Source organism: Acomys russatus, chromosome X (assembly GCF_903995435.1).
Source record: "Acomys russatus chromosome X, mAcoRus1.1, whole genome shotgun sequence".
NCBI classification, from domain to species: domain Eukaryota; kingdom Metazoa; phylum Chordata; class Mammalia; order Rodentia; family Muridae; genus Acomys; species Acomys russatus.
The window spans coordinates 123,388,499-123,523,533 of record NC_067169.1 but is presented as its reverse complement, the minus strand read 5'-3'; the positions used below and the strand labels follow the sequence as shown (position 1 = coordinate 123,523,533).

The following is a 135,035-nucleotide window of genomic DNA, read 5'->3' as shown; positions in this document are numbered from 1 at the left end:
TACACTGTATACATTATAAATAAATAAATCTTAAAAAACAAACAAACTCAGGTCCTCTGGAAGAATAGCAAGTGTCGGTACCTGCTGAGTCCTCTCTCCAGCCCCTCTACCTTATTGTTTGATATGTTCTCCCCTTATTTTATGATAGGTTCTCTCACTGAGCATACAACTCACTGATTAGCTAGACTGGCTGGCCAAAGAGCAGTGGGGATCTGCCTGTCTCCTCATTCCCAGACCTCCATGCTGGGATTATAGACACATGGGAGCTTGGATTCCAAACTCACTCAGGCCCCCATGCTTTCACAACAGGTACTCTCCATCACCTGAGCCATTTCCCCATCCCCCTCAGGGCTGTAAAGTCAATCTTTTTTTTAATTTTTTCTTTTCTTTTTTTTTTTGTGTGTTTTGCTTTTGTTTGTGTGTTTTTGGAGACAGGGTCTCTCTGTGTAGCCTCAGCTGTCCTGGACTCACTTTGTAGACCAGGCTGGCCTTGAACACACAACGATCTGCCTGCCTCTGCCTCCCTGGGATTAATCCTTCTGCTGGGATTAAAGGCGTGCACCACCACATCTGGCCCGGCCAGTTTTTAATATTCTTGATCTTCATTCCCTAGGCCTCCCAAGGCTGTTCCACCTATAGTCTTTCTGATCTGTGATTATTGCAGTAGACATCCTGACAGCTTCTTAAGCTGAAGAAGCCCTGCCGTTGTCATTCTTGATTCCTGCTTGTGGCTGACATCCAGTTACTCAGAAGAAGATGAATCCGGACCTCCTTATGTGTTCCTCTGTCTGCTAGTATCTCCGACCACAAAAGCCATAGGCCCTGCTAACAGCTGGATGCACCCACCTCTGGCCCCACCCCTTCTGATTTCCCAGTCTTGTAACTTTTATCTAGTGAGAACTCTATACTCTTAGCTAGTGGTTTCTGTTCTGTATTTCTTAAACCCCAGCATTTATGGAAATGATTGCTCATGCCTAGGCAAGGAATGGTCTATAGACAAGATATAAGATAGGTTGTGTGTCCCATCTTGTTCAAACGCTACGGCACTCCTCAGTGCATCGACCTCCCTACCTTTGCCTTTAACTGCATCATCAGAGCTATGCAACTGGGGGTCTGTGAGGTGAATCAACATACCTCCTGACGATACTTGGTGACATAGAAATAGAGCTCGCTGAGTGCACTTAGGACATTGAAGTCATTGGCATGGAGACGGGACTGCTCCACTAGGTAGGCATCCATGTCCTGGTCACTGATAGATGCCATCTTTGCGATATCTCGGTAGTACCTATGGAGACCCTGGGTGAGTCAATCATGCACATGTCATAAAAGCCAAAACTCATGTCATCAGTATTTTGCCAGCCTCTGGGACCTTTTCTTGTATCTGGCCAGCCTCAGACAGACTGTTTAAGCAGGTAGCAGTCTCCTAGGGCCCACCTCTCCACCCAGCTCTTGTAATTAGGGATGTCCTTGGCATAGAGCAGCTTGTTGGAAGGCGAGTCCTTGCCCAGGCGGTGCTCTGAGGTGGAGCAGGAGTCCATGAAGGTCTGGGCCACCACTGACAAACAAGCATCTGTGATGCTGTTCTTGTGGATGTCAAACACGAACTGCGGGTTCTTGATGACGTTCACCCAGAAGCGCAGAGGGAGGCTGAACAGAGGGAACAGGAAAGACATATTTAGGGAAAATGGCTTTTTCTTTAATTTTAAGAATAGATGGTTAAACTGGATGTGGTGGCTCACGCCTTTAATCCCAGCACTCGGGAGGCAGAGGCAGGCGGATCGCTGTGAGTTCGAGGCCAGCCTAGTCTACAGAGTGAGTCCAGGACAGACAGGGCTACACAGAGAGACCCTGTCTCAAAGAACAAACAAACAAACAAACAAAAAGCTGGCTTTCTGTCTTCATCCCCTACCCTTGAAACATGCACTGTCTTCACCTGTGCCAAGCCATCAGTATCGCTCCCCTGGAAAAAACTGGCCATTCCCAGGGCTAGACCAGCACGCCTCATCTGTACAACCCACCTTCTACATCCTCATATTCATTTCCAAGCCAATCCATTGTCCCATCCATCCCTCCTGCATGGAAGGCTGGTCGGCTGCCAGTCAACCTGCCTCTATGGGCCTTAGGGTTTGGCTCAGTCGCTAGCTTTTTCCTCCCACTGAACTTCAGAAGAGCCAGCAGCAGCCAGGAACCAATAAGTACCAGTTGCTTTTCCAGGTGTGGCGCACATCAGGGTCACTGATCTGGCGCTGGTCAGCCTGTTCATCCAGGAAGTCAAACATGTACTTGATGGCCAAGGGTAAAGCTGAGCCCCGGTGGGCTGTACTGAACACTGTTTCAAACAGGTCATCCACAAACTTCTGCAACGTGCCCTATGGGTGACAGTAAGGAAATGATATCAGGAACTACCGCCAAAGTAGAACAGCTCAATAAAGAACTCCCCTGGCCAGGCAGAGTGGCTCACGCCTGTAACCCCAGCACTCGGGAGGCAGAGGCAGGCGGATCACTGAGTTGGAGGTCAACCTGGTCTACAAAGTGAGTCCAGGACAGCCAGGGCTACACAGAGAAACCCTGTCTCTAAAAACAAAAACAAACAAACAAACAAAACTCCTCTGAAGGGCTAACATTCCTAAAATGGACCCTCAACCTCAGGCCTAGAGGTCGCACTGCAAAGGCCCTGGGAAAGTGGCCCCTGCCTGGTAAGACTAGCTCATCTCGTGGCTAAGACTGGACTAGAAGGTGTCTATACAGATACCGAGGCGGCCTGGGGCAGGCACACACCTTAGTGGCCAGCAGCCTTGTCAGATATATTTCTGAGACCATCTTGCTGCCACGGTCTCCCTCTCGGTGATCAGCGTGGTCGTGGTTCTTCACCAGATGCCACAGCTTGGTGCCCGCCTCCTGGTCAGGTGTGAGCATAGGAGCTCGGGAACGGAGGCTGTCCGGGCTGCTGGCAGCACGGAGCAAGCTCTCTAGGGCAGAGGACAGATTTGAGCCTTAGGCCCTACAGGCCCTGGCCATTACCCACCTTCTTGCTCCACACTCTTCCAGGAGCCCTGGTGCCTTTGTGGGACCTATCTATCCTTGCCACCCCTCCCTACTAGGCTCTATAGACCTGGAGACCACCCAGGGGCCCAAAATAATGAAAGTCTTTCCAGATGGGTCAAAACAGCTACCTCAAGCCTCCCAAGGTGGTTTATACAGCCTTAATTAAAGGACATGGGCCAGGAATGGCCATCATGATGAGTATACCTACCATAGCGACTGAGGGACCGGGTGAAGGTGAAGGAGTTGGCCATGTTATAGGCAGACATTTGTTTGGGCACCAGAGCTACTAAGGAACCATCTGTCACCTGGAGGTCCAAAGATAAAGAAGGGAGCCAAGGAGCCATGACTCATTCAGACTCTTCAGTGTACACATGTATAGTGGCAGCCAAGGCCCTATGAAGAGGGCTCTCAAGTATAGGGATAAGGGCTAGGAAGAGACCTGGCCACTGCTCCTAGGTGGCCGTGGGGGTGAAGAGGTTCCACGTTCCTCACCTGGTAGTGGGCCAGTGAGTTGACCCTCTTCCAGTCACACTCAATCTTTGTAGTGACATCCTCATCTTGGAGGATAATTCGGGCCATGCGGCCCTGGCGCCACTCTGCAGGCCACAGTCATCAATTAGGAACATTCATCCCCACACGTCCCTTTTTTTTGTTTTGTTTTGGTTTTGGTTTTCAAGACAGAGTGTCTCTGTGTAACAACCCTGGCTGTCCTGGACTTGTTTTGTAGACCAGGCTGGCCTCACTCGCATTGATCCACCTGCCAATGCCTCCCTGAGTGTGCCACCATGCCTGGCAAGGCCTACTCATCTTAAGGAACGAGCTCAGGTACAGAGTATAAGAGATCCTTGGGCTGGCCGCGGTGGTGCACACCTTTAATACCAACATTCAGGAGGCAGAGGCAGGGATCACTGTGAGTTCAAGGCCAGCCTGGTCTACAAAGTGAGTTCCAGGACAGCCAAGCCTACACAGAGAAACCCTGTCTTGAACAACCAAAAAAATAATAATAAAGATCCCTGGGAGGGGTTGGATAGGTAGGAGCTAGGAGAAAAGAGAGGGACCTTACCTAAGTCCATGTCCTCAGCTTTGGGACGCTGAGAGTATGGGATACCCTTGTACACAGTATCCAACAGCTTGTCTTTGGCCTGGGTGATGCTGTCACAATTGAGAACTTTCACAGGGACCTGAGCACTGCCCTCGCTCTCTGGGCACACACAGTGCAAAGTCTAAGAAGGAAGGGAGCCCAGCATGATTCCTGAGCAAGGGAGGCTCCTCTGGCTCATTTCCTGCCCATATACAGCCCCATGCTCACCAGAGTCTTATAGTCGATCTGCTGCCGGATGAGCTTGTCCTCACTTAAGGAGTAGCGGGCCTCTCCTGTTATGGCGTCGATGGGACCTTTCTCCATCTGCTGCTTGATGGCGCAGTACAGCAGGAAGAGTGGCTCCCCAGCGCACTCCTACACCCAGAGTCAGGGGCATAGCTGGCTGCCTGTCTGGCCTACCAATCAATTGCACCCACCCCTGGACACTCCTCCCCTGCAGCCCAGCCCACCCAGGCACACCTTCAGGAACTTATGTAGCAGGAATGTGAACCAATTGGTGAGCATCTTCTCAGCCACTGACTCTGTCCTGTGGTAAGGGATAGGTCCTCAGGCCCTGGCTGAGAGAGGGAGGGGCCCGAAGCAGAAAATGGAACAGTGGGCTGGGGGAGAGGCCAGGCAAGACAGTTACATACCTTCGCAATAGCAGCTTTGGGTGGTTCTTGCTCTCCAGGTTTTTCTCTATGAGGTCAGCCAGCAGTTGCTTGAGCAGCCCAGTGGCATAGTCAAGCCGGCTCTGCAGGGCCACCATGGTCAGTGAGGCCACAGTGCCGCGGTCACGCATGGAGAAGCTGCTCTGGGCCTCCAAAGTGTGGATGAAGGTGAGCAGGAAGGCACGGCTGTGCAGTAGTTGCCCAAACAGGCGCAGGGCCTTCTCCACATTGGGGGGAGTCTGTGGGGACCAAGGAGTCTCAGAGAGGAGGTAGTGGTGGCTCTAGGGAAAACAGAACATGGACAGGCTGTGGGGGAGGGGGCTCACATCCAGCTCCTTGAGCACCGGGTGGGCCTCGATGCCAGGGAAAAGCACGCGCACAGCATAGGTCCGGTAGTCCAAGAAGGGGATTTGCACACCATCCATGTGGTTTGTGAGTTCATTGATATCTGTCTGCAGCTCAGCAAAAGCTGGGAGAAAGTAGGGTAAGACTGAGTTGAGCAAGAAAGGGACTGGGACATCCCTCAGCTCTCACACACTGTGGTATACCCCCTGCTTTAGGCACCTTCCTTGCACTCCAAGGCCACACGAGACTCCAGGTTGTCCATCTGTAGCTGGAGCCGCTTGAGTGTGCGGTCTGCATCCTGAGTCTTGCGCTTGTAGGCAACCAGCACAGCAGTGATGGCCAGCAGCAAGAGACCTCCCCCTGCTGCCAGCCCCACCATAGCCGGTAAGGTCAGTGCCCGATCAGCAGTGATGTGCAGGGTACCCAACCAGAACTCCAGGCCACCCACCAGCACCTGTAAGGGCAAGTTCGAGGTGAAGCAACTCTCATGCCGTCCGAGGTTGCCCCGGTGGCCTCCTGAGCCCATACCCACCATGACAGGCTGCCGGCCTGTCTGGCTGGGGGAATCACACAGAAGCTGAGTATCTGAGACAGTTAGTGCACATGGCTGTCCTCCAATCAATACTGTGTAGTTGAGGCGGGAGCTGCCAGCCGCAGCAGGAATCAAGTTCTTGCCCTAGCAGTGGATAACCCACACATAAACAGTCAAGCCCTCCAGCTCTCTGCTCCTCCCCGCTTTCTACTCCCTACCACCTTCTACTCCCCAGCACCTTCAATACAACATGTGAACCAGGCTTGACATCTAGCACACCAGACGGCCCCAGTGGTTCAAAACTGGGATCAGGATAGTAGGTGAAGGAAGAACGGTTGAGGGAACGGGCTGTCTGCACATGGTCCAGCAAGAAGCCAAACTCATCAGGGTGCTCGCCTTGGGCCCGAGGCTGAGGACGCCCAAGGAAGATGCCAGGGGCCTTACACAGCATTGCAGTGTCATTGATCACCTGGCATGTCTGTGAAGACAACAGCCATCACCTCAGTGCATGAAGCCTTGAGTAGCAACGGTGGGACAGGGGTGGAAACCCATTACTCACATTAGTAGTCTCAATACCACGGTACTTGGCCCGTACACGGGGTTCCTGCACTGTCAGCAGATGAGTTCCACTCACAGTGATGGCGGTGCTTCCACTGCAGAGATGGGTAAGTCTCAGGCTCCCTCCCCAACCCTTCCCTGAAGTTACTGAGGCCCTTCTGACCTTGGATCACTCAGCAGGTGCCAGACTCTATATGGGTAGGACAACTCTGGGCCCCCTACTGACGAGGGTTCAGGAAGGAGGAATCACTTGATCCCCCAGGGACCAAGAAACAGGTAAGGCCCCAAGAGACAGGGCCCCAACTCAGTCCTCAACCCCATTCCCCTCAGGATCTCACTTGATGATGCTCCAAGTGGGCTCCAGGTGCGTGACAGTGGGGTCCTGGGTGTAAGTATAGATGACTCCAGAGCTGGAGATGTTGGCGTGGTCGATGGCAAGGAGGATAGGGGCCTGACTGGGACCCAGGGTAGAGAGAGGTGAGATACACACGATTGCCTCGGCATCTCTCCTACAGAGGTAAACAAGGAGGCTTGAAGCAGATGACTTGGCACCTTCAGCTACCCTGCCCCCATAGCCCTCCATACAATGCTCAACTCCAAACCGCTTGTGCTCAGGCCCACCTCACAAACTGGCACTCGCCATCTCTTATAATCACTGTGACCCTGCTGCCAGCATCCAGAGAAGTCCCAGAGATGGTGAGCCGAGTGCCCCCAGAAGCTGGGCCCCGAGTAGGACTCACACGGTCAAATGTCGGGGTCTGGAGAAAAGGCAACTCTTGAGAGGAGGTAGGAGCCAGCCTCATCCAAGGGCTGCTCCACATTCCCCCCACGGGTAAGGGGAAAGGGCTGGTAGACCACGCACCACAAAGCTGTAGAGTTGCTGGGACTGGGTGCGGAAGTCAGCAGAACAGTCCCCTACACAGAGCTCAGCAGGCCCAGGTGGTGGGCTGGGCACCAGCGATTCCTCCATCTCACATACAATCCTAAGAGTCACAGAAAGTCAGGGCTAGCTGTGATAACAAGGACGGGGTGCTCACATGGCTACACTCACCTTTCAGCACTGACATATTCGGTGGGGATGGAGTTGCAACGTACACCAGCTACTCGGAGGCCAACCTCACGGGAAGTGAGGCCCAAGTTCTCACCCACAATGGTGACCCGGGTGCCACCCTCCTTGGGTCCTGTGAGTGGGTGGATCTGCAGAGCAGGATAAGAGGCAAGAAGATCAGGCCAGACTCACACATGCTCAGCAGACAAGGGAGGACTAGTAGGTAAAGCTAACCTGGGTGATTCGGGGATGGCTGCATCGGGCACCTTTCTGGCTTGGGTGCATCCAGTTACTTTTGGGAGCTGGGCAGTGAGCCCGCAGCTGGCACCTGTGCTCCGAGATGCACCAGCCACAGTTGAATCGGGGATCAGCCTTGAGGCAGAGGCCACAGCTAGGCCTCTGAGCCCAGCACTTGTAAAGAAGGGCTGCAGGCACAGGGGACTACTGATGGAGCAGGCAATGGCAGAGAAGCAGGGGGCTCTAGGGCCTCCAGATTTGCCCCCAACAGTGCCAATCCTGCCCCAGGAGTCATGCTCCTTTGCCCCATGTCATTCCTCACCTCGAAAGCTGGGAGGCTTATCAATGGGGAAATCTCCATCCCAGACCACAGAGAAGTCCAGCTCAGTATCACCAAACTCATCACCTTCATAGAAGTACTAAGAAAAATGAAACCACATGAGCACAAATAAGATGATCAAAATCCTTGCCCACCTTAAGGAATCCTCGTAATAAGATTAAGAATGGCCGGCCTGTCAGGGCCAACTAGAGGCTTCCAGATAAGTAAGCTAGGCACAGACAAAACACAAAACAAAACAAAAATTAAATTAAAAAAAAAAATACATATATAGCCAAGCATGGCGGCACACGCCTTTAATCTCAGCACTTGGGGAGGCAGAGGCAGGCAGATCTCTGTGAGTTCGAGGCCAGCCTGGTCTACAAAGTGAGTCCAGGACAGCCGAGACTACACAGAGAAACCCTGTCTCAAAAAAAAACCCATATACATATGCATGCATACAAACATACATACATACATACATACACAAAACAAACAAAAAACAAGAGCCAACTATCCCTGGCTGGCCCACCCTCGGCCTCACCGAGGCATTCTGGCACTGCACACTGCTGCTGTTAAAGCGCACTGCAGGCACGCGATGCTGCCGCCCCTGGACACGAACCACGCACTCATAAGTCTTCTGCCCTGACTGAGGCTGTGGCAGGTTCTTAGCCCGCAGGGTTAGCGGCTGCATGACGCCCACAGGAATCAAGAGGTCTCCTCGAGGCAGGATCTCCGGGCAGCCCTGGGAGGAGACCACGTGTCAGAGGCAGACTGGTCTACTGACCTTTCTTCAGATGCAAGAAAACAGGAGATCAAACAAAAAAAGTAAGAGGCCAGCCCCCAAGGAGCCCAGCCTCTTTCAGAGTGCACTGCACCACCTCACCTCAGGGCTGTGGACCCTGCCCTCCTGGAAGGAACACTCATGTGGGTGGCTGGTACACACGTGGCGGTACTTACACCAGTGGCAGGGGTAAGGGCTGCCAACACAGGACATGCACCTGGAGGGGAAAGTGGCTTCAGAAATAACAGAGAGGACTACACTGCCCTGCATCACCCTCCCACAAGACACCCTGGAGAACAAATGAAGAGGGCGGGCAGAAAGCCACATAGTGCACATCAGGATGGGACAGAAGTGGGGACAGAGCAGGAAGACCCAATAGCTCACCCCTGAAGCCCTAGATTTATAGATTCCAGAGCACCTATGTACCCCCAGAGCTAGGGACCGATTCTGGAGCAGGTACTCACGACTGGAGAGCACTGCAGTTGTAAAAGACAAAGTCAACCCCAGCAAACCTCACGCCAGTCTCCATGGAGAGCAGCTGCAGCCGCACAGTATGAGTGGCCCCTGCAGCAAGCCAGATGGCCATCACCACCTAGCCTGGGAGCCCACCTGCCCCACAATATCCCACATAACCCCAGCCCACTGACCATGCCCTCTGGTAAGTGTCTGGAGCTCCTGAACGGATGGTGAAGGGCAGCGTAGTTCTCCAGAGGGCAGCAGGACAGCCTCACTTTCAGTCACTTCCTCAAAGGAACAGCTGACACCCACACTGAGGTCTGGCACGTTGCGCATGGTTACGGTCAGCTGGGGGAGGCAGAGGGCTCAGAGTAGGGTGCACCCTCCCTCATGAAGCATATATGGGGCCAAGTACCCTCTATGTCACTTACCTGCACCCCAGAGGAAGTCACTGACACATTATTGGGCCGGACCCGCACCTGTACACATTTGTTCAGCTCTTCTGCAAAGCCATGTGGGGCAGAAGCACCTGGACAGGCCCCTTCACGGCAGCACCTACATGGGGACAGGTCAGAGCAGTCCAGATGGGGGTGCAGTGAGAGGCTGAGGGGGAGACAGAGGACAGCATACCCAGCTCATACTGCCAGGCAACAGTGTGCCTGGGCCTCATCCCCTGAGATCCAAGGGACGTCACTCAGGGTAGAAGTTCCGCTCATTAGCTGGAGAAAGCGGAGGAGGGAAGGGAGGGCAAGGCTCAAGGCTGGGGAATACTGGGCAGGTAGGTGAAGGAAAGCATAGCAAGTGTGGCTGGCTCCTGTCCAGCTGGCAAGGCCCTCCTAAATCCTTCTGTCTCCCAAGACAACAGCCCCAGGGAGCCCACCACAGCCCCACATCCCACATCCCACATCCTCTGCCCTCACCTGTGCTGTAGCACACACCAACCACAGTGTGGGTCCCCTGAGGCCAGGCACGCAGCACAGCTCAGATACTGCTCACATGTCTCCACTGGGAGCTGGCTCACCTGGGGACAGCCACATCAGCACACAGCCCACCCCTGCCCCACCACCCACCACCACCCACCACGGGCCCACCTGCTTCTCACTCAGGAGGTAGATGTGCCGGTGGTCAGGGCTGAAAAGCAGGTCTCGGAGTATGGGGCTGCCCTCCACCACAGAGACTGTCTCATACAGTTGGGCATCTTGAGAGCCATCGACCCGCACCTGAGTCACAAGACCAGGACAAAGAAAATGTCAAGGCAGCTTCATGCTACCATAGCTCCCTACACCCAGAGCACTGTCTTCAGCCAGGGACTTTCTAGATCGCAACTGAACTAAAAAGTCAGGAGGGCCTCCTTGAGTTTGCACTCAGTTTGGAGGTCTATAGCCCCAACAGCCACAGCCTAGGCTAAGGCAAAGGCTACCTTGCATTCAGCCAAAAAACTGTTAGTGAAGGTAGATAGATGGCAGGGAGGCCACACAAGAGGCAGGACTCAGTTCTTGGGGCCTAACCTGGGAAGCCATTATCCCCTACTTAGGGTTAGTCAGGCTCACGCGCGCAGTCTGTCCCCCAGCCTTTTTTCACATAGTGTGAAAGACATTCCCAATCCCATAAGACAAGGGCTCTAGGACCACCAACCTTCTTCAGATTACCACTGCGTGTACCGATGAAAACCACAGAGTGCTGGTGGTAGGTATAGGCAGCCACACTGGCCATGCCATCAGTGCTGTCGGCCAACAGTGGTAGCCCCTCAATCACGTGGAGGCCACCCAGTGGTTGATTCAACACTAACCCACAGAAGTTTCCATTGATCTGCATGGGCTGGTGACACAGGAGGGGTGAGTAAGAGTTCAAGCTAGACAGATGCTATCAGATTCCACGTCCTGTGACGGACAGAACCTGGAAGCCACTGCCCTCCACACATGCCTAACAGTTTGCCCTGGGACCCCATGGGGATGGAAGGCAGGGAAAGGGGGGAGAAGCCAAGGCAAGTAGAAAGCTAGGAAGTACTATAGAGGCAGGAAAAGGAAAGACACAGGCCAAGATGTGACAAGAGAAACGAGAGTAAGGCTCTTAAGACAGGTAGAGCAAGGGTCAAGACTAAGGTGCTACTCTCAGGACCATGGATAGACAGTCACTCAGCAGAGGGGCAGAAAGCCACAGAGCCGTCATATCCAGCACAGGGACAGTGGGGCAAGCAAAGGGCTCACAGTGTTGATGCACGGCAGCTCCTTGTTCAGCAGCCAAGGCAGGGCCAGCGTGCCCTCCCCACGGTAGCATGACTGGATTCGGCGCCGGATGTGGGCATTAATGTTGCTGAGTGTGAAGAGGCAAAGGATCGTCTGCCGAGGAGGGCTGGCTCGGTTCTTCTGACCCTGAGAGAAGATGGTGAAGAGGACATCCTCGTCGGCTGGCACACCCAGAGCCTGGGCCAGCAGCAGGCCAGGCTTGGCCAGGTGGGCACTTTGCACCAAGCGGTACTCCACACCACGCCAGGAGCAGCCAATGGGGAACTCTACGTAAGAGTAGAACTCCGAGTCCCCTGCGCACATGCGCACGATCTTGGATGTGAAGAACTTCTCGCCTGCTGTATCCAGCAGTGTCTGCTGGGTATCCAGCTGCAGTGTTAAGAAGTACACGAAGGAGGCACTGACAAAACCATATATGTAGTAGATGTCAAAGGCAGGGTACAAAGACAGTGTGTCTGAAGGGATCTTGATCTGAGACGAGACAAACTCATCCTGGTACACCTGGAGACGGGAACAAAGATGAGTGTGGGGTGAAGGCCTGCTCCCCACTCCACCTCACTTCCCAAGCCCGCTCCAACCATGCCGTCTTCCAAAGGCTTCCCCTGTGATCTTCCGCCTAACGTCCCTCGACAATTCCTGGAATCCATGCCACAGAGTGCAAGGTGACCTCAGTCTGTCTCCACACAGGCTTTCCGCAAGTGAACTCTGCCCACATTCCTGTCCTCAGCAGCTGGTCTACATCTATGTGACCATGAAGATCACAAACCCCCCTCTCAAAGCAAAGCTTTCCCAATAAGCAGGACCAGGACGGAGAGAAAGGAATGACTAACACTCACAGGAGGAAAAGAGGACAAAACAAACAGGCACAGCTCACCCACCAGACTGAACATATCTGCACTGTCCTCATCGTTGATGAGCTTACGGGCACTCAGGGTGGGAAAGTACTCCGACTTGCCATCAACAGCGGTGCCCACAAACAGCTTGCTAGGCCCATGGCCCTGTTCAACAATGACGCCAGCCATGGAGTCAGGCTCCTGCGCTCCTGACAGGTAATGTTCCTTGCGATGGTGGGGCTCACCCAACTTGAAGAGGTCATCCAGACGCAGGAACTGGCAGATGCCCTGCCAGATGCTGCCACAAGCTACCAAGCGACGGGCTGCATAGTCTATGAGGAGCAGCTTGTTCACATTGTCCACAGGCACCAGGCGATGGGAGCACACACGCATGCTAGGGGGTGGGTAGCAGCGAGCATTGTCCTCAACGGGTCCTGTGACATGGGCCCGTAGCTCAGTTAGGTTTGGAGCCAGCTTGAAAACTCGGTTCACGGCACCCACAAACACCTCCCCAGTCACTCGGTGCACAGCCAGGTGGGTCAGTGTGGTATCTGTCACCACAAAGGTACGAAAAGGCCTGCTGCTACCCAGGCACCCTCCTATGGTGACGAAAAGCAATGGAAGGAGGCAGACAGTGGGCATGACCGGCAGCTGTACCAGGGACAAGCCTGAGGAGAGACAGCAAGTGGGAGTCAGAGGCCCTTAGGCCCAAGCTATGCTCCCTCCTCCTGCCCTGCCTGGCCCAGGAACTCTAGCAGGCCAGGCTCTGTGCCACAGAGGGGAAGGGCAACTCATCCAACATGACAGAGCCCCAGATGGTGACTGAGGCCGGGAGAGGGGACGGGCCTCTAATAAGGCAAATGAATGAGTGACAAGCACAGGCAAGCTTGGAGGCCATCAATCATCCCCCACTCCTGTACTGGAAAGAAGCCAAGAGGCCTTGCCTCATCTGGGCCACACCCAAAAGGGCATCAGAGCAAAATGCTAGATGGGGTGGGCAGCCCTCCCAGGACTAGGACCCTAACATTACATCCCAGGAAAGGCAGCGAGAGAACAATCACAAGTTGGGGGTGGGGGTGCTTCTCTGTGAGTGGCACTGCTAACAGGAGTCCTAGAGCAAAGCTTTGGAAAAATAAAGCCTGAGGCTGGTTTCAGTGCCACCACATCTCCAACTCATGGCCTTAGGTGCTTTCTACCCCTGAGGGCCTTGCCTGCCTATCCAGGAGTCTGCTGTCTGGCCTCTCCACTGCAGCACAAAGCCAAGACTCTTGCTGAGACAGACATAAGTCAATCTTTGCTCAGACACAGGCAGACAGATGCTCTGCCCGGCTTGTGTGGCTCTCCATGAAGACCCAAAGGTTAGTCAGTGAGGGATGGGGCAGAGGGGTCTAACCCACTTTTGAGAGTCTCAGAAGTCTTATATATAGGCACTAGCATGCCCAAATACAATTGAAGCCTTAGGGACATGGAGCAGCCTCCCCCCCCCCCCATATGAATGGGGCCAGTTCTGGCACTTCACCCCCAGGCCACACCCAGCCAGCCCCAGGCTGCAAAGACAGTAGAGCGATGCTCCTGCAACCAATGGGGCAGAGCTTAATGCCACCCTCTCGGTGCCCAATTTCCAAGGGACACAGGAGGGACTCAGCATGGGGGGGGGGATGGCAAACCAAGGAGGCACATCAAAAAGAAAGAAAAAGCAGCATTTGCTAGAGCAGGGAGCAATTCCAGCTTGAAACTGCCAAGTCCCAGCTCACAGTGACCAGCTCTCTGGGGCTCTTTTGTCAGGTCTGCATCCTGGACCCTTCGTGCAACAACCAAAGAAAGGAAAGAGAAAGAGAAAAGCGGCTGCTTCCTGCCATCACCTCTTCCTTATTCTGCAGAAAGCCAATTTTAGGGATCAGCCAGGACACGTTGAGACCCGATTTGCAACCCAAGACTCCACCCCAGCCCCCACCTCTAAGTGGCAACCTCAGGCATCACAGACGCACCCAGCCCCTCTGCTACAGCCCTGCCAGCAAAGAACACGATGATGAGGAAAGCTCTATACAGATATGCAGGTCCACTGCCCGCTCTTCCACAATGCTCCCTTCTGTGCTACGAACCCAGACAGCCCTGCCCCCATCGGGGCACCCCTAGGCAGACCCGCAGAGACCTTAGTCAATGGCAGAGGCTACAGCAACGCTCAGAGATGCTGCCCCTCCTCTACAAAAGGGTCCTATCAAGCAATGGGGCTACGATCGAGTTGGCCGTCTTTTCCCGCTCAGGGCACGCAGTGCATGGCGAGCGTGGTCTCCAGAGGTAGGGACAAGGGCCTGACCCCTGAACCCATTTGGATCTCCAAGATTATCTGAATCCTGGCCATCCAGCAGACTATAGGCACACGGGCTGTGAGGATGGCGGCCACCTACCTGTCCCTCTGCTGCGGCTGAATCGGGGTGGTCACCCCTGGCCACGTGGATGTGCCCCAGTGCCCTACAGCTGCCCCACTCTTGTGGCCCCGCAGCCTCGCCCGGCACGCCGCAAAAACTGCAACCGCCGCCGCCCACACACTGGGCTTGCCCGCGGCCGCCTGGGCCTTTTAAACCTGGACCGTACCACCGCACCAGGAGGGGGCTCCCGGGGAGAGCCGGCCGGAGGCCTGAGAGGCAGAGCGCGTAGGAAAGAGGCCGCTGGTCCCTGGGGCCCAGTACTGTAGTGCACAGCGCAAGCCGCCCATGGGTCGCTGGGGATCCCTTCCTGAGAAACAACCCCCTTCGCTCAATGGCTGAGTCCTAGGCGCGCTCCTCTCTACACCCCCAGCTCCTGGCCTGCTGCCTCCAGCAACCCTGGAATCTGTGCGCGACCGCGCCACACCCCCTTGGGCCTGAAGCGCGCGCCCGCTCCTCCCGGAGTCCGGGGCCACCTGCTGCAGTTGTAAGATTTTGCTTTGGCCATCCTTTCAAAAGCATGCCAGCAAAGACTGCGCCCAAACTCAGGCCTCTTTCCCCAATGGTCCATATACTGGAGTGCAAATACCCAGTTCGAACCTTGGAGTACTGCAACTTATAGTCATTTCTCCTAATTCCTTCTTCAGCAAGCCACCATGAATCTGAATCAGCTAAATGAATCTGAAATTCTAATTCCATTGCTTTCGTTTCTTTCTCTCTCTTCTTTTATTTCTTTTCCCTATAGTACAGAGTGGCCTCGAACTGACCACCTTTTGCTTCGCCCTCTCAATACTGGGATTAGTATGGGCTTGCACCACCACTTCTGCACTTTTTTTTTCATGGTGCTTTGAGATGGTGCCTCATACTGTAGCCCAAGCTGGCCTTGAATGGCCAAGCTTCACCTTTCATGTCCTGGAACTACAGGTATGTTCCACCAGGTCCAGCTGTTCGTGTGTGTGTGTGTGTGTGTGTGTGTGTGTGTGTGTGTGCGCGCGCGCGCGCGCGCGCGCGAGCCACCGGATGTGAGTGCTGGGAACTCAAGTCTATGCAACAGTAGCAAGTGCACTTACGCATTGAGCCATTTTCCTAGCTTCTTTTTCTTTGTAAATAGCTTTATTGAGATATAATTCACCTTTCATATAAGCCATGTATTTAGTGTATAAGACAGTTTATTGGTATTTTAATATAATCCTAAAGATGTGCAACCATCACTGCTGTCTAATTCCTGAACATTTTCATCACTTCTAAAAGAAACTCTGTAGCCATTAGCTCTCAGTCTCCATTGCCCTCATATCCATACCCAAGCTCTGGGAAGCACTCATGTACTTACTGACTGTGGAGTTGCCTTTTCAGAATATCTCAAATAAATGGAATCATTACAATGTAAATATATGTATTTTATGTCCATTATTTCACTTAATATTTTCAAGTTTTGGCAGAATTGTACCATGAATCAAGACTGTTGCATGGGGGGGGGGGGCTGAAGAGATGGCCCAGTGGTTAAGAGTGCCGCCTGTTCTTCCAAAGGTCATGAGTTCAATTCCCAGCAACCACATGGTGGCTCACAACCATCTGTAATGTGATATGGCGCCCTCTTCTGGCCTGCAGGAGTACATGCAAGCAGAGCACTGTATACATAATAATAAATAAATAAACCTTAAAAAAAAAAGATAGCCGGGCGTGGTGGCGCATGCCTTTAATCCCAGCACTCGGGAGGCAGAGGCAGGCGGATCGCTGTGAGTTCGAGGCCAGCCTGGTCTACAAAGTGAGTCCAGGACAGCCAAGGCTACATAGAGAAACCCTGTCTCAAAAAACCAAAAAAAAAAAAAAAAAAAAAAAAAAAAGCTGTTGCATGGATAAGCCACATTTTATTTAATTTTCATCAACTGACAAAAAAGTATTTTTGAGACATTCTACGTAGCTCTGTAACTCACTCATATGTAGATCAGTGAATTACGTTGTCTTTAAACTCTCGGTAATCTTCCTGCCCTGCCTTCCAAATTCTGGAATTAGAGGCATTTAATATCGCACCTGGCTCCTCTTTTCACTTTTCACTTTAAGCTAGCGTCTAGATAAATTGCCCTGGTTGGCCTTAACTCACTCTGTAGCCCAGAGTGGCCTTGGAATTACAGGCTGGAACTAATCCTCACGCTTACACAGAAAGTGCTTTCTGCACTGAGCAAGCTCTCCAACCCATCTAGCCCTGTTCATTTGTTTGGTTTGGTTTTTTTTTTTCAAGACAGGGTCTCACTATATAACCTTAGTTGTCCTGGAACTCACTCTGTAGACCAGACTGGCCTTGAACTCACAGAGATCCACTTGCTTCTGCCTCCAGAATGCTGGGATTAAAGGTGTGAATCATTACACATTTTAATATATTTTTAAAGGTTTTTTGAGACAAGAGTTTCTCTGTGTAACCACCTTGGCTGTCCTAGACTCTCTTTGTAGACCAGGCTGGCCTTGAACTCACAGTGATCCACCTGCCTCTGCCTCCCCATTGTTGGAATTAAAGGCATGGGTCACCACACTCAGCTACATTTTAATTTTTCGTTTTGTTTCGTTTTGTTTGTTTTTCGAGACAAGGTTTCTCTGTGTACCCTTGCCTGTCCTGGACTCACTCTGTAGACCAGGCTGGCCTCAAACTTACAGAGATCTGCCTGCCTCTGCCTCCCAGAGTGCTGGGATTAAAGGCGTGTGCCACCACACCCAGCTAATTCTGCATTTTTTTTTTTGCATTTTTATTTTTAAAGATGGAGGGGTAGAGAGATAGCTCAGTGGTTTAGAACACTTGTCCTTGCAAAGAACCTGCATTTGGTTCTGACTCAAAACCATTTGTAATTCCAGTTCCAATGGATCAAACACCCTCTTCTGGCCTCCATGGGTACCTGCCTACAATGCAAGCAAAACTCTCAAATATATAAAACAAATAAATCTAAAAAAAAAAAAAAAATGTATAGAGAGGCTGGCAAGATAGTTCAATGAATCAAAGGGTAAAGACACTTGCTGCCAAGTCTGCAGACTTGAGTTTGAGTCTTAGAATCCCTGCATAGAAAGAACTGACTCCTGCAATATTCACACCCACACAAACACAGATACATAAACATAACAAACAAAAAGATCACCAAAAAGGTGCATATCTATAGTCCTCACACTAGGGGGCAGAGGCAGGAGTATGAGGAGTTGCAGATGATCTTTAACTACCTAAATGACTTCAGAACCAGCCTGGGGTACATAAGACCTTATTTTAAAGCAAATAGGAAGCTCAGTGTGGTGGTGCACACCTTTAATCCCAGCACTCGGGAGGCAGAGACAGGTGGATTGCTGTGAGTTCCAGGGAAGCCTAGTCTATATAGTGAGTTCCATGACACCAAGGCTACACAGAGAAACCCTGTCTCGAAAATAACAAACAAACAAAAAACAAATAGGAGCCAGGCTGCGGTGGCACATGCTTTTATTCCCAGCTCTTGGGAGGCAGAGGCAGGCAGATGTTTGGGAGTTTGAGGCCAGCCTGGTCTACAGAGTGAGTTCCCAGACAGCCAAGGCTACACAGAAAAATCCTGTCTTGAAAAATCAAACAAAACCAAAACCAAACAGGATCTGGAGAGATGGCTCAGAAACTAAGGACACTTGCTGCTCTTGCAGAGGACCTGAGTTCAGTTCCCAGTAATCACACTGGGTTCATGACTGTTTACAAATCCAGTTCCAGGGGATCTGTTGCCCTCTTCCTGCCTCTGCAAGCACTGCATATGCTGCACAAATAAACATGCACGCAAAACACCCATACATATAAAATAAAAATAAATAAATCTTTGCTGAGAGGTGGGTATGCTTGCCTTTAATCCCAGCACTGGGGAAGCAGAGACAGGCAGATCTCTTGTGAGTTTAAGGCCAGCTTGGTCTACAGAGAGTGTTCCAGGACATCCAAAGCTATCTAGAGAAACCCTGTTTCAGAAAAAAAAAAAATCTTCAAAACAAATATATATATATGAATCAATGAGTAAAGACACTTGCTGCCAAGTCTGTGGACTTGGGTTTGAGTGAGAGATATATATTACACTTCTGCACCCTCGAACCTCACCACCTGAGACAACCAGAAGAGCTGGCCTCCAGGGTCATAAGAGTGAGTGAGCTGGCCCTGCCCTCACCTGGGCAGCACAGTAGAGCCCTAGTGTGTGTGTGTGGTGGTGGTGGGGGAGTGAGTCAGTCTCCAGAAGGTAAAAGTGAGGGAAAGCTGCCCCCACCTTTTGTCTGTCATGAGGTGCCATGGGCATGGGGAGCGGGGTGACACCCTTCTCCCTTTGCCCCTTGCCACCTGTGGCAGTTGGGAGAGCTGGCCCTAGGGTCATGAGAGCATGTAAGCTGTCCCTGCTCCTCACCAGCTGCAGCACTAGGGAGAGGAGGCCCTGTTCTTGCCAGGGCAACACAGTGGAGCTGGCCCTGATGATGAACGCACAGTGAGCCAGCCCCATCGGTGTGAGAGTGGGAGAACTGGCCCAGCCCCTTACCTGCTGCAGCACTTGGGAGAGTTGGCCCCAAGCCTTGATTAGGCAGCACAGTGGAGCTGGCTCTGGAGGCCTGGGTTAGGGTGAGTCCCCCAAGGGTATGAGTGCAGAAGAGCTGACCCTGCCTCCAGGCATTGGGTGGCCTAGCTGGAGCAGGGCTGGAGAGCTTACTCTGGTGGGAGACCCAGCAGGCTGACCAACTCAACTACCACCAAAGCCCAGATCCAGGGCTTTGAGTTGGCCCACCTCCCAAAATCTACATCATCTGTGAACTGCTGGAGCATGTGAAATGGCCAGTCCTGCAGAACCAAAGCTGCAGGATCTCCATGACACAGGGCAACAACAGAATAAGTGAGAGGAGTTCCAGTGAGGAGCCAGTATTGATGGTGTGGCAGAAACCAAAGACCTTGAACCAGACCAGTGGTTTACTGCAATGAACATTTGCAAGTGAAGATGTTTAAACAGAGAGGTATTATTGAAGGGCTTTCTTGGACCCACTCGCAGATTAAATAGTGCACAAAGATTTCTATATAGTTTAAAATTGTTGGTCTTATGCTGGGGCAGGCTCTCAGCTAGCTCATTTAAATTTATTGTAGCTTCTCTGCCATTTTGTCTCTCCACTTGGTTCTCACCACCTACTTACAGCTCTGTTCTTCTGCTTCCTTCATGTCTCCCTTCATCTGCAGTCTCTTTGAGTCTACTGGTCCTCTCTCTCTGCCCAGAAGTCTCACCCCTGTAATTACTGCTCCAGGTCCAGCAGTCAGCTCTTTATTATACAAAAAAAGAAAACAAAACAAAACAACATATTCTAGTCTGAACCAGTCAGCAGCAAGACAACATCAGATCCATCTCTTGGGGTTGCCTTTTGGCAATGAGGGCTGCCTGACCATCTTTGGGGCAGGTGAGGAAAGACAAGCATTTATGTACAGAAAACTTGGTGATAGGCCATATAAATCATAATACCAAAATCCTGCCAGCAATTAGTTCTGTATGGCTACAGAATTAACAATTGAAAATATAGAGACATACCTTCTCAATATGTGGGAAGGTCATCCCAGCAAGGTATAATGTGGGGTACACTGTGACATACTATAGCTTCTAGGATGAGATTTTGTTGTTGTTATTTTTTTGTTTTTTGTTTCCAGTGACAGGGTTTCTCTGTGTAGCCTTGGCTGTCCTGGACTCACTCTGTAGACCAGGCTGGCCTTGAACTCACAGCGATCCGCCTGCCTCTGCCTCCCGAGTGATGGGATTAAAGGCGTGCACCACCACCGCCTGACTCGATGAGATGTTTTCTATGCTTTGTTTTTTAAACTTTCTTTTGGAATGGTTGCAAGGGCAGAGGGCGGATACAAGGGGAATGGGATAAGTGGGACTGGGGTGCATGATGTGAAACTCAGAATCAGTAAGTTAAAAAAAAACCCTCGGGGGCTGGAGAGATGGCTCAGAGGTTAAGAGCACTGCTGCTCTTCCAGAGGTCCTGAGTTCAATTTTAAGCAACCACACGGTGGCTCACAGCCATCTATAATGAGATCTGGTACCCTCTGCTGGCCTGCAGGCGTACATGCAGACAGAACTTTGTATACATAATAAATAAATCTTTTTTAAAATATTCAATATGGAACCTCAGCCCAAGGGATGATGATGTCCATATCCAGGGCAAGTCTTATCTTCTCAGTTAAACCTCTCTGAAAACAGCCTCATAGACACACATATGAAGAATTTTAATCCAGCAACATGGCTGCTCTGGCAAGGCCCAGGTCTGTGTGATCTGGCTGGAATACAAACATGCCCTTAGTACACACCTTTAATCCCAAAACAATGATGTCTATTGAGGGATGGACAAAGTGATGAATCAGAGAAAGACTTGACAGAATAAGTCAGAGATAGGATACTCCCAACTCTTGTGAGAACAGACAGGAAAGAAAAGCTACTTAAGAGCAATGAAGAGAGCCGGGCGTGGTGGCGCACGCCTTTAATCCCAGCACTCGGGAGGCAGAGGCAGGCGGATCGCTGTGAGTTCGAAGCCAGCCTGGTCTACAAAGTGAGTCCAGGACAGCCAAGGGTACACAGAGAAACCCTGTCTCGAAAAACCAAAAAAAAAAAAAAAAAAAAGAGCAATGAAGAGACAGAGAGAAAGAGAGAGAGAGACAGAAACAGACAGACAGACACACACACACACATAAAGAGTGTGGGAAAGACTGTAAGCTTTGTCACAGGTGAAAGCAGTCTTGGCGGGCTTTACCCTTGGACACACCATGGATACCTTGAGATAGACTGGGTGGAGCCATTCTGGGCCTGGAATTCAGGAAGCAGACCTGGGGACTCCACCTGGACTATTGTTTTTCTAATCCACCCTCAATGGGAGAAGGAGACCACCCTTCGCACATGACACAGGCAGGCGGAGCGGAGAGAGCAGCAGCAGGTTCAGACTGGGCTTGAGCGCACATGTATCAGCGAACAGGCTAGACCAGCACACAGGCCAGAGACACCTAGGGACCTGTCCCATGGAACGGATACCAGAAGGTTCAGCCTTTTTTCCCTTTAACCTTTTTTTCCCTCTTGTGTAAGCTAGTTGGGTTGTATAATAAAGTTTAATTGTTAAGAAACAGAGCCTACGAGGGAGAGGGAAAGGGAGAGAGAGAGAGAGAGAGAGAGAGAGAGTGCACAACAGGTTCATGGAGACAATAGAGTTTGGGAGTATAGTGCAGTTCAGTTCATGGAGTTCAGAGGCAGTTTTTCCAAGCAGAGCAATTCAGTCAGAAGCTAAGAGAAGTCAATTTGAGTCAGTCAGCTTGGAGAGGAGTCTTGAGACAGAACAGCTGAGTTGAACCGGCCAGCCAGAGTTCAGAAAGAGCTAGAAAGGGTGAGCTTACTCAGCAGTAAGTAAACATTCTAGGCCTAGGTTAGCAGATGGAGGCTGGAAGCTGAAACCTTCAAGGTCTGGGCTTGCAGAAGATTAGGTTGTGTGGAGGCTACAAGCTTCTGGGCCTAGGGATAGGGAGATAGAAACGCTCTGGGATCAGCGCAACTGATGTATTAGTAAAGCTTGGGTACAGCTCTCATCTCATCCCTCCATCTAAGGAAATAATATTTACATACATAGAAGTGTCTCCTACATGATTCTCAGTTGTATTTTCTTTTGAGACAGGGTTTCTTGTAGCTCAGGTTAGCCTCAAGCACACCTTGTAACTAAAGATGACCTTAAACTTCTGATCCTCCCACCTCTATCTCCCTACTTCTGGAATTCTTTGTGCACCACTAAGTCTGCCTTGTGGCTTCTTGTCGCTTGAATATCATCCCACTTTCCAGATCTTTCTTCTTTTCTCCCTTCCTTCCTTGTAAGACAAGGTCATGTAGCCCATGTTAGTCTCAAATTCATCATTCTCCATACCTTCCTATGATCTGATATCATGTTAGATATTTTCTTTATTTGTTGCACACACACACGGCACAGATGACAGAATGAGGGATGTGGAAGTAGCTTAGTGGAAAAGTACCTCCAGTACTGCAAAAGAAAATAGAAAAGGAAAAAAGAAACACAGGGATGAAGCCTAGACAAGCAGGAGAGCAATACCCTCCTTCTCAATGTACCACCTCTATACACAGGCACACCTGTTCTGTGAACTCATGGGTTTCCAGAATACTGAATGGCATCTGCTGGCAGATCCTCTCTTCTCTCTATAATCCTATATTCTCTTTTGAACTCTACCTTCATCTCAGAGAACTTCCCAAGGGCCTCTGAGCCTGGGTCACACCTAGTTAACTCTCCTCAGGCTAGCACCAGCCTCCAAGAATTAGATCTAAAGCCAGGAATGGTGGCCCATGCCTGTAATCCCAGGACTCAGGATGTAGAAAGGCCCTCTCTGTAGGTATAGGTAGCACCATTGTATGGGCCAGAGTCCTAGAATGAATAAAAGAAGGAACTGAGTTGAATACCAGCTTCACCTCTCCCTGCTTCCTAACTGTAGATGGATGCAATGTGACCAGTTGCCTCAAGCTCCTGCTGTGGCCCTCCCTTTCCCCATGGGTCACTGGTCCCAGACCATGAGGACAAAGGGAACAGAATGATAAATGGGGTTCAGAAGACTCATTAGTACAACACTTTTGGGATCAGCTTCAGAAAGACAGCTTATTTTGTTGTTTCAGGGGTGAGGTATATAAAGCAAGAAGGACTAATTGGTCATAGCACAATAACTAATTAGCATATGGGCAAAAGGGCTGATTGCTCAGAACATGGTACTTACTTATCATATGAACAGGCAAAGGAGCAAGACTCCTACATTGAGTTACGTAGCTCTTGTGCAGGGCCATCCTCCAAGCAAGGTCTGCCACGCATCTGTGCCTAGAGACTCTCCAGATAAGGCCAGACAGAGAAGAGGACACCTCGCTAAAAAGGGGAGGCCTCCATTTTGTGCCAAGCTCGGAGAGCTATCTAGACATGGTGGACTGCAACCATAACAGCCTGCCATCCTGCCATCATGCTTTCTCTGCCATGGCAGACTCTACCGTCAAGCTGTGAGCCAAAAGAAACCCTTGTTTCCTTTAAAGAAAAATTACGGCCCTTGCCCACTTCCTTTTGGCCATGGCAGCCATCTTTCGGTAACTCCCCAAAATGACAAACACAAAGAGAAAGAGGATGGGCACTCACTATATGTTCTCTAGGCTTTTTGGGAAACATGAAGTTGTTCCTTTGGCCACATACATGCAAATCACAAAAAGGGTAATAGTAGCAGGGTGTGGTGGTGCACACCGTTAACCCCAGGTGAATCATTGAGTTCAAGGCCAGCCTGGTCTGCAAAACAGTCTAGGGCAGCCAAGGCTACACAGAGAAACCCTGTCTTGAAAAAACAAAAGGGGGGATGATATTGTACACATCAAGGAAATGGGTACTGTGCAAAAAGAAATGCAAAAAGTGGTTTTTGTTTTGTTTTGTTTTGTTTTTTTCGAGACAGGGTCTCTCTATGTTAGCCTTGGCTGTCCTGGACTCACTCTGTAGTCCAGGCTGGCCTCGAACTCAGAGGCCTGCCTCTGCCTCCCGAGTGCTGAGATTAAAGGCGTGCGCCACCACGCCCAGCTGCAAAAAGTGTTATCACGGCAAAACCAGAAGAATCTACAATGTCATCCAGCATGCCCTGTGAACAAGCAGGGTAAGGACAAGATTCTCACCAAGAGACTCAATGTGTGCATTGAGGACATCAAGCACTCTAAGGCCGAGACAGCTTCCTGAAGTGTGAAGCAAAATGGCCAGAAGGAAGTCAAAGAAAAGGGCACCTGGGTCAAGCTGAAGCACCAGCCTGCACCACCCGGAGAAGCACACTGTGTGAGGACTAACTGCAAGGAGCCGGAGCTGCTGGAGCCTGTTCTGTACGAATTCATGGCCTGATGTACTAAAAAAGTAAAGGACCTGGACTGTAAACAAAACAAAAACTATGTCCATTGGTGTTTGCCTGCATGTATGTCTGTGTGAGAGGATTGGATCCCCTGGAACTAGAGCTACAGATGGCTGCGAGCCACCATGTGGTTGTTGGGAATTGAACGCAGGACCTTTGGAAGAGCAGCCAATGCTCTTAACCTCTGAGCCATCTCTTCAGCTCCCACTTTCTTCCTTAATGGCTTGTCAGGTATTTTATTGCAGCAAGGAACATAACTAATATAGGCCAACACTTCAGACAAAGGGATCCTGTTCTACCACGGCATAGCCTTCGCTTGAGGTGTCTTTAATCCCAGCACTCAGGAAGCGGAGACAGGTGGCTCTGTGTGAGCCTGAGGCCAGCCTGGTATACATGGCAAGTCCCAGGATAGGCAGGGACTTTGTTTCAAAACATCCAAACCAAACTAAAAAACAAAAGTGGCCTCTCTTTCCCTGACAGGCCCTTGTCCTCTTAGTCTTGACCCTAAGGCCTTCCCAGGCACTTGGGGCTGTGTCCAGCAAAATAGATCCTGCACCACCAAGACTCAGAATTGAACTTCAAAGAGTTTCCTTTTCTTGAAAAAAAAGTTTCCTTTTCAAGCCAGGCTTGGTGGCACACGCCTCTAATCCCAGCACTCAGGACGCAGAGGCAGGTGGATCTCTGTGAGTTCGAGGCCAGCCTGGTCTACAAAGTGAGTCCAGGACAGCCAAGGCTACACAGAGAGACCCTGTCTTGAAAAACAAACAAAATAGTTCCTTTTTCAGAAGATGCAGAACTGGAGGCAGCTCTGATTTCGGTACGACCTAGCCAGGCTGAGTGCCTTGGGCCTCAGATCCCTATGATTGTAGAGTTCAGGGAGCTCAGGGGCTGAAGAGCAGATCCGAGGCACTAATACATGAATGAGATAGCAGAGACGGGACTCTTTCTCCAGTGTCTTTTCAGATGGCTTCGCAAAAAGCAGATTAGGGTTGGTACAGAGGACTAAACAATTCCCATCCAGAACTCCCAGCAGCATACATATGGAGTATAAGAAAAAGTCTAACTACCTACCTTCTTCAGTGTGCCCCCAAGATCCCCTGCCCTACTCCAGCCTCCTGCAAGTGTTCTCAGATGTCTCTACCACAGGCACAGGGTCAAGGACATAAAAAGATTCTAGCTAGCAGCCAGGCCTCCTCCAACCACAGCAGAGCTCTCTACATACCACCAACAGATATTCATGCCTGCAGGAAAGCAAGGACTCTCCATGGTACAAACAAGCACCTGGTCTCAAACAAGGGAAGCTCAGCCTCTCGGCTTACCCAAGAGGAACTCAAGAGACAGCAGAACTGTGCTACTGAAGGCTGAAACACTGCCCCCCCCCAATCTGGATACTAACCCTGAGGCTGGAACAGTGCCCATGCCCATGCAGAACAAGCAGGGCTGTATGCTCAATTTTCTTAACCAATATATTTTATTAACAAGTTAGTGACCGAGCACACATCACTTATAACCCGACTAACCAAAACAATAGGAAATGAGGATTAATGGACACAATAACAAAACCGTAAGGATATCAGTTCTGAGGAACGATTATCTTGGCACAATCAGCAGGATTTCTTCTGCTGGAACCTGGAGTAACCAGAACCCAGAGCCTCAGCAGGAGCCGGAGCCCCGAAACCTTCCCTCGAACGGTTCTCTCCAGGAGCGTCTCGAAGTGGAGCAATGAACAGCCAAAACTATCCCAAGTCGAGCCGGGCGTGGTGGCACACGCCTTTAATTCCATCACTCGGGAGGCAGAGGCAGGCGGATCGATGTGAGTTCGAGGCCAGTCTGGTCTACAAAGTGAGTCCAGGACAGCCAAGGCTACACAGAGAGACCCTGTCTTGAAAAACCAAACCAAACCAAAACAAACCAAAACAAAAAAAAAAAAAACCAAAAAAAAAAAAAAAAAAAAACAAAACCAACTATCTCAAGTCTCCAAAAAGCCCCGCCTCCAGTTCTGGGCTCATTTACATATCTCCTCCCAGAGTCTGTTCACAGGATCTATTCAGCTGGCAACAATCAAGCTCCCGCATGAGGTGGTCGGTCTTCTAGAGGATTAACCTCACCTGTTCTCTCACAAGACTGTTCCAATCCCGCACTTGGGATCCTAAAAAACAGGGTTATCTCCCCTTCACAGGGTAGGCATAGATGTGGCAAGTCAACAATGATTTCTAGGCACCCATAAGTGCTGGGATTGGGGAGAGGAGCTGGGAGGGTTACTTGCCAGGACCCTATGGCAGACGCAGCTAGGAGACAGAAGGACCGGGGAAGGAGGCTTAAGGAAGTACCCCTACCCACTCTAGAGCCCTAACCAAGCCTGAGATCTGTCCCCACGGTCAAGAACAACAGCCCAGATAGGTGGTGATAGCACTCACCTGTAATCTCAGCACTTAGGAGTCAGAGGCAGGTGGATCTCTGTGAGTTTGAAGCCAGTCTGCTCTACAGAGTGAGTTCCAGCACAGCCTGGGCTATGTAGAAAGAACCTGCCTAATAAATAAATAAAATAAAATGGGCAAAATGAATCTTCTGGTGTGGTCTGTGGAAGAGGTTGACAAAGATCTTAGTCTGGGTTCAGGCTGGCCTGGAACTTGTTGTGCAACCCAGGCTAATCTCAAACACATGATCTCTCTGCTTCTACTTCCCAAGTGCTAGGATTATAGGTGTACAGCATTCACTTGGTAAAATGACCAAAATATTATATAAATTTTACTTCAACAATAATGGTTTACAGCTGTGGAGATAGCTCAGTTGGCAAAGTTGTTTGCCTTGCAAACATGAGATTATGTTTAAACTCCAGAATCTCTATTTTTGTTTGTTTTTTTAAGTCATTTAAATTTCTTTTTTTGGGGGGAGGGATTTCCAGACAGGGTTTCTCTGTGTAGCCTTGGCTGTCCTGGACTCACTTTGTAGACCAGGCTGGCCTTGAACTCACAGCGATCCACCTGCCTCTGTCTCCTTGGGATTAATCCTTCTGCTGGGATTAAAGGTGTGCACCACCATGCCCAGCTTAAATTTTTTTTATTATTTTATTTTTAAAAATTTGTTCACTTTACATCCCGATTATAGCCCCTTCCCTTATTGTCTCCCAGCCCCACCTTCCTTCCCTCCCCCACTCCTCAGAATGGGGAGCCCTCCTCCCCTAACACCTGACCTCAGCCTATCAATTCTCATCTGGACTACCTGTATCCTTTTACTCTGTGGTCTGGCAAGGCTGCCCTGCCAGGGGGAAGTGACAGGATCCATTTTTTTTCAAGACAGAGTAGCCCTGGCTGCCCTGAACTCACTTTGTAGAGCAGGCTGGCCTCAAACTCACAGTGATTCAACTGCCTCTGCCTCCTGGGTACTGGGATTAAAGGTGTGAGCTACCAAGCCTAGCTAGAATCCATACTTTTAAGAACCCAACAGTGAAGCCAGGCATGGTAGCCCACACCTTTAATCCTAGCACTAAGAAGGCAGAAGCAGGTGGATCTCTATGAGTTCAAATCAAGGCCAACCTGGTCTACAAAGAGAGTTCTAGGACAGCCAGGGCTATTACACAGAGAACCCCCGTCTTGAAAAACCAAAAAATAAAATAAAATAAAACAAACTTAAATAAAAAACCAACAATGATAGTATGTAGTCGCAATTTCCACCCTGGAGAGGTAGACAAGTTAGCTCCCTAGGGCTCACCAACCTGCCAGCCTAATGTACTTGGCAAGCTCCAGGCCAGTGAGGGATCCTGTCTCAAAAAAAAAAAAAAAAAGAAAGAAAGAAAGAAAAAAGAAAGAAGGAAAAGAAAGCTGGACAAGAGAATGACATCCAGGGTTACCTTCTGGTCTTCATACAAACACACACACACACACACACACACACACACACACACACACACACACACACACAACACACACACACACACTATAAAATAAAGCGCAAATTCTTATAATGCAGGCGCTCCAGCTCCAACATGTGGACTTTTTTTTATTGTAAAACAAAACAAGGAACCGAGGCACCTGGAGCCCTGGAGACATGGGGGCACGCTGGGGAGACAAGGTCATGCCCACTTCTGGATGCTCACCGAATCTGGTGCAAGAAAAGGGGACACACACAACAGAGGATGAAAAACAGAAAATTAGCAGGAGCAAGCTGGCATGTACCCCACACGCCCCTCCCCCAGGTGTGTGTGTGTGTGTGTGTGTGTGTGTGTGTGTGTGTTGGCGTGATAGTGGTCTTCTTGCCTTAGACTTCCTAGTGGTGGGATTATAGGCATGTGCCACTGCGTTGGATTAGTTATATCTGTTTTGCTAACAGGATGGTTCCAGGGCCACTGAGAACAGGGATGACTCCCACTCTCTGACTTTGAGCTGCCCAGTTCAGCAGTGGGACCACCAACAAGTATGTTCCCAGGACCTAAGCTTCCTGCCTCCTTACCGTGTACTTGTCCCATTTCTTCTCCGGGTCATAGGGCTCCCAGCGACTGGCAGGGAAGATGTGCTTGTTCTTCTCGTACCAGCTCCTCAGGACCACTTTCCCTGCATGTGACTGCGGAATGAAGGCTGTGATTCAGGACCATCCTGCCTGACCCTGCCTTCCTGTGACGTTTCCCCAAAGATAACCCCCGTAACAGGCTCAGAGCACCTTTGCCTGCACAGTGCCCTGGCACTATCATACCTCATCCTTCTCCACAGTGGCATCACTGAGCAGTCGCACATCATCGTGAACATCGAAGTTGAAGAGTGGCCCTGGAGAAGAGAAGCAATAATCACAAGACCATGCTCCTGCCCTTCGGAATATATTGGAGCAAGCTATAGAGTCAACTAGGCTGGAATCACTCACCACTTTTTCCTCGTGCCTTGGTGACAATGAAGTCATAGAAGCTGTGATGCTAGGAGCAGAGGGTGGGAAAGGCCAGTCTGATAATCTATCTAGGGCTCTATCACCCGCTACTCCCCACATCCCTGCACCCACCAGCCCTGGGAGAGTACAAAGCAGGATGACGATGTTGCTATGAAATCACAGCATGCATGACCCAGAGGTCAAGGGACTCACGTGAGGGATGATTAAATCCTCCTTGATGTACATGAGCTGCTCTACCCCTGCTGACCTGCGGGAGAGATGGGGGGATGAGCAACTGCAAGTCAGAAGAGTTGGCACAGGGGCCAGAAAGTGGCAGTCCCTGCACTTTAAGGCTTAATGTTTAAGGGAAGCTGTGTCCTTTAGTGAGCCTGGGATGGGAATTCCAGTGACTTCCACTTCTAGACCATATCACCAAGGCAGGGCTCTCTCACCTAAGCTCTCCACAGCAGGAAGGTAAGAAAAAAAGAGCACAGCTCTCCTCTTCTGAGGAGCACAGTACCCAGCATAACATCTTCCCAGCTGTTGAGCAGTCAGCAGAGTTTTCAGGTGCACCAGCTAGGAAGGCAGATGCCCAACACAGGCACACACAGTACATACATAACGTGCTCACCTGAGCTCACTGAAGTCCTTGCGCAAGATCTCAAGTGCTTTCTGCAGAAACTGCTGCATGGTGTTGCCCTTTTTCATCTGCAGAAGCAGGTATACATTGAGTTAGGAAGGAAAACAACAGCCCCAATAAATGTTCCCAAGAAGACAAAGACCCACTCTGCTACCACCAGAGCTTTGGCAAGCCATCACTGTCAGCCACTTTCCATTGAACTCAAACCAAAGGAACACTTGCATTGCCTACCTTAACTGTGCGCCGGTGCCCAGAGCCATCCCAGTAACTAAAGGTGATTTCAATCTCTTCACCTACAAAGAGCAGCCTTAGCCAGGTGGTGGTCTCACACACCTTTTAATCCCAGCACTCAGAAGGCAGAGGCAGGAGGATCTCTATGAGCTCAAGGCCAGCCTGGACCACACATTTGGGTCATGTAGCCAAGGCTAGCTCAAACTAGCCAAAGATGGCCTTGAACTTCAAATCCTCTTGCCTCAGTCTCCCAAGTGCTGAGTGAAAAGCCTCAGCCACTATATCTAGCTATAGCACTCACTCTTGATTTTCTCCTGTTTGGCTTCCCACTCCTGGCGCAGTTCTTCCCGAAGCCGGTTCTCCTCCTCCTGAGAGAAAATGGAGGAAGGATGGAGTTCAGGGCTCTTTTAAGGGCAGGATCAACCCTTCCTGCGCCAAAGTTTCCACCAAGGCCAAGGTCATGATCAACAAACACTAAACTCAGTACCAGTGCCAGGAAGTTGTTACCTCCCGGTCCCGGTCAGGTAAGAAGCTTGTGTCCACATCAGGATTCTTCCCCAATTTCTTTTTCTTTGTGGTGATCTCTAAGGCAAACAAGACAAAGGACATTTTACCATTTTTCATGAAATGATTTTGTGGGTTTGTTTTTAGACAGAGTCCCATTTATGTGGCCTGAAACTCTCTATGTACAACAGGCTGGGCTCAAACTGACAAGTATTGCCTGCCTTTTCCTCCCAGGTGCTATGATCAAAGGTGTGTAACACCATGCCTGGCCTGAAACTGATTTCTTTTTTCTTTTTTGGTTTTTCAAGACAGGGTTTCTCTGTGTAGCCTAGGTGTCCTGGACTCACTTTGTAGACCAAGCTGGCCTCAAATTCATAGCGATCCACCTGCCTCTGCCTCCCGAGTGCTGGGATTAAAGGCGTGCGCCACCGTGGCCAGCCTCTGAAACTGATTTTGATTCCGTGGACCTCTAAGGTCTCTCAGATCCTTGAAGCATGCTTTAGGAATTACTGACTTGGGCCTGGAGTCATAGCACACACCTTTAATCCCAGCACTCAGGAGGCAGAGGCAGGTGGATCACTCTGAGTTCGAGGCCAGCCTGGTCTACAAAGTGAGTCCAGGACAGCCAAGGCTACACAGAGAAACCTTGCCTCAAAAAACCAAAATAAATAAATAAAAATTAAATTAAAAAACCAAGACAAACAAATAAAAAAGAATTACTGACTTGGGCTGGGCATGGTAGCCCACTCCTTTAATCCCAGCAGAGACAGGCAGATCACTGTGAGTTCCAGGCCAGCCTGGTCTACAAAGCATGTCCAAGACTATACAGAAAGAAACCCTGTCATGGGGGGTAAAAAAGAAGAACTGGGCTAGAGAGACGGCTCAGAGGTTAAGAGCACTGACTACTCTTCCAGAGGTCCTGAGTTCAATTCCTAGCAACCACATGGTGGCTCACAGCCATCTATAATGAGATCTGGTGCTCTCTTCTGGCCTGCAGGTGTACATGCAGGCAGAACATTATATATATAAAATAAATAAATACATCTTTAAAAAGAAGAAAAAGAACTACTGACTTAGTGGTACAGCCACAGTGGCACATACCATTAATCCCAGCACTTTGAAGAAGAGAGGCAAGTGGATCTGAGTTTAAGCCTAGCTTGATGCACACAGTGAGTGACAGACATGCCACAACCAAAGTGAGACCCTATCTTCAAAAAAAAAAAAAAAAAAAAAAAAAAACTGCTTGGGAGGAAGAGGCAGGTGGATCTCTGTGAGTCCAAGACAGCCAAGGCTACATAGAGAAACCATGTCTCAGCCGGGTGTGGTGGCGCAAACCTCCAATCCCAGCACTCAGGAGGCAGAGGCAGGCTGATCACTGTGAGTTCAAGGCCAGCTTGGTCTACAAAGTGAGTCCAGGACAGCCAAGGCTTTCACAGAGAAACCGTGTCTCAAAAAAAAAACAAAAAAGAAACCCTGTCTCTAAAGGCAAAAACAAAAAGAAACCATGTCTCAAAAAAAAAAAAAAAAAAAAAAAAGAAAGAAAGAAAGAAAGAAAGAACGTGATGGCGCACGCCTGTAATCCCAGCACTCAGGAGGCAGAGACAGGTGGATCTCTGTGAGTTCAAGGCCAGCCTGGTCTACAGAGTGAATCCAGGACATCCAAGGCTATACAGAGAGACCCCGTCTTAAAAAAATAAAACAAGGAAAAAACCAACAACAACAAAAAATTCCTGCTAACCTAGATAAATAGTAAGTATAAACTAAAAGAAAGAAAACTAGATCCCAGGGCACTGGCTACTCAGGTTCTTTCTCTAACATCCCAAATTTAAATCTCCAGAGGAAAGGGGAAACCCACCAAGCCATGGCTTTCAAAAGCCCTAGTAAAGCAGGTATGGTGGCATACACCTATAATCCTAGCATTCAGAAGGCTGAGAAAAACACAGTGAAATCTGCAGGTTAACCTAGACTATATAATGAGACATTCTGAAAAAAGTATCCCAGTGATACACAGTGAGGTTAACAACCTTTCCACTAGCCTGTCCAATCCAGAACAGCTTCTAAGGTAGAGACAAGATGACTATCAAGGCCAGCCTGAGCTACATGAGCCTCTGTCTCAAAAGAAATCAAGTTAAAAAAAAAAAACACTAATTGCCACATATACCCCTGAGCACTCCTTACCGTGTATCTAGCTATACAAGATAAGAGTTGGGCTAAATGTACGACTAAAGTTTCAGTGGAAGGGCCCAGTGTGCTAGTATACACACTGGAAAAATCGAGGAGGATCAATTTAAGGCCAGCCTTGGCTACATCAGACCCTTTCTCAATAAGAGAAAAGTTTTAAAAATTACAGTGGCAGGCCAGGTGGTGGTGGCGCACGCCTTTAATCCCAGCACTCAGAAGGCAGAGGCAGGCGGATCTCTGTGTTTGAGGCCAGCTTCGTCTACAAAGTGAGCCCAGGACAGCCAAGGCTACAGAGAAACCCTGTCTTGAAAAAAAAAAACAAAACAAAAAAAACAAACAAACAAAAAAAAAACCCAAAATCACAGTGGCCGAAAGCCTACATGGCTAAAATGACAGCTATGACCTAACTTATTCTAAGTCTTCAGAGCCACCCTTTGTCCTGTTATTTCAGTCCAACTTTCACCTCATGATCTGCTCTTCTTACCTACTCCTATCTCTGCAGCTAACTCTCAGACTTTACGCCGCACCCAACTATCCCCATGTGACTCTTTCCCCACATTATCTATCAACTCCCCTTGGGCTCTAGGGAGAGCAGCCATCCTGACTGTCCTGAGCCCACACTGACCCTGTGGCCTGGCCAAGGCCAGAGCAGATGCGTATATATAGGGATGTACTTTGGAGGCAAAAGGTTTCAGCAGGCAGAGATCAAATTCACCAATCACAATTAAACGGTGCCCAGTGGTCACTGTGGTCACCAGTAGTGGGCAGTTTCCACACCTGGCAGTGCATTCACCACCATTCCTATTATTCAGAGAGTTTAGCAGGCAAGCCTAGTCCAGAGTCTACTCTGCCTCCTCAGTTTGTCCTGTGTGCCTCAAAGGCTAGCTTTTGGATCCTTAGATTTAGCACTGTACTGTAATTTCTCACACTAGCAGCTCCTGTACAGGGACTATTGGCCTAGCTCTGACTCAGTTTACCATTTCAGTTTAGCTTTAAAAAATGTTGCTGCCTCAGTTTTGACTATCTTTCCCTGAGTCAAACTGGGAACCACAAGCCCAGTAGGTGACTGAGGCTATAAAAAAAAAGCGAGTATGCTTCTTCCTTTGCCAGCCCAAACATGAGCGCGAACGCCAGGACAGCTCTGGCGGGCAGTGCCCTCACCTTCCCTCTCCAGCTCCTCCTCATACATGGCCACCTCTTCCTCCTCTTCACCTCCCTCCTCTTCTTCCTCCAAGGTGAAGGACAGGCTAGAGATCTTCCGCTTGGCCTCCTTCTTGCGCTCCTTTTCTCGCAGCTTCTCTAGCTTCCTACCAAGGCATGGATGGTCATCATGCCCCATGTTCCTGCCCTGAGGCCCCTTCCCTGACCCAGAGACACTGTGTGCCTAGCATGGGGTCCACTCAGCACAGGCTGGATCTCCCCAGCACCCCACAGGGATTCTATTTGCCCTAGTTTACTTCAAGGTCAAGGGCAGGGCTCTGATTATGACACACCAAGCATAAAGGACACAGGGGTCATAGGACAGAGAGGAATCGGGACAATGCAGGCTGTTCAGGCACCCAAGAAAAAGAAAGGGCTCAGAAAGGACTCACCACCTTTACAGAGGAACAGAAAGAAAGACAAACCTGGAAAGTGAGAACCAGTGTGGAGCTCAACAGATACCACAACTGCTCCCAAAGCAGGAAATGGGTTCTCCCTGTGGAACGCGGACAGCCTGACCCATCCCCAGGAGTTCCCAAGCACTAAGCTGCACTGTAAGGGGGGGGCTGCTGAGAGAGGGTGGGGGACCCACAGCTGCAGCTCCTTTGACTGCTCCTTCTTTGCCAGCTGCTTCTCCCGCTCCTTCACCAATGCCTCCTGCTTGGCCTTCATGTCATTCAGGGTCACAAGACCTGTGAGGCAAGGAGACATGACAGGAAACACTGGTCACCAGGGGCCAGCCAAGGAGCAGCTCCTGGGTCTGGAAGAAGGTGGTACACGTGCCCTGCTCACCCACAGTACTGGACTTGAGCTCTGCTTCCACAGCATCATAGTGTGCAGAAAACTTCTTGTCAATGTTGGATTTCATTATGTTCTCCTGCAGGGGAAGGACATATCAGTGCGGAAGTGACAGAGTGACAGGTCCTAGACCTGTGCCTGGACATGCTCTGGGGCGATCTTAGAAAAGACACGCCCTTCCTTTTCTGGGTAGAAGGGTCCAGGAGGCTGGGAGAGCCAAAGGCGCCGACCTTTCCTTGGCATTCCTGAACTGCTGGAGACCACGCCCCTTCAGGAGCCTGCAGCCATCCATCATCCTACCTCACCCTGGGCCTCTTTCCTACCCAGCCTTTAAGCTCCTGAGACCCAAGCCATGAGATTTCAGGAAAGGATAAATGAGGAAAAGCGGGATCAAAAGGTCCCCCACCCCACCCCGCGCCGCACCTGCTAAATTTTTCTCCTTTTTGGTCCAGGATGCTGCTGTCAGCAGCTTTTCAGAGGGCCAGTGTTCCTCAGCCCAGCCCCACCTTAGTAAGTACCATGTAGGTCCCTCTCTGACAGGGGTCTCCACATGGGCAGCCAGCAGAGCTAGGCTTCCAGCTATCACCAAGGCACTGGGGTAAAGCTGGAGGACCAGGTGGCAGTACAGGAGTGACTGAGGGTTGATAATCCCTCCATCTGAAGACTGGCTTTTGGGGTTGCCTTCTCACTTCCCTCGACAGGAAGTGCTCACCTGAAGAGCTAAGGCCCTACTCTTCTCATGAGTCTTGCACAAAGGATCAAGTTGGATCTCCTCAGCACCACGCCCTCGAATCCAGTGACCACTCACTGAAGAAGCCCTGAAGGAAGAACTAGAACTCTGGGGTGCTAAAGGCTCTGGAACAAGCCCCAGTAGATAGCCCTGACCATATCGCCACAGGAGGCGAGCTCTTCCCAGTATGCATTGGAAGGCTGGGAACATGAACTATGATATTCTGGACTTAGGAGTGCCAGGGAGTCTTGCCCAACATCAGCGTCACTAAGACTCACTGTGGCTACCTTCTCTAGAAGTTTTCACACGCTAGGGTACCAACCTCTGACATGGCTCAACACTGAGCCCATTTTACAGATTAGACTGTGTCGACTGACTTCCTTTACCAGCCAGAGAGGCCCAAGCGAGTCCCGCCCCGGACGCCGGGCCCGCCCTCAAGGCACTCCTAGCCCACAGTTGGGGTCTCCCAGAGAGAAGTAACAAGAGACCGCCAGGGGGCCCGAGCGGAGCGCATGCTCTGAGGCGCCCCGGCCTGGCCCACACCTCTGCAATTCTCTGCTTCATCTGCTCCATTTGCTCACGCTGTTTCTCCCTCTTCTTCATCAGGTGCATGGCGCGGCCCGCCTCGCTTGCGGCCCCCTTGTACTGAGCCATGATGGCGGCGGCGGCGGCGGCGAAACTGACTTCGGCTTGGCGGAGTCCTGACAGCGGCGGCAACAACAGCGGCGGCAGCGGCAATTTAGTCAGCTAACGTGTGACGTCAGCCACCAGGGAACGTGCGGACGCCTGCCCTACGGCCGCGGCTCTGGCACGTGACGCACCTCGCCCCGCCCCACAGGAGGTGGGGTCCATCCCACACGGAGTCCTGAGAAGTCGTAAGTCCTTTCTACTGGCTCTTGTAACACAGAGCTGAGTCCTCTAGCTTCCTGCATGCGGTCAAATTTAACTGCTCTCTTAAACTAGGCCTCCAGTCTTCCTGACTTCCTCCTGTTGCTCCCAAGGCTGAGCTCGTCGCTCCTCTGATTTGGCTGATGGAGCTCTTTCAGCCACAACTCAGTCCTCCTTCCCTCTGAGATTAAGTCAACACTGTGGTCACATACTGACATTATTTGGCTGCTTAGGTTTTTTTTTTTTAATTTAACTATCATCCAAGTCTATCTAGGTCTGAGTCCTTTTGCTTCCCCAGGACTGAGGCTGGCTCCTGGTGCCCTGTCCTCTTAAAAAATTGTACCAGTGATGGATGGTACTAGATATTCTTACAAAGGACCTAGGTTTGATTACCAGCAGATCACAAGTGACTTTTACTCCAGTTCCTGGAGATCCAACACCCTCTACTGGCCTCTGGAGGCAGCAGATGTGCAAGTGGTATACATTCACCTAGGAAAACACCCATACACATAAAATTTTAAATGTGTACAGCTGGGTGTGGTGGTGCACGCCTTTAATCCCAGCACTCGGGAGGCAGAGGCAGGCGGATCACTGTGAGTTTGAGGCCAGCCTGGTCTACAAAGTTCAGGACATCCAGGGCTACACAGAGAAACCCTGTCTCGAAAAACGAAAAAAAAAAAAAAAAGAAAGAAAGAAAGAAAGAAAGAAAAAAAACTAAAAGTGGGGGCTGGAGAGATGGCTCAGCGATTAAGAGCACTGACGACTCTTTCACAGGTCACTTCCCAGCAACCACATGGTGGCTCACGACCACCTATAATAGGGTCTGATCATACTGTATACATAATAAATCTTTTTTTTAAAAGTGTGTGTGTGTGTGCACAAGCCATGGAACATGTACAGAGGTCATATTGTGGAGTCAGTTTTCTCCTTCCACCTTTACATGGCCTCCAAAGCCCAAACTCAACGTAACCTGGAAAATGCCCTTACCAACTGAAGCGCTCCACCTGTGCTATCCTGCTTCTGAGAGCGCAAAATGACCTTGAACCCAAGCCTCCACATCTAGTAAACGATGAAACTACCCAACACCAACTCACCTACCTCACCTGCCTTGACCCTTGAGGGTACAGTTCTAATTCTAGAACCTACGTTTTCCCATTCCTGCAAAACAACCCAACTTTTGAGCAAAGAATCTAAAGATCCAGAGTCAGGTTTCAACAGTTTTATTGGGAGGTGTTTTTCTTCTGTGAAATACACTAGAGGTTGGGGAAGGGGACACATTCACTTTGCAAGATAAGGGTTTCCCACCACTAAAGGAAAAAGCATGGGGCAGGGCACACTGGGATTTGGATCCACTTTCCCACCTTCTTCTGCTTTGCTCACATTACATTTCCTCAGATAACACAACACAAAGAAATTCAAAATAGATCAACCTCCGAGGGGGGATGGGGGGACGACAGGGAAAGGGCATCACAGCTAAACCTTCCTCCGACCCCAGAGTTTGCTGGGGCTAGGAGAGGGCAGGGCAGCTCACTGTACAGCCATAGGCTGCACAGAAAGGCTGAGGGCTCAGACAGGTAGGACAAAGTTAATAAATTAGAATAAATTATAAGGGGGGAAAGGAATGCAATTTTGTGCTGGGAGGCTCCCTTCTCTCCAACACATAAAGAGTTGTGGGAGGAGATGGGGTATTTCCAAAGGCCACTACATTGGGAATAAGAGCAGTTGGGAGTAGTCAGCTTTTCTCCACTCCTTCCCAAACAGCAGATTTGGGGGATGGGGGTATGTACACACACATAAACATACACATACACACAGAGGGAGAGAGGGAGGGAGGAAGGGAGGGAGGGAGGGAAGGAGGGAGGGAGGGGAGGGAGGGAGACAGACAGACAGACTGAATGAATGCCAGAGACAGAGATCCTCTTTTCCTAGCACAAGGGCAGGCCAAGAAAGAGGATACTATCCAACTCCCATCTCCCAAACCATCACTAAGGTTAAGGATTTGGTCAGTGAATCAAATCAATGAGGTGGGTGACTGGAATGTGGCGGGGGAAGCAGGAGATGCTAGAAACAGGGATACCCAGCCATACCATCTCCCCTGCCCTAGAGAAGGACACACAGTTGGGAAGAGGGGAGCAGAGCTGGAGGAGGGGAGTCAGCAATCACTGATCAGCCTCTCCAAAGACATCATTCTGTTTGCGCTTCATGTTCTCAAAATCGAAGGCTGAACCAGCCATGCGTTTGTAGATATCTTTGATGTCATTGCAGGTGGTCTCAAAGTGTGTGGTGGCATCATAGGAGCAGGAACAGAACACCTGTAAATAGGCAGAACCCCAGGGCTCAGGGAAGCCCAGGCAGAGGATGTTGGGGCTTGGTCTGGTTGCTGCCCAAAAGAGCTTCTTACCTGACTCTCAGAACCATCATCAATGGGCTCATATAAATCACTGATTGCCACAAACCTGAGGGGCAAATGGAAGAAAGGAGAGAGGAAGAGAAATTTCTCATAATGTGCCTTGCCCATTCCTGGTCTTCAATCCAGTCCCCCATCAAGTTTGACTCAGCTCCTCACTTCTGGTCAATGGGTTCCAACAGCTCCAAAGCAGGCTCAACCTCCTTTTCCGGTTCTGCAGTCTCCACGGTGGTGCTGGCAATGGCGATGTATTTCCCCTGTGCGGCCACGTTGTGTGCGTAGGATATCATGCACACATAGATGTCTGACCACAAGAAGCACTTGGTTAACATGTGCCAGAGGAAACAGCCACACAAAAAGGTAGTTCCTAAGAGCTGGACAGGAATCTGACCCATCTGCCCCCAGCCCATCATGCAGGAAGCATCCAAACTGTCATTATGAAGAAGTTCAGGCCATCCAATCCCCAGGTATATTCTGTGACAAAATGTCACAGCGTTTTGGACTTGTGAAAGAGAGGCAAAGCAACAGAAGGGAGTCGTTCATGGTCTGGCCTACCTGATTTTCTGTTGACCTGGTTTTGAGGGATGATAATTTGGCAAGAATTGGCATCATTGGTGTTCTTGATGGGGTGGCTGAGGATACAGATGATGCGAATAACTTGGCCAGCCTTTCGTACACGGTCTGGGATGTAGCTGGGGTCACAGATTAGCTGCTTGCAGCGGGCCACCTGTGAAAGTACCAGAAAATTTTGCACCTGCCAGATCACCCCTTGCCCTAGATAGTGTTAAACTGAGCCAAAAGTAAAGCTGGGCAGCTCTGAGCTGTCATCACTATCCTTCCTGTAGCACATAACCCCTTCCTTGAAGGTCAGAGAGGTGACCCTACTGCTGAAATACAACAATCACAAATACGTTTTTTTGCTGTTGCTGGAGTTTTTGTTTGAGACTGTTTGGCCCAAATTAATCTCAAACTCAGTATCTGGACTTCTTCCATCAGCCACCTCAGTGTTCATACCACATCAAGCTGAAGGATGGTTCAGGGTGGGACAGGGTGGGGTGGGGGCTAGGTATGTACCTCAGTTGGTAGAGTACTTGCCGAGCATGCATAAAGCCCTAGGTTAGATTTCCAGCAATGCATATAGCAGGAATCTTGACACCCACCTGTAGCCCAGCATCAAGAAGGTGGAAGCACAAGAATTAAGAGCTGAGCCTCAGCTACACAATTTGAGATCAGCCTGGGATATGTGACACTCTTTCCGAAAGAACACTTTCCAGACTCCAGGCACAGCATGTGACTTCTTAAGGATACTTGATTTAGATCAAACCTTACCCAAAGCATGGTAACAGAAATGCACAGGGCAGGCTTACCTCTCCCTCAGATTTCACACCCACCACCTTGCCATTCTCCATGATGATGTCATCTACAGGTTTGTTCAGCATGTATGTTCCCCCATAGATCGCACTTAATCTACAGTAAAGAAAATGATAGAGAACTCTCCTCAGGAGAACGAGAATCAATTCTACTATAGTCTCGCCTGCGAGGTAGAGAAAACTACCCAGGCAGACAGAGCTCAACTCCAACTCTTTCAGGTGCCCCTTCCATGAATTTAGGGCCCATCTTGACATATTCTTTCCTCTCTGGTGTTTCCACCCAAAATAGTCTATTCTCCAAAGGGTCAATGAGGGTGGCATGCAGGAATAGCTCCACACAGAGACAGTCCAGGACTATATAATAAAACTCTCTGAAAAAGAACCAGCCCCCAAGGAAACTCAGACTCAATGTTCTGGGGTACTAGACTCAGTTCAGACACTACGAGGACCTGGGGAAACTATATTCATGGTGACTTGGTCCCTTATTTCACATTTCCACCATGTGGGTGTTAGAATTGAACCTGGTTCCTCTGTAAAAACAAGTCCACTTATCAGCTGAACCATCTCTCTAGCCTCTACTCTGTATTTTAATGCACTAGGGCTATGTCCCATTATCCAGGGATGGAGCATATACATGAAAATTAGATGGGAAATTAGGAGACACTACAAAAATGTTCAAGGCATAATTTCTATTCTTTGTTTTTGTTTTTTTTGAGACAGGTTTCCTCTGTGTAACTGCCTTGGCTGTCCTGGACTTGCTTTGACCAGGCTGGCCTCGAACTCACAGAGATACACTTGCCTCTGCCTCCTGAATGCTGGGATTACAGGCCTATACCACCATGCCAGGCTGTTATTTCCATTCTTGACCCTAGTCTTATTCAGTAATGCCAACTGACAGATCCTCACCTTGCAAAGCCCTGGGGCAGCTCACCCAGGCCATAGAGTGGGTACAAATATGGGCTCTTGCCATACCGGGCCAGGGACTCACTGTACAACTTGATGCGGTTAATAGTCTCAAGACAAGGCTGATCCAGGTAGCTAGGGAACGAAAGCCAGGGAAGATACTTTGGGAGCAGCACTTTTGTTCACTTGCAAAGACACCAACCAGCCTTCCCACCACCCTCTGTGACTGGGCAAAGATGTGGGTCAAATGGAGAGGGATGGAAATGTGACAGGTGAGCCTGTAGCTGAGTTTAAGGGACATGCAGGGTGGGCAGTGGGTACAATAGGTAGGTGTGGTGAGGGCAAGGTGTGAGCCAGACAAGGGGCTCCCGCCACCAGCCAGCTTTCCCCTCACTCATCAGTGCGGTAGAGCGCCAAGGCGTGGCCAGTGAAATCAATGACATCTTGGCCCAGGTCAAACTTCCGGTAGACATCACGCATGCTGGTGGTCTGGGGGTCCACACCCTCAAAGGTTTTGGGGTCATTCTCATCAAAGTTTGCCACAAACACCAAGAATTTTCGGAAGCGTCGTTTTTCAAACATGCCCATCAGATCTGAAGAAAAGGTATTAAGAAGACCCTCTGCAATACTGAGACATAAAACTCCTCTTCCCATCAGAGCAGCCCAAGAAAACCAGCGCCCTGGCTCTCACCAGAACTCTGTCATGTAGCACCGCCCCACCCTTCTTGGCTTCAGCTTTTCTATTCATAGGAAGATGCTCTCCCAGCTCCACGCAGGGATGTTACAGGGGGTCAAGTAGGCCCACTGCCATAAAGGAATCTTCTGTGAGATTCCTTTCTGGCAACTTGCCAGGAAGGTTAGCACAGTCATTAAAGATACTATAGAGCAAGGGGACTCTAAGACTCCATGGAGTTAAGATCAGGCTCCCCCTCTGCCTCAGACTTTTTCCTAACTTCCTGAGAATACTCTGTCTCCTTCTGCCCCGTTATTTTCTGGTTAAGGGAACTCATACTCACTAGAAGCCAAGGCCTCAGTCTCAGTGGATGGCACTTTGTAGATCTTGCCCCCCTTGTACACAAAGCTGCCTTCTACCACCTTGAAGTCCAGGTAACGAGTTACTTCCGTATACAGTAGCATCTTTACCAGCTGACCTGTGTCCAGAGGGGGTAAGGGACATCAGTGTGGCTCCCTTTAAAAGCTCTCAGTAGTCTCACTGACCTTATTATGGAGCTTGACCCTGCCCTCTGCTCGTCCCAACTCCAACCCCACCCAATCCCCACATACAGTGTCTTCTTAATCTCCCTCACCATTGGCCATGAGGAATTTGGGGATCAAGTCAACATTCCAGTCTCGGCCCCGGCCCATTGATTCAGGGGGCCCTTCCAGCAACTGAAAGCGCTTATATAGCTGTAAGCAGGACCGGAAGAAAGAAAATGTCAAGAACCACCCCCTCCCCCACCCCGCCATCTCCCAATCTCCTGCCCAGGACTCGGGAATTACTTTGCCCCCATACCCCTACATGAGAGACTAACAAGAGACAAGGGGTCTGGGTCTAAGCTCCGATCCAAGCAGCCTTACCTCCTCCAGGGGTGTGATGGAAGAGCTCTCACCCCCATAGTAAGGGTTTCGGTCCATGTGCAGCACCTTCTTTCCATTCACAGACATAATGCCAGACAGGATGCATTCCTAGGGGAGGGTGACATTTGCAGCTCTATTCCTATCTGCCCTCCAACCTGCATCCCTCATTTGTCCCTGCCTCATACCCACCAAGAATTTCATAATGCAAAGCCCTGGCTCTTTACAGTACCTAAAACTAGGGAGGGGGAAGAAGCCTTGATGTGATGTTTCCTGGGCAAACAGTGAACTAGTTAGAGCATTAAAGGAGGCTTAGGGAAGTAGGGCTTCCAGAAGACTGGAGGACAGTCTTCTGGTCCCAACAAGCTAAGAAAGTATCTACCTGCTGAGCCCACAAAAAGATAAGAGAAGAACCAATTCACATGGCCTTGAAAGAGAAGGCCCCACCCTGCTCCTCCTTCAAAGGGCAGGAGTCCCTGACTCTTCTGGCTCTATCCACCGTCTAGAATCAGGGTTCAAAGCAAAAAGATTTAGAGGAAGGGGGGAAGACAAACACCCTCACCAGTCACCGCCACTAGCTCAAGGACAAAGGCTGAGGATATGAGAAACCGAGTTGGAGTAGAGGGATTGTGGTCACTACCCCCCACTGCTGCTGCTTCTGGAACATTCCCTGGGTTCCCAGTCCCCTCCCAAAAGGCAGAAAGACAGAATGAGGGCCCACCCTTGGAAAGTCCCCATACCCATATTCCATGACCTAGTATGATCACCACAAGATGGTAAGGGATGCTAATCAAGGTATCAAGCAGATAATGAGTACAGGCAAAGGGTGGGGGTAGGATGCAACGGGTCCAGTGGGGGGGGGGGTTGTTTTTCACCTCAGTGACAGGGAAGATGAGAGGAGTGGGGGGGGGGCGCTAAGATCTAAGGTGCAGGGATGCAGGCTGAAAGGGGACCCTCTACGGAGTTGGGAATACGGCAGGGCAGTTGACATCCTGGGGTGAAGTAGTGGGGTGGGCATAGGGTTGGCTTTTCCAGGACCGGAGCCAAGAACGCAATGATGGGAGGATGGGGGAGGTAGCCCGGACTCAGCATCACCGCGGGGGATGGGGAAGGTATGATGCACGGCTATGGGCGCCTGAGGTGGCACTTACGGTGAGACCTGTCCCCAGCACAATCACATCGTATTCCTCGTCCATGGTCAGGCCTTGGTACCAGCGCCCGCTCGGCTCCTCCTCCTCCTTCACCACACCAGCCTCTGCCGCTGCTGCTGGCGCCGCACTGAACCAAAGATGGCGGCTATCACTAGCCTCCCGATTCCTCCGCCGCGTCAAAGAGTCCCTCACCCTCCTGGGGCCCGCCACACCCAACCAAAGCCACCGTTTCTCCTGATTGTTTTCTTGGAGGGATTCCGGTGTCTGGGTCCCAGCACTAGAACCACTGCGTGGGTAACCGGCTCTTCGCGAGTCTAGAGAAATACGGGGCGGGGCGGCCTGGCGGCAGGTGCTGCGTCTCGGAAAGATCCTTGCGCGGGAGCCGCGCGCGCCCCGCCCCGCCCCGCGCGCTCCCGCACCGCCCCCTGGGAGAAGTCGCAAGGCTTTGCCGCTTGTTGGTGTGTCATAGCAGCTGGCAGTAGCGCTGAGAGAGCTGCCATTGTCAGGATTCCTCCCAAAGCCCGGAGAAATAACAGGCCTAACTCGTTATAGTATCAGCTTGCTGAAGACCCTCCTTCGGCTCTCATCTTCTGCCTGACAGGACTCCATCCGGGCACTTCTTCCCCTCAGTCAAGAACAAATATACTGTCCAGTGCAGAAATGAGTGACACGAAGCCCAACAAACGGTCACAAGTCTTTATTTCATTAGGAAGAAAACAGTGCACCCCCCATCGCTTGACAGGCAAGCCTGGTGGGACCGAGCCAGAACCCCAGTGTATGCTCATTGTTAACACATCCCCCAAAACACAACAGCCAAGCTGGACACACAGTTAAGTAGCCTTTCCACAACTCTCAAACTCAGTGACCCTCAAGTTCACGGGTGTTGCTAGAAGCTCCATAAAGCTAGGAAAGCGAGCACTTACTACACAAGAGCACTATAAACAGCAAGGGATAATTGCAGAGGGGTAAGAATAAATAATGATGATTTGTCTAACATCTATGAAGAATGCACTTTGTTGGTAGAGCTGGGGGATGGTTCCAGGGAAGTCCCTCAGCAGGTTAAAGAGGAAGCAAGACAGGCTGAGGGCAGTGTAGGGTTCATGCTACAGTAGGAAGCGTACAGACCCTTCCATCCACTGTGCCACAAGACGGAAACTTGACAAGCTGCACAGCAACCCTCCCTAATTCCCTCTCTAGCACAGGTCACACTATCTGGGTCAGAGTGATGGTGGGGCCCTTGTGGTCATCAAAGCGGTCCATGGTCTTTAGGCTGAGGATCATGTGGAGGCCGTAGGTGAATACGAAAAGCATGAAGAGGGTGGTGAGCAGCCCCATCCAGATGCCCGGAGAGAAGAAGCCAGCGCAGTCGCTCGCGTAGGAGAACTGGTCGCCGGTCACATTGAAGGCCTGGATCTAGGAGACACGTAAACATCGATCAAATGGGATCACAAGGTTCTACAGAGAGCAAGGAATCAGTGCAGAGTCTATGCCTTCAGAGACAGGACAAGGACGGAACTCTCAGCTACATGCTCCAGCCATACGGAGCTGCTGCTTCTTTTTTTTTTTTTTTTAAAAGATTTATTTATTATGTATACAGTACTCTGCCTGCATGTACACCTGCCGTTCAGAAGAGGGCACCAGATCTCATTACAAATGGTAGTGAGTCACCATGTGGTTGCTGGGAATTGAATTCAGGACCTTTGGAAGAGCAGCCAGTGCTCTTAACTGCTGAGCCATCTCTCCAGCCCTACTTCCCTCCCCCCACTGCCACCAGCTTGGGGCCCATCCCCCTTTCAATACCTGGAAGTCATGAAGAGTCATCTGCCAGAGTGAGGGCACGTTGGTCACAAGGAGATTGCCTCTCTTGCTCAGACTGCTGACGTACTCACAATGGAAAGAATAGATGCTGGGTCCTGTGACTTGGGAAACATTGAAGTGAGCAACAGAACCATTGCTGTGGATTTCAAGTCGTTCCATGGTAAACCAGTCTCGGGCAGACACTGGGTAGAAGCGACTAAGCAGAATGAACCTGGGAGGCAAGGGTAGTAGAGATGCCAGATGAACAGAAGAGTGGAGACACGCCAGCCCGGCCACACTCAGCCTCCAGAACTTACTTGAATGTCACTGTTGCACCAAAGAGTGCGTCATAGGTCAGTGAAAGCCTGTGGGACAAGGCAGAGGGGAGCTGTTAGGCTCTAGAAGCACCTTAGCAAGGTCCTCCAACCTAAGCTGCCCTAGGCCCATCTCTTTACAGCCACCTCTCAACACAGCATCCCCATTTATGAGAAGCTAGGGGGCAGCACTTAGGTCTCACATCTTCAGCTTAGAATTCCTTCCACTGGTTCTACTGAGTCCCCTGAGGCGCCTTCTTTCAGGCCCTTCTTGAGGTCATTCAGGTGCCTGCTGAGGGTTAGGGGAGGAGGCCTAGAACTGGTTTTAGTAGTCACTCTGGAATTTGCCCACATGCAGTCCCAGGGGTTGGGCTCAAAGAAGGGCCAAGGTCCCAAGGGATTGTGTAATGGAAGTTTAGGTTTCTTTGTAAACTCAGTTATGTTATGTAAACATGCTTTTGTTTTAATCCCAAGTGTGCGATTTTACTTTGGGCTCTAGTTTGTCCACAGCTGATAATTGCCTCATGCTGGGCATGGTCTTCGCCAGCTGGTAACAGCCTGCCTGCACAGAGAGGGGCGTGGTCTAGGACCCTGAGGAAGATAACTAGGAGAGCATGGAGAGGCAAGGTGTGGTGTGCAGTGGTGCCATGAGGCTTATAGCAGTTTGGAGAGACCAGAGACCAGTGTGGCAGGCAAAGAGAAATGTTTCAGTGCAGCGGCTTGGAGGAGACCGCTTGCTGCGTTTGCTGTTGACGGACATTGGTATTGTCCCCAAAGAACCCATTTGACCCTAAACAGCCGGGAGAAGTAAAGGGGTCTGCACCCCGTCTCCCCACTAACATTCTCTCTCACACCCAGGGTTAAGGGGCTGGTGGAAGGGAGGAAGAGATGGCAATACCCCAGATAAAATAGAGTTTACAAGCAAGGATCAACAGGACTGTGTGGCAGTGATAGCCCAGGACACAGGCAAGGCCTAAAAAGCATGGGAAGGCAAAGCTCCTGAGAGGCTCCCTCTCCAGTAAGCTCCAGCACTATCATCCTGTAACGCTGTTGCCACCTCCTCGATGAGCGCACCTTCTTCACCCCCATCTATGTACACCTGATCCCACGTCCTTGCCCTGTATTGGGCTCACAGTAGCAGGAAGGCAATGTGTGACAGCATAGTCCTTCCTTCCTTGCCTACTACCCTTACACGGCAAAGGAGTCGTTCCAGAAGGAGCCGGTCAAGTTAAGATTCTCCACACCAAAGGTAAGGGAAGTCAAGTCTTTCCATTCGTCTTTGTATGCTACAGAGAAGTTTTGTGCCCAGAACAGGATCCTTGGGGCAGTGTCATTGTAACTCACAGGAGGATGGATCGTAGGTGACGCCACCTGAGTCTGAAGCAGCTGGCGACCTAGACCCCCAGACATCATGGCTACATCACGGGCCACCTGCGGAAACATTCAATAAGCATTCTCTCAACAGCCCTAAAAACAAGCCTAATGCACTGCAATGGTCTCCCTCCCCCCACTAGATACCCTGTGTTCCATCTCCCTAAAGTTACGATCACTTGCAGCAAGGTGGAAAAAAAGACACCATGGATGGAGGAAACAATTCTCTGTCCATTAATTCTCCCAAGCTAGAGCCTCCTGGGGGGCCTTGCATGTTCCATACGCCTCCACCTCCAGGCACACTCAGCACATTGCCTCACAGCCCCAAGCCCCAGGGCCCCTGCTAGAAGGGTACATACTCTAGAAGGGCGGACTGCAGTAAGAGCTGCTGTGTAAGGGACGTCTTCAGACTTGAGTGTGCTCAGTACCTGTCCAATGACCTCATCTGAAGAGTGATGACAGAAAAGCAGAGAACCAAGTCATGAGGTAGCCTGTTTAAAGACACACTACCCACTGTTTGCTTTAGAGACCTTCTAGACAATGGGAGTTCCGTGCTATTAGTTTCCACTGAAGACGCCCTAAAAACCAGCTATTTCTCCTCCTAGCCCCTCTACCAGTCTCTCTAGGGACAGTCATGGCCTCAGTCATTGACTTCCTAATAGCAAGGTAAACCTAAGTAAAAGAAACGTACAGTGATAGAGAGCAAGCCGCATCTGCCCAGCTCCCTTCGCATGCAGATGTACTAGCCTTCACCACAAAGGCAAGGACTTCTAATTGCTTCACATAACGTTACTGGTCTATTAAATCCAGAGATCTGTCAGAATTGTACAGAAACTATATTTTGGGGTTCTTGCACAGGGGGTCATAAGGCACTTGGACACCTCTGACAGGTGGGGCTGGCTCCAGAAGAACATGGCCAGGCAGCCAGCCACTATGTCCCTGCTTAGTTGTCAGCCACTCTGAGAAACAGGGGGCCACCCCTGTAGTAGGGAGAAACCAGTTCTATTTTTCTGGCCCAAAGGCAAGACGAGGACATAAACCGTCCGGAACACACTCACCGTTGCCTGTGAGGACCTCCCTGGGTGCCATCAGACCAGAGCTGTGGATAAGAAAGCGAGAGGCTGGCAGCTTAATCTGCTCTCAAGTCCAAACACAATGCCTGGAGCAGTTCTCGGAAACTCACTACCTTTCTCTCAGCTCTTGCAGCGTCTCCTGTCCCACTAGGCCTACACTCCAAGCGCTGCGCCCTTCGGCTGCTGCTCTAACAGTCATGTAGATGCTCAGCTCAGCAACAGCTATCCTCTGCACTTCTATTGCCTCAGTACCCCAGCCTGGAATTCCACCCCCCTTTTCCCAATTCGCAGGTATGTCCACAGTTCTATAAAAAGGGCCTGAGGAGCGAATGGGTTTTCTACAAGTACAGGCAATGTCAGCTCATTTCTGGATACTCAGTGGTGGATACTTGTAAGTCGCAGCCTGACAGGAAGCCCTCTCTGTCTCTTCTAGGCATAGAAGGAACTTTCTGAAAAGAGTCTCAAGGTGGTGGGTGAACAGGGGAACTGTTTGTCACCTTTGACTGAATTCTGCCGCCAACAGAGCCCAGTGCCTTAGCCCTCTCTGAGGTGCAAGGCCAGAGGCTGTACCTGGCTGTGTAGGGCAGGCGGATGAGCAGCAGGGCAGGGAGGCTGGCATTGAGCTTCAACTCCTTTAGGGTGGCTAGGTCCACGTGCAGGGGACTAGCCCCAAGCTTCTCCTGCAGGTAGGTGGTCAGGGTGCTGATTGCATACCAGTCCACAGCAGGAAGCACCAGCGAGGAGGGGGCCAAGTCCAGGGCATTCTGGTGGTAGGGAAGACGTAGAAGGCAAAGTGAGCCAGGAAACAGTGGGCGCTAATAAAGACCCCCTAGAACAAGACCCTCACCTGCGTAGCCACACCCCACAGGGATCTCACGATGGGTCCCACATCGCCAGACCCTTGACGCACCCAGGACCCAGGCCCTCTGCCCTCAAACCCTGCTCCCCTCTCGGGGAGAGAGCGTACAGGATGCATTATCTACCCTCTTGGCTGCAGCTGTGAGCAGACCCTTACCTCCAAGTTAGAAAAGGCACTGTCCTGCTTATTTCCAAAGACACCACCGTATGCTGTGAAATCCTCAATGCTTAGCTAAAAGGGAAGCAGAAGAGATGTCCCAGGAGTCTGGGCAAGGAACAAAGACCAGGACATTGGGGGGGGGATAAGTGGGGGGCGGTGAGGGGGGAGGTTGGCAGCTCTCATGTCTCACAAGGCATCATTACAAGCCAGCTTGGCACTGGAGAGAAGAGTGAACCGCCAGCACATGCGGTGGGGGTGAGCGGAGGACTCACTCTTTCCTCCCCAGCACTCTGAGGGCAGGGTGACAAGATACAGAAGGTGGTCACAGGGTTGGGAGACGGCTGGACGGCCGGTTTGTCCTAACCTACAAGAGTCAGCCGGCAAGATGAACTGGGGAGTGAAGGGGGAAGCTGGAGAAGAGGAAGAGAGACAGCAAAGCGCGTTTATTGCATGCCTCCCAAAAGGGAAGCAGGAGTCAGAGCAAAGGAGAAGCTCTAGGTCTAGTCTGGACAGGAGGATCCTTTTCAACAGAACAAGTCCTTGCCTAACCATTTTTGGTGGGAGTTATGAGAGAGGAAGATACCGCAACACAATGGAGGGAACTGGGACTTGAGAGCTCTCAGGACTCCAATAAATCCAACCTCACCTCACGGCCTTCCCTCTACAGCCTACAAATGTTTGACCCTCCTCCCCTCAAGCCCCAGCCAGCTTCCTTTGCCTTCTCTCAGTTAGGTCCAGAGGCCTTTTGTTTTTGTTTTTCAGCACAGGGTTCCTCTGTGTAGCCTTGGCTGTCCTAGACTCACTTTGTAGACCAGGCTGGGATCAAAGGTGTGTGCCACTGTGCCCTGCTTCCAGAGGCAATCTTAGCCTGCTTTCTTCCAAAGCTCACCGTGTTTAGTATACATAAGGCCAGCGTCCTTTCCTGGCCTCCTCTCCTTCTATACCCTTACACTTTGTGCAACATACGCCAGGCTTTGTCATGCTCAGAACTGCTACCAACTTTTCCCCTTGTGGTATCTCCATCTCTAGGTGACCTAGCACACCATCCTCTACCCTTTCAATCACTTTTTTTTGTTTGGTTTTTGGAGACAGGGTTTCTCTGTGTAGCCTTTGCTGTCCTGGACTAGCATTGTAGACCAGGCTGGGCTTGAATTCAGAGATTGCCTTCTCTGCCTCCCGAGTGCTGGGATTAAAGGTGTGTGCCACCATGGCCCAATTTAGCTCTTAACCTGTTGCCTTCACAAGATTGTCTACTTCTTAGCACACACTAAGCACTCCATCATTGGCTAAATGATTTATGTAGATTATGTCTCTTAATCTTCTGCTATAGGTGGATATCTTAATTTTCCACTTGTAGAAACTATGGTTTATAAAGATAGAAAAATGGTAGGAGTATGTTCTAGTCTGACCTGTTATCTACACCTTCTGAAAGGACTATCGGGCAGGCAGTGGTGGCGTACGCCTTTAATCCCAACACTTGGGAGGCAGATGCAGGCGGATCTCTGTGAGTTCAAGGCTAGCCTGGTCTACAAAGTGAGTTCCAGGACAGACAGAGAAACCTGTCTCCAAAAAAACAAACAAAAAAGAAAGAAAGAAAGAAAGAAAGAAAGGAAAGGAAAGGAAAGGAAAGGACTATCAACTAGCAAAATTACTACCAGAAAGAGACACAGCAGCAGAGGGAGGCCACAAATCGAATGAGCCTCCTAAGGAGGAGGGGACAAGCAGGGACTCAGCACCCTCCTGAACAATAACTTAACGCCACGCTAAAACCCTTTCATAGTCCATACTCTTGCTCTGTCTGCACACACCTGAAATGAAAGGAGAATAGAATGCTGGCTTAGCACAGAACTAGCAGACAGATGTGATCCGCCACGCTGGAAGCAGCACGCTGTCCAGTCTTCCAATCTGGACCTTCAGTAACTCATCTTACCTCTTACATTAGACTCCTTAGCAGTTAAACCAAGACAATGGTATCAGTTGAGTACAGTGCATAGACCGTGCTAAATTTTCCAGTTACTCCTATTACGACTTTGACAGTTAAAAATTACAACTCTGAGCCATGCACGGTGGCGCAGGCCTTTAATCCCAGCACTCGGGAGGCAGAGGCAGGGGGATCTCTGAGTTTGAGGCCAGCCTGGTCTACAAAGTGAGTCCAGGGCAGCCAAGGCTACACAGAGAAACACTGTCTCGAAAAACAAACAAAAAAATCTGATCTTTGGGTTTTTTTGTTTGTTTGTTTGTTTGGTTGGTTGGTTTTGGTCTACCCGCCTCTGCCTCCGGAGTGCTGGTATCTGATCTTTAATTCCCTTGCTTCCTTATATCAAGTCCGTGCCATTTCTGTGGGTCTCCTGTTCCCATGGAAACTTCGACAAATCTTCCCCAAAATCTAGCCACAGCTGCCTACAGGTGAGACTAGGTCACTGCAGTTTCACCTGGGGAGCAGTCAGTAGGGGAGGGGTGGGGTCTGTTTCCTGACGATAAAGACATAGCCGGCTAGGGCAGGCTCACCTTGTCCTGCAGGAACAGCAGTACATTTCGGGGACCGAGCTCCAAGGCAGGGTCTAAGTAGGTAGAAAGCTGCATGTCGCTGGTGATATGGCCCTCGTGTGTGTCGGCCACAGGAGCCCACAGGTCCCTGGAAGTGAGCAGAAGAGGAGCTGTTAGATGTGATTTCGTTGTTTGAGACCCTAAGCCCATGGGCGCCCGCCTTCACGTGCAGGGCCCTGAGATCTGAACGCACCCCGTCATGGAGCAAGTCCCTGAATAAGGGACACTCTCCATCTGGGCCTGGAAGCCCCTGACTAAGGACAGCCCTGGAGTTTAACGAGGGCGACTTATCCTCGGCGGCGCACCACACGGCCCTCCCGGACCCAACCTCAATTCAGCCGGGCCCGGGCCCGCCCGACCCGACCTGGCCCGCGCCGCTCACCGGTCACTGGACCACAGTACCAGTGGCACCTGCTGCTCCGCAGCCACTGCCGCCGCCACCGCCACCAACGACAGAGGCAGCCACAGGACTGGGGCCCGCCGAGTCCCCATCCGTTTCGGAGACACCACTGTTGCCGCCATCATAGCCCCAGCCTTCAGTGTCTGGGCCCAGGCCTCTGCAGATCAGATGACCGGCACCTCCGCCCGAGCCCCGCCCCCATCGACGAGGGGGGGCGGGAAGAGAGAAAAACCTTCTTCCATATTCGCCTATGATTGGGCCAAGAGCGTGGCACTCATGACTACTCCTTCTCACTGGTTGGCTGTACTTGTCACCAGTCACGCACGCTCCTTGTGAGAAAAGAGGCGGGACCGAACGCTACCTGCTCCCTGGCTCAGTTGGGCCAGGTGGTTTTATACAGCCCCATGCTCTATTATTTGTCTTTTTCTGTTTTCGTCTTTTTTTTTTTTTTTTTTTTTTTTTTTTTTTTTTTTTTGCTTAAAATCGGAATACTGGAACCTCTTTTCTAAAGATATTTCCGCCCTCTGGTACAGATGAGAAATTGCATCCCCTTAGAATGAGACGAGGGCCCACTGTACCATCAGGGACACACAAGCCAGCACTTAAATGGGCAGGATGGAGGAGGGGCTGGAAAAGAGAGCAGCTGTAGCATCAGAAAGGAGGGGGAACCTTCCCTACTGGCAGCCAGGTCTGAAGGATAATGTAAGTAACAATGTCAGTGTCATTTGCTACCAAAAGGCAGGAAATACGGGCAGAACAGAGCACTCTTTTTACTTAGCAAGCGCGATCCCACTGTAGGTTAAGGGAGACTTCGTGTCGGAGGATGGTCTTTCCTTGTGATTTGCCTTAGGGGAAAGACTAACAGCTAGAGTCAGAAAATGGAAGTCGCAGCACAACTGAACCCAGACTTTTCTGGGTGTTTTTTGTTTGTTTGTTTTGAACAGAGTTGTGGTATGAACAAAACTCACTATGTAAATCTCAACCTTTCAAGCACTATGATTACAGCAGTGAGCCACCAAACCTGTCTACACTTCTGTGCCGTTTTTATTTATTACTCTGTTAATTATCTTTATAAATAATAACTTCATTCCCACAGCACTACAAAGAAAGAAAAAAGGAGTACAACCAGATCTTGAATTCTCCAAACTGATTAATCTAAGTCGCCAGGGCCCAGCTATGCTAAAAGGTCTAAGGCAGAATCTAGGCAATGGTATGTAGAAATGTTAATCTTTTTGCTTTGTTTTGTTGGTAGTGGGAATTGGACCTAGAGCTTCCCATGTGCCAATTATAAATTATACAATTGAACTACTCCTGGGGTTAAGAGGATCTGGGTTCAATTGCCAGCACCCACATGGTAGCTCCCAACTGTCTGGGACACAGACATACATGTAGGCAAAACACTGATGCACATGAAATAAAAATAAAACTTTTAAAACTGTTGTAAAACAGCCGGGCACAGTGGCACATGCCTGTAAACCCAGCACTCGGGAGGCAGAGGCAGGCAGATTGCTGTGAGTTCGAAGCCAGCCTGGTCTACAAAGCAAGCCCAGGACAGACAGAACTACACAGAGAAACCCTGTCTCAAAAAAAAAACCTATGGTAAGACAACTGAGCTACTCCCCTAATTTGTGTAGGATTTTTTTTTTACAGTGGTCTATATATTGTTTAAGTAGAATTTATCCAAAACTCATGTCCCCCTAAAAAGTTGTACATGCATCTTAATTTGGAAACAGGGTCTTTCTACATGTAATCAACTTATAATAAACTCATACTGACTGCTAAGTCACAATACGGAAGGATGAGCCATAATCTGATGAGTGGTCATCATATTTTTGGTTGTGAGCCTAGCCTTTAACGGCTGAGCCGTGTCTCCAGCCTGATGAGTGGTTATTATAAAAAGAGAAATTTACTTACTTTTTGTTTGTTTGTGACTAGCTCACATAGCCCAGGGTGGCTTCAAACTGCTGGTCCTCCTGTTTCCACCTCCTCTAAATGCTACATGCCACCATGCTTGGCAAAGGAGGACAGCATAGATGCAGAGAGGGAAGAAGGCAGATGGAGAGACAGACTGCAGTGACGTGGCTGCACGATGAAGATGCATACAGGGTTTCTGACAGCACCAGGAGAGGAAAGGCAGGAAGCAATTCCCTTCTGGAGCCTTCAGAGCAAACTCCGCCCCACCGACACCCTGCTTTGTGGCATGTAGCCTACAACATCATCAGAAAAGAACCCTGTTTTGTTTTAAACTGTCTAGTTTGTGGCATATCTCATAGGAAAAAAAAGGTATATTAGGAGAAGAGTGTTTAGGAGTGTTTGTTGGAGCCGGGTGTGGTGGCGCACGCCTTTAATCCCAGTACTCAGGAGGCAGAGGCAGGCGGATCTCTGTGAGTTTGAGGCCAGCCTGGTTTTTCAAGACAGGGTTTCTCTGTTTAACCTTGGCCATCCTGGACTCGCTGTGTAGGCCAGGCTGGCCTTGAACTCACAGCGATCCACCTGCCTCTGCCTCCTGAGCGACCCCAGAACTTGGAGGCAAGAGAATAAAGAGTTCAAAGCCAGCCTCGGCTACTTAAGGAGTTGAAGGCCAGGCTGAGATCTGTGAGACCTTGTCTCAAAATTTAAAAAGGGGGGTGGGGAGAAAGTGTAGCCAGGCGGCGGTAGTGGGGCATGCTTTTAATCCTAGCACTCAGGAGGCAGAGAGGCAGGCGGATTGATGTGAGTTCGAGGCCAGCCTGGTCTACACAGCGAGTCCAGGACAGCCAAGACTACACAGAAACCCTGTCTCGAAAAACAAAACAAACAAAAAACAACAACACAACAAACAAACGTTATAACCGTTTCCAGACATGGTGGCACAGCCATGTTAACACCAATATTTAGGAGGTAGAGGCAGGAGGATCAGGAGTTCAAGGTCACCTTGGCTACACAGTGAGTTCAAACACACATGTGCCAACATATACCCAAGGACAGACACGCATTCCTGGGCTGGGGGAAGTCCTCTCTCTTTATTCAACTATTTTTCTTTTATTTCTTCCTTTTTGTTTTGTTTTTAGGTAGGACTGGATTTTAACGCAAGCACTCAGGGCTGCACACACACTAGGTAAGCTCTCTACTATTGAGGCACATTGCCAGACCTAAGATTGAATTATTTTAGGGTTCTCTGTGTATTTTTCTGCACGGATGTATGTGCACCACATGTGTGCTTGTGAGTGTAGGCAAGAAGGGAGTATTGGATCTTCTGTAACTGGATTTACAGATGGTTGTGAGGTAGATGAAGAGAATAAAACCTGGGTCCTCCCAAGAACAGCCAGGGTTCTAAACTGTTGCATCATCTCCCCCACCCACCCACACACATATTGCTTATCTTTTTCAGGTCTTTTTGTCATGCTAGGGATCAAACCCAGGACTTCTCACATGTTAGGCACATACTATACCAGCCATAGTCCTTTGTTACCATTGTTTTGAGAGGTCTTGCCAAATAGGCTCAATTGGTCTGAAATTGGCCATACAGTGGAGAATGACTGAAAATTTCTGATCCTGCCTATTTCCAGAGTTCTGGGATTGGAGGCTTCTGACACCATACCTGGTTAAAGGTTATATTAATTTTTGTTTGTTTGTTTTAAGACAGGGTTTCTCTGTGCAGCCTTGGCTGTCCTGGACTTGCTTTGTAGACCAGGCTGTCCTCGAATTTACAGAGATCGCCTGCCTCTGCCTCCCGAGTGATGGGATTAAAGGTGTGCACCTAGCCTAATTTTGAGATTTTGAGACAGGATCTCATGTAGGCCAGACAGGCTCTGAACTTGCTATATAGGCAAGGATAACCTGAATTTCTACTCTTCCTGCCTCTACCTCCAAAATGCAGGAATTGCTCCTATTGTGTAATCATGCTGGGCTTAATATTTGTTTGAAACAGTTTCCTGCTGGGCGTCATGGCACACTCCTTTAATCCCAGCACTGGAGAGGCAGAGGCAGGCAGATCTCTATGAGTTCAAGGCCAGCCAGCCTGGTCTGCAAAGTGAGTCCAAGACAGTCAAGGCTACACAGGGAAAAACCAAAAACCCAACTCCCCCCGCCCCAAAAAAAGAAATAGTTTCTTGTTTTATAGCCCAGACTGACATCGAACTTGAATTTACCTTCCTAAGAGCTAAAATTACAGTTATGTATCACCATGACAAAGTTAGTTTTGTCTTGTCTCTGTTTCATCTCTCCCCTACTCTTTGTTTCCATATGCCCACCCCCACCATGATGCTTTGCCTCACCACAGGACTACAGTGACAGGATCAAGTGACCAGGATTGAAACTTTGAAAGGATAAGCCAAGATTTTTCCTCCTTTAAGTAGATTTCTCCCAAGTATTTTGTCACAGGAACAGAAAGCTCTGAAACTCATTCTTTGCTTATAGGAATACAAACAGCACAGCTACTTTGGAGGAGTAGATGTTGGCTTATAACCAAATTAAACATATTCCTGTCATGTGACCCATCAAGCACACTCCTTAGTGCTCACCCAAATGAGTCAAAAGTGTACATTCATGCAGAAGTCTGCACACAGGTGCTTAGAACATCTTTTTGTTGTTGTTGGTTTTTCTTTTTTTTTTTTCCAAGACAGGGTTTCTCTGTGTAGCCTTGGCCATCCTGGACTCACTTTGTAGACCAGGCTGGCCTCGAACTCACAGTGATCTGCCTGCCTCTGCCCCCCGAGTGCTGGGATTACAGGTGTGCGCCACCACGCCTGGCTAGAACATCTTTAAAGTTTGGAAGCAACTGAAATGTCCCTCAGTAGGTGAATGGCTAAATGAACTAGTACATTCATAGAATAGAATGCCATCTAGTGCTAAAAAACAAGCAGCTATAATGCCACGAAAAGACATGGGGAAAACTTGAATGCTTATCACCAAATGAAAAATATGCAATCTGGTAAAACTTCAGACTATGGCTCCAAATCTGCTGCGTTCAACAGAAAGCAAAACTGTGGGAACAGTAAAAGGCCAGCAGTGGCCAGCTTGTTGGGAAAGGAGATAAGTAAGTGGAGGATAAGAGATGTTTATGCTAGTAAAGCTACAGTAATGGTAGGCACATGTCATTAAGCATTTGTCAAAACCCATAGGCTGTACTGATTTAACTGTGGACTCTGGGAGCTATGTCAATGTGAGTTCCTAACTGTGACAGATGAGCTTCTCTAGTACAGAAGTACAGGGTATATGGGGCGTGTAGGAGCTCATATACTTACTTTTTGTGAATGTAAGATGGAGAGATAAACATGGTTTTTGTTGGGATCCCAAGTGTGGGATGAGGAACAGACTTATGAGAGAGCAGGTGATGTTTATCCCCTTAGAAGTTGAACTACCTTGTTGGGGAGCTTGGCTGTTACCAGCTGAAAAACATCCTTGAACAAATTCTGAGAGGAGATGTAAATGTGAGCCAAAAATAGGAGGCGGGGTTTTGGAGACTTGGGGTTGAATGGCTGTTCATCACTGGCTTTCAAGATGCTCAAGAGAACTGCTCCAGTGAAGGCTTCTGGGCTCCAGGCTCTGGGATCCGGGCTCCAGCTGCTGCTCCAAGCCTTGGCAGATGCTCCAGGTTCCAGCAAAAGAAATCCTGCTGATTATGTCAAGAGAGTCATTCCTGGGAACTGATTCCCATAAGGTTTCATTTTTGTGTTTTTTAATCTTCTTTTCCTCAGGTTTATGCTAGTCAAGTTATAAAGGAGGTATGCTGGTTTGATAAATCCATAATAAAATTAAGAAAATTGAGCCTACAGTAAGACCACTGGAAAACAGTCTATATTTGAAGGATGTGAAGCTCAGTGGTAGCCTGCTTGCCTAGCATATAGGAGGCAGTATAAGTTATTTTTTTTTTAAGATTTATCTTATTTATGTGGCCCATGGAGACCAGAGAGGTTGTTGGATGCCCTGGAGCTGGAGTTATATGTGGTTGAGTTTTTTGATGTTGATGCTAGGAATAGAACTCAGGTCCTCTGCAAAAGCAACAAGCACAGTTTGTTTCTTTTCCGAGACGGAGCTTAGAACTCAAGAGATCTGCCAGCCTCTGCCTCCTGAGTGCTGGGAACAAAGTTGTACGCTACTATACCCAGTGCAACAAGCACCTTTTTTAAAGGTTAGATCAAAGAACATTCATCAGGTCCTTTTCTCCTTCCATGATGTGAGTTCTGGGGATCTAACTCAGGTTGACAGGCTTGGTAGTGTGTATCTTTACTTGCTCAGGCATCTTGCTGGCCCTACTTTTTCTTTTTGACAAAATGGCTCATATAGCCCAAGCTGGCCTTGAACTCACTATGTAGCCAAAGATGACCTTGAATTTCACAACTATTGAGATTATAGGCTTACACCACCATACCACCAGTGAGGGGTGTGTGTTTTGAACAAATAGAATTGTTATCATAGTATATAAATTTAAAATACCTAAAGAAATGCGGCATGGTGGCTCATGCCTGTAATCCCAACACTCAGGAAGCAGAGGCAGGTGGATCTCTTTGAGTTTGAGGCCAACCTGGTGTACAAATAAGTCCAGGACAGCCAAGGCTACACAGAGAAACCCTGTCTCAAAAAGCCAAAACAAACAAACAAAAACAAAAGAAACAAACAAAAAAAAGGAAATGCAGCTGGTATTTCTCAAATGAATACAAAATAGATAAACAAAAAGGGATGTTACTCTTGGACCTAAATTGTATGGTTGGCTTGTACAAAGTGATGTTTTCCTCCCAGCTTTTCCTCTCCATGCTCAGGAGACAGGGGCAGGTAGATCCCTTGTGATCCAGCCTGGTCTAAAGAGCTAGTTCCAGGCCAGTCAGGGCTGAAAAGAAACCCTGTCTCAAAAAACAAACAAAGAAAAAGGTCACATTTTAATCGTGTTCTTTCCTTCCTTCTTTTTTGCCAAGTCAGGGTCTTACTGTGTAGCCCTGGCTAGCATGGACTCACTATGTAGACCAGGCTGGCCTCAAATACAGAGAAACCCACCGCAAGTGCTGAGATTAAAGGAGTGTACCACTATGTGCACCTAACTTTCCTCAGACAGGGTCTGACTACATCGCTTTAGCTGGCCTGCAATTACTAGACCAGACTGGTCTTGAATTCATAGCAATCTGCCTGCTGTTCCTCCCATGCTTGGTTTTAATTTTTTTCCTTTTCAGTCTCTCACTCAGTATCTCAGGCTAACCTTGAAGACAAGACAGTGTTCCTCCTTCAGCCTCCCAAGTGCTGAGATCACAGTGTTTGTCTGACTTCCCTGGAGGTTTTGAAGCTAGTTTAGTATCTTGTGTTATCCCCTTTATGAATCCTACATTGTCGTTTGGCTTACAAGTGATAAGGAAAGACCTGAGTGGCCAGTGCACAGAGAGACCCCACTGTCTATCTACTGCAATGATTTCACTGTACCCAGCCAGGCTCAAGGGCCCTGTTTCCTTGTCCAGCAAGGTACTTCCCACATGCGTTCCTACACAGAACAGAGGCATGGTGGCACAACAAACATGTTTTATTACTCTAAAAACAGTAAAACCCAGATCCCAGGATAGAGGGGATGGATGCCAAGGCAAAAAAGGTTAGACAACAGAGATTCATGGTCAAGACTTGAGGGCTCTTTTTAGTTCCGCTTAGCTGTGCTTGAATCCTGGCCAATACCTCTTCTTGCCTACAGGCCATCCAAGGACAAAACTTGTGGTGGGAGAAGCTCAGGTAGAAGAATGAGCTGGCTGGCAGCCATCCCTGAGGAGGTTATGAGCAGCTCCTGGGCAAAGGTAGGCAAGTGGTAGCCCGTCCGGGGGCCATTTGGGTTTTCTTTCTGCACCTATGGCCAGGACATGTACTCTCCTACCCAGGTAGTTGCTCAACTGCCTGCTTTGCTCCTTCCCAATGCTAGCCCCTGAGAGAGGTAGAAGGAGGCCCCTGCCTAAGTGTTCCTCCCTTCTCAGCCAACTGTGAGGGACAGACGGCCAAGGCTCTTCATTTAGCCCACGAGACCCAGAGGAGTCAGATGCTTGAGGATAAGAGAGGGTATCTAGCAGGGATTATGAGCCAATCAATGCATCTCAGTTAAAAGCATCAGTCTATCTCCCAGCCTCAGTTTTGTTCAGGGAAGAATCTCAAAGGCAGTACAGAGCCAAGCAGATCTGCGCAGGGTTCTGCATCACCACTTCCCAAACCCGGCAGGGCCCTGTGCTCCCTTGGCTAAGGACTGCATGGCACAGCCTGGGCAGTCAAAGCCTATCTTCCAGGCTGGAAGTGGTTGTGGAGCTGTTCTGCCTGCATCTTCAGCTGCTGGAATTCCTCTTGAATGAAGTCTGTGAGGGCTTTCCGCATCTCCACCTGAGAGCAAGGATGGTACTGGCCTGCTTTCCTCAAGGACCATGGCTGAGGTGCCCTGGGGGTCTCAGGGGCTGGGAAGGCCAAGGATAGCTAGGGGACCCTGGGAGGAAACTCACAGCCGACTTGTTCTCCGCCCGGAGCCGCTCAAGCACAGGGAGTGCACTGAAGGGCTTCCCAATCAGCACGGTGATTTTCTGTAAGGATAACATGAACCTATCATTCCAGCCCATATGATGTGTGGAGCCAGAGCCATGCATTGTCCTTGATGGGCTTGGTGGTACCCAAGGGCCAGCCTAGTCCTGGGACCCATCCTATCAATGATCTGTCCTGCCCAACCTTGTATCCCACCCCCCACCCCATGCCTGATTTTCAACTCCTATTCTAAAGGCCTTGCTTCCAGAAAAAAACCCACTTAGCCCCTGCACTACATGATCATGCTCAGCAATGCCTCAATCAATCCTTTATAGTATGGGCTAAGAGGCACAGGGCAGAGAGCAGGCAAGTAGATAGACAGACAAGAGTCAGCAGTGCCTACCCACCTGTCCAAAGCGAGGGAAGTAGGGTGGGCTGTTAGGGAGGACATCATTCATTCCTGTACCAGAATGGATAGAAAGCCAGCCATTGGGGAAAGCAGATACCAGAGAAAGCTCCAGGCACTTCTCTCAGCCACCGAACAACCCATTCCCCCTTAACAACATCTAAGGAAGGTCCCCTCCCTGACACCAACCCCTGACTCACCAACGTGCCACAGTGGCAGGATAATGGGGTTGAGATGACACTCAGCAATCAGCCTTCCAATTCCTACTTAGGAGAGAAGCGGAAGTATTGGCACAAGCTGGTCCAAGCTTCCCTGCCAATCTCTGGCCATTGTCAATTCTACCATCTCCCAATTAAATACTGGTTCTTGCCGGGCGGTGGTGGTGCACACCTTTAATCCCAGCACTCGGGAGGCAGAGGCAGGCGGATCGCTGTGAGTTCGAGGCCAGCCTGGTCTACAAAGGACTCCAGGACAGCCAAGGCTAACACAGAGAGACCCTGTCTTGAAAAACCAAAATGAATAAATAAATACTAGTCCTTGACTTACCACCTGTCCCCTTCTCACTGCTCCTGACATACCCATCAGAGAGAGGAATGAAGCCAGGGACCCAAAGGGCAATCATTGGATGGGGAAGTTGGTTGTGTCAGCTTGGCCAGCAACACTTACCCCACTTGAAGCGCAGGAATTCGGAACTCATGTTTACTTTCCCTAATGAGAGAACACAGATATAAGGCTTGGGCCTAGAACCATACATGCTGGAGGACTCTGACCAAGCACCCAACTGACCTTCTGGAAAGATGTGTACCCAGTCCCCATGGTTAAGCTTCTCCAAAATGAAGTCCATCCCTTTCTGGTAGACACCATCTCCTGCAGAGAAAGGTCTGTTCTCTTTAGTCCATTCTCCGGGGAAGACATCAATCTCTCCAAACCTTAGTAAAGAGACTCAGGGCCCACTCCTGGCTCATCCTCAGTAGGAGAGAGGCAACAGTTCACCCCCACAGCACCATCCATAGACAACCCCAACTCTTTCTAGAGCCTGTTCCACCCTGCTATCCTGGCCCTTCACATTGTTGGGTTGTTTTGTTTTTGTTTTTGAGACAGGGTCTCTCTGTGTAGCCTTGGCTGTCCTGGACCCACTTTGTAGACCAGGCTGGCCTCGAACTCACAGCGATCCACCTGCCTCTGCCTCCCGAGTGCTGGGATTAAAGGCGTGCGCCACCATGCCTGGCTCCACATTGTCGGTTTGACCATATCCAACTCTCTGGTACCCTGGCCTTTCACACTGTTGGTCTGACCATTATCCTTCTCACAAGAGGGACATGGTGGTTCGTGCCCGTATCCCAGTACTTGGGAAGCTGAGACAACAGGACCGCTGTGAGTTTGAGGTCAGGATGGGCAACACAGTAAGATCTTGTGTCAATACAAAACAATACCCTCTCAACCTCTTAGTGCCTCCTATGCAAACAGCACTTTCTTTTTTTGAGGCAGATATTACTATGTAACCTAGGATGGCCTCAAACTTATGGCAATTCTGCCTCAGCTTTCCTGGTGCTGGATAACAGGCATGTATCAAGACATCTGGCTAGATAGTATCTCTTACTGAAATGATAGCCATGGCAACTCCACTTCCCTCTGCTCCTAGGCCTGCCCTGCTGGAACCTACTCCTCTAACACACACCCATTTACTGCCTTCAGATCAGCTCCAGAGCCTCTCTACTCTTTGGATGCCACTGTTTCAACAACCTTCCCTGAGGTTTCTGAGCCAAGGGAGAACGCTTTAGTAAGCAAAAAACACAGAAGAGACTGAGAAACTTGGGAGAACTAATTGGAATTTCAAGGCCAGCCTGGGTTACATGAGACCATGTCTCAAAACAAACAAAAAGATTGGAAAAAACCTGAAAACTAGAGTTAAGCTGCTGTGAGGCTAGTAAAACCTTGAAGACATTCTAAGATGATCACGCTGGATTGAGGAAAGGCAACACAAATTAGATCCAGTAGTCCAGCCATCAGATGTACTGCAGATGTTGAGGCCTGACACCTCTTGTGGGCTAGCAACCTGGAGTCACCTGGACATAGTAAGAATCTTGCAGTCTCCAGGTCTGCTGGCCCACGCGTGTAATCCCAGCACTTGAGAGGCAGAGGCAGAGGCAGGCAGAGCTCTGTGAGTTTGAGGCCAGCCTGGTCTACAAAGTGAGTCCAGGACAGCCAAGGCTACACAGAGGAACTGTCTCAGAAAAAAAAAAAGAACCTCACAGTCTCGGATAGAAATTTCCTTGTCTGGGGTGGGGGAGGAGAGGGAGAATCATTAGGGCTGGAGAGATGGCTCTTCCAGAGGTCCTGAGTTCAATTCCCAGAAACTATGTGGTGGCTCACAACCATCAATGCCCTCTAATGCCCTCTTCTGGCCTGCAGGTGTACATGCAGATAGAACACTTTTAGACCTAAATAAAAACCATTTTTAAAAAAGATTTATTTATTTACTATGTATATAGTATTCTGACTACGTATATGTCTTCACACCAGAAGAGGGCATCAGATCACATTATAGATTGTTGTGAGCCACCATGTGGTTGCTGGGAATTGAACTCATGACCTCTGGAAGAGCAGCCAGTGCTCTTAACCTCTGAGCCATCTCTCCAGCCCCATAAAGTCATTTTTTTTTAAAAAAAGAAAGAGCTGGATGTGGTGGCTCACACCTGTAATCCCAGCACTCGGGACGCAGGGGCAGGTGGATCACTGTGAGTTCGAGGCCAGCCTGGTCTACAAAGTGAGTCTAGGACAGCCAGGGCTACACAGAGAAACCCAGTCTCGAAAAAACAAAACAAAAAAGAAAGAAGGAACCAAAAGGCACACAGAACCAGTTGCCTTTCCACTGTTCTCTGTAAGCCTGTTGTTTGGAAGGTATGATTAGGGGTTCAGAAGTCTCAGCACAACCTCGACAGGGCTAGAAGTGGGGATGATTTCAGGGAGCAAAAAGAGCCACAGGTTCCCTACTTGGGATGGCAGTACACAGCAGGGGTGGTCAGTACAGGTGTTTGCTAATATATCCTCTGAACTTAAACTTGGCAAGTGAAAAAGGACAGTATGCCTTTCAAACAGCAGTTCACACTGCTCAGCTTTTGCAAATTCTATTTCTACCTGTGTAAAATCACTTCAATGCTTAAAGGTCAACCTACAAAGTCTTAGGCTTAGAGAAAAATTATTTGTTTAGTTTAATACAGAAACAAAGTACCACACACTCTGTTTCAGTCTCATGTAATTAGATCATTGCCATCTTTGAAAATAATGTTTTGGCCAGCATGACACACACCTTTAATCCCAGCACTCGGGAGGCAGAGGCAGGTGGATCTCTGTGAGTTGGAAGCCAGCCTGGTCCACAAAGTGAGTCCAGGACAGCCAAGGCTACACAGAGAAACCCTGTCTCGAAAAAACAAAAAATAAAAAAAGTAAAAAGCTTCCTTGAGTTCTAATAGCAGAATTCTGGAAAATAAAAAAAAAAGTAAAAAGCTTCCTTGAGTTCTAACAGCAGAGTTCTGGGGAAAGAAAAAAGTAAAAAGCTTCCTTGAGTTCTAACAGCAGAGTTCTGGGGAAAGAAAAAAGTAAAAAGCTTCCTTGAGTTCTAACAGCAGAGTTCTGGACAATCCTTAGGCAGCTGCAGAGAGTCTAAGAGGTCATCCTTTTCGCTACCCTCTGCCTCCTATACTACTATGCCATGGCCCCCAGACTCCTTCTAAGACAGAGACACTGGCCACCAACTCCCTTGCCTCGCAGAGAGGCCTGGATATGCCTCCCGAGGGCAGCTCACCTCGACACACAGGCACACACTTGCCCAGGCTGAAGAAGCGGGAGTGCAGCTCCTTGGTGAAGCAGATGTCTGCCGCTGCTGGGGTCCTAGAGCAGCAACAGAGCCAGTCACCCTCCCTTCAGGCCCGCTTACTGCTCGTACCCAGCTCTCCCCAGCCAGCACCACGCCCGCCCGCCATCGCTACCAGGCGCATTCCTCCTCACCAACGCATCAGCTTCAGGTTCCAGATGTGTCGGAGTTTCAGGATCCCTAGGAAAAAGCAAAGTACCCGATGTGACATGGCTACCTCCACACTCCTAAATTTCTGATATCCTGTCCAAATCTCAATCTCTCAATCTCTCTCTCTCTCTCTCTCTCTCTCTCTCTCTCTCTCTCTCTCTCTCTCTCTCTCTCTCTCTCACGCACTCACGCACACACACACACACACACACACACACACACACACACACACACACACACACACACACACACAGAGCTCCCAGCAGCTGGGCAGTCTACTCCACAAACAATGCCAGGTTTTTCCCAAGAGCCTGGTGAGAAGTGACTCTATTGTGCCTTTGGCTGGTGCCTGCTCTGTTTTGTTTCCCTGCACCCGGTATACGAGCACAGTACCCCAGAGATGAGGGTCATCCATGCAGGACTGGTGGTTGGAGACCGTGATGAGGGGGGTGGCAGGGCCTCGCTTCTCAATGAGCTCGTACAGCACTTCCTTGTTGTGGACGGTGAGGTGGTTCATGTACTCTGGGAAGAGAAATCAGCCTCAGGCTCCAGCTCACCTCCCCCTGCCAAGGCTTCCTCCCGCGCCAGAACAGCACCCCGCCACACCCCCGTACCCAACCAAACTGTAACCCTGGCCGGGCCGGGGGCCTGTCAACAGACTCTGCCTTGGCCTTTGGCCACTCACTGGTCCAGAAGCAGCTGTAGGTGCCGACCAGCCCCATGACGACGCTGCTGGCTAGCGTCCAGGTGAACCGGGGCACCGGGGGGAAGGGCCACTTCACGTGCAGGGGCATCTCCTCTGGCTCCGGGCCCGCCCCCGAAGCCCGGAGCGCCTCCTGCCCCAGGCCAGCTGCTGTCCTCCTCTGCTCAGTCTCCCTGGCACTGCTCTCTGTACAGAGAAGAGCCGCCGCTAGGGCCAGGAGCCGACGTTGCCGTGGAGAGCCACACTTACTAGAAAGCTCGCCTCAGCGGCCTCGGAGTCCGCGAGCCCGCCGGAAAGCAAGCCGAGGAGAGCTCCTTGCCTGCTGTCGCAAAAACACGCCTAGGTCGCTTGACGGCCGCCGGAGGCAGCCTCGCCCCACCCACTTCCCATCAAGGTTTTGGCTCTAGACTGCTAAAACCAATGTCTCTTTGGTTCCTTAATTCTAGTATCTACACAGCATCATTACCTGAAGCCACGCAAGTCCTAGGCTGGAGGAACCCCTCTCCTTATTCTCTTTTCCTCTCCCACCGCATGTGTAGATAGTTTATGGATGCTTCTGAGGCCGGAAAAGGGCATGAGTGTGCATGTCTACCATTTTGTGCTTTGCTACTTTTGAAGCAAGGTCTCATACTGAGCATGGGGCTCACGTTTCCCGCCTAAGTTGGTTGCCAGAAAGCCTCAGAAATGCTCTTTTATCTACCCCCTCCATTTAAAGCAGTATAGACACATAGCCCACACTGGCCTCAAACTCACTATGTGAGCTAGACTGGCCTTGAAGTCACAACAATCTTCCAGCCCCTGTTTCCCAAGTTCTGGCATTATGTGTGCATCACAAAAAGCTTTCTTTCTTTCTTTTTTCTTTTTTCTCTTTTTAGACAGGGGGCTTTACTGTGATCCCTGGCTAGCCTGGAACTTACTATGTAGACCAGGCTGGCCCCAAACCCAGTGATACATACCCACCTCTGACTTTCCAAGTGCTAAGATTAAAGGCAAATGCCATCACATCATGGAACATTTTTTAAAACTCAAATTTATTGATTATACTGTATTATTTGCCCCAGTGAGCTGGGGGTGGGGGTGGGGGTGGCTCTCTCCACGATAGAGCACTTGCCTAGCATTCATGTAGTACCAAAACCAAAAAACAAATTTCTGCCATGGGACATTTCTCTCTCTCTCTCTCTCTCTCTCTCTCTCTCTCTCTCTCAAATTTCTGCCATGGGACATTTCTCTCTTTCTCTCTCTCTCTCTCTCTCTCTTCTTCTTCTTCTTCTCTTCTTTCTTTTTTGTTTTCGGTTTTTCGAGACAGGGTTTCTCTGTGTAGCCCTGACTTAGACTGTCTTTGTAGACCAGGCTGGCCTCGAACTGACAGTGATCCACCTGCCTCTGCCTCCCAAGTGCTGGTTTTAAAGGCGTGCGCCACCATGCCTGGCTCCCCCCTCCTCTTCTTTTCTTTCTTTTTTGTTTCTTTTCTTTTTTTTTTTTCAAGACAGGGTTTCTCTGTGTAGCCTTGGCTGTCCTGGACTCACTTTGTAGACCAGGCTGACCTCGAACTCACAGAGATCCGCCTGCCTCTGCCTCCCGAGTGCTGGGATTAAAGACGTGTGCCACCACACCTGGCTATGGGACAATTTTCTAAACTGCCACTCCGTAATCATCCAGTGGGGACCTGAACGGACTCAGTCGCCAGTCACGCTGCCTATCTTGTGCAGAAGGCCCCTTGCTTTGGGTTTTTGAGCGGTAACACAGCAGACCTAATTTAGGAGTGCACAACTGCATTGAGCTTCAGGGTCTGAGAACTTGGAGAGAAATCGGACTCTGCTCCGCTCCCTGATGCGGGGAAGGGGCCAGAGAAGAAGCAAGCAAATCTCCTCACCTTAGTCCCTAGGTCCAGGTAATTGCCCCAATGATGGGCTGCTGCTCCTCAGCGAGGTGGCACTAGTCACACTCAGGTCCCCAAGTTGCATTCCATTTGCAGAGGAAGCGCCCAACAAGGGCGAGGTGGGCGGGCAAGGGGCCAATTCCCAAGCACCGCCTTCTGGGCGGAGGGGCGGAGCCCAGCTCTGCTTTTTGGGACCCAAGAGTCGCCTGTGGGACCGGCCCCTTTGGGTGGGTCTGGAAGCGGGCTTCCTCTTCCCTTCCACCCCCACCTTACCACACACACATCCTTATGTGGCCGGCGCTGCGCTTCTGGGGACTTTTTCATTCGGTTCAAGGCTGAGGCTGGCGTGGGGCCGAGTTGTTTGCCAAGGTATGAGAATCCTGCCGGCTAGGGAAAGGGAAGAGGTTGCCTCAGAGGGGGAAAGACCTTTGAGTCAGAAGACTGGCTTGGAAGACTGCGATGGGCGTTGAGCTGAGGCCGGGAACAGTCATTCTTTCTGGTTCTTCTTTTCCAGAGCCCTAGTGGTCTCAGTCTCCAAATGTAGCTTGGCCAGTGTGAGCTGCACCAGTGCTCACGTGTGTCCCAGAACAGGCACCAGTGCAAGGAGACCAAAATAAGTATGAGTGACAGAGCAGGTGGCCAGGGAGAAATAAATACCAAGGCCAGCCAGGAACATACTGTGACAGAAACACTGAGATGGGCAGAAAAAGACAGGCAGGAAGAAACTAACAGCCGGGAAAAGGGACAGAGTGACTGATAAGCAAGCAGACAGAAGCAGAGGCCCTCATGCTTCAGAATGTGACAAGGTCAGGGAGGACAGTAAAGGGCTGAGCTCAAAAGATATGATAAAGGACAGCTAAGATAACACAGAGAAACCCTGTGTCAAAAAACCAAAAAAAAAAACCAAAAAAAAAAAAGGCAGAGTGAACCTAAGACAAAGGGGCTCACAGAGGGGGAGCTAGGAACACCCAGCAAAGTTGAGGCCAGCCTAGGACTACATAGTGAGTTCCAGGCCAGCCTTGGTTATAAACTGGGACCTATGTATGAAATAAGCAAAGGGAAAAAAGCACATAACATGCCACATATAGAAAGAGAGATATGGGCTCAGCAGATAAAGACATTTGCTGCTAAACATGGCCTGACTTTCATCCCTGGAACCCACATGGTGCAAGGGAAAAATCAGACTCCCCATAGATCCATGCACAACTGTACATACACAAACACACACAAATAAATGTGAAAAAAAGAAAAAGAGTAAGAAGAAAGAAGCCGGGCCTGGTGGCACACACCTTTAATCCCAGCACTCAGGGGAGGCAGAGGCAGGCGGATTGCCGTGAGTTCGAGGCCAGCCTGGCCTACAAAGTAAGTCCAGGACAGCCAAGGCTACACAGAGAAAAACCCTGTCCTGAAAAAAAGAAAAACGGTTTGACTTCATTCCCACTGGAAAAGTTTGGTGTACCTTAAAAATAGAACTATCATATGAATTAGTTGTTCTGCTTTAGGAAATTGAGGTGCTTGCATTTTTCAAAATGGCTGAGCTACAGTATGATTCAGTTGGTACAGTACTTGCCTAATTATGAGGTTTACATAGTATAGCCGGCATATGAGGCCCTGGGTTCCATCCCCAGCTCTGCATAAGCCAAGATTCATGGTATATACCTGTAATTCCACTTTGGATGAGGTAGAGAGGCAGGATCGGAAGTTCAAGGTCAGTTTGCCAAAAAAAAAAAAAAAAAACCAAGCAAATAGCTGGGCGTGGTGGCACATGCCTTTAATCCCAGCACTCAGGAGGCAGAAGCAGGCAGTTCACTGTGAGCTTGAGGCCTGCCTGCTCTACAAAGCGAGTCCAAGATAGTCAAGGCTACACAGAAAAACCTATCTTGAAAAAAACAAAACAAACAACAAAAAGAACAAGCAAACAAAACTCTGTAGGGTGCTGGGCGTGGTGGCACACGCCTGTAATCCCAGCACTCCGGAGGCAGAGGCAGGCGGATCTCTGTGAGTTCGAGGCCAGCCTGGTCTACAAAGTGAGTCTAGGACAGCCAGGGCTACACAGAGAGACCCTGTCTGGAAAAAAAAAGAAGAAAGAAGGGCTAGAGGAATTCTCAGATCGCCCCCGCCCTTGCCCTTGCAAAGAACAGAGGCGTGGTTCCCAGCGCCTGCATCAGGCAGCTCGCAAGTGGCTCTCAATTCAGCTCCTGGAGCTCCAACTCTGTCTCTTTCTCTGGCCTCCTTAGACAGCCCCATGTACATACACCTCCACATACATACACATAATTACAAACAGAACCTAAGGAACATTTAGGACTTTTTTTAAAAAAGGAAAACAATTTTGACATATTATACAACAAGAATAAACTGTGAGGACATGATAGTCAATAAGACATTCACAGAAGGACAAATGTACAGGCAGGCAAGGAGAAGGGAATCTAATTGTTTTATTTATTTACATTGGTTTTTCGAGATAGGGTTTCTCTATGTAGTCCTAGCCACTTGGAACTCTCTCTGTAGATCAGGCTGGCCTCGAACTGAGAGAGAGCCACCTGCCTCTGCCTTCCAAGTCCTGAGATTAAAGTCATTCACCACCACCACCTGGAGAAGTTATTGCTTCTGAATATCACAAAGGTTTATTTAGCAAAAAGTTTCATATGAGCCAGGTGGTGGTGGCGCACGCCTTTAATCCCAGCAGTCTGAGGCAGAGGCAGGAGGATCTCTGAATTGGAGGGCAGCCTGGTCTACAAAGAGAGTCCAGGAAAGTCAGGGCTGTTACACAGAGAGACCCTATCTCAGAAAAAAAAGTTTCATATGAAATGAATATGACCTGATTCTAGATCATAGTCAAAGAAACCCTGCAACCCTCTGTTGAAGAGCCATTGTTTTGATACTTTCTGAGCCTTCTAACATTCCAATGTTGTCCTGCTTCCCACTAGTTGCCAACTCCACGTATTCATCAGTGACAAGACTCATCAAGGGTCAAAGCCCTGCAGTATTCCTTGTACATGTCCGCCTGCACTTAGCTTTAATGAAAATTCCTTTTCCATAAATTTCTTCAATTCCAGAGGGTGGGCTTTGTTCATGGTGACTCTTTTTTGTTCGTTTGTTTTTTGTTTTCAAGACAGGGTTTCTCTGTGTAGCCCTGGCTGTTGGGGAATTCATTCTGTGGACCAAACTGGCCTCGAACTCACAGCGATCCGCCTGCCTCTGCTTCCTAAGTGCTAGGATTACAGGCGTGCGCCACCATGCCCGGCTGTGGTTGAGTTTTTAAGTAAGGTATCATTTTAAGTAGGGTTTCAAGATCACCTCAAACTTGTGATCTTCTTGCCCTCACCTCCCTGGTGCTGGAATTATGGGCGGATGCCACCACGCCTAGCCTTGCTCTTGTTTTTTGGAAGACAGCATCTCAGGCCTGGGGAGTAGCTCAGTGGTAAAGTGCTTCTTTCTCTACCATACCTAGAAAGATAAAGACTGAGTTTAAGCCTCAGCACTGAAAAGGAGAGATGGAGGGAGGGAGGGAGCAAGACTGAATTTCCAGATTCGGTTCAAGGTCGTCCTGAGCTACATACACAGGTTTGAGGCCAGACGGGGATACACCAGTCCTGTCTCAAAATGGGAGCAAGGAAGTAAAACACAGAAAAGCATGAGTCACCCAGGAATAATGGTGTACTCATGTAATCCTGCCACTCCAGAGGCTGAGGCAGGAGGATTGCTCCAAGTTTGGAACCATCCTGTGCTACAAAGCCAGATTGTGTTTCGAGAAAACAGGCAGAGGCCTGGGGGCAGTCAGTAAAGCATTCACATAAAAACCAGGCCAAAACAAACAAAAAAACCAGACAGACATGGTGAAACGCTCTTACAATGTCAGCACTGAGGAGGCAGAGACAGGCAGATCCCTAGGGCCCAGCAGCTAGCCAAATAATCTATTCTAATTTGGTGAGTCCCAGTCCAGCGGGAGTTTGACTGAAAAAGCAGGGTGGACATCTCCTGAGATTGACCTCTAACCTCCAAATGTGTATACACATCCATGAACATGCACTCACATGCACCCATGTACTCACTCACACTCACGCACAATGCATATACACATATATACATTTAAAAATAGGATGAAGGCCAGGCTGTGGTGGCGCACGCCTTTAATCCCAGCACTCAGGAGGCAGAGACAGGTGGATCGCTGTGAGTTCGAAGCCAGCCTGGTTTACAAAGCGATTCCAGGATAGCCAAGGCTAACACAGAGAGACCCTGTTTCGAAAAAAAAAAAAAAATAGGATGAAAGACAAAACACATAGATAGATTTTGTTGCTGAGGCTGACCCTGTGTGAACTCCTGGCCTCAGTCTTGTACACAGTTTCAGCTGGGGAAGCTGAGGAAGCTCTGCAAATCTAGGCTGGTAGCAGTTGTGCTTCTGGCTACTGAGCTCCTAAGAGGCTGAGATGTATCTTATTAGGTGTGTGCGGAAGATGAAACACTTCCCATGAAGAGATGCAGGAACTGCTGAGGGCCCGCAGCAAGGAGAGCAGCACGTAGCTGAGATCAGCGGCGGCGCCGATGCACCCTGGACAGCCTGGACTCCTCTGGAGAGCTCCTAATGGTACACATGGCCATGCGTGACCTTTTTGTGGCTCTCCTGCTCATCATTCTCGCTGGTGGGGCTGAAGGTTTTCGTATTTGTGCCTTCAATGCCCAAAGACTGACACTGACCAAGGTGACCAAGATGTCAGTGATGGATATCTTAGTTCAGGTAAGTTCATTGTTGCATAAATCTCTGTCCCTAAGAACCTTAATCAAAAGCCCTCAGCCCTGCCTGACCAGGGAAGTGTAGTAAAAAAGAGGGCACATTGGGAAATGTGAGTGTACAGATATGAAAAGTGTCTTTCAACTATCATTTAATTACGAACCAACTCCTCTAAAAATGGGCAAGGTGTTGCAGATACATAGGCAATTAATTTTTATTATTAAAAGCCTATAATTAATACAGTGGTTTTAGCTAACCCACTAGCATAATCAATAAAAGACACAGACACTGGATAGAGTTGAGTTAGGATAAGCTTTTTTTTTTTTCTAACCTGGGCTGGGCAGATATTTCCACCTAAGCTATCTCCCAAGCCCCCATCCCAGGCCATCCGCTTGAATCCTTTCTCTCTAGACCACTTCTCTCCATGCAGAACTTCAGGGTTCCTCCTCCCGACCCATGTGCTCTTTACTCTCCCATGGTGACGCTGCACCTTCTCTCTCTCTCCTCCCGTGATCCTTCTGTCCCCAAGCTCTGGAGCCTCACTTCTACCCTTCCCAGGTGTAGGCTTTTTATTCAGCCAATCAGGAATGATTTCTTAGACAAGATAACAAACGTCATTTTGGGGTATGTGAGTGTCTGCTTGTGAAAGACAGTAAGCAGACTTCAGGGAACAAAACAATGAACCATCAAATACCACACCCCAGACCTTGCTGCTACAGCAAAGTGTAGTGGAGTGATGCTCTCTGTTTTCCGGGGTTCCTCCTAGTCCTACTGCTGTCGGAGGCCACTCTGGTGACCGTCTTTCCATAATGCCAGCCTCTCCATGGTGACAGCTCTGAATTGAGCTGGTAATCCCTAATTCCCTGCAGATCCTGGCCCGATGTGATATCGCGGTGCTTCAGGAAGTGGTGGATTCTTCCCAGAATATTGTCCCACTTCTGCTCCGAGAACTTAAAAGGTAAAGAAGGGCCCTTTCAGTGCAATCTGGATTCCACACAGAGCCTCAAGGGCCCTAACTCTGGGTTTGTTTCCTGGCAGATTTGACAATTCCCGGAGTTACAACTTCCTAAACAGCTCACTGCTGGGGCGCAGCACATACAAGGAAAAGTATGTGTATATCTACCGGTGAGCACAGGGCTGAGTCCGATCCTCATAAAGGCAATTCTAGCTAGGCCTACTGCTCTGAAGACCCAGCTGCTCTATTCAGGAGGCTAAATTAGGTAGAAGAGCACTTGTTGCCCTTGCAGAGAACTGGAGTTGTATTCCCAGCACTCACACAACAGCACACATCCATCTTTAACTCCAGTTCCAGGGGATCTGACACTCTCTTCTGGCCTCTGCAGACCTGTGGTTACAGACACACATGCAGGCAAGACACTTATATACATAAAATAAAAATAAATCTCTAAGCTATGATGTGGTAGTGCACGCCATTAATCCCAGCACTTGGGATGCAGAGGCAGGTGGATCACTGTGAGTTCAAGGCCAGCCTGGTCTACAAAGCCAGTCCAGGACAGCCGAGACTACACAGAGAAACCCTGTCTCAAAACACCATTTTTCCTGGGTTTTGTTTTCTGATAAAGGATCTCACTCCATAGCCCAGGCTAGCCAGGAACTTGGAGAGTCCATCCTGTCTCAGCCTCCCTGGAGGCTGAGATTAACTGCTTTACACTGCTAGCCTTGTGACCTCTATGATTCATTTTGTGCCTATGAGTATTCTTGTTTTATTTGACTTTATGGGGGAGGGGTGGTTACTAGTGCTTCTCAAATTGCTTCTTAGGGACCTGTTTGCTGAGTTACGTCTGGGAGTGGCAGACTGATAAAATGAAAGTATTGGCTGGATGTGGTGGCGCACGCCCTTAATCCCAGCACTCAGGAGGCAGAGGCAGGTGGATCGCTGTGAATTCAAGACCAGTCAGATCTACAAAGTGACTCTAGGACAGCCAAAGCTATACAGAGAAACCCTGTCCTGAAAAACCAAAAAGGAAAAAAGACCCCCCCCAAAAGAAAGTATTGATAAAATTTTAAAAAGAAAAACTATATATATGAGAAACCCTAAGTTCTAGAAAAAAAAGGCAGAACAAGGAACCAGAAGTGTCCCTCCTGAGCACTAGCTCTGTTTTCACATAAGACTTGGGACCCCTGCTTCCCACCCCTTGATCCTCCCAGGTCTGACAAGACACAGGTCCTGAATTTCTACCAGTACAATGACATAGATGACCTTTTCGCCCGAGAACCATTTGTGGCCCAGTTCACTCTCCCTAGCAAAAGTAAGAGGGGAAAGTGAGCCTGGTATTTGGAAATGGGAGGGGTGTAGTTGGGGAAACGGGTGGGTATTTGGAAATGGGAGGGGTGTAGTTGGGGAAACGGGTGGATGTGTGGGAGAAAGGCTGGCAGCTGTAGCAGCCTCAGCTTCCTGGGCCTTGCAGTCCTTCCAAGTGTGGTGCTGGTCCCACTCCACACCACTCCTAAGGATGTAGAGAAGGAGCTGAACGCCCTCTACGATGTGTTCCTGGATGTCTCCAATCGCTGGCAGAATGAGGTAGGGGTGAGAGCTTGCGAGGGAGGGGATGGTGGGACTGCCCTGTGGTAAGAAGCAATTGGTTGCTTCATCTTTTAGGATGTGATCCTGCTTGGAGATTTCAATGCTGACTGTGCATCACTGACTAAGAAACGTCTCAACAGCCTGCTACTCCGGACTGAGGCAGGCTTTCAATGGGTGATTCCCGACGGGGCGGACACTACAGTGCGCGCCAGCACCAACTGTACTTATGACCGAATTGTGATGCATGGACAGGGCTGTCAGAGACTGCTGAGAGCTGCAGCTCCCTTCGATTTCCCCAGGAGCTTTCATCTGACTGAAGAAGAGGTGAAGCTGGGTTGGCACAATGTCTGAGGGCAGAATTGTGGGAAGTGAGTTGACAGTTAAGCCCCTCAGCCCCAGGGACTAACACTTCCATCTTGCTCTCTCCCCAGGCTCTCAGCATCAGTGACCATTATCCTGTGGAGGTGGAACTGATCCTGGCAGCTCAGGCTAACCTACCCTTCAGTTTGACCACTCTGCTGCTGCTGTCACTCCTGCCATCTCAGCTGGGTTAGAGGCCATTAACCAGGACACTGGCATCTCCCAGAGCTACAACCTTTGTAAATAGATCTCTCTTGCTTGCTGTTTTAAGAAAATGGCCAGAAGCATATAACTCAACAAGTATGCTTACCTAATATAGCCAATGCCATGAGTTTGCATCCTGTTGGGGTAGACAGAATTTGCCATTTCACCAGAGCAAAGACAAAGGAAGTTCCAGTATGGATAGGCTCTGGGACCTAGACTATACCTGAGCAAGTCCTGTAACTGACATACTCCAGGAACATGAATTTACTAAAAACCTCATACCACCAGCTTACAAGAAACTATGAACTGCTCATAGCACTGCCTGTTACTCCAAGCTTGCTAGATCCAATCCTGTTTCCTAAATAGTTGTCATACCACTTGGGCTAGCCTTATCTAGCCCATCTATCTCCATCCACTCACTATTTGATGCACTTGCCAGGGACGACAGGTTTTAATGTATTCAATAAAATCATGAATTTTAACCCTTTGTATGTATGCTTAGTTTATATTAAATTACCCCAATTAACCAAACCATAAAACCTTAGTTCTTAAGAATCAGGCATAAGCCTTTGATTCCAGCACTCAGGGAATCAGAAACAGGTGGTCTTTGTGAGACCAGCCTGGAAACAAAAACAAGAAATCAGATACAAATACTGGCTGTGAGATTTATTACTGAACATGATTTGGTAGGGTACAGAAAATCATCACGGTGGAAGCCCTCCTCAGGAATGCAGGGCTCTCCACTTGTCCAAGGGACCACGATTGGGGATATATTTGACCCCACAGCCATCAGGAATGAGCCGCTTCTCAGCAACCATGTCTTCAAACTCATCTGCATTAAACTTGGTGAAGCCCCACTTCTTTGAGATGTGGATCTAGAGAGAAATGGGGGGAAAGTTCAGGAAGGAGATCAGGACAAGAAAACAAACTCTTCAAGGCCAGCCTGGTCTACAAAGAGTCCAGGACAGCCAAGACTTACATGGAGAGACCCTGTCTCAAAAAAGAAAACAGAAGAACTCAATCCACTTACCTTCTGGCGGCCAGGGAACTTGAACTTGGCTCTACGCAGAGCCTCAATCACATGCTCCTTATTCTGCAGCTTAGTGCGGATGGACATGATGACCTGGCCAATGTGAACCCTGGCCACTGTGCCCTGGGGTTTCCCAAAGGCACCACGCATACCTGTCTGGAGCCTAGAGAGTAAGCATTGAGATAAGAGACTTGAAGAACTGCCAGAACATTGTCTCCAAGGTCCCTTGGGGCAACCCATACAGGCAACAGGCTGCATACACTACCAAGGAGGCTGCTGTTTGCAACCACTGCACACCAGGTTCCCATGGGGAAGGGGACTTGGTCGGCTTAATTAGCTGCAAAGAGGAAAAAAAAAAAAAACCCAAAACCCTCCTGAAATGGGAGGCAGATCTGAGTTCAAGGCCAACCTGGCATACACAACAAACACAATCACCTGGAAGGCCACTGTTAACCCTTCAACATCTACCTAACCTTGCACTGTCAGATGATCCAAAGCACATTACTTGGGGCCCAAAGGTTAATAAGCGGCACTTAAGGCTTTCTTTCTTTTTTTTTTTTTTTGTGGCATATTTGTGGCATTCAGTTCTGTTGACCCATTCTGGCTTTAAAATCCACACGCCAGTCCTTGTTCTAGCTTTTTCACGAAGTGAATGTAACCTAGCAGTCTGAATGCTGTCTCCACATCCTTTTAAAAAGTATTATTATTTACATTATTTTATTTATGAATGTTTTGTCTGTATTATGCTTTGTGTATCACCAGTGTGCCTGGTGCTATCAGAAGCCACCATTGGATCTCAGAATTGGAATCAGAGGTAGCTGTGGTGGCACATGCCTTCAATCCTAGCACTTGGGAGGCGGAGGATAGCCTGGTCTACACAGTCCAGGACAGCCAAAATAACATAAACCCTGCCTCAAACAACAAAAGAATTTGAATTAGAGATGGTTATGAGCGACCATGTGGGTGCTAAGAATTGGTTTCTCTACAAGCATAGCCAGTGCTCTTAACTCGAGCCGTCTCTCCAGCTCACCTGACTTTACACCAAACCCAAACTGCCAGCCTACCTGTCAGCCCCAGCACAGGACAGCATCTTGTTGATTCGGATGACATGGAAAGGGTGGAGCCTCACTCGAATATGAAAGCCATCCTTGCCACAACTCTTCACCATGTATTTGTTGGCGCAGATACGGGCAGCTTCCAGCGCTGAGTGGGGGGGGGGAAAAACAGCATCAAACAAAAGGGCATAGAGGCAGTGGGATAAATTACAATTCCCAACCGTGCCAAGCCTGAAGGGTCTCACCTTCAGAAGAGAGTTGCTCATATTCATCTGACACCATGTGGCCACAAAGTGGGAATTCATCAACTTTTGCCTTTTTTCGTCCCAAGTCAAAGATGCGGATTTTAGCATCTGAAAAATATGTGGTATCGTGGTGTAAATAAGGTAGAACGAGACAAAATTGATCCTGTTTGAAAAGTTTGTCACTACTTACCAGGGACACCCCGGCAGAAACGGGACTTTGGATACGGCTTGTTCTTACAATACCGGTAACTGGAGAAGAGAAACTCGGGGTGAGGGTGGGAACTGAACATAGCAAGCATTAGTGACAGAGACCACCAACTATCAAGTCAGTCTCCGTTAAGGAAAGCAGATCCTAAGGCAACTTATTAAAACCAGGCTGAATATAAGACTCAAAAAACAAAAACCAAGCACAATTATCACCCCCTAGCCAGGAGGGTAAAACATGACATTTTTCATCAAGACTTCAGAACATGTGACCTAAGGCCCGCCTTAGCCACATTAAGAAAATATGGCGCCCTCTGCAGGACAAGCGACAGGTGGCGCCTACTACTGCCTGGTCAGTCCTTGGTGTCCGGTTGGAACCACAAAGCACAAGGCCGCGAAATAGCAAAGATGGACACGGAAGTCATTAAGAACACATGGGATTCTTTGTAACAAGGTTTACTTGTGAGACAAGAGGTTTAGAGGCACACACACTTGATTCTAGCCCTACAGAAGGGCTTTAAGTAATCCTGAGTCAACCCACCCACAACCTCGACAACAAAGTATCAAAGTAAGCATAGGGTGAGTTTATAGTGCAGGGCCGCTGAGTGACGGATAGTCAGTCCCCCAGAGAATGTCTTTTAAGAGAAATGTAACTATTCTTCCCTTTTTACAATAGGAAAACTGCATGGGTTCAGCACTCACCACCGGGCAGGGCGGCGGCCCATAATGACAACTGGATCGTCGGTGGCTATAATGAAAGAGTCAAAATAAGCATACAGACACAGAGTAAGTATAAAAATCCCAAAGAAGACTGATGAAACCACCACAAGAATGTATTGATATGAGCACACTTACCGCGCCGGAGGAAAAGAGACGCTCCCACGCCTGCGTCGGACTTATATAGGCGGCCGATCCTCCAACGTAGGGATCATAGAGTTCCAGCCAGGGGATGGTGTCGACGCTCTATCAGACGCCAGGATCATAGATGTAGCGGCGCTCTGCGCATGTGTGCCAGGCCGGACTGGCCCGAAACATGCGCAGAGTGCTTGTGAGACTGGATACCGAAATCCGGTGCCGCGTGCTGGCGAATGGGGTTTCGACACATAGACAAGAGAAACTAGCTTCCGCTTGGCCATATTGGGCGGGGAGCCGTTGACGGACTTTGCTGTAACGAATGGCCGACAATATTCTAAGACTTGAGTTTTTCTCTGTGAAACTGGACGGTCACGCAGGTGTCGGCTAGCTTATGGGCCTCCAGAGAATTAGTTCAGGGCTTCCTCCATGCTACGGGAAATGGCGCGAAGGCGCCATGCTAGGGACTCGAGTTCCTTTGTCATCAGGGAGGTTGGAGCAGAAGACCCACCCACAAACCTGCTACTCACATCGAAGAGCCTACGAAGAGCACCATGATAGGCCCTGATAGCTCTCAGGAGGCCGACTAAAAGCTTCCGTAGGCGACCGCGGTCCTCCTGATAGTTGGGCCCGCCCAACTCTAACCCGGGGAAAGATGTTACTTTCTTTGGGAGATGACAACACCACTACCTCCAGCTAGCCAAAGAGGACGGTCACCATGCCTTTGGCCACGCCCCACTAGGGCATCTGAGCCCCTTAGCGCCAGGTTCCAAAAGAAAAAACAAGGTATAGCACACCCCTTCCTTATTTTCACTATGAACAGTTCAAAATGTACGTCTGGGTGTGTCTAGAAGATTGGCAACTAAGGGAGACACGAGAAGGAGAATACTGTTCTGACCCATGAGCACGTGTCTGGGCATCAGTCACTGCAACGCTGAATTCATAGCTCCAGTGTCACCTCAGGGAAACATCATAGGGACGGCTCTGTCTAGAAGGATAGGGCCCGGGAGCCTACCTCCCTACAGTTCCCCCGATGCAGCTCCCTTGGTACACAGGACAAGCTTGTTTGTTCCAACATGCTTAGGAGTCCCGGCCCAGAGCTCCTAGCTTGCTTCTGCCAAACTGCTTCCCTGTGACAGGCATCCAGTTCCTGTGTGCTTCTGTACAGTAGTTTATCTCCACACACTGAAGAAAGTTGTGTGTCCTGCCCAGCCTGGCCTGATTGGTATTTGTGCAGTTGTGAGGTGGCTCGTTATTTAGCTAGACAGGAATAAAGGAAAATCTAGGGTTCTTTTGTTTTGCTTTTTTTTTTTTTTTTTTTTTTTTTTTTTTTTTGGTTTTTTGGTTTTTTGAGACAGGGTAATCCCCAGTGCTGGGATTAAAGGCGTGGGCCACCACGCCCAGCTGTTTTACTTTTTATTTTTTATTTTTGGTTTTTCAAGACAGAGTTTCTCTGTATTAGCCATGGCTGTCCTGTGCATGCTTTGTAAAGCAGGCTGGCCTTGAACTCACAGCAATCTGCCTGTCTCTGCCTTCCCAGTGCTGGGATTAAAGGTGTGCACCACCAGGCCCAGCCTTTCGAGACAGGGTTTCTCTGTTTAACAGCCCTGATTATCCTGGAACTCTCTTTGTAGACCAGGCTGGCCTCAAACTCATATCCGCCTGCCTCTGCCTCCCGAGTACTGGTATTAAACGTGGCACACGCCTTTAATCCCAGCACTCGGGAGGCAGAGGCAGGCGGATCTCTGCGAGTTCGAGGCCAGCCTGGTCTACAGAGTGAGTCTAGGACAGCCAGGGCTACATAGAGAAACCCTGTCTCAAAAAACCAAAAAAGAAGAAAGAAAGAGAGAAAGAAAGACACACTCTATCACGCCCAGCTGTTTTTAAAATTTTATTAATTTACTCAGATTACAACTCAATTGTTAGCCCATCACTTGTATCCTCCCGTTCCTCCCTCCCTCCCACTTTCACCCTATTCCCCTCACCTAGGTCTATGACCGAGGGGGACCTCCTCCCCCACTATATGGTCATAGGCTATCAAGTCTCATCATGGTAGTCTGCTTATTCTTTCTCTGAGTGTAACCAGGCCGCCCCACCAAGGGGAGGTGGTCACATATGGAGCACCAGAGTTCATGTCAGAGTCAGTCCCCGCTCTCCACACAACTGGATCCACCCATCACAATGTTCTTCTAGTAGATTTCTAGGACCCTCTAGATCCTTCTATTTCCCCATTCTCTTATATTTCTCTTACCTAGAGTCTCAGTAGCATGTCCTCACATCTATCTCAATCTGATAAGTGAAGACTTTCGTGGGACATGCCTATTGGCCTAGTGTCCAATTGTGAGTGAGTATATACCATGTGAGTCTTTCTGCTTCTGGGTTAACTCACTCAGTATGATCACTTCTAGTTCCATCCATTTGTCCACAAATTTCAGGATTTCCTTGTGTTTAATAGCTGAGTAGTATTCCATAGTGTAAATGTACCACAGTTTCTTTATCCATTCTTCTACTGAGGGACACTTAGGCTGTTTCCAGATTCTTAGCCAGGTGCTGTTATGTCAAGGTCCTAGCTTTTATTCAAGTAGTTTCTGCCTGACTGCTCACAATGGTCAGAGTCAAGACCCTTGTCTCAAGCCTTTGGACAGATGCCTTCTTTCAACATTCTCTGTAGGAAAACGTTTTCCCAGTATAAATGTCATTAAGGCTCATAGTCAAAGTGAGAAATAGAAAGAAAAACAGTTTTAGGAGAAAAGGCAAATTTCAAGGTAGCTTTTAGACAAAATTATGCCTGGACCATTCATAATACTTAAGGGCAGTGGTGATCAGCTACAGATCTTTGGAACTTTGCCAAGCAAAGCCTCAATAGCTGTTCTGGATGTCTAGAGATCATGTTGGACAGTTACATATCAGCCCTTTGTCAGATGTAGGGTTGGTGAAGATCTTTTCCCAGTCTGTAGGCTGTCGCTTTGTTTTCTTGACAGTGTCTCCTGCCTTACAGAAGCTTCTCAGCCTCATGAGGTCCCATTTGTTAATTGTTGACCTTAAGGCCTGGGCTATGGGTGTTCTATTCAGGAAGTTGTCTCCTGTGCCAATGTGTTCCAGGCTCTTCCCCACTTTTTCTTCTAACCGATTTAGTGTCTCTGGTTTTATATTGAGGTCTTTAATCCACTTGGTCTAACTGGATGTCTACATGTAGAAAAATGCAATTGGACCCGTATTTGTCATCAGGCACAAAACCTAGCTGGATTTTTTTGTTTGTTTGTTTTTTTGTGTTTTTTTTTTTTTCCGAGACAGGGTTTCTCTGTGTAGCCTTGGCCATCCTGGACTCACTTTGTAGACCAGGCTGGCCTCGAACTCACAGCGATCCGCCTGCCTCTGCTTCCCGCGTGCTGGGATTAAAGGCGTGCACCACCCACGTCCGGCTAGCTGTTTGTTTTTTAATACCAGGTCTCACTATATGTGGCCTTGGCTGGACTGACCAGGCTGACATGAAACTCACACAGACCAATTTCTGCTTCCACAGTACTGAAATTAAAAGCATGTGCCACCTCACCCCGCCTGGACCTAGCATCTTACTGCTGTGGAAAGAGATCATCTTCCACAGTCACCTACAGACAGTCAAGCTTTTTCCTTTTTCCTTGTCATTCTTCTGCAACTCCCTCTGGGCTTTCTTTGTCTTGGGCTTACTCAGCAGGAGCTTCAACAGCCTCTGGTCCCTGCTTCCAACTGGAGCCAACGATCCCCTTCCCCTTCTTAGTCTCGCTGGGTGGGAGGTCAGGCTGTGGATGACAAATGGCTGTGTGGCCTGGGCCTCTTAGCTTCTGGTACCTGTTGGCCAACAGAGCCAGGCCATGGAGTCTGTTGTGCTTGCTGCACATCTCCACCCCACTGCAGATTCTAGGCCATGTGGCCTGGCTGAGACACCCACATGCAAAGGCAGCTGAGGTGCCCACAACTGTGCACCCAGCCTGCCTCCTCCTGGTAGTCTGTGGTACCTCCTATATTTCCTGTGTGACTGGGTCTGTCCAGAGTGGTAGGCATGGAGCTGGAGAGATGACTCAGTGGTTAAGAGCACTTGCTCCACCGGGCGTGGTGGCACACGCCTGTGATCCCAGCACTCAGGAGGCAGAGGCAGGCAGATTGCTGCAAGTTCGAGGCCATCCTGGTCTACAGAGTGAGTACCAGGACAGCCAGGGCTACACAGAGACCTTGTCTCAAAACAAAAAACAGAACAAAGCAACAACGAAAAGAACACTTGCTCCTCTTCCACAAGGCTCAGAACTGATCGATTCCCGGCATCCATATTATGGTGGCACAGCAGCCATGTGTAACTCCAGGCACAGGTGATCCGGTGCCCTCTTCCGGCTTCTGTAGGCACGAGTGTGGCCCACAGACAGGTACACAGGCACACACACACAAAACAGTTCGTTCCTTTTTTTTTTTTAAAGGACACATCAAAGATGGTAGGCAAACTTGTGGGTGTCATACACCTGGCTCCCGGCCAGTTTAGGGCACCCACCTCCTTTCCTTTTGCCTCCCTGGCCAGGTTACCTTCCAGTTCATCCCCTGGAGCCTCTCTAACCAGGCAGGTGTCCTCAGAGGCCTGTCCCCAATCTCCAGCCAGGCATCTTCTGCCCTCTCTACAGCCCCGGGCCTCTCAGCCCCCTGTGTATAGTGGAGAGGCAAGGAGGCGGGACCCCTGCTTAGCCCATCTCAGCCTGGGACAGTGGCTCCTGAGTAACTTTGCCAGGCCTTGGCTGGAGAAGGGGATGTGAGGGTGAGGACCCGTGTAGGCAGAACTGGTGCCAGGATGCGCTAAGAGGCTGCTCTGGGTGACTTGGGGGCAGGTGCTGTCCCAGAGTGCACAGTCCCAGCTATGTAGAGGGGGAAGCTGTCCCCTCCCCTTCTGTTAGGACTTGCCCTTGCTGCCTGTTGTCCCCTGTTGAGGTGAGCAGCTCCTGGAGCCTTCCAGAGGGCTAGGCAGCCTCCTCCTCTCTATCGTTGAACAATAACAACAATGGGCCAAGGGAGGCCTTATCTAGTTGTGTCTGCCTGTCCCTTGGCCAGTGTCTTCTGTGAGCTTCCCTCCTCCTAGGAAGGATGCTAGTACTAGGTGTGCAAAGTCTGGATCCAGAATAAAAAGAAAACACAAGGGGCTGGAGAGATCGATGGCTCAGAGGTTAAATGCACTGACTGATCCTCCAGAGGTCCTGAGTTCAATTCCCAGCAACCACATGGTGGCTCACAGACATCTATAATGGCATCTGATCTGATGCTCTCTTCTGGTGTGCAGGTATATGTGTAGGCAGGGCACTTTATTTTATTTTATTTCATTTGGTTTTTCGAGACAGGATTTCTCTGTGTAACAGCCCTGGCTGTCCTGGACTCACTTTGTAGACCAGGCTGGCCTCGAACTGACAGCGATCCTCCTGCCTCTGCCTCCCCAGTGCTGGGATTAAAGGCATGCGCCACCACGCCTGGCTGACCTTTTATTATTTTAATTTTTATGTCCATAAGTGTTTGCCACATACATGCCTGGTGCCTGTGGAGGCCAGCAAAAGCCATCAGATTTTCTGCAACTGGAGTTACAGATGGCTATGAGCAACCATGTAGGTGTTGTGACCTGAACCCAGGTCCTCTGGAAGAGCAGTCAATACTCTTAACCCCTAAGCCATCTCTTCAGTGCCCAGGGACTTTCTATTTGGTCCTTGGCCATGGATGAACCTGGGAGCCCTTGAGGAATGAATGAAAATCGGGGAAGTCTGACATAGTAAGGTCAGTCTTCCTTTTCTTGTTTTTGGGTTGTTGGGATTTTTTGTTGCTGTTGTTTTGTTTTTGTTTGCTTTTTTCAAGACAGAGTTTCTCTGTGCAGCCTTGACTGTCCTGGACTCACTTTATAGACCAGGCTGGCCTCGAACTCACAGAGATCTGCCTGCCTCTGCCTCCCAAGTACTGGGATTAAAGGGGTGTGCCAGCAGGCCCGACCTGTTTTTGGGGTTTCACGACAGGGTTTCTCTGTTTAGTTCTGCCTGTCCTGGAACTCTTTCTGTAGACCAAGCTGGCTCTGAACTCATGGGGATGTGCCTGCCTCTGCCTCCAGCATGGTGAAATTAAAGGCGTGTGCCACCATGCCCAACTAACCTTGTATTCATTTTCTTTTTCTTTCTTTCTTTTTTTTCCTGTTTTTTTGACAGGGTTTCTCTGTGTAGCCCTGGCTGTCCTGGATTCACTTTGTAGACCAGGCTGGCCTCGAACTCACAAGATCCTCCTGCTTCTGCCTCCCCAGTGCGGATTATATGCGTGCACCACCACGTCCTGCTCTTCCTTGTATTAACAATCCTCCCAGTTCAGCTTCTCCTATGTTGGGATTACATGTGTGTGCTACCAGCCTGGCTTATTTCCTTTATATTTCAAACACATAAAACAATGTCATTAAGTGGGGGTGGCTCATGCCAGTAACCCCAGTACTTGGGAGGTTGAGGTAGTCTTGAATTCCAGGCTAGTTTAGGCTACATAGTAAGACACTATTTTATTTTTAATTATTCTGTATTTTGTTTAATATATGAGTGCTCTGTCTACACGCCAGAAGAAGGCATCAAATCTCATTATAGATGGTTGTGAGCCACCATGTGATAGCAGGGAATTGAACTCAGGACCTCTGGAAGAGCAGACGGTGCTCTTGCCACTGAGCCATCTCACCAGTCCACAAAAACCTATTTTAAATAACTTTTTTGAGCTGGGGATAGTGGTATATGCCTTTAATCCCAGCGCTCTTGGGGGAGACAGAGGACAGAAGCAGGAGGATCGCTGTGAGTACGAGGCCAGCATGCTCTACAAAGCGAGCCCAGGACAGCCAAGGCTGCACAGAGAAACAATGTGTCAAAAACAAACAAGCAAGCCAAGTAACAAAATAACTTTTTTGTGTTTTCATTTGTTGTTGGTTTTCAAGACAGGGCTTCTCTCTGTGTAGCCTTGGCTGTCCTGGACTCACTTTGTAGACCAGGCTGGCCTCAAACTCAGCGATCCCACGCCCGGCTTGTTTTTTTTTTTTTTAAGATTTATTTATTTACAGAGTTTTGCTTGCATGTACACCTGCACACCAGAAGAGGGCATTATAGATGGCTGTGAGCCACCATGTGGTTTACTGGGAATTGACCTCAGGACCTTTGGGAGAGCAGAGGGTGCTCTTAACCTCTGAGCCATCTCACCAGCCCCTTGTTTTGTTTTTTTGAAGACAGTGGTTCTTGTGTAACTCTGGGTATCCTGGAACTCACTCTGTAGGCCAGGCTGGCCTCAAACTCAGAGATCCTCCTTTGTCGGCCTCCTAAGGGCTTGGATTAAGGTTATGTGCCACCACCACCAGGCCTATATTATTCGTGTGTGTCTGAGTGGATATTCATATCACATGCATGCAGATGACTAAAAAAATCCAGAAGAGTGTTGGATTACCTGGTATTAGGGTTGCCGGTGTTTGTGAGCTGTGAGACACGGATGTAGGGGACTGAAATTCTCTTCTGGAAGATCAGCAAGCTTTTTTTGTTTTGTTTTTTTATTTGTTTGTTTGCTCTTTTTTTTTTTTTTTTCCCCAGACTGGGTGTTTTGTTTTGTAATAGCCCTGCCTGTCCTGGACACACTTTGTAGACCAGGCTGGGATTAAAGGCATGGGCCACCTCGCCTGGCTCTTTTATAGAAAAGAGGGCACCAGATCTCATTATAGATGGCTGTGAGCCATTATGGGTGCTGGGAATTGAACTCAGGACCTTTGGAAGAACAGCTAGTGCTCTTAACCTCTGAGCCATCTCTCCAGCCCTTCGCAAGTGCTCTTAAGCACTGAATCATTTCTCTAGACCCCACGTATTATATTTTTAGGCAGGATTTTACTGTGTAGCCCAGGCTGGCCTTGAATTGAGAAGATCCACATGCCCATGCCTCCCCACTGCTGGGATTAAAAATGAGTGCTGGGCTGGAGAGATGGCTCAGAGGTTAAGAGCACGGGCTGTTCTTCAGAGGTCCTGAGTTCAATTCCCAGCAACTACATGGTGGCTCACAGCCATCTAAAGTGAGATCTGGGGCCCTCTTCTGGCCTGTGGGCATACATGCAGGCAGAACACTGTGTATGTAACAAATAAATAAATAAATCTTTATAAAAAATGAGTGCCACCAAGTTTGGCCCTATTATCACTTTTTTAGGCAGGGTTTCTCTGTGTAGCGCTGGCTGTTCAGAACTCACTTTATAGACCAGGCTGGCCATGAACTCAGAGATCTGCCTGCCTCTGCCTCCAAGTAGTGGGATTAAAGGTGTGCACCAACATGCCTGGCTCCCTATTATTAAAGTTTTTAAAATATGTTATTTACACTGGGGAGGCAGAGGCAGGTGGATCTCTGTGAGTTCGAGGCCAGCCTGGTCTACAAAGTGAGTCCGGGAAAGCCAAGGCTACACAGAGAGACCCTGTCTTGAAAAACCAACTAACTAAACAAACAAACAAAACCCAAAAAACAAACAAAGAGGGTGGTAATAAGGGTCATAGCCAAGAGCCCGAGTGTTCAGGAGCCCAGGATACATAGACAAACACTGTGTGGTTGCTATCCCAGATGAGAAGCTGGGATAATTCCTAGTTGTCTGCATCAAGGAGCAAGTCAGGCAAGAACCGAAGCGAAGGCCCCACCCTTGGCTAGACTTCATCCTACTGCCTATGAAAAACGTGTGCTTGCTGATGCGCCTCCCTTCGCTGTTGCTAGTATATTGCCACCAATGCAAGACTGTATGGGACATTGGACTCTGGGTTTTGCTTTCGTTATGTTTTTCGGAGACAGGGTTTCTCTGTGTAGCCCTGGCTGCCCTGGACTCACTTTGTAGACCAGGCTGGCCTTGAACTCAGTGAGCTCCACCTGCCTCTGCTTCCTAAGTGCTGGGATTAAAGGTGTGCGCCACCATGTCCGGCTGTAACATGTACTCTTAACTACTGAATCATTAACTCTGCAGCGCAGGACTTAATTTTTCAATTTTTATTTGAAGATGCTGTCCTGGAACTCCAACATGCAGATCACAGTAGCCTCAAATTCAAAGAGATGCTAATACTTCTGCCTCCTAAGTGCTGGGATTAAAGGTGCACATCACCATGCCTGGATAAAACCTTTCAAATATTATGTAATATGTATCCAGGACAGGAAACTAAGCAAGAACAGGCAAAGAATCCGGATACTTATAGGAATGCTATAATCTTTGACTCTACTCCCATGCCATCAAATGATCACCAATCACAGGAGCTGAGCAACAATCTACTGGCAGGATGCCTATTTCTTTTCTATCCTTATAACCTAAGATGTCGGTGTGCGGCCTCTCCTGGCTAAAGTATCTGCATGTGTAGTCATGCATTTCCCATGAGCTTATCCACACATTTGTTTCTATGGTAATTATTTTTCTAAGTAGTTATAAGTGCTTCAGGGAGTGAGCCTAGAAATAAAACCTGCAACCAAAACATATACTTGTCCGTGGGTAGCATTTGATTCCTTCATTAAGACCAAGCACAACCAAAGGGAAAAGGGGCAGTGACTTTTGGGATTCAAGACCAAGCACCTGTGCCATGACAGGCCAGCTCCCACCCCAGTAGGAAAAGCCAACAAGGTAAAAATAAACATGTTATTTTTATTGTGTCCACGAAAACAAAGCCAAGGTGGCCTTTGGTTAATATCCCCTGAAAATGTGACAACAAACAGGCATGCATGAGAACTACCACCACCACCAAGCTTTCCTCTAATGAAGTGAGGTCCTCGCCCCCTCCATGAGCCCTCAGGCTAGAGGAAGGCACATGTGGGCCTACTGAGATGTGGAAGGCCAACATTTGCTGCTTCCTTGGCAGGATGAGGTGGGAGACAAGCATTGCCCTAGGCTAGGCCCTGCACCCCCTAACTAAAACACACAAAATAGCCCCCACCCCACCCCCAACAAACACTGCTAAGGCAATCAGCCAAAACTCATGTTAAGAACTGCTCTGAAATCAGGACCCTCAGGGATCCATCCAGAAAGGGTTGCCCTCTTCCGCTTGTATGGAATAGTAAACGAAAAGCAGAAAGGCAGCAAAGACCAGGAAGAGTAACAGCTGGCCCCAGAGTGGGACCTGTCGATCCTGGTCCAGAGCAGCAATGGGGGCTTGCTTTTCTGGTCGAATGGCACGCCGGGTAAGCCATGAAGGCGGCGAAGACGAAGAGGAGGACACTGAAGAGGAAGAGGGTGTAGGATGATACGACAAGCCCAGGGAGCTCCTGGTGACACTGGAAACGGGGCGGAAGTGTGCAATGCTCTGGTAGGCACTGTCTCGGCCATAGACGGGGCGCGGCCTGTGGCAAAGGAAGGAAACAAGTAGGCAGGAGAGTCTCAGCCCTAATCTGTCCCTGTCCCAATGTGTGTCTACTACTCACCTATCCTTGCCCTCCTCTTCTGAAGAAGAGAAAATGTCATCGCGCACCTGCAGGGTAGTTGGGGTTAGCAACTGGGGAAGGGTGGTTTCCCACAAGTGTAATCACATCCTAGAGGCCAGACCAGTGATCAAAAAAGTTATGGGCTGGAGAGATGGCTCTAGGTTCCTGAGTTCAGTTTCCAACACTCACACCAGGCAGTTCATAGCTACCTGTACATCCCTAAAAGGAATCTGACGGCGCGGCCTCTGTAGACAGCAGCACTCATGCAACAGTCCCAGAGACATTTGTGTGTACTGCTGGTGGTGGAACGTCCACTGAGCTATACGCCCATCTCCAAATGTACATTTTTGGAGGCCCCAATGTAGAGCTCTGACCCAATAGCTGTATGCTGACTCCAACCCCATTTGAAGGCCTAAGCACCACTCTGTGCACTTAGTACCTCCTTGACCGTCTCCAGGCCTAGCTAGGATCCCCTCACACTGAACCCGGGTATGCTTGCCAGCCAACTCACCTGGTGATGGAAGGTGTCACCGTCTCCAAGTGAGATCCCCGGCTGGCGGAAGTTCTTGGACACGCCCACAGACTCGGGCTCCCCATATGTCCTGGTGCTCAAATACCTCTCCTCATAGTAGTCATCATCATAGTCTTGGGAAGGAAAACAGTGGTAGAGGAGAAAGTGGTGCCCCCCACCTGCTCACATGGACCCCCAACTTTTTTGTGTGTGCTGTGCCAGTTTCTCCCCTCTGGAGCCCCTGAGAACTGGTAGTGATGGGGTGAGGTCTGAGGTTTCCCTGTACCCAAATCCCTAAAGCACGGGGTAAGGATGTCAGTGCCCACCCCACAGCTGCCTTACCCTTGCTCTGGTAGAGTAAGGCGTCCTCTTTTTTGGGCAGATCATACATGTCTGAGTCCATGGAGGCTGAATCCATGTCTGCAAGTGAAGGGGGCAGTGCAGGGCCATTTACTCTCCAGGCTTCCCCCTATTCTTTCAGTAGCTTCAGTCACACCCCCCCCCCCTAAGCCTTGTGCCCCAGGGGCTCTGCTGGGCTCTGAGGTGGGCGGCCTCACCTGAGGGTCGATAGGAGAATGAAGACGATGACGAGTTGGGGGGCGAGAGCCTTCGTCTCTGGGTCTCATACTCGAAGATTTTCTTTTCATAGAGCTTGCGAGTGGAGCCTGACCAGACACAGGGTGCGAGGCGGTCAGGGGGCGCAAGCCGAGCACCCTAAGAGCACTGGGGAACACAGGGAGGGGACCTGAGGGGAGGAGGAGGTGGGGAGAGTGCTCAGGGAGGAGCGCGGGAAAGCGGGGCCCGAGAGAGGTTCTGCTCGCCACCGGCTACAGCGTACCCACGATAGGCCCATGCGGGATGTTGTACTGGCGTAGCACTGCGGCCAGCTCAGTGTCGGACAAAACCGCATAGTCGTCCATGGCAGACCCGATCGATCGGCACTGGGAAGCGGTGCTGAACGCCAGAGGCAGCCCAGGCCTGCAGACAGGGCCCAAGAAACGCACAGATCCTGAGCGCAGCAGAGGAAGCGCCACCGCCTCAGGAGCGGCTAGGGTAGCGTCACACAGTCGTCCCGTTTGCGTCACAGCCAAGGCTACGCAGCTTGCGCGCGCTCTTCAGGGCAGGCCTAAACCCGCTGGAACCCCTAGTGTAGACCTGTCTAGCAGTGAGAACAGGCGGAGCTGGCGAACAGAAACGTCACACTGGTGTGGGATTGGCTAGAAGAAGAGGGCGCGGCGTTTAGCAGAGCCTGAGTGTCCGCAGGCTAGCTCTGAGAGCTAGGCCGCCAAGGGGTGGGGTTACCAGGGCTTGCATTAGCTAGAGACAAGCTAAGAGGCGGGTCGTGCTTGTTCTCAGCCAACCCAAACCGGTTGGTGATTGGGAGACTGAAATCTCACAGATCTTTGTCGCTGGCTTCTCGCTGATTCTATTCCCTAGTTCTCCAGCGCCTGGGATTCTCAACTTCAATTTGGTCCACAGCAATGCGAAGAGTCCAATCCCGAGAGCGACCCCTTCCAGGGCCCCTGGCGCCGCCGCGAGCTCTTTGTGTGCACAAAGTGCAGAGAAATGGCTGCCAGGCAGGGCTCTCATCACCTCTACTCTCCCCACCCGTGCCCGCTAGTCTTCCAAGTCTCCAGGGCCCTGGCCTGCACACCTGCACCAGCCCAGCCCCACAGTCTTCCTCTCTGCCCCCTAGTTCCATCCGGGAGGAAATGGGGCGGGCACTGGGCCAGGAGGCCGCCAGCACTCCAGGACAACCAAGTGGCCTTCCAAAGGCCCAAGGCATGCCAACGGGCATAACCACAGGGTGCCCGCTGTGTGATGCTTGCAGACGGGGGGGGGGGGGGTGTGCGCCTTGTGCCTGCCTAACTCACCGTTCCATCCACCCTGGGCCCTGAGGAATTCTGGGGTGGGGGTTTGGGGGGGGAGCTCTCATCTGGTAGAGTAGAATAGCCCCTAAGCTTGCTGTGACCTTAGAGGCCAACACAGGGTCCAAAGCCTAGAGCAGTGCTTCTCAAATGCCCTAGGGCTGCAACCTCAGTATAGTTATCGTGTTGTGGTGACCCCTAACTATAACATTTTGTTGGTATTTCATAACTGCAATTTTGCTAGTTATAAATAAAAAAAATCTGATATGCACAATATCTGATATGTGATTCTCAAAGAGGCAGGGAGCCACAGGTTGAGAACTGCTGGCCTATTAGCAAACCATGGCATTCACTAAGATTCTGCATCAGTCAGAGAAATGCTACCTTGAAGAGTGACCATAGCAATTATCCTCTACCGCAAGTCATGTGCATCTAGGTAGGCGGCCCCTTATTGGAGAGACCTAGAAGGGCATGCAGGAAATCAGTGCCCCCTCAACCTTCCTAACGCTCTAAGGCTTTACTACAGCTCCTCACGCTGTGGTGACCCTCAACCATAAAAGTCTTTCTGTTGCTACTTCGTAACTGTAATTTTACTACTGTTGTGAATCATAATGTAAAAGTTTTGGAAACAGAAGTTTGCCAAAGGGGCTGAGAACGACTGTCTTAAATACTGGTGCTAGTGAGTGCTCTGGTTAGTTTTGGGCTGGCTGACGACACTTTGGTGAAGGTCACAGGCCAGTTCTCTATGGAAGTTTAAAGTAGGCAATGGCGAGGTGAAACCTCAATGTAGCTGATCTTTGCTACTGTGTGGGTTCTTTTTTAAAAGATTCATTATTACATACACCGTGCTCTGCCTGCATGTACACCTGCCTGCCAGAAGAGAGCGCCAGAGCTCATTATAGGTGACTGTGAGAGCTGGGCGTGGTGGTGCACTTGGGAGGCAGAGGCAGGGGGATCACTGTGAGTTCGAAGCCAGCCTGGTCTACAGAGGGAGTCCAGGACAGCCAGGGCTACACAGAGAAACCCTGTCTTGAAAAACAAAAACAAGACAAAACAAAAAATAGAGCCGGGCGTGGTGGCGCACGCCTTTAATCCCAGCACTCGGGAGGCAGAGGCAGGGGGATCACTGTGAGTTCGAAGCCAGCCTGGTCTACAGAGGGAGTCCAGGACAGCCAGGGCTACACAGAGAAACCCTGTCTTGAAAAATAAAAACAAGACAAAACAAAAAATAGAGCCGGGCGTGGTGGCGCACGCCTTTAATCCCAGCACTCGGGAGGCAGAGGCAGGCGGATCACTGTGAGTTCGAGGCCAGCCTGGTCTACAAAGTGAGTGCAGGATGGCCAAGGCTACACAGAGAAACCCTGTCTCGAAAAACCAAAAAAAAAAAAAAAAGATGACTGTGAGCCACCATGTGGTTGCTGGGAATTGAACTCAGGACCTCTGGAAGAGTAGCCAATCCTCTTAACCTCTGAGCCATCTCTCCAGCCTCACTTCTTTCCCTCCCTATTTATCTCCCCCCATTTCACCCCCTATCACTAGATAGGAGAAAAAGAGGGATAGAGGGGAGAGATAGAGAGCCTTCAATCTAATTTATTGTTTCTTGTTTCTCCTTCGAGCATACTACTAACAAACTGCAAAAAACCCCCTGAACAACAACCAACCACCAACCCCACCTCTCAGGGCCTTAGCATTTATATACCCTCTGAAAAGTTCCCAGAATTCTAAAGGTCACATACACACAGAAACTATCTGCAGCAGGCAAAACCACGTCTCTGCTAGAACACGAGGTGAATCATAGCTGCTGGGGACAGTCTGAGGCAGCCCCACATCCCACACCTGGGATTAAAACAAAAACATAATCTTCTAATATTGTTGTGTTTTTTAAAGAAACCAAAACTTCAGAATTCCCACTACAGCCCCGTTTTGATGGCATAAAAAGTCCTTAAGGAAGAAGAGTTGCTGTTGGATGGGTTTAAAAGACAGTGCCCTCTTCTGTCCCTGGAAATGGAGCTGTATGAATCTCTGGAAAAGATGCTGCATTGCAGCGAGATAGGATAACTTCTGACAGGAGTGTGTGTAAGTTAGAGACAGGGTAGGAGAGAGGGAGAGAGAGCAAGAGGGAGAGAGAGAGAAGAGGAAGGAGGAGGAGGAGGAGAAGAGAGGGAGAGAGAAGGAAGGAGGGGGAGGGGAGAGGGAGAGAGAAGGAGGGAGGGGGAGGGGGAGAGGGAAGGAGGGAGGGGAGGGGAAGAGGGAGGGAGGGAGAGAGAGGGGGGGGATTCTGGCCATTCATCAGCCGCTTTTTTTTAGTTTTGGCAAAATCAGATTTCCCAGCATCCCATCCCCCTGAGCTGGCCCCTCCCCCAGAGGCCTCTGCTTACAGAGTGATTGCTCAGTACTCCCCCATGCCACCCCCCCCATACAGAATCAAGTTGCTTCCTTATGAGGTCAAGGAATTTTAGGTTTGCCTTCTCCCTAAGGAGCACCCTCTGCACCTGCCTCAGAACTCTGCCTCTTAATGCCCCTAGTACCCTACTATAAGATTCTATCACAGATGTTATGAGGAAGCTGAACTGTGCTCCTCCTCTTCCTCTCCTCCTCTTCATCTTCTTCTTGTTGTTTTTCCTTGGTTTTTTGAGACAGGGCTTCTCTGTGTAATAGCCCTGACTGTCCTAGACTGTCTTTGTAGACCAGGCTGGCCTCAAACTCACAGCGATCCGCCTGCCTCTGCCTCCCGAGTGCTGGGATTACAGGCATGCACCACCATGCCTGGCAACTGTGGTCTTCTCACACACGCTTTCTAAGACCTGGAGCTTACGTCTAGCCCACTGCAGTGCAGCTCCCTTCTATTTCATCCAGCAAAAGAATTGGGATCCCAGAGTGAAAAGGCTTTGAAATAGGCCCAAGTGACATGACTCATGGGCGTATTCTCCCAGCAAGTACCTGGTAAGCTAGTTGTTGCTAGCCTGGCTTCACACCTCAATCAGAATTTGATGAGGGGGGGAGCATAGAAAGATGTATGAGGGCCGGGCGTGGTGGCGCATGCCTTTAATCCCAGCACTTGGGAGGCAGAAGCAGGTGGATCACTGTGAGTTCGAGGCCAGCCTGGTCTACAAAGTGAGTCTAGGACAGCCAAGGCCACACAGAGAAACCTTGTCTCGAAAAACAAAACAAAACAAAACAACAACAACAAAAAAGATGTATGCAAGGCATTAATTTTGTGGGTCTCTGGGAAGTTCTTCCTGGGAAAGAGTAGCCACAAGCAGATGTGGCTAGTAGGGGAAAAAAATCTTGGAAGCAGCACATTCTAAAAATAAGAAAATTGTTGGTCCTGTAATCCCACCCAGCACTCAGGATTTTGAGGCGGGAGAATTCAAAGTTCAGGGCCTGTATGAGCCTAAGGGTGAATTCAAGGCCACCCTGCATAATTTAGTGAGACAGTCTCAAAATCAAAAGTAAAACTGGGGCGTGGGGTGCAGTTCTCTCAGTGGTAGAGTACTTGGCTGGCATGAATTAAATTTTGGATTCAAACTCCAGAAACTGCCAGCTCCCCAAAGTTGTAAGAAAATGTTTCTAATTTATTATACTTTTTACCAAGGAACAATTACTTTTAATGCAATGTGTGTCAGTGCTCCTGAAACCAGCTACATACTTAGCACCTCACTCCCGCTCCTTCCGTCTGCCTACCCATTGATGTGACTATGGTGCCCGTGGGTAAATGGTCCTATTGGGAAACCAGAATGTGGTATGTTATTGCCAGCAGAACAAAGGTAGAAATGGATGGATGCATAGTGCCTGGAGGGGGCTTTGTGCTTCAAGGGAAACTAACTGACTCTGCAGATGTGGTCAAACTCCCCTGTAGTGACAATTTTGAAAGTTTGGTTTCTTTTTCTTTTTCAAGTTTATTTATTTATTATGTATACAGTGCTCTGTGACCCACCATGTGGTTGCTGGGAATTGAACTCAGGACCCCTGGAAGAACAGTCAGTGCACTTAACCTCTGAGCCATCTCTCCAGCCCCGAAAGTTTGGTTTCTTTTAAAACACGGTGTGTGTGTGTGTGTGTGTGTGTGTGTGTGTGTGTGTGTGTGTGTGTGTGTGTGTAAATAAAAAATAAAACAGAAATATTTTAAGAATATGTTTTTGTTTTTCAAAACATGGTATCTCTGTGTAGCCCTGGCTGTCCTGGACTCAGTCTGTAAACCAGGCTGGCCTCACAACGATCCACCTGCCTCTGCTGGGATGTGTTGGGATGAAAGATGTGCGCCACCATGCCCACTTTATGTCCTTCTTTTCATCCTGGGTGTGGGATTCTGAGGCTTCTTTGCAGCAGCCATACTTTGCCTTGTGCTCTAGCAGAGTCTGGTTTGCCAGCTGCAGATAGTTTCTGTGACTGTGTGATGTTTAAAATTCTGGGAACTTTTCAGAGGGTGCATAATTTTGAGGGCCCTTGAGAGGCAGGATGGGTGCTTGTTGGTCATTTAGGCAAGTTGGTTTCAGTTTGTTAGTATCTGTGGTCAAAGAAGAAACAAAAGAAGAGAAGTTAGATTCCAGGATTTTTCTAATTCCTCTCTCACCTCTATCTTTGTTTCTCTCCTACCTAGTGATAGGGGGTGAAATGGGGCTTAGGGTGGGATACATAGTGGGAAAAAGAAGAGCCCACAAAGTAGCAAAGCTACAAACCCCTACTACTGTTCTTTCCATCCTTGTTATTTGTTGAGACAGGGTTTCTCTGTGTAGTCTTGGCTGTCCTGGACTCACTCTGTAGACCATGCTGACCTTGAACTCACAGCGATCTGCCTGCCTCTGCCTCCCGAGTACTGTGATTAAAGGTGTGCACCACCACACCCATTCTTTCCTATTTCCTCCATCCTGAACTTCTCTTCTTTCCTCCCTTCAATTTTCCCCTCCTCCCCTTCTTCCCTCTTTCATTTTACTCTGCAGCCTAGGCTGGCCTAGAACTTGGCATCCTCTATTGTCTCGGTCTCCAGAGTGCTGGGATGCCTGCTAGGTGCCACCTCCCTTTTTGATTATATAGACTAGGAAAACAAGCCAAACAGGCATGTTATTCCAGCACTTGGGAGGCAGAAATAAGGGGGATTGCCACTTCAAGGCCCAGTCTGAGTGCTACATAGTGATTTCCAGATCAGCCTGAGCTACATAGTGAAACCTAGTCTCTCTCTCTCTCTCTCTCTCTCTCTCTCTCTCTCTCTCTCTCTCTCTCTCTCTCCACACACACACACACACACACACACACCACACACACACACTATATATAATATATATATAATATGTATATATATAGTAGGTATTAAGGGAAATCTCATTTGCAATATCTATTTTCGTTGTGTGTGTACACACTGGCATGATGCAAAATGTAGCTCATACTGGGGTTGCAGGCAAAATGATAAAATAACAAAATTTAAAATGGCATTGCTTTTGATGTGGCCTTTCCCTAGGAAGTGACATTTAAGTTGAATCTGAAGCTACCAGGAAACAGGCATGTAGAAGAGGAAGAGAGAGCTTGACAATATTAGGTAATGCCTATGTCTGCCAAGTGCACGGAGAGTTGGCTCTTTGGACCACCCTGCACACTCCCAGGCTTTTGGACTGCACCTGATTGCTTTGAGAATTCAGGATATTTCTGCTGCTTCTCCTAGGCAACAGCTATACCTAGCAGGGACCAAATCAGGGATAGCTGGGGGTGGGGTGGGTAGGTGTTCATCACAGGACTCAGGGACCTACTGGGGCCTTAGGAGTTGTTGGTGCTCACTTCAATTACCTGTTATCTCTCATCTCATGGAGCAAGATCTGACCTGCGGAGCCAACCAGGCTTGGGCAGAAGGCTGTGGCTGTGGGCAACTCCCCAGAATAGGTGGCTTTGGAAAAGAGTCTCCTTTCCAGCCAGGAAGCACTTGGCTCTCCTATACTCATCAGCTTCTTAAAGGTTGGGCCTAAACATAGGCTTTACAGACCCCGCTGTGGAGGTGAGCCCCCCTCCCTTGAAGCCTGGCGGTCCTCTAGGAGCAGTGAGCTCATTCTGGGGGGCGGTGTCGCCAGTGAGCCCGGGCACTTGAGCTTGTGGCGCGCCCCCGCACCCCCTCCCCGCCCCCGGGCTCCCGGGCGATTTTACCAATTAAGGCTTTCTTGTCGGGCCGGGCCGGGCCGGGCCCGTCGCGGGGCGGGCGTGGGGCGGGGATGCGGCCAACAAGAAGGCGGGCAGCAGCGGCCCATTCGCGTGGAGGCGCGCAGCGCGCAGCGGACGCCAGCGGCACTCTGAGGTGTCCAGCGTGGGCGCAGAGAGCTGGGCGCCACCCCGCGGTTGCAGGGACAGCAGGTGAGGGCTCTGTGGCCAGCTCCACACTGGATAGTTGTCGGACAGTAGGTGCGCGGCTGGTGAACTGGGGAAATGTCTGGAAAGCAGGCAGGGAGGCCGAGGCCAGGTGCAGCTTGGGTGTGGACTCAGGTCCCAGTCATAGCCTTGCATAGTTTCCCACAAACTCATGTCTGTGTCCAGGAATCTGGGAGCTCCAGCGCACAGAGGCCCTTGAAAAGGGGGCTGGTATCTGAGTGTTTGGCAGGAGATGGGCACTCATAAACTGGTCATTATTGTGTGCTATTCTGGGAAAGAAAGCTCTTTGGAGATTAGTGCCTTGATTAGGGATAAGAGTGAGTGGCAACTTGGAAGGGCATTTTCCAGCCAACACCAAGAATGGATACAGGAGATATGATACAACGGTGCATCTGAGAGTCCCCTGCTGACCTGGGCACAGGGAGCTGATAATAGAGTTGTGGCAGGGGGATGGCCGGCTAGAGCTCCAGTCAGGTTGTTTCATTGCCAGCTAGAGCATAAACATCACCATCCGCATAACCCAAACCCAGACCTGGGCCAGAAAAAATGGGAGAAATCCACCCACAGTCTCTTGCAGCCCCAGGCTGTCTGAGCAAGGTGAGAGCTCAGGAAATCTGCTTCTCTTCTGTCACACCTGGATTAGCCTTAGGGGCACTGGTCTCATTTTGGCGATTTTTTGCTTCCTTCTCACCTGCTGCCCCCGGGCTACACAGGGCTAGAAATAGGGTTCCAGTATAGTTGGTGGGCTTGGGCCTATGGTTCCCTGTGGGAGGGCCTGGCCTGGGGTCTGAGGCGGGTGGGGTGGGGAGGGGAGGTGGGCGGGGTGTGTCTAACATCCAAGAATCTACTCCAAATAAGGGAAAATATGAAAGAGCTGGATTTTGGCTTCCTGGGGCTGCTCCATCTGGGTCTTGGGAATGGAGCGACATCTGGTGGTGGCACCATGTCCATTCTAAGGACAAGACCCCCCACTCCAACACACACAACATTCCTCTTTCCCCTTAAATAGCCAAATGATAGGGCTGGAAGCTGGGACACCCAAGTTCCGTGTGGTCCGTTACTATGATTCAGTTTTTCTTGTTCTCTTCAAATGGCATGGAGTGGCAAATCATTTACTGATGTAATTCCTTGCATGGGGATTTGCTCTTCAGTAGGTCAAAGCATAACTCTAATGGCGCCTTGAGTGACCCTCTGGAAGTTTTCCTGTGGGTTACCACTTCACAGGTCTGAATCCTGTCCCCGAACCCTCTCTTTGGCTCACTTGGTGCAGGTATATATGAAAAGAGAGGTGACTGGAGGTGGGATAGGGGTGTGTGGGGGTTCCATCCTGAAAATGTTACTGGACTGGTGAGGTTATAGACAGTCTCAAGATAAACATGCTGAGAGGTGGTGCCCCTTGTGAGCATCGCTCTATCATAGCTCTGCCACAGGCAATGCAGACAGGCCAGGTCAGAGGAGAGTCAACCATATTTGGGCATGTATGACATGTTGGCCAACCTAGGGCCTCCTTCAGCCACTGGTCTTTAGAAGATAAATCATTGCTAGACTCGAGAAGTAGGGATAGAGGTCTGCCTTTCTGTAAAACACAGCTGGGGGACATTCTACTGAGGCTTGAAGTACAGAGAAGGTGGATGGAAGGAGTCTACCGTGGGAAAGGCACAGGTAAGCTGAGTTCACTTCCCTGAAGAGGGTGGTGGTGAGTGTCTCCCTACAGCTCTCTTGCCTCTGTACTTTGCTCATCTTTGCCTCGGCATAGCACCCTCATCAGTACACCCAGAAATTATCTATCATAAAATTAACTTTTAGTTAATAGCTGTACACTACGCAGGGAACATAACCCATGCTCCTCAGCAAGTCTTGACATCTGGCGAGTCTCCTTCCTTCAGTAGTCTGGGATACTATCGCTGAGCCCCTCCACATCTGTAAGGTCACAGCAAGCTTAGGGGCTATTCTACTCTACCAGATGAGAGCTCCCCCCAAACCCCCACCCCAGAATTTCTCAGGGCCCAGGGTGGATGGAACGGTGAGTTAGGCAGGCACAAGGTGCACCCCCCCCCCCCCCCCCCCCCCCGTCTGCAAGCATCACACAGCGGGCACCCTGTGGTTATGCCCGTTGGCATGCCTTGGGCCTTTGGAAGGCCACTTGGTTGTGCTGGCGGCCTCCTGGCCCAGTGCCCGCCCCATTTCCTCCCGGATGGAACTAGGGGGCAGAGAGGAAGACTGTGGGGCTGGGCTGGTGCAGGTGTGCAGGCCAGGGCCCTGGAGACTTGGAAGACTAGCGGGCACGGGTGGGGAGAGTAGAGGTGATGAGAGCCCTGCCTGGCAGCCATTTCTCTGCACTTTGTGCACACAAAGAGCTCGCGGCGGCGCCAGGGGCCCTGGAAGGGGTCGCTCTCGGGATTGGACTCTTCGCATTGCTGTGGACCAAATTGAAGTTGAGAACCCTAAACTCGGGAAGAGTGGGGAATGAAGATAGAGGAGGCGGGTGCAGGATCAGGTGGCGTCCAAATGATTCAGGAACCCTATTCGCTCCGCCCCCTGCAGAGACCTTGCGGGGGAGGGGGGAGAAAGTCCCTTGTAAGGGTGTGCCGGCTGGAGCTGAGCAATCCTGTGACAGAACTACTCAACCTTTCCTAGGTCTGAGGTCCGTTTCTTGTAGTAATATAGTAGATGTTATGGAACCTCCTTGTGCTCTTGGGGCTCAAAGACCCTCCCAGAAGCAGGAGAGCTGAATTGCCTTAAGCGGAGCGCAGTGGTGGTGGTGGTGGTGATGGTGGTAGTGGTGGTGGTGGGGGGAGGGGGCGACTTTGTGGGGCATTCCAACGGGCGGGGCGAGGTGGAGCCCGGGCTGCCCAGAAGCCCCACCCGGAGGCTCCGCCCCAAGGAAACCTTGCGTCTGGCTCCACCCTTCGCCTGCATTTAAAGGGCTCGCTTTTCCCGCAGCGCAACATCTGTTCTGTGCCTGTTCTTTTACGTGCGGAAGTGCCTTCGGCTTTAATTAAAGGGCCGTCCCCTTGCTGAGGCTGCAGCACCGCCCCTCCGCTCCTCGCGCCTCAAAATGAGTAGTTCTCACTCCCGCTCTGGCCAGAGCGCGGCGGGCGCGGCTCCTGGGAGCGGTACCGATACGCGAGACGCTGAGATGCCGGCTACCGAAAAAGACCTAGCGGAGGACGCACCATGGAAGAAAATCCAGCAGAACACGTTTACTCGTTGGTGCAACGAGCACCTTAAGTGCGTGAGCAAGCGCATCGCCAATCTGCAGACGGACTTGAGCGATGGGTTGCGGCTAATCGCGCTGCTAGAGGTACTCAGCCAGAAGAAGATGCACCGCAAGCACAACCAACGACCAACTTTCCGCCAGATGCAGCTCGAAAATGTGTCGGTGGCTCTTGAGTTCCTGGACCGTGAGAGCATCAAGCTCGTGTCCATAGGTGAGGGTGCGGGCCACACTGGGGCACCGCGCGGGTGCGGGCGTGGTCACCACACATATTCTCTCTCTCTCTCTCTCTCTCTCTCTCTCTCTCTCTCTCTCTCTCTCTCTCTCTCTCTCTCTCTCTCTCCCCCCCCCCCCTCCCCCTCCCTCCCTCCTAAAGCCCCCCTCCCAGTTCTCCTCCCTAGCTGCCACACAACCAAGGGTACCCCTAGGCCCCTCGGCTGCCTTGTTCAGCGAGGTCCTCGAGAACAAAGGCGCGCAGGCTGGCCTTGTTGAGCATGCAAACCGCTACGCACACCCCGCCTGCTGTGCCCTGCTGGCCTGTTCCCAGGCTGAGCTCACATCCTCTGTAGGCCTCGCCCCCATCGCTGTAACCGTAGTGGGACAGGCACAGACTAGGCTTCTGCCCCTGCGAGCCGCACCCCATCCCTGGGACGTCCATGCTTTCCCACTACAACAGCAATTTTGAAAGGACCCTTCTATCCTTTGGATGCCTCTGTAGTTCTAAAGTGGAGGTTGTAGCTCGTAGCTCCTATTATGCTAGACTCCCTCAGCTTCTTGCCCTGGAACATGCTCCCCCATGGGAGGTAGTTCAAATCCCCAGTTTATGTCTTTTCCGGAGAACTTGGAGGTGGGAGCTTATTGTTGGCAAAAGTGCAGCCCGGGTGTATTGGGTATGGTTGACTGAGTGCACCTGGCCATAGTGTGCTTGGTTGCCAGCTTTGCTGTCTATAATGAATCAAACTCTTGCTTCAATGTGAACCTTAGTTTTTCAGTATCTAGAATGCAGAGACTGGCTGAAAGGTTTACTGCTAGCCCAGTGTCCATGTCATTGAACTGGAGAGATTGACATTGATATTGCTTTTTGAAGGATCCCATGCCTTTTCCAAAGTAGGGACTGCTCGTGGACAGGCACTAGAATTGGTAACTTGGGCATATGTAACAGGGAGAGTAGAAGAATGGACCTTTTCTCCTTAATAGAAAGGGGTTTCTAAGCTGGGCGTGGTGGCGCACGCCCTGTAACCCCAGCACTTGGGAAGCAGAGGCAGGCAGATTGCTGTGAGTTTGAGGCCAGCCTGGTCTACAAAGTGAGTCCAGGACAGCCAAGGCTACACAGAGAAACCCTCTATCGAAAAGCCAAAAAACAAAAAAAGTTTTCTCCTATTCTTACAACTTTGGAATGGTACATGTTAGCTAAACCAGTGAGGCACTAAGATTCTCCTGGCCCCTCAGGCCAGTTTTCTAGTGCTGAATTCTTTCTTTGGAATGTCCACAGAGGCGGGCCCGTGGATGTATGGAGGCCCACCCCTAGTCCCAGGCTCAGTCTAGCCAGCTGAGTCATTTCTGAGTCTTGAGGTGGGGGCAACCGGATGTGGGAAAGCAGGCCACACCCCAGCTCTTTGGGGGGGGTCTCCTCCCGCCTTCTTTCTCCCCTCCTCCTTGTGAGCTGGCTGGAGCAGGCCTAGTTCCCAGAGCTTTGCCATATAAGGCAAAAAAATGTTGGAAAGCAACAGTGATTAGGGGAGGGAGGGGGCCGGCTGGCCCAGGGGCTGGGGATAAGGGGTGGGATGGGGCGGGGCCATCTAGCCAGGCAGCCTCCCAACCCTAGGCCCTGGTCCTCTCCTCTTGGAAGGGGTACATAGCTGGCATAGGCTGCCTAAGCAGACCAGGGAAGGGACCAGCTGTACCTTCCTGGGCTGGTGGGCCTGTCTTCTCCCTTTGGAGGCTATTAAGGACCTATGTTCTCCTTGGGGCTCTTAAACTGGACCTATGACTTAGGGTAGGGTCCTTGTGTATTTGGTCTTCTTTGACCTTCCTCCCCCACCCTCTCACTGCTTTGGGACAATGAAAAGCATCTACAAGGGGCCAGGACCTGTTTGCTTTAAGAGGCTCAGGTGATGGGCCTCTAGGTTCTGTCTCACTGGACTGGGATGCCACCTGCCCTGGAGGGCTCTCTCAATGGTATTCTAGTTTTCATGACCCTCCCGCCCCCATTGACTCACTAGATAAACACTCTCTGATGACAGGGAAGGCCTGTAGGGTTTCCAAAAATGAGCTGTAGAAAATGCTACCCACCATAAGCCATCCACCGTTGAGGAGGTTAAGACCCAGAGGTGGCCTTGGGTGGGGTGCAGAAGGGTTGCCATGGTGATGGGTGTTCATGGTTCCCGCCCTAACCACTTCCCTTGTGGTAAGCCTGGTGGCTGCCCAAGACCTAGCCCGTTAGGTGGCAAGTAGGCAGCTAAACAGGTTATGCTGAAGCAGCAGGACTTGAGGACACCACCCAAGTTAAGACCTCTGCAACAGGGGCTCCCAAGTGGCCCTTAGCACCAGAGGCAGGCTAGCCCAGCCCCACCCTACTCTTCCTTTTCCTCCTTCAGTGGGGCTATGGGGGTGGTTACCCCAGAAGTTCCCTATAAGCCTCAATGAGTCAGGACTAAACAGTTCTTGTGATTTGTGGCCCTTTCCCCCCCGTGTGCCACTTCTTGACTTCTAGCTTGGTGGGGGACAAGGAAGTAGCAAAGGGTGGGGCTCAACCCTTTTACACAAGGATCCTTGGCAACACCTCCACTTCCCCTGCCTCATCCCCCACCCTGGAGCAGCAGTTGTATTTCCCAATTACTCTTTGCCAACCTAGCCTTCCTCTTCTTTGGTTCTAGCCCAGCTTGAGGTCAGTGGCTCTGTTTCTAGACCATTTAGGGCTGGGCCACTTCTCCCAGTTCCCATAGATTCCCAAGAGGTAGGGGCAAGTCTTGATGTGAGCAGCTGCAAAGCATTCATCTCATTCATTTGCTCTTCCATCACCTTCTGGGCCCTGAGGTTTTTGGCAGGGTCCCCCTGATTGCACTTTTGTTACCATGTTCTATGGGTGTCTTCCCCTCATACACAAAGTCTCCTTCATCACTAGATATTTCCTTATACCCTTTAGGGGCCTTAGGCAGAGGGCTCCTGATCCAATTTTAACCCCTAGCTGGAAGGGGCCTCTGTCACCTAATCGATTTGCTATGCTGCCTACCCAGGTTCTCCCTTGCTGGCCTTGGTGAGGGAAAACCCTAATTGCCCAGTGCTGCTACCCCTCTTCCATAGACAGCAAGGCCATTGTGGATGGGAACCTGAAGCTGATTTTAGGCCTCATCTGGACCCTGATCCTGCACTACTCCATCTCGATGCCCATGTGGGATGAAGAGGAGGATGAGGAAGCCAAGAAGCAAACACCCAAGCAGAGGCTCCTAGGCTGGATTCAGAACAAGCTACCACAGCTGCCCATTACCAACTTCAGTCGGGACTGGCAGAGTGGCCGGGCCCTGGGTGCTCTTGTTGATAGCTGTGCTCCAGGTGAGGGGCACAGAGATGGGAGATCTTGGGCTAAGGCTGTTCGGTCAACCTAAAAGGTAGTCCTATAGGCCCCAGACTCACAGCATGGCCTCTTCTGTGTTCTAGGCCTGTGTCCTGACTGGGACTCCTGGGACGCTAGTAAGCCTGTGAACAATGCACGGGAAGCCATGCAGCAGGCTGACGACTGGCTAGGCATTCCTCAGGTGTGTTTCTGCAGGCCCCTGCAGCTAAGGGCTGCTTGGTCATAGTGAGGAGAGACCCAATGGCTCTTGTCTTCTGTCTATGGCAGGTGATAACTCCAGAGGAAATTGTGGATCCCAACGTAGATGAACATTCTGTTATGACCTACCTGTCTCAGTTTCCGAAGGCCAAGCTGAAGCCAGGGGCTCCTCTTCGGCCCAAACTAAACCCAAAGAAAGCCCGAGCCTATGGGCCAGGTGAGGGGGGCCTGGTCAGTGGCATTCTGGAGGGCTGGACACTTATACCTGGCCATAGGACAGTATTCTCTCTCAACTTGGGTCCTAAGGCATGTGCCACCACGCCCAGCCAAAATAATCATAGCCAGGCAGTGGTGGCATACGCCTTTAATCCCAGCACTTGGGAGGCAGAGGCCTGCGGATCTCTGTGAATTCAAGGCCAGCCTGGTCCCATAAGTCACACTGGCTTGTGAGAAGCTTCTTGATTAATGGAGGATCCAGCGTACTGCTGTTCTATAATTGGAGATGAAGCGGTCAGGATCATGCGTGTAAAAGGGGTTGGGAAACCAGTGCAGCAAACCAGACTGGGCCTGTCCTGGTGGTAAGAGCACACACAGCTCGGGGCTGAGGCCAGGCTCAATGCTGGGTTGACATTTACATTGAACAAACCTGCCTGATTGGCTTGTGCACTGAGGAGGGGCCCTGAGCCTGCAGAGGGATAGAGTGTCTCATGCTGTGTCCCTGTTACTGCTTTAGTGTCTGGGAACTGGGGTATAGAGGTGTGGGGGTGTGGCCCTACCAGCTGGTCTATGGCTCCCTCATCTTCTTCTGACAGGCATTGAGCCTACAGGCAATATGGTGAAGAAGAGAGCAGAATTTACTGTGGAGACTCGAAGTGCTGGCCAGGGAGAGGTGCTGGTGTATGTGGAGGACCCAGCTGGCCACCAGGAAGAGGTAGGGTTATCCATTGGCAGGGAAGGATCTTGCTGTGTCCCCCTTTGGAAGGGCTATTCTTTTTTTTTTTTTTTTAACACATTTTTATTGAAAGATAAAATAATCCATATTACATCTCATTTTCTATCCCATTCCATACATCCTCCCATTCCTCCCTCCCTCCCACTTTCACCCCAATCCCCCTTCCCTATGACTGTGACCGAGGGGGACCTCCTCCCCCTGAATATGGTGCTAGGGTATCAGGTCTCTTCTTGGTAGTCCTCTATCCTTCCTCCGAGTGCCATTGGGCCTCCCCACCAAAGGGACATGGCCAAATATGGGGCACCAGAGATCCTGTGACTGTGACAGTCAGTCCCCAGTCTCCACTTAACTGTGGAGAATGTTCTGTGGAAGGGCTATTCTTAACACTCTTCCCATTACAGGCGAAAGTGACTGCCAATAATGACAAGAACCGCACTTTCTCTGTCTGGTATGTCCCTGAAGTGACAGGGACTCATAAGGTGAGTCCTTGCCTGAGAATGTGGCTGGTGGCCATGGGTGGAGGGGTCCTTACCTCACCCTAACAGTCTGCCCCTCCCGGGAATAGGTGACTGTGCTCTTTGCTGGTCAACATATTGCCAAGAGCCCCTTTGAGGTGTATGTGGACAAGTCACAGGGAGATGCCAGCAAAGTGACTGCCCAGGGCCCTGGTCTGGAGCCCAGTGGCAACATCGCCAACAAGACTACCTACTTTGAGATCTTCACTGCAGGTGAGGGGACACAGCCAAGGCCCAGCCAGCCATCGGGGAGAGCTGTGCTGGAGTCTGAGAGCTGAGTTTGTGCCTTGGGACAGGAGCTGGCATGGGCGAAGTGGAAGTTGTCATCCAGGACCCTACAGGACAGAAAGGCACAGTGGAACCTCAGCTGGAGGCCAGGGGTGACAGCACCTATCGCTGTAGCTACCAGCCCACCATGGAGGGGGTCCACACAGTCTATGTCACCTTCGCCGGTGTTCCCATCCCTCGCAGCCCCTACACTGTCACTGTTGGCCAAGGTAGGCCTGGCCATGGGTGCTCCTCTACTGTGGTGCTCTGGCCTGGGCCTCTCCGGGGAGGAGTAGCCAACTGGGACTGTCCTACTAAAGCCCCTGTTTGGGAGCCCCAGCCTCTGGCTTCCACTGTCTGGGCAAGTACTGTCTTTCCTTTCCCATGCTGAGGCCCTTCTTGCTCCTCTTCCTCTCGTTGCCCCTCTCCATCTCCTCCATGCTTTTACCTTCGGAAGAGCTCGCTCCAGCTGTCTAGAAACCTGCTGCTTTCCGCTCTGCCTACAGGGTCAACGGTACTTGGATCCATCTTCCTCTTGGTGGGGAGGGCTGGGTGGAGGTATTGGGGCTGGTGTCAAGCCGGTGGGAGAAAGCCTGCCACGTCCCTGCTTGGGGTCCAGATTTTAGGGTCATGGCCCATTTCAGTTTCTTTCTTGCATGTGCTTCCCCAGCCTGTTGGGCCAAACTCTGAGGAACCCTCCAATCCCAAATGGCCTGGCTCTGTGGGTAGCAAGGGAGGGGACACCACCCAGCCCCAATTCCCAGCAACTCAGCTGGCCTATTTGCCCACAGCCTGTAACCCAGCTGCCTGCCGGGCTGTTGGTAGAGGCCTCCAGCCTAAGGGTGTGCGAGTGAAGGAGACAGCTGACTTCAAGGTGTACACAAAGGGTGCTGGCAGCGGGGAGCTGAAGGTCACTGTAAAGGGCCCCAGTAAGTTTGTCTGGTGGGGTGGTGGGTGATGGGCCTCAGGTCAGTCATGTTTGGACAGGCCTGAGTTCTTCCTTGTCTTTGCAGAGGGCGAAGAGCGCGTAAAGCAGAAGGACCTAGGGGATGGCGTGTATGGCTTTGAGTATCACCCGACTGTCCCTGGCACATACACAGTCACTATCACGTGGGGCGGCCAGAACATTGGCCGTAGGTAAGCTCCCTCCACTACTCACCATGTTCTGAGTCCTACCACCTCCCCATCTGCCTGCTGAGGGGCCAGTGGCATCTTCCTGCCTGGCCCACAGCCGTTTGGTGCTTACCTGTGTGGTGCTCTTGCTTGCAGTCCCTTCGAGGTGAAGGTGGGCACTGAGTGTGGCAATCAGAAGGTGCGGGCCTGGGGCCCTGGGCTGGAAGGTGGCGTTGTTGGCAAATCAGCAGACTTCGTAGTAGAGGCCATTGGTGATGACGTGGGCACCTTGGGTAAGTTGGAGGCTTCAGAGTGGGTGCCTGGACTAGAGGGTGGCAAGGGCAGCCTACGCAAGGATCCAGGGCACCAATAGGACTGACTCATGGCTGTTGTTAGGTTTCTCCGTGGAAGGTCCATCCCAGGCCAAGATTGAATGTGACGACAAGGGGGATGGCTCCTGTGATGTGCGCTACTGGCCCCAGGAGGCTGGCGAGTATGCTGTTCATGTGCTGTGTAACAGCGAGGACATCCGTCTCAGTCCTTTCATGGCTGATATCCGTGAGGCCCCCCAGGATTTTCATCCAGACAGGGTAAAGGGCATACAACAGTCGCCTGGGCTTTGGCTTTCTGCTTTTGCATCATCCCATCTTGTCGGCAAGGCTGCGCTCACGAGCTGGTATTCCTAGCACCGCGCTCCTGCTACTCTGTGGTACTTATTTCCCTGTCTGCCTCTGGTGGCCTTTCCTTGGTCTTCTGAGATTGGATTGCTCTCTTACTAGGTGAAGGCGCGTGGGCCTGGATTGGAGAAGACTGGTGTGGCTATCAACAAGCCAGCAGAGTTCACAGTTGACGCCAAGCATGCTGGGAAGGCCCCTCTTCGAGTTCAAGTCCAGGTGGGATGCCTACCCATGTTGGGGGCAGGGCTGTTAGGCCTCCTAGGCCTACGTACTCACCAGCAGGCTGCTTCCTTTTGCCTGCCTTACAGGACAATGAGGGCTGCCCTGTGGAGGCGATAGTCAAGGACAACGGCAACGGCACCTACAGCTGCTCTTATGTGCCCAGAAAGCCAGTGAAGCACACCGCCATGGTTTCTTGGGGAGGTGTCAGCATCCCCAATAGCCCCTTCCGGGTAAGCCCGCCCATGGACCCTTAGCCCATCTCCCCAGAGCCCCTTTGTGCCCATAGCAGTTTTAAATAGATCAAGCTTGCATAGCAATACAGTTTTCCCACTTACACTGCATTCCAATTCACAGCCGTCACCATAGTCTAGGATATTTTCATCATCCCCAAAGAAACTCCTGTCCTTCCCACTCCCCTTTCTTTAGCCTCTGACAAGCACTGCTCTATGGATTTGTCTTTTCTGGGCCTTTCATATAGATGTAATTATGTATACATATAACTTAAATATACACACAGTATGACTCCGTGTGTGTATGTGTGTTTGTGTGTGTGTGTGTATACTTCTTTTGTTTTGAGACAGGCTCTCACCATATAGACCAAACTGGCCTACAACTCACTTTGTAGACCAGGCTGCTTCTGCCTCCCAAGTGCTGGGATTAAAGGCGTGCACCACCACACTCACTCTGTCAATTTTCATTTGGTCTCTCCCACTGAGTGTCATGGGAAGGTTTTTCACCATTGTAGCATGTCAGTGCTTCATACCTTTTTATGGCTGAATACTTTTTCTATCCCATTGTGTGGATGGAAAGCACTATGTCTATTTGGTTACTTTCGGGCTATGTGAATAGGTCCGGTAGGAACATTTGGGTATTTGTGTGGACCTAAGTGTTCATTTCTCTAGGAGTAGAATCCCAGCACCATGTTTTACCTGTTTGAGGTACTGCCAGTACCTGTTCTAAGGCAACAGCAATATTTGGCTTGTCTATCAGTAGTAGCTGACGGAGCCTCTCACCTCCCCTGCCACAGGCTTGTCATGGCTCTTCACTTGCCTTTGTACCTTGCAGGTGAACGTGGGAGCTGGCAGCCACCCAAACAAAGTCAAGGTCTATGGTCCAGGAGTGGCCAAGACTGGACTCAAGGCACATGAACCCACCTACTTTACTGTGGATTGTACAGAGGCTGGCCAGGGTAAGGTCTAGCCTTGAATGGGAAGACAGGTAGGTGGGCAGGCTGTCTCCACAAAGTCCCATCCTCTTCTTACCCCATTTCTCAACCCCAGGAGATGTCAGCATCGGTATCAAATGTGCCCCTGGAGTAGTGGGCCCCACTGAAGCGGATATTGACTTTGACATCATCCGCAATGACAATGACACCTTTACTGTGAAGTACACGCCCTGTGGGGCCGGCAGCTACACTATCATGGTCCTTTTTGCTGATCAGGTAGGTATTACTGCTCCCAGCCCCTAGGTTGCTAAGTGTTGGCATGCTGCTATCCCCAGCTCTTTTTCTCCCATCACTTAATAGGCCACACCCACCAGCCCCATCAGAGTCAAAGTGGAGCCTTCTCATGATGCCAGCAAGGTGAAGGCTGAGGGTCCTGGCCTGAGTCGCACTGGTAAGGATAACTGTTCTGTAGAATGTGAAGGGGAACCAAGGACAGGGAACTGAAGAGTAGGGGGCCTCTATTTTCTTTTTTTTTTTTTTTTTTGGTTTTTTTGAGACAGGGTTTATCTTGTGTTCTTGGCTGTCCTAGACTCACTTTGTAGACCAGGCTGGCCTTGAACACACAGTGATCCGCTGCCTCTGCCTCCCGAGTGCTGGGGTTATAGGCGTGCACCACCACGCCTGGTAGGTGCCTTGATTTTGTTATATCTCCTCAGGTGTTGAACTTGGCAAACCCACCCATTTCACGGTCAATGCTAAAACTGCTGGGAAAGGCAAGCTGGATGTCCAGTTCTCAGGGCTGGCTAAGGGAGATGCGGCGCGAGACGTGGACATCATTGACCAGCATGATAATACCTACACAGTCAAGTACACTCCTGTGCAGCAGGTAGCTATCTCTACCTGCTGCAGCCATATCCCTTACGTGGTGAGGGTGGTGTAGGTAGGCTGCTGCATGGGCTTTCTAATTCCTCACTTGGGAAGGGGATTGGCTAGTGTCTCTCACATACCTGTTCAAGCTGGACAGCTGTAGGCCAAAGATATCGGGGTACTGATTAGGAACCACTACACTTGTGCACCTATTTCAGGGCCCAGTAGGAGTCAGTGTCACTTATGGAGGAGATCACATCCCCAAGAGTCCATTTTCAGTGGGAATATCTCCAAGCCTGGATCTCAGCAAGATCAAGGTGTCTGGCCTTGCTGACAGTAAGTAGTTGCTATACTGGTCATGGCCATTGAGGACCACTCAACCCCATCTAGCTTAGTGTTATCTGGAGCTACGTGATTAAGTGATGGTTGGTTTCCTCCCCCTCTCTGTTTTCATTGTTGCAACAGAAGTGGATGTTGGCAAAGATCAGGAGTTCACAGTGAAGTCAAAGGGTGCAGGCGGTCAAGGCAAAGTAGCAGCCAAGATTGTAAGTCCCTCAGGTGCAGCAGTGCCCTGCAAGGTGGAGCCTGGCCTGGGAGCTGATAACAGCGTTGTGCGCTTTGTGCCCCGTGAGGAGGGGCCCTATGAAGTGGAAGTGACCTATGATGGTGTGCCTGTGCCTGGCAGTCCCTTTCCCCTGGAAGCTGTGGCTCCCACCAAACCTAGCAAGGTAATTGGGTCTGGGAGGCTATAAGGGGAGGGTCCACCTTCCTTTTCTTTTCTTTCTTTTTTTTTTTTTTTTTTAAGATAGCATTTCTCTGTCTATCCTTGGCTGTCCTGAACTCACTCTGTAGATCAGGCTGCCCTCGAACTCATGGAGATCCGCCTGCCTCTGCCTCCCGAGTGCTGGGATTACAGGCGTGTGCCACCATGACTGGCCTATCTTCCTTCTTCCTTTCTGAGGACATCTGTCTTCTCCAGATTTGTCCTGGCCCTTTGTTATTTCTGCCTTTGTGATTGATGGGTGGGTGACCTATAAGGCAACCTATTTCTTTCATGTCTCTGGGCAAGGAGGAAAGCTAGGACAAAAGGAGACAGATGAAAGGTTGGGATGGTAGCTGGTAGCTGCTTCTAACTTCCTCCTTCCCTCAGGTCAAGGCATTTGGGCCAGGACTACAGGGGGGCAATGCAGGCTCCCCTGCCCGATTCACCATTGATACGAAGGGTGCTGGCACTGGTGGCCTGGGCCTGACAGTGGAAGGCCCCTGCGAAGCACAGCTTGAGTGCCTGGACAACGGGGACGGCACATGCTCTGTGTCTTATGTGCCCACCGAGCCTGGGGACTACAATATCAACATCCTTTTTGCTGACACCCACATTCCTGGATCCCCATTCAAGGCCCATGTGCTTCCTTGTTTTGATGCATCCAAGGTGAAGTGCTCAGGCCCTGGGCTGGAGCGAGCCACTGCTGGGGAGGTAGGGCAGTTCCAAGTGGACTGCTCCAGCGCTGGCAGTGCTGAGCTGACGATTGAGATCTGCTCTGAGGCAGGACTGCCAGCTGAAGTATACATTCAGGACCATGGTGATGGCACGCATACCATTACCTACATTCCTCTCTGTCCTGGGGCTTACACTGTTACCATCAAGTACGGTGGCCAGCCTGTGCCCAACTTCCCCAGCAAGCTGCAGGTGGAGCCTGCTGTGGATACCTCAGGTGTGCAGTGCTATGGGCCTGGGATTGAGGGTCAAGGTAAGGAGGCCTTCTGGGGTGGGGGTGGGGTTAGCAGTTCCAGGGTGCAGAGAGTCCTTTAACCACAGCCTCTTCATGATGGCTTTTTCCAGGTGTCTTCCGAGAGGCAACCACTGAGTTTAGTGTAGATGCCCGGGCTCTTACTCAAACTGGAGGGCCACATGTCAAGGCCCGTGTGGCCAACCCCTCAGGCAACCTGACAGAGACCTATGTGCAGGACTGTGGTGATGGCACATACAAAGTGGAATATACGCCATATGAGGAAGGTATGAATGTGCTGGGGGTCCCTTAGGTAGGGTAGGGAGAAAGTGGAAAACCCAGTTCTTCCTGACCCGCCCTGCCCTCCAGGAGTACACTCCGTGGATGTGACTTACGATGGCAGTCCTGTGCCCAGCAGCCCCTTCCAGGTGCCTGTAACAGAGGGATGTGATCCTTCCCGGGTGCGTGTCCATGGGCCAGGCATCCAAAGTGGTACCACCAACAAACCCAACAAGTTCACAGTGGAGACTAGGTAAATAAGCCACTGAAGATGCAAGGGCAGCCAATAGGCTTGGGAACCCCAGGTACTGACAGACTGTCTGTTTGAACCAGGGGAGCTGGCACAGGTGGCCTGGGCTTGGCTGTTGAGGGCCCCTCAGAGGCCAAGATGTCATGCATGGATAATAAAGATGGCAGCTGCTCTGTAGAATACATCCCCTATGAAGCTGGAACCTATAGCCTTAATGTCACTTATGGTGGTCACCAAGTGCCAGGTGAGGAGATGACGACAAGGATGGAACTAAGACTGCTTGCTAATATCCACAGTGCCTTACATAGCTAACATCCTTCTGCATCAACCCCTAGGTAGTCCCTTCAAGGTCCCTGTGCATGATGTGACAGATGCATCTAAAGTCAAGTGTTCTGGGCCTGGCCTCAGCCCAGGCATGGTCCGTGCCAACCTTCCTCAGTCCTTTCAAGTGGACACAAGCAAGGCTGGAGTTGCCCCACTGCAGGTCAAAGTTCAGGGACCCAAAGGTGAGAGTTCACATACCTAGGAACGGAGTTACGGAGGCATCATTTTTTTGGAGGGGGGGGGAGGAGGGCCCAGCATGTGGCCTAAAAAAAGGCTAGTGCAGATGGTGGAAGGGCTTCAGGTAACCTCACAGCCAGGCAGGTCTCTAGAGAAGGTGTAATGGACAGGACTTGGCCAGTGAAGACAGGTGGCAAGAGGGAGGGCCGATGAAGGCGCCTGGATGCAGGTTTTATACGCTGGGGTCTTGGACTTGTTCCTAGAATTGGGTAATTAAGGACATAATAAGGTCTAGGCTTTGGGCCAAGTCCTAGTCCTCCAGTGAGATGGGGTTGGGACGGGTGCAAAGAGCCAACCTAAGGGTCTGTTCTTGGGACGGGGTCTAGGCCTGGTGGAGCCAGTGGATGTGGTGGACAATGCCGATGGTACTCAGACTGTCAACTATGTGCCCAGCCGAGAAGGGTCCTATAGCATTTCTGTGCTATATGGGGAAGAAGAAGTGCCACGGAGGTAAGAAGCACCGTTCACTACATGCTGGGGGCAGGCAAGGTACTGAAAACTTTCTGATGGTTCCTAACACCCTGATCTCACAGCCCCTTCAAGGTCAAGGTGCTGCCCACACATGATGCCAGTAAGGTGAAGGCCAGTGGACCTGGACTCAACACCACTGGTGTGCCTGCCAGCCTGCCTGTGGAGTTCACCATTGATGCCAAGGATGCTGGGGAGGGTCTGTTGGCTGTGCAGATTACGGTGAGCTTGCTGGCTTCCTGGGCTCTACTGCACTTCCAGGCATAGCGGGGAGAGGCAGGTAGCTGGAGTGTAGGGCTGCAGGTAGCAGGCAGCTCAGTCTTGCTAACCAGTCTACCTAGAGCTGCACTCAAAGGGCAGGGCCTCTGCTTCTGGTCTGCCAATGTAACTACATTAGGATTTGTAGCAATTTTCTCCCAAGTTGAAAGGAACAAGTTTCCCCAAATATACACTCACTGCTACTGAGCATGGTACCTAAAGCCTGTAGTGTTTCAGATTCCCCACATGCAATATTCTCACAGGAGGGGAATAATGTTGCAACATTCAGATCTTTCCAACGTTCCCTGTGCCCTAGGATAGGCCCAGGCCTGAGGCTGGGCACCAGACTGCTCGCTCTCTCTTTTTGTTTTTTCTTTTTCTTTTTTGGTTTTTCGAGACAGGGTCTCTCTGTGTTAGCCCTGGCTGTCCTGGACTCACTCTGTAGACCAGGCTGGCCTCGAACTCGCAGCGATCCGCCTGCCTCTGCCTCCCGAGTGCTGGGATTACAGGCCTGCGCCACCGCGCCCGGCGAGACTGCTCTTTGTTTTTTATTTTATTTTATTTTTTTTTTTTGGTTTTTCGAGACAGGGTCCCTCTGTGTAGCCTTGGCCATCCTGGACTCACTTTGTAGACCAGGCTGGCCTCGAACTCACAGCGATCCACCTGCCTCTGCCTCCCGAGTGCTGGGATTAAAGGCGTGCGCCACCACGCCCGGCTACTAGACTGCTCTTTGTGTTAGAGAATGCTGGACGTTCGGGGCTTCCACCCTGGACTGTGCCACAGGCAGGCAGCTGCTGTAGCCGTGGGGGTTGAGGGCCCAGAAGCTATCCTTGTTATGCCCGTACTTGGTATTCCATGGAAGGTCTGAGATCATCCAGGCCTTACTGGACGTGGACCCAACCTCCTCCCCTGTGCTTTCCACACAGGACCCCGAAGGCAAGCCCAAGAAGACACACATCCAAGATAACCATGATGGGACATACACAGTGGCCTATGTGCCAGATGTGACAGGCCGGTACACAATCCTCATCAAGTACGGTGGTGATGAGATCCCCCTTTCCCCATACCGTGTCCGGGCTGTGCCCACAGGGGATGCCAGCAAATGCACAGTCACAGGTGAGCCAGCCCACCATCGGCCACGGAGGCACTCGACAAGGGGCTGGGGTGTGCCTGTGTGCAAGGGCTCGCTGCTTGGGGCGGCGTGTGGGAGTGGGGGCCGCCCCCTTGAGTGACTCACCTGACCTTTCTCCTTGCTCTCTGCCCTCTCACCTCAGTGTCAATCGGAGGTCACGGGCTAGGTAAGCTGCTTGCTGGGGCCACTCCCAATGCCCCTCCTGCCCAGAGAGGCACTTTCCTTTCCTCTTCATTGCTAATTCAGTCCCAGGACAGTTCCAGCTGCAGCTCTAGGCAAGGACAGAGTGGGGGAGGCTTTTGCAGGCAAGGCCACGGGCTGGAGGGTCAGGGCCCAGGGAGGTTTCTGGAGCTAAGCATGAGTGCTCTGGTTCTCCCCTCTCTGGGCCTCCATTTCCCCATCTGAGAACTCGGGTTGCAGCTGAGAGCTTTGGGGTGAAGTGTATCCTAGGAGGCACCTCACTGGGGACTTTGGGGTCTGGGGATCTTGGCATCCCAGGGAAGCACCCAGGGATTGGCAGCAGGTGCTTCCTTCTCACAAGGGCTCCTGCATGGGCTCAGGGGACAAGGTGGTTTCCTCCACCCAGTGGAGTCTCCAGCCCTCCTCAGATCCACAGACTTCCATCCCTGCCTCCCAGGGGCCTCTGTGTCCTGGGCTGGGGGAGGTGCATGAGTGGGTGGGGCTGGCTGGTGGTGCAGTAGTGCCAGTGTCGACTGCTTGGGTGGCCAGCATGGCGGGGCCTGGCCCAGCCTCAGAGCTCCAAAGTGCATTCTTTGCGACCTAGCTCCTTCTTTCCTTCTCTCCTCCTATTCCCTCAGCAGTGACGTTATTTAGACAGTCCCCAGCAGACAGACACCCCAGGGATACTGATGTGAGGCTGCAACTACTTACCTGTTGGCCAGGCACTTGGGTAGATGGCCAAGGACAGGATTATAAGACAGCTAGGGTGTTGTGGCAGAGGCTAGATTGCTTTGTAAAATAATAGTCCATGGGATTGGAGGTGTGGCATGTATGTGTGTGTGCACAGGGGAGGGGAGGGCAGAATAGGCCAGGGACTTGGAGTGGCCTCAATTTTCTTGACCATTATTTGTAGTATGGAGGCAGGGAGCCCAGCCAGGGAACTGAAGTCATCTTTGGGCAAGCTAGAAGGTTGTCTGGGGCCAGGTCAGTGGTTGTTGGGACATTAAGCCAATTAACAAGTGTACTTTGAGGATGCTATGATTAAGACTTGCTGGCCACCTGGAGCCTGGGTACAGGAATGAGGAATCAAGTAGCTTTCAGAAGAGGGCCCACGTTCTTAGCTGCATACAGGACAGGCGTGCAGGCAGCTCCTAGGGCAGCACAGGCAGCAAGCAGCCAGGTCTATAGCTAAAGATGATATCTGAATCTCATGTAGCCAGTGTGAGACCGAGGTCAATTGGGGGAGGGTGGGGCTTGGTGGCAGGCTGGCAAGGAGGCCCCTTAAACTTGGTCCTTAAGTAGATTTGGTGCTCCTAGCTGCTTTCCTTGTGGGAGGCTGGCTGCAGGGGTGCTCTTGCTGTCAGGCCTTAAAACCCACAGCTCTCAAGCATCCACAGCTGAGCCCCAGATCATAACGTCACTGTCCTTTTTCTTTTCTCAAGCATTATGGGGCCCTAGAGGCTGCTCCGATGTTCTACTTCTGCAACCCTGCAGCGGTGCCTTGGGCCTTCTGTCCTCTGTTCCGCGGGGGCCTCTACTGCTTTGCCAAGCCTGCTGTAATGCACTGCATGGGTGCTAACCCTGCTGCCTCCCTGCTGCTTGCTCTTGCCTGTGCTAGGCTGTGCTGGGCTGCCTCTCACTGCAAGCCTCTGGTTGAGCAAGCGTTCTCAGTTGTCAGGAAACTCCAGTTTCACCTTCAGGCCTGGGGGGTGGGTGGGTGGGTAGGGAGGAAAGTTTCACATCCCCCACACTGCAGCAGGACTCTGCCTCACTGCGTCCACACATAGCAATGGGGCCCAGGGCCAGGCCACAGGGGCGCAGGTAGCCATGGGCCTAGCCAGAGTGCTGGTATTTGTCAGCATAGGCCATGGTACCAGCTGAGGCTGAGTTGACAGAGGAGGTGGCAGCAAATGCTTGTGCTGGGATGGGATGGTCCTTTACTTTTCCTCCCAGGTACCTGGCTACCATCTGTTGGGCCTCTCTCATAAAGGGGCTTGAGGTGGTCAGGAGAATCCTTCCTGCCTTCTGAGAAACCACTCACCATCGTAGCTTGGGGTATGGGTTGGGCTAGAGGTTGGGGCTGGCTGTGCTTGGTTGTAGCAGTAAGAGGCCTGGGTGGATGGCATGCTGATGGGGATAGCCCAAATGCCAGGCTCACCTGCTGGCTCCCCTCTGGGGATCCATTCTGCCCTTGCAGGTGCTGGCATTGGTCCCACCATCCAGATTGGGGAGGAGACAGTGATTACTGTGGACACAAAAGCAGCAGGCAAAGGCAAGGTGACTTGCACTGTGTGCACACCTGACGGCTCAGAGGTAGATGTGGACGTGGTGGAGAATGACGATGGGACCTTTGACATCTTCTACACTGCCCCGCAGCCGGGCAAATATGTCATCTGTGTGCGCTTCGGTGGCGAGCACGTGCCCAACAGCCCCTTCCAAGTTACAGTGAGAAGGGGCCAAGGACGGGTGGGCAGGGAGATCTGGGAAAGTCTTAGACTGTCCTTCCAGGTCCCTTTGTGACAACAGTCTCCAGCTCTCTGACTTTGCCCTGCAGGCTTTGGCTGGGGACCAACCGACAGTGCAGACCCCACTACGGCCTCAGCAGCTGGCTCCACAGTATGCCTATCCTCAGGGTAGTCAGCAAACCTGGGTAAGGCCTGGCCTGGCCTGTTACTCACTTTGCCTAACCCATAGGGACACTTGAAGCTGGCCTTCTGGGTGTCTCGTGGCCCTGTTCTACCATATCTGCAGAGAAACCCCTCGCTTGATTCTTCTGTCTCTATTGCAGATCCCAGAGAGGCCGGTGGTGGGCGTTAATGGGCTGGATGTGACCAGCCTGAGGCCCTTTGATCTTGTCATCCCCTTCACCATCAAGAAGGGTGAAATCACTGGTGAGTGAGGTCTAGAAAGGAACTTGGAAAGAGTGATGACAGGGTGTTCCAATCTGTCCTGATCTCAAAGCTACTGCGTTGTAGGGGAAGTTCGAATGCCCTCAGGCAAGGTGGCCCAGCCTTCCATCACTGACAACAAGGATGGCACTGTGACTGTGCGCTACTCACCCAGTGAAGCTGGCCTGCATGAAATGGACATTCGCTATGACAATATGCACATCCCAGGTGGGCCCACCCCCACCCCCATTCCTACCATCTCAGAACAGGCTGGGGTGTGTTTATAGGGCACTTGTAGACTGCTGGCCTAGCATGCATGAGACACTGAGTAAACTAGGTATCGTGACACATGCCTATAGTCCTAGCACTGGAGGTAGGAGGGTCAAGGTTCAGGGCTATCCTCAGCTTCATAGTGAAGCTCAAAGCCAGCCAGAGATACCTACCCTGTTTCCAAAACAAAAACAAAAGTCTAACAACAAGTGGATGAGGCTAGTATTCCATCCATGTGGCTTCTATTCTGGCCTCAGGAAGCCCTCTGCAGTTCTATGTGGATTATGTCAATTGTGGCCACGTCACTGCTTATGGTCCTGGCCTTACCCACGGAGTGGTCAACAAACCTGCTACCTTTACTGTCAACACCAAGGATGCGGGCGAAGGTAAGGAGAAGCTGTAAGCTTGGCCTGGGCATCCTGTCCTCTGTTGGCTGAGGGCTGGGTGTGGGAGATGATTCTGAATGGAGTTCTTGACCTTATCTTTCTGCCTCTGCTGAACCATCAAGTCAGCTCACCTATGAAGGTCCAGCAGTGTGTCCCCAGGCGCAGTTGTCACTCTCACTGTGATACTTTTCAGGGGGCTTGTCTCTGGCCATCGAGGGTCCATCTAAAGCAGAAATCAGCTGCACTGACAACCAGGATGGAACATGCAGTGTCTCTTACCTGCCTGTGCTGCCTGGTGACTACAGCATCCTAGTCAAGTACAATGATCAGCACATTCCAGGCAGCCCCTTCACTGCCAGAGTCACAGGTGAGGAGCATCAGGAGTGACGGGGATGGTTGGCAGGGTGGGCACTGTCTCCTGGGGTTGGCTCTACAGTAGCTGATGGTTTGTCCCCTTACCAGGTGATGATTCCATGCGTATGTCCCACCTAAAGGTGGGTTCTGCTGCCGACATCCCTATCAACATCTCAGAAACAGACCTCAGCCTACTCACAGCCACTGTGGTGCCACCCTCAGGCCGAGAGGAGCCCTGTCTGCTGAAACGGTTGCGCAATGGCCATGTGGGTAAGACTTTAAGAGGGGGCAAGTGTTTCAGGGAAGGAGGGGAGAGCCAGTACTTGGGAGGTGGAGGCAGGAGAATCAGGGAAAGCAATCATTGGTTACATCTTAGCCTGTGATATCCTGTCTTCAAACAATTTCAAAAAAGGAAGGAGGCTGTGGGCCCACACCTTGTTGATGGCCCTATCCTGTGCCTAGGGATTTCCTTCGTGCCCAAGGAGACAGGAGAGCACCTGGTACACGTGAAGAAGAATGGCCAGCATGTGGCAAGCAGTCCCATCCCAGTAGTGATCAGCCAGTCGGAGATAGGTGATGCCAGCCGTGTGAGGGTGTCTGGTCAAGGCCTCCATGAAGGTCATACCTTTGAGCCTGCAGAGTTTATTATTGACACCAGAGATGCAGGTAAACAGTGGTGGCCTGCAAGCTGGGGCAGTATAGCTTCACTTGGCATTCTGGCTTATAGCTGTTATCTGTCTACCAGGCTATGGTGGGCTCAGTCTGTCCATTGAGGGCCCTAGCAAGGTAGACATCAACACAGAGGACCTGGAGGATGGTACATGCAGGGTCACCTACTGTCCCACAGAGCCTGGAAACTACATCATCAACATCAAATTCGCTGACCAGCATGTGCCTGGTAAGGGGAGCAGTCACAGCCTTCCCCTGCAGATTGGCAGCATTCCTGGACACCCCAGAACCCACCTGTAACCCGTGCAGAGTATGGACTATGGTTTTTTTCCCTACAGGCAGTCCCTTTTCTGTGAAGGTGACAGGTGAGGGCCGAGTGAAAGAGAGTATCACACGTAGGCGACGTGCCCCTTCTGTGGCCAATGTTGGCAGCCATTGTGATCTCAGCCTGAAGATTCCTGGTAGGGAAAAGACCAGGAGGGTTCCCAGGGCAACCCTAAGGCCAAGTAGAGACAGGGCCCTGTTGACCAAGCTGTCTTCTACCTGTAGAAATTAGCATCCAAGATATGACAGCCCAGGTGACCAGCCCCTCAGGCAAGACCCATGAGGCAGAGATTGTGGAAGGAGAGAACCATACTTACTGTATCCGATTTGTGCCTGCTGAGATGGGAATGCATACAGTCAGCGTCAAGTACAAGGGCCAGCACGTGCCTGGGAGCCCCTTCCAGTTCACTGTGGGGCCTCTGGGCGAAGGGGGTGCTCACAAGGTCCGTGCTGGAGGCCCTGGCCTGGAGAGGGCTGAAGCCGGAGTGCCAGGTAGGTGTACTAGCCCAATTCTTGCTATCCTGGGTGGGGCTAGATTGGTGTTTGGAGGATGTAGCCAGCAGCCACATTGATCTTGGCTTTGCTTAGAGTTGGCTGAGGCTGGGAAGCAGTCCTCCGCTTCATGAACACACACTGCTTTCCCACAGCGGAGTTCAGCATTTGGACTAGGGAAGCTGGCGCTGGAGGTCTGGCCATTGCTGTTGAGGGCCCCAGCAAGGCTGAAATCTCTTTCGAGGATCGCAAGGATGGCTCCTGCGGTGTGGCCTACGTGGTTCAGGAGCCAGGTACTGGGAACAGAAATGGCTGGGGTAGGGGAAGGTAGGCCCCGAGTGTGGGTGTGTTGAGCCCAGGTGTTATAGTCTCCACTAGGCTCTTGTTCTCCATCTTGAGGGCCCAGGGACACCCAAGCTGGCTGTGGAAGGCAAGAGGCCTTTATTAGGCTAGCCTTTGGCAATATGTGGCAGCCCCTGTATAGACTTATGTTCTCTTCCTGTCCAGGTGACTATGAGGTCTCAGTCAAGTTCAACGAGGAGCACATACCTGATAGCCCCTTCGTGGTGCCTGTGGCTTCTCCGTCTGGTGACGCCCGCCGCCTTACTGTTTCTAGTCTTCAGGTGAGGCACTGAGAGAAACTGCCCACCTGGGGCTTCTGGGCCCGGCCAGACCAGAGTCAACATGGCAAGCAGGCCTCGGCCCTGAGCTGAGTGGCCTACTCAGAAACAATTCTGGGTGCTAGGCTTCTGCTCTGGCCGGGAACAGCCCACGCTTGGGGTTGGCAGGAAGTGCCCTGTCCACCGCGTGGAGTTTTTCTCGTGTCTCAGGTCTAAAGGCTTTGAACAGAAGCCTGTGCCCATTGAGCACCAGGGCTGAGGTTTAAAGAGGGACAGCCTGCTCGAGCCGAGTGCTACCTACAGGGTGGGGCCGCCTTCCCTTTCTGCTACCTGGGTGTGTGATTGTGGAGAACACTTCTAGGGGATAACGTTGGGGGTGTGCCTGTGGCTTGCTGCCCTCACAGATCAATGGCTCTCCCTCTTTAAACCACGTTGGACACCAGATGGGTAAGTGATCCTGTGGGTCTCCTGCTGTCCCATTTGTCCTGGCTCTAGCCATCTTGTCTAACCAAATTGCTGTGCTTCCAGGAGTCAGGGTTAAAGGTCAACCAGCCAGCCTCTTTTGCAGTCAGCCTGAATGGAGCCAAGGGGGCAATTGATGCTAAGGTGCACAGCCCCTCAGGAGCTCTGGAGGAGTGCTATGTCACAGAGATTGACCAAGGTGAGGCTCTATCCCTGTCTAGTCATCTGGCTGACTAGAAGCAGTCTGACTGTTTGATTCTGTTAGCAATCAAAACCAGGCTCCTCAGCTAAGAAACCCTTTACAGACTGATAAGCACCCACGAAGAGACAGCTTTCCATGAAGCATGGCCACTAGGAAGGACACCTTGTGCCATACATGAGAGAGACTGGCCCAGAGAGATTGCCTATCCCTGCAGCTAGAAGAACAGCAGCTACTGAAGCACATTAGTTTCCCTAGTTTACCCTCTTCCAGGTCCATGATTGGAAGCAGATTCTCCCCTCCCCATCTCTAAGCCTGCTAATCTATAGGCAGCAGGATTTTTTTTTTTTTTTTTTTTTTTGGTTTTTCGAGACAGGGTTTCTCTGTGTAGCCTTGGCCATCCTGGACTCACTTTGTAGACCAGGCTGGCCTCGAACTCACAGCGATCCGCCTGCCTCTGCCTCCCGAGTGCTGGGATTAAAGACATGCGCCACCACGCCCGGCTAGGCAGCATGATATTAACAGTACACTAAGGAGTCAGCAAGGTGGCATTTTGCTTGTCAGGCCAAAAAACTCACCTGTAGACTTATTTTTGGTTTTTTGAGACAGAGTTTCTCTGTGTAGTCTTGACTGTCCTCGACTCACTCTGTAGACTAGGCTGGCCTCGAACTCACAGAGATCCGCCTGCCTCTGCCTCCCGAGTGCTGGGATTAAAGGTGTGTGCCACCATGCCCGGCTACCAGTAGACTTCTTAACTCAGACTTCTTAGAAGTCAGAATGTATGTGGCATTGGGATAGGTACTAGCTGACAACTCTGGAAGCAGAGGGGTCTCCATGGTGTAGTTGTGTTTCTGCTGGTGACAAGACAGATGAAGAGGATGTTAGTACCAAGGCTATTTCCTTCAGATACCATTTGCTAATTACATGCAGAAAATTATCCGAGGCCCATAGCATGTCCTGCATTTCAGATAAGTATGCTGTGCGTTTCATCCCACGAGAAAACGGCATCTACCTGATTGATGTCAAGTTCAATGGTACTCACATCCCTGGAAGTCCCTTCAAGATCCGAGTTGGGGAGCCTGGGCATGGAGGGGACCCAGGCTTAGTGTCCGCCTATGGAGCAGGCCTGGAAGGTGGTGTTACAGGTAGGTTCATGGGTATAGCTTCAAATGTGGACCCCCAGTCCCAACACCAGGAGGCATGTGGAAGTATGAAGGCTGTGCTGGGTGGCTGAAGGCAGGGAAGCCAGTGAGCCTCTGCCTGACCTTCCATGCTCGCAGGGAGTCCAGCTGAGTTCATCGTGAACACGAGCAATGCTGGAGCTGGTGCCCTTTCGGTTACCATTGATGGCCCCTCCAAGGTGAAGATGGATTGCCAGGAGTGCCCCGAGGGCTACCGTGTCACCTATACCCCCATGGCACCTGGCAGCTACCTCATCTCCATCAAGTATGGTGGCCCCTATCACATTGGGGGAAGCCCCTTTAAAGCCAAAGTCACAGGTGAGCCTCAGGCTAAGCTGTTGGTGACTCCGCAGTGACTTTCTACTCCAGCCACGTCTTAACCTCACCCATTCTGCCCTGCAGGCCCTCGTCTTGTTAGCAACCACAGCCTCCATGAGACATCATCTGTGTTTGTGGACTCCCTGACTAAAGTTGCCACTGTTCCCCAGCACGCAACCTCAGGTCCAGGTCCTGCTGACGTCAGCAAGGTAGTAGCCAAAGGCTTGGGGCTGAGCAAGGCTTATGTAGGCCAGAAGAGCAGCTTCACAGTGGACTGCAGCAAGGCAGGTGAGTAGCCCTGCTTTTAGCTTCTGGAAGCACAAAGCCAGAAATAACAGGGACTGCCCTTAGGGGTATTGGTTGTTGCTTCTGTTTGGGCCTCCTGCCTTCCCTTCTGCCCCTCAAGAAAATCTCCTGGAGCTGGGCTTGGAGAGAGTGCTCAGCAATTAAGGGCTGCTCTTCCAGATATCTGGGGTTCAAGTCTGAGGACCCACACGGCAGCTCACACAGACAGACATTCAGGCAAAACATCAGGGCACATGACATAATAGTGAGATGTCTTAGAGGAGCTGGAATTTCTCCCGGTGGGGAGTTTGGGGTCTGAGAAGCTTGCTGGGGCAGAGGGGTTCCTCATCAGGCAAGGGACAGGGTGTGGAACGGGGAGAAGAACGCAGAGCAGTTACAGCCAAAGGAAGGATTGAAGGCTTGTCACTGAGGCCTGTTCCTTCCCACCTTAGGTAACAACATGCTGCTGGTGGGTGTGCATGGCCCAAGGACACCCTGTGAAGAGATCCTGGTGAAACACATGGGCAGCCGCCTCTACAGTGTCTCCTACCTGCTCAAGGACAAAGGGGAGTACACACTGGTGGTCAAGTGGGGAGATGAGCATATCCCAGGCAGCCCGTACCGCATCATGGTACCCTGAGCCTGAGACCTGTGCCAGCCACAAGCTCCCATGGCAAAGAGCATCCCTAGACCTGTCCTATCCCCAAGAAGCCTCTTTTCCTTTCCTGAGCCCTGGACCCTCCCTCCCCTGGATCACTCTGGCCACTCTTTTCACTGCAGTCGTCCCTGCCCTGCGCTGTGTTCACCTGCCTCCTCTGGGCTTTCACTTGGGCAGAGGGAGCCATTTGGTGCCAGAGCATGTCTTCTTTGGTTCTGGGAGGGTGGGAGTCCCATGTACAACCACCCCATGAGTTCTCTTTCCCAGCCAAGAGGAATAAAATTTTGCTTCCATTGTCCTGTGAGTGTCTGTAGCTTTCACAGAAGGAATAATTAAGGTCAAACCAGCAAGGGCACCAACAAGACAAAAGCATAGACCCAGGCTAGGCTGTGGGATCTCCACTTGTACTTGCTCCTTTGCTTCACAGACAAGGGTATATGATGGACCCAGAAGTGCATATGGGATCAAGGAGGCAAGTGTGGGGCATGGAGAGTCCTTGCTAGATGGTTGGTGATCCCTAGTAGTGACTAACAGTCTTTGAAATAGTATGGGGCCCCATTGCTTAGGCACCATGAATATGATACCAGCCCTTTATGTATCTTACATTTTTTGTTGAGACAGGGTCTTACTGTTGAGCCTTGGCTGTCCTGGAACTCACTCGGTAGAACAAGCTAGTCTCAAACTCACAGAGATCCTCTGATAACTGCCTCGCAAGTGCTGGGATTAAAGGAGTGTGCCTACCTTGCTCTGGACCCTTTAAATAAGGCACCGTTAATCAAATTCCCCTTCCCACAACAGCATATGTATCCTGTCCATCAGTAAAAGGGGGGTGCTGGCCTTGTATGGCCAAGAATGACCTAGAACTCCTGATCTTTCTACTTCAACTTTCAAGTACTGGGATTACAGATGTGCACCATACTACCCAGAATATTAAATGCTAGCTATGGAAGCCAGGGCTTTGTGCCTGCTAGGCAAGTCCTACTGTACACATGAGCCACATCCCCAGTTGCCAGAATCTCTTCTGAAAAAAAAAGAACCCAAGAGCTGACAATGGGGTTCCTAAGAAAGGACAAAAATGGGAGTGGATCATCCCCTTTTCTTTTTAAAAAAGACTTATTCATTTATTTATTTTTAATATGTATAAATTGCTCTGCTAGCTGGAGGGTGGTGGCACACACCTTTAATCCCAGCACTCGGGAGGCAGAGGCAGGCAGATCTCTGTGAGTTCCAGGCCAGCCTGGTCTATAAAGTGAGTCCAGGACAGTCAAGGCTGCACAGAGAAACTCTGTCTTGAAAAAAACAAACAAGGGCCGGGCGTGATGGCACACGCCTTTAATCCCAGCACTTGGGAGGCAGAGGCAGGTGGATCACTGTCAGTTCGAGGCCAGCCTGGTCTACAAATCGAATCCAGGATAGGTAAGGCTACACAGAGAAACCCTGTCTCTAAAAGGAAAAAAGGAAAAAACAAACAAAAACAAAACAACAGTAACAAAAAAACAAAAACAAAAAACCCCAACAACCCAAAAACAAGAAAAGGAAGACTGACCTTACTATGTCAGACTTCCCCGATTTTCATTCATCCCTCAAGGGCTCCCAGGTTCATCCATGGCCAAGGACCAAATAGAAAGTCCCTGGGCACTGAAGAGATGGCTTAGGGGTTAAGAGTATTGACTGCTCTTCCAGAGGACCTGGGTTCAGGTCACAACACCTACATGGTTGCTCATAGCCATCTGTAACTCCAGTTGCAGAAAATCTGATGGCTTTTGCTGGCCTCCACAGGCACCAGGCATGTATGTGGCAAACACTTATGGACATAAAAATTAAAATAATGAAAGGTCAGCCAGGCGTGGTGGCGCATGCCTTTAATCCCAGCACTGGGGAGGCAGAGGCAGGAGGATCGCTGTCAGTTCGAGGCCAGCCTGGTCTACAAAGTGAGTCCAGGACAGCCAGGGCTGTTACACAGAGAAATCCTGTCTCGGAAAACCAAATGAAATAAAATAAAATAAAATAAAATAAAGTGCCCTGCCTACACATATACCTGCACACCAGAAGAGAGCATCAGATCAGATGCCATTATAGATGTCTGTGAGCCACCACGTGGTTGCTGGGAATTGAACTCCGGACCTCTGGAGGATCAGTCAGTGCATTTAACCTCTGAGCCATCGATCTCTCCAGCCCCTTGTGTTTTCTTTTTATTCTGGATCCAGACTTTGCACACCTAGTACTAGCATCCTTCCTAGGAGGAGGGAAGCTCACAGAAGACACTGGCCAAGGGACAGGCAGACACAACTAGATAAGGCCTCCCTTGGCCCATTGTTGTTATTGTTCAACGATAGAGAGGAGGAGGCTGCCTAGCCCTCTGGAAGGCTCCAGGAGCTGCTCACCTCAACAGGGGACAACAGGCAGCAAGGGCAAGTCCTAACAGAAGGGGAGGGGACAGCTTCCCCCTCTACATAGCTGGGACTGTGCACTCTGGGACAGCACCTGCCCCCAAGTCACCCAGAGCAGCCTCTTAGCGCATCCTGGCACCAGTTCTGCCTGCACGGGTCCTCACCCTCACATCCCCTTCTCCAGCCAAGGCCTGGCAAAGTTACTCAGGAGTCACTGTCCCAGGCTGAGATGGGCTAAGCAGGGGTCCCGCCTCCTTGCCTCTCCACTATACACAGGGGGCTGAGAGGCCCGGGGCTGTAGAGAGGGCAGAAGATGCCTGGCTGGAGATTGGGGACAGGCCTCTGAGGACACCTGCCTGGTTAGAGAGGCTCCAGGGGATGAACTGGAAGGTAACCTGGCCAGGGAGGCAAAAGGAAAGGAGGTGGGTGCCCTAAACTGGCCGGGAGCCAGGTGTATGACACCCACAAGTTTGCCTACCATCTTTAATGTGTCCTTTAAAAAAAAAAAAGGAACGAACTGTTTTGTGTGTGTGTGCCTGCGTACCTGTCTGTGGGCCACACTCATGCCTACAGAAGCCGGAAGAGGGCACCGGATCACCTGTGCCTGGAGTTACACATGGCTGCTGTGCCACCATAATATGGATGCCGGGAATCGATCAGTTCTGAGCCTTGTGGAAGAGGAGCAAGTGTTCTTTTTGTTGTTGTTTTGTTCTGTTTTTTGTTTTGAGACAAGGTCTCTGTGTAGCCCTGGCTGTCCTGGTACTCACTCTGTAGACCAGGATGGCCTCGAACTTGCAGCAATCTGCCTGCCTCTGCCTCCTGAGTGCTGGGATCACAGGCGTGTGCCACCACGCCCGGTGGAGCAAGTGCTCTTAACCACTGAGCCATCTCTCCAGCTCCATGCCTACCACTCTGGACAGACCCAGTCACACAGGAAATATAGGAGGTACCACAGGCTACCAGGAGGAGGCAGGCTGGGTGCACAGTTGTGGGCACCTCAGCTGCCTTTGCATGTGGGTGTCTCAGCCAGGCCACATGGCCTAGAATCTGCAGTGGGGTGGAGATGTGCAGCAAGCACAACAGACTCCATGGCCTGGCTCTGTTGGCCAACAGGTACCAGAAGCTAAGAGGCCCAGGCCACACAGCCATTTGTCATCCACAGCCTGACCTCCCACCCAGCAAGACTAAGAAGGGGAAGGGGATCGTTGGCTCCAGTTGGAAGCAGGGACCAGAGGCTGTTGAAGTTCAGGCTGCACTCAGGACAGGGCAGGGGACGGCAGGGGACGGCAGGGCACGGCAGGGCAGGGGCAAGGCTCAGGTGACCACTTCTCCTCCCTTCAGTCAGCCTGACAGCAAAGGCCTTCTGCTCAAACCCCCATCCACCCTATAAGGAAAAGGGGGCAATACCTTTTGTAGAACTCCCCTCAGTAGTGGGAGCACTTCTATACTACCAGGAACTGTCCGCTAGTTCCTTAGACGTCTACAGGGCTGGCCCAGGCCAGGGAGGCAGGTTGGGAGTAGAACAGAGGGGACAAACAGCAGGTGATGCTGGGAGTAGCCCACAGAGGCAGCAGTTAGCTGTGGGGGAGGGTTATAGACATCAGTGGAGGAACAGATGCCCAGGCACATGCCAGGCAGCTAGGGCCTGAATGGAAGGCAGGGAGACTAAGCTGGGTGGCAGGAAGGGATCAGCCAGGATCCCAAGACTGGTAGGTGAAGGCAGAGGACATCAGTTTGAGTCATAGTACTTGCCAAGGACTACCAAAGACAGAGTAATTTAGACCAGTGCCCTCTGTGGTCCCTTCCTAGTGCCCCCAAAGAGGGCCAGTGTGTGTCCTTTCTCCACAACACCCAGACCAGAAAGGAAACCCAGGCCCAGATGCCACAGAAAAGAGGGGCCCAAGGGGCAGAACATTAGCCCACAACAGATAGCCCCAGGCCAAGATGAATGCACACAGTAGAACAAAAGCAGAATCCTTGACATGAGACAGCTGTAGAAGCTCTGAGGGTGGGTGCCAAGAGTGGCCACACTGTCCCCCAAAGTCCCTAGGTTCCTACCTGTGGGCAGTGACACAACAGGAACAGCTTCTGGAGACTTTGGTGTATGAGACCCTGTAGATCGTCACCAGCTTTCTCTACAGGACTTCCCTTGTTTTGTCTACCACCGGAACACTATGAACTCAAAGACCGCAGCTGAATGCGCCCCAAATACAACTACAACTGGTCTTGAGGCAGAACAGGATTCCTTTTCTGCTGAGCCTTCGTTAACCCCTCCCCAAACTCCTACCTTGCCTCCAGAAGAATGTAACACTTCTGAAAGCAGCCTCTAGTACTTAAGGCTGACTTCTCCCCGAGAGAGTACTTCGTGTTTGTCAATTCTCCCACTCACGCTCAGGAACACTTGGAGAACAGGACATGGTGGGAAGGACAGGGCCAGTGGATACGAGATTTCCAGGAGGTGGCGCAAGAGAGCGCTGAGTCCAATTTTGGGTCGTGCCCAGAGGCACTGTGATGGAAGTTAATGGTTACTGGGAACGGGTACGTGGCCAGGCTCCTTCCTACAACTCTCTGGCAAACACAATTTTCTTGGCCCTTCAGGACCTGATTGTCTCTCAGAATGAGTTTTGTGGGGAAAGAGAATTGGCAGACCACAATTACAAGGTTGCTTGTGTCTTGGCCATCGACAGATGTCTCCTCTCAGTATTTTCACTTGGGAAGGAATTAACACCCGCAAAAGGGATAAGCCTAAGGCCTGCGACTCTGAAGGCATTGTCAAATAATACTGACCCGCCTCAATGGCTCAGCTCTGTAGGAAGTTCTCGGCCCTTCTCTGAGGCTGACTAGTTCCGCCAATGAGAAATCACAGCTACCGAGGAAGTCCCGCCCTCCTCTCGTGACGGATGTCTTTTCTGCCCAATTAATTCTGCCTCCATTGTTTGTGCGGGGGGGGGGGGGCCCTCTCTCCCCCCCATCAGGAGTTTTTTGTTGTTGTTTTTAATGGTTTGAAATTTGAGTAGTCAGATGGGACAGATGTGATTTTCTGCACTTCTGAGGCCTCAGGGTAATCCACCCTCGTGAGTGTGTGTGTGTGCGCGCGCGCGGTGTGTGTGTGTGTGTGCGTGGTGTGTGTGTGTGCGTGGTGTGTGTGTGTGCGTGGTGTGTGTGTGTGGTGTGTGTATGTGTGTGGTGTGTGTGTGCATGTGTGCGTGCGTGCGTACGTGCGTGCGTGCGTGCGTGCGTGTGTGTGTGTGTGTGTGTGTGTGTGCTGGAGACTGTACATGGGATGCTTTCAGGAATGCTGTTTATATGCCCTGCTAAAAACAACAAAACAAGCTGGTGGTAGCACACACCTTTAATCCTAGCACTCCAGAAGCAGAGGCAGTCTGATCTCTGAAAAACAAAACAAAACAAAACAAAACAAAACAAAACCCAAGCAACCAACTAAACAGATTGAACAACAATGAGCTAATGGCAAGACGAAATTATAGTATATAAATGCAGGTTTATTGGAATTGGCCATGCAGCGGGGAGGGGTTTTATGATGAAGATATAAGGTAATAAGATACCAGATATTAGAATATATGAGGTTTATTAAGTGAGCATGGAGAGGGAGAAGGAAAGGAGGGAGGGTGCCCCAGAGAGAGACTGAGGTAGAGAAATAGAGGGTGAGAGGAAGAGTAAGGGGAGGAGAGAAAGGGAGAGAGGGAGAGGAAGGGAGAGGGAGGGAGGGAGAGGGAGAGAGAGAGAGAGAGAGAGAGAGAGGGAGAGAGGGAGAGAGAGAGAGATTGTCCTTTTATATAGCCCTGGCTAGGGCCACGGCCCCTCCCCCATGTGGCGGGTAGGCCGACTGGAGCAGAAGCCTAACAAGGTGGAAAGAGAGAAACGCAGGCGCAGAGCGAGAAGAGGGGAGAGGAAATGAAGAAAGAAGGAAGAGAGTGAGCTAGAGAAGAGAGAGAGGAGGGAACAAAAATATCTGGGTGAAGGGCCTCTGGGAGAGGGAAAGCCCCACCCTTGGGCTAGGGGATTCAGGGTAGAGGACAGAGTGTGCCAGCTGTGCCCTGCAGCAGGAGGGATCCAGGGATGCCTGAAACCAAACACAAACAAACAACAAAGCAAAAAACCAAACACTCCCCTCCCCACCCTTGTTTTTGGGTGTGGTCCTGCCCATGACTCATTAGTTTATTTGCGTTCATCATGGCTCAGCCACTCAAGTAGCTGTGACTGCCTGTATAAGCCACAGAGTCCCCGGAAGTTGCTCAGAGGCATCTAGGAGGCTGTGGCTCCTTCTGGCACTGGCCCCATTCTGGGCTCCTTGGCTTACCTCAGTGTGGCTTCAGGCTCTGTAAGAAGGGCTGGGGGATACAGCCAGTGTTAGAGCACTGGCCTAGTATTAATAGTATCTTGGGTTCCATCCACAGCAATAAAAACCAAGCACTGTGCTTGTGCTGGGCCCACTAAGTATTTAAGTGCTTGTGCTGGCCCACCTGCCACATGAGTCTTTATTACTACCCCAACCATGACAAAGGCCTCCTTACACAAAGGTTTCTCCTGTTGGGTTTCTATAGACTCTCTGCCTCTTGGCAATCTACGGCACCTAATGTGGACACTGCTTTCTGTTCAGAGTCTTGAAGACAGTTGCCCACATAGCCTGCAACCTTCAACAGCAGCCTTGTTTTTATTTAGTCTGGTGCCTTCAAGAGACCACTGAGTTGCTGCTTTACCAATAATTCTCCCTCTCACTGCTGTGCAACGCTTCACATTTGGGTGAACCAGTCTGAGCAGTGGCCAGTTACAGGACCAGAGTTTTGTTTTTCAAATTTTTTTTTTGAGACAAGATATCAAGTATCCAAGTCTGGCCTGGAAGTCACTATAGAGCTGAAGATGGTCTTGAATATCTGGTCCTTCTTCCTCCACCTCTGGAGTGCTGGGATTACAGGCGTCTGTCTTGTCACTATGCCCAATTTATGCTGGGCAGGGGAATTGAACCCCAAGTTTCATGCATGTTAGGCAAGCACTCTACCAACTAAGCTACATCCCTAGCCCTTCATCTTCAACTATTACACAAAAAATACAGGGTTAAATATTCACCTATGAGCCGGGAGTGGTGGCACACGCCTTTAATCCCAGCACTCGGGAGGCAGAGGCAGGCGGATCGCTGTGAGTTCGAGGCCAGCTTGGTCTACAAAGTGAGTCCAGGATGGCCAAGGCTACACAGAGAAACCCTGTCTCGAAAAACAAACAAACAAAACAAAACAAAACAAAACAAAAAAAATTCACCTATGAGTTTTCGCAGAATCATATTTCCATTCCTTTCTTACATTAAAGCCCAAGACAATGGTTGCTAGTATAATGGGAGTTTTGGTTTCTTTGTAAGCTCAGTTGTGTTATGTAAATATGTTTTTGTTTTAATCCCAGGTATGGGATTTCAGTTTGAGCTTCAGTTTGCCCAAAGCTGTTAATCATCTCCTGCGGAAAGCAGCTTTTGGGCGTGGTCTAAGGCTCTGGGGATATAAATGAGAGCCCAGAGAGAGTGTACTTTTGGCCTCTGGCCTGTAGCAGTAGGAAGAGACCAGAGATGGACGGACGGTGTGGTGGTTTGGAGCAGACAAACTCCTAAGCAGAGAAACACTTCAGGGCACAGTGGCCTTTAGGAGACTGCTGGCTGGCTGTGTCTGCTGTGGCAGAGATCGGTATAGCCCCAAAGACCCTTTGACCCCAAACAGCTGGGAGAAGTAAAGGGGCTCCCTCTCCCCACTAACCTCCTCTCTCCTACATAGGGATGGGAGGTTGGGAGAGAAGTTGAGGGCTAAACACCCCAAATAAAGTAGAGTTTTTAAAAAAGTACTATAGGTGGCAACCAACATGGGGTGCCAATTGTAGGATACTTTAAAAATCTATTTTTATTTTGGGCTCCTTAAATCCCTTTCTCCATTCTCCACCCCAATCCCTTCCAACACCCCAACACCAGGTAGGAGAGAAAGAAGGTGAGTGGGGAGAGGGGGCGTGGTTTTCCTGAGCTGCTTCCTGCTGTTCAGGGTCCTTGGGTTCCTTGAGGTGAGTCCAGTCCTCCTTTCAGGTCGTCTCCAAGTTCTTCTTGTCCAACTGTATCAGCAGCAACCAGGAGCAGCATGGGGGAAGCACCAGCAGCCCTCTTCTTTCTCCGAGCCCCCGGTCTCTCTCCCCACTGACAAATATCACCACGTGCCCTCTCAGGAGCAGTTCTCAGCTGTGGAAAGACTGGAGCCGCCTCCCATATCCCACACCTGGGATTAAAACAAAACCATGTTTATATAACCCAAAACTTCCACAACATGCTAGTTCATGTGGGCGTCTAGTGGAAATTATCAAGTTGCCTTCCAGCATGGGTATTTTTAGAGCAAATCATTGAACAATTTGCCTGACAAGGATATTTTAAGCAAGACCGTTTTTTCTAGCTTCTGTTTTTGCTTGGGAATCACCAATATAGTATTCATAAGCTTTAAAACAACACAAAAGCTAGTTTATATTTGTTGTGATCCTCCTGTGCAGCAATAAATCATTGAGATTTTCCATGCCTACAGAAACCAGTTAGTTCATTTTCCTCTGTTCTTATGGCATGATGATTTATAATCTCCAGTTGGTATCCTTTTCATTATTATTTATTTTACTTTAACTTGTTTCCTGAAATAACAGCCTCGAAGCTGTGTCTATCTCTCTGGGATAATTAGTACTAATCAGAAAATGGGCATGGTGTTGCAGGACTGTAATGTCAACCCACAAAATGTAAAGTTGGAGCCAGGGATGGCGCACACCTTTAATCCCAGCACTCGGGAGGCAGAGGCAGGTGGATCTCTGTGAGTTGGAGGCCAGCCTGGTCTACAAAGAGAGCCCAGGACAGCCAGGGCTACACAGAGAAACCTTGTCTCAAAAAAGCAAAAATAAAAGTAAAAAGTAAAGTTGAAGGGTCAGGAGCTCAAGGCTGGCCTTGGGTACATACTGAGTTTTAGGCCAGCCTGTGTTCTTAGATCCTATCTCAAAAAGTAAATAATAGGGGCTGGAGTGATGGCTCAGTGGTTAAGAGCATAGACTGATATTTCAGCTTACAACTGCCTGTAACGTGAGTTTCCAGGGAACTGGCCTGTGAGTGTTACAGGTTAGATGGAAAGGTATCCTGGCAGTTGGGAGCCAAGGAATACTAGAAAGTCACACTGTACAACAAGCCTCACACAGGAGGTTTATATTTTGTTTTATTTTTTGTTTGTTTTTGTTTCTTGGAAAGGAGTTGGGGGAGAGCTGCCCATGGTGCTCTGGGATTGGAGGGATTTTGTGACCTGATCTTGGGCTTTTTTTTTTTCTGTTGGCTGGGGGCCTGGCCACTCATCCACTTCCACCCTCTTTTGTCCTCCTGGGCCACCAGGCATGCACATGGTGGTGCTTATATGCAGCCAAAACATTAATATACAGAAAATAAAAATAAATTTCTCAAAAATTTAGGTTTATTTATTTTATATGTAAGGGTGTCTTGCCTGTATGCATGTATATGCCCAAGAAGGCCAGAAGAGGGTGTTGGTCCTCTGGAACAAAAGATGGTAGTGAGCAATCATGTGGGTGATGGGATCCAAATCCTGGTTCTCTGAAAGAGCAGTACACTGAGCCATCTCTCCAGCCCCAGGACTTTCT

At 50.4% G+C, this 135,035-nt stretch overlaps 9 protein-coding genes and 1 non-coding gene across 16 annotated transcripts in view; 2 read left to right on the top strand and 8 right to left on the bottom strand.

Moving 5' to 3' along the window:
• Plxna3 (plexin A3) overlaps window positions 1-14,851 on the bottom strand; it is a 17,025-nt gene extending 2,174 nt beyond the window's left edge. Inside the window, exons 1-32 of the mRNA XM_051141470.1 lie at window positions 14,561-14,851; window positions 12,198-12,820; window positions 11,281-11,820; window positions 10,709-10,891; window positions 10,165-10,293; window positions 9,994-10,094; window positions 9,505-9,628; window positions 9,265-9,421; window positions 9,082-9,181; window positions 8,720-8,834; window positions 8,378-8,578; window positions 7,840-7,936; window positions 7,515-7,705; window positions 7,284-7,429; window positions 7,095-7,215; window positions 6,854-6,990; window positions 6,571-6,741; window positions 6,234-6,327; window positions 5,913-6,152; window positions 5,675-5,818; window positions 5,362-5,596; window positions 5,124-5,266; window positions 4,780-5,036; window positions 4,607-4,673; window positions 4,355-4,501; window positions 4,109-4,268; window positions 3,538-3,641; window positions 3,254-3,350; window positions 2,779-2,969; window positions 2,200-2,369; window positions 1,435-1,647; window positions 1,135-1,285 (exon numbers count right to left, since the gene is read on the bottom strand). Coding sequence (XP_050997427.1) covers window positions 1,135-1,285; window positions 1,435-1,647; window positions 2,200-2,369; window positions 2,779-2,969; window positions 3,254-3,350; window positions 3,538-3,641; window positions 4,109-4,268; window positions 4,355-4,501; window positions 4,607-4,673; window positions 4,780-5,036; window positions 5,124-5,266; window positions 5,362-5,596; window positions 5,675-5,818; window positions 5,913-6,152; window positions 6,234-6,327; window positions 6,571-6,741; window positions 6,854-6,990; window positions 7,095-7,215; window positions 7,284-7,429; window positions 7,515-7,705; window positions 7,840-7,936; window positions 8,378-8,578; window positions 8,720-8,834; window positions 9,082-9,181; window positions 9,265-9,421; window positions 9,505-9,628; window positions 9,994-10,094; window positions 10,165-10,293; window positions 10,709-10,891; window positions 11,281-11,820; window positions 12,198-12,794 — 5,523 coding nt within the window. The 5' untranslated portion in view covers window positions 12,795-12,820; window positions 14,561-14,851. The remainder of the gene's footprint in view (window positions 1-1,134; window positions 1,286-1,434; window positions 1,648-2,199; window positions 2,370-2,778; window positions 2,970-3,253; window positions 3,351-3,537; window positions 3,642-4,108; window positions 4,269-4,354; window positions 4,502-4,606; window positions 4,674-4,779; window positions 5,037-5,123; window positions 5,267-5,361; window positions 5,597-5,674; window positions 5,819-5,912; window positions 6,153-6,233; window positions 6,328-6,570; window positions 6,742-6,853; window positions 6,991-7,094; window positions 7,216-7,283; window positions 7,430-7,514; window positions 7,706-7,839; window positions 7,937-8,377; window positions 8,579-8,719; window positions 8,835-9,081; window positions 9,182-9,264; window positions 9,422-9,504; window positions 9,629-9,993; window positions 10,095-10,164; window positions 10,294-10,708; window positions 10,892-11,280; window positions 11,821-12,197; window positions 12,821-14,560) is intronic.
• A 14,035-nt stretch (window positions 14,852-28,886) lies between these two features.
• Window positions 28,887-36,306, bottom strand: Fam50a (family with sequence similarity 50 member A). Its single transcript, XM_051141745.1, has 12 exons — window positions 36,155-36,306; window positions 34,876-34,960; window positions 34,676-34,775; window positions 34,045-34,190; window positions 30,706-30,782; window positions 30,500-30,566; window positions 30,199-30,260; window positions 29,959-30,035; window positions 29,541-29,595; window positions 29,328-29,376; window positions 29,163-29,233; window positions 28,887-29,033 (listed from the first exon to the last, which is right to left on the bottom strand). The coding sequence occupies exons 1-12, from the start codon at window positions 36,263-36,265 to the stop codon at window positions 28,902-28,904; spliced, it is 1,032 nt and encodes a 343-aa protein (XP_050997702.1). The 5' UTR covers window positions 36,266-36,306; the 3' UTR covers window positions 28,887-28,901.
• A 2,071-nt stretch (window positions 36,307-38,377) lies between these two features.
• Gdi1 (GDP dissociation inhibitor 1) lies at window positions 38,378-44,239 on the bottom strand. Its single transcript, XM_051141440.1, has 11 exons — window positions 43,906-44,239; window positions 42,758-42,865; window positions 42,487-42,586; window positions 42,196-42,330; window positions 41,574-41,772; window positions 41,183-41,314; window positions 40,274-40,373; window positions 39,462-39,633; window positions 39,066-39,210; window positions 38,901-38,955; window positions 38,378-38,811 (listed from the first exon to the last, which is right to left on the bottom strand). The coding sequence occupies exons 1-11, from the start codon at window positions 43,948-43,950 to the stop codon at window positions 38,659-38,661; spliced, it is 1,344 nt and encodes a 447-aa protein (XP_050997397.1). The 5' UTR covers window positions 43,951-44,239; the 3' UTR covers window positions 38,378-38,658.
• Window positions 44,240-44,688: 449 nt separating this feature from the next.
• On the bottom strand, window positions 44,689-52,625 carry Atp6ap1 (ATPase H+ transporting accessory protein 1). Its single transcript, XM_051141420.1, has 10 exons — window positions 52,408-52,625; window positions 51,987-52,113; window positions 49,476-49,550; window positions 49,031-49,224; window positions 48,446-48,486; window positions 47,747-47,832; window positions 47,209-47,447; window positions 46,020-46,067; window positions 45,706-45,934; window positions 44,689-45,318 (listed from the first exon to the last, which is right to left on the bottom strand). The coding sequence occupies exons 1-10, from the start codon at window positions 52,548-52,550 to the stop codon at window positions 45,109-45,111; spliced, it is 1,392 nt and encodes a 463-aa protein (XP_050997377.1). The 5' UTR covers window positions 52,551-52,625; the 3' UTR covers window positions 44,689-45,108.
• Window positions 52,626-59,987: 7,362 nt separating this feature from the next.
• On the bottom strand, window positions 59,988-68,129 carry Tafazzin (tafazzin, phospholipid-lysophospholipid transacylase). 5 transcript variants are annotated; one of them, XM_051141391.1, is made up of 11 exons: window positions 67,880-68,123; window positions 65,989-66,192; window positions 65,697-65,825; window positions 65,288-65,333; window positions 65,085-65,170; window positions 62,066-62,146; window positions 61,946-61,987; window positions 61,480-61,545; window positions 61,281-61,333; window positions 60,858-60,935; window positions 59,988-60,741 (listed from the first exon to the last, which is right to left on the bottom strand). In XM_051141391.1, exons 2-11 carry the CDS (start codon window positions 66,095-66,097, stop codon window positions 60,640-60,642), a joined length of 792 nt encoding a protein of 263 aa, XP_050997348.1. In that variant the 5' UTR covers window positions 66,098-66,192; window positions 67,880-68,123; the 3' UTR covers window positions 59,988-60,639. The 5 variants fall into 5 exon arrangements, with proteins under 5 accessions (XP_050997348.1, XP_050997350.1, XP_050997351.1 ...); XM_051141393.1 differs by having other exon boundaries at window positions 61,480-61,542; window positions 67,880-68,117; XM_051141394.1 differs by lacking the exon at window positions 61,281-61,333 and having other exon boundaries at window positions 67,880-68,127.
• A 4,192-nt stretch (window positions 68,130-72,321) lies between these two features.
• Dnase1l1 (deoxyribonuclease 1 like 1) lies at window positions 72,322-75,726 on the top strand. 2 transcript variants are annotated; one of them, XM_051141753.1, is made up of 7 exons: window positions 72,322-72,623; window positions 73,487-73,575; window positions 73,656-73,742; window positions 74,787-74,887; window positions 75,047-75,159; window positions 75,238-75,486; window positions 75,594-75,726. In XM_051141753.1, the coding sequence occupies exons 1-7, from the start codon at window positions 72,471-72,473 to the stop codon at window positions 75,714-75,716; spliced, it is 915 nt and encodes a 304-aa protein (XP_050997710.1). In that variant the 5' UTR covers window positions 72,322-72,470; the 3' UTR covers window positions 75,717-75,726. The 2 variants fall into 2 exon arrangements, with proteins under 2 accessions (XP_050997710.1, XP_050997711.1); XM_051141754.1 differs by having other exon boundaries at window positions 72,331-72,623; window positions 73,656-73,724.
• A 651-nt stretch (window positions 75,727-76,377) lies between these two features.
• On the bottom strand, window positions 76,378-79,057 carry Rpl10 (ribosomal protein L10). Its single transcript, XM_051141663.1, has 6 exons — window positions 78,963-79,057; window positions 78,247-78,305; window positions 78,057-78,164; window positions 77,821-77,959; window positions 76,757-76,919; window positions 76,378-76,601 (listed from the first exon to the last, which is right to left on the bottom strand). The coding sequence occupies exons 1-6, from the start codon at window positions 78,983-78,985 to the stop codon at window positions 76,449-76,451; spliced, it is 645 nt and encodes a 214-aa protein (XP_050997620.1). The 5' UTR covers window positions 78,986-79,057; the 3' UTR covers window positions 76,378-76,448.
• LOC127186008 (small nucleolar RNA SNORA70) lies at window positions 76,965-77,099 on the bottom strand. Its single transcript, XR_007830265.1, has one exon. It is a non-coding gene; the product is annotated as a small nucleolar RNA SNORA70 (small nucleolar RNA).
• Window positions 79,058-88,726: 9,669 nt separating the features above from the next.
• On the bottom strand, window positions 88,727-91,089 carry Emd (emerin). Its single transcript, XM_051141749.1, has 6 exons — window positions 90,881-91,089; window positions 90,600-90,707; window positions 90,385-90,462; window positions 90,043-90,176; window positions 89,532-89,578; window positions 88,727-89,450 (listed from the first exon to the last, which is right to left on the bottom strand). The coding sequence occupies exons 1-6, from the start codon at window positions 90,960-90,962 to the stop codon at window positions 89,120-89,122; spliced, it is 780 nt and encodes a 259-aa protein (XP_050997706.1). The 5' UTR covers window positions 90,963-91,089; the 3' UTR covers window positions 88,727-89,119.
• A 7,026-nt stretch (window positions 91,090-98,115) lies between these two features.
• On the top strand, window positions 98,116-125,309 carry Flna (filamin A). 2 transcript variants are annotated; one of them, XM_051142236.1, is made up of 48 exons: window positions 98,116-98,243; window positions 101,202-101,689; window positions 104,779-105,027; window positions 105,133-105,230; window positions 105,317-105,464; window positions 106,060-106,178; window positions 106,601-106,678; window positions 106,765-106,927; window positions 107,011-107,211; window positions 107,773-107,910; window positions 107,995-108,118; window positions 108,251-108,387; window positions 108,491-108,684; window positions 108,874-108,987; window positions 109,080-109,223; window positions 110,059-110,182; window positions 110,274-110,434; window positions 110,519-110,609; window positions 110,875-111,044; window positions 111,244-111,361; window positions 111,491-111,753; window positions 112,176-112,773; window positions 112,866-113,039; window positions 113,122-113,284; window positions 113,365-113,525; window positions 113,617-113,787; window positions 114,169-114,292; window positions 114,376-114,532; window positions 115,495-115,684; window positions 115,843-115,866; window positions 118,078-118,325; window positions 118,435-118,530; window positions 118,669-118,771; window positions 118,856-118,996; window positions 119,296-119,424; window positions 119,618-119,791; window positions 119,887-120,048; window positions 120,241-120,444; window positions 120,524-120,676; window positions 120,786-120,908; window positions 120,997-121,263; window positions 121,419-121,556; window positions 121,771-121,886; window positions 122,412-122,544; window positions 123,513-123,689; window positions 123,825-124,043; window positions 124,128-124,331; window positions 124,781-125,309. In XM_051142236.1, exons 2-48 carry the CDS (start codon window positions 101,317-101,319, stop codon window positions 124,966-124,968), a joined length of 7,944 nt encoding a protein of 2,647 aa, XP_050998193.1. In that variant the 5' UTR covers window positions 98,116-98,243; window positions 101,202-101,316; the 3' UTR covers window positions 124,969-125,309. The 2 variants fall into 2 exon arrangements, with proteins under 2 accessions (XP_050998193.1, XP_050998194.1); XM_051142237.1 differs by lacking the exons at window positions 98,116-98,243; window positions 115,843-115,866.
• The last annotated feature ends 9,726 nt before the right edge of the window (window positions 125,310-135,035 follow it).

What these genes read in the sequence shown, in the direction of transcription:
- Gdi1 (XM_051141440.1), bottom strand. Translation starts at nt 43,950, where the DNA reads ATGGACGAGGAATACGATGTGATTGTGCTGGGGACAGGTCTCACC. An exon ending in GCGCTCTACCGCACTGATGA is followed by an intron (nt 41,315 to 41,573) that starts GTGAGGGGAAAG and finishes TTCGTTCCCTAG; the next exon opens with CTACCTGGATCAGCCTTGTC. An exon ending in TTGGAACCCATTGACCAGAA is followed by an intron (nt 38,956 to 39,065) that starts GTGAGGAGCTGA and finishes TTTGCCCCTCAG; the next exon opens with GTTTGTGGCAATCAGTGATT.
- Rpl10 (XM_051141663.1), bottom strand. Translation starts at nt 78,985, where the DNA reads ATGGGCCGCCGCCCTGCCCGGTG. An exon ending in TGAGCAACTCTCTTCTGAAG is followed by an intron (nt 77,960 to 78,056) that starts GTGAGACCCTTC and finishes CCCCCCACTCAG; the next exon opens with CGCTGGAAGCTGCCCGTATC. An exon ending in TCCTGTGCTGGGGCTGACAG is followed by an intron (nt 76,920 to 77,820) that starts GTAGGCTGGCAG and finishes CTTACTCTCTAG; the next exon opens with GCTCCAGACAGGTATGCGTG.
- Emd (XM_051141749.1), bottom strand. Translation starts at nt 90,962, where the DNA reads ATGGACGACTATGCGGTTTTGTCCGACACTGAGCTGGCCGCAGTGCTA. An exon ending in ATTCTCCTATCGACCCTCAG is followed by an intron (nt 90,463 to 90,599) that starts GTGAGGCCGCCC and finishes CTTCACTTGCAG; the next exon opens with ACATGGATTCAGCCTCCATG. An exon ending in CTTACTCTACCAGAGCAAGG is followed by an intron (nt 90,177 to 90,384) that starts GTAAGGCAGCTG and finishes TTCCTTCCCAAG; the next exon opens with ACTATGATGATGACTACTAT.
- Tafazzin (XM_051141391.1), bottom strand. Translation starts at nt 66,097, where the DNA reads ATGCCCCTGCACGTGAAGTGGCCCTTCCCCCCGGTGCCCCGGTTCACC. An exon ending in CTACAGCTGCTTCTGGACCA is followed by an intron (nt 65,826 to 65,988) that starts GTGAGTGGCCAA and finishes TTCTCTTCCCAG; the next exon opens with AGTACATGAACCACCTCACC. An exon ending in AACCTGAAGCTGATGCGTTG is followed by an intron (nt 65,171 to 65,287) that starts GTGAGGAGGAAT and finishes TTGCTGCTCTAG; the next exon opens with GACCCCAGCAGCGGCAGACA.
- Flna (XM_051142236.1), top strand. Translation starts at nt 101,317, where the DNA reads ATGAGTAGTTCTCACTCCCGCTCTGGCCAGAGCGCGGCGGGCGCGGCT. An exon ending in TGTTGGCTGTGCAGATTACG is followed by an intron (nt 114,533 to 115,494) that starts GTGAGCTTGCTG and finishes CTTTCCACACAG; the next exon opens with GACCCCGAAGGCAAGCCCAA. An exon ending in TCTCAGCCTGAAGATTCCTG is followed by an intron (nt 120,909 to 120,996) that starts GTAGGGAAAAGA and finishes TTCTACCTGTAG; the next exon opens with AAATTAGCATCCAAGATATG.
- Atp6ap1 (XM_051141420.1), bottom strand. Translation starts at nt 52,550, where the DNA reads ATGATGGCGGCAACAGTGGTGTCTCCGAAACGGATGGGGACTCGGCGG. An exon ending in TGCTGTTCCTGCAGGACAAG is followed by an intron (nt 49,551 to 51,986) that starts GTGAGCCTGCCC and finishes CTTCCCTTTTAG; the next exon opens with CTAAGCATTGAGGATTTCAC. An exon ending in GTGCCTTTTCTAACTTGGAG is followed by an intron (nt 49,225 to 49,475) that starts GTAAGGGTCTGC and finishes CCCTACCACCAG; the next exon opens with AATGCCCTGGACTTGGCCCC.
- Fam50a (XM_051141745.1), bottom strand. Translation starts at nt 36,265, where the DNA reads ATGGCTCAGTACAAGGGGGCCGCAAGCGAGGCGGGCCGCGCCATGCAC. An exon ending in GCTCAAGTCCAGTACTGTGG is followed by an intron (nt 34,776 to 34,875) that starts GTGAGCAGGGCA and finishes CTTGCCTCACAG; the next exon opens with GTCTTGTGACCCTGAATGAC. An exon ending in TACCTGACCGGGACCGGGAG is followed by an intron (nt 30,567 to 30,705) that starts GTAACAACTTCC and finishes ATTTTCTCTCAG; the next exon opens with GAGGAGGAGAACCGGCTTCG.
- Dnase1l1 (XM_051141753.1), top strand. Translation starts at nt 72,471, where the DNA reads ATGGTACACATGGCCATGCGTGACCTTTTTGTGGCTCTCCTGCTCATC. An exon ending in TGATGGATATCTTAGTTCAG is followed by an intron (nt 72,624 to 73,486) that starts GTAAGTTCATTG and finishes AATTCCCTGCAG; the next exon opens with ATCCTGGCCCGATGTGATAT. An exon ending in GTTCACTCTCCCTAGCAAAA is followed by an intron (nt 74,888 to 75,046) that starts GTAAGAGGGGAA and finishes TGGGCCTTGCAG; the next exon opens with TCCTTCCAAGTGTGGTGCTG.